Raw genomic sequence first — 144,179 nt, forward strand, 5'->3', positions numbered from 1 at the left:
TTCCTAAGTGGACAGTTTGATTTCACAGAAGTGTGATTGACTTGGAGTTACATTGTGTTGTTTAAGTGTTCCCTTTATTTTTTTGAGCAGTGTATATTGTGAAGGTGTAGTGATATTACATGGATTTATTAGACTTTTAAATGTAGATGTTTCAAAGGTCTGTATCAGTGGCTTGTAGGCTACATGTGGAAGCCAGGAGATGCTGGATGTGTTTATAATAATTAACAGTCAATTACCATGAGACCGACAGTTATCTGCTTGACAATCACCGGCTGAATTTTTTTGGTGACCGCCACAGCCCTAGTGTGGTGTCTTGTCTTTAGCTATGCCGGATTAAGTGATATGACATGCTATTCTATAAAATAATTTCTCCGTAATTAATATTACCTGATTGAAATTATCATGTAAATATAATTAACTAGAGAGTTGGGGCACCACAAAATAATATTTATAGAGCTGTTATCTTCCGAATAAACTCTTAAAGACCTAGTAATATTTTACATCAATAGCAGTCAATATTAATCGTCATCTTAATTCAGTCTCATCTGAAAGTTGTAAATTCTTGGTTATCTGCACGAACCCTGGCTATAACAAGTTGAATCTGCAATGCAAAATTGGGTTTAATTATTTATTTACTAAATACCTAACTAATCACACAGAATAACACATACACATATTTAAATCATAACTTGATTACAAATTATTTCATGAAGGAAAACGTCCCTAGCGGGCGGAACAGATATGACAGCTGGTTACACAAAAGAAAAGGGCTGGGTTTGAGTGAAAGAACGGGAAGACTGATGAACAAAGGGCGAAGCTGTGCTATCGGAAATACAGTATCTTATGCATTCTAAATTACCGCCCATTTGGAAAAGGAAAATGCAATAAATATTTACTCTGAGCTGCGCTTCGGTAGGTTGGTGGTAGATGGAAGGCTGTGTTGCCCAACCGAGTCCTTTGTTGGTAAATTGAATACGTTGTAGTAACGTCGTTGTGTGGTAGACGGGTTACTCTGTCTGTTCCTTCCTAACCCTCGTTTGCAGCGGCTGTTGCTAACTCAACGGCTAGGAGGTATCACTTCGGTAGTGAATAAGAGTTCAAAGTTCATACCATTCGCAACCAAGCTCACGCTGATGTTGGCTTCGTTCTGTAGTTATTATCTGAACCATTCTGACATTGGACCGTCGTCCTCACATCATCGGAACAGAAAGTTATATTGTCGTCAAGGGCTTATATAGGAAGGGGGAGGAGGTTGTGTTTGAAAAGTTTTATAGCCCATGTCCCTTCACAGGACGGGCCGCTGAATGAGCAGCCCTAATCTTATGAAAACCCACATCTCACATTTTGAAGCTAAAATCACATTTCATCCCATCACAAATAATTTAATATTCAAACATTTAAATTGAACAACAATTCCATGTGAATCCGAAAATTCTGATGTGTAGACTTTCCACTGTAGAGTTTGTCATCCTATCATTGATGAGAATGTCCCAGATGACAACCGAACTGATATCAAATTCATTAAGTACCACCGCATATGTTCAATTGGTCGCATTACCAAAATATAGTTAATTTCCCCCCACCTGATGTTCCTCGAATCTCTATGTTAACCAAGGGGTTTGCAAATGTAACCTCAGTAGGGTAGAGAGAGGAAAAAGGGGGGAAGATGTATTTATTTTTGTATATGGACCACATGTTACACCCCACACCAAACTGTGTACATACCTTGACTGCAGTGTTACTGTAATTCCAAAAGTGTACATTCAGATTTTATTTTATTTTGTATAGTTTTTTTATTTAGGCTGCTGATTTTGAGATTATAGATGCCTACTGGATAACTTATTTGTATTGCTTTTAATCTTTTTAAATGAATATCTTCACCACAGAACACTTTGTTCTAGCTAGCTATTTGTGTAGGTAGCTATCAAGTAAACTCCTCTTCAATGTGTCGGCACAGACCCCAGATCTCATATGAATCAAGCTGCAGATAACCCCATCCTTCTCCTGTCTGTGGTATTTAACATAAGCATTTGAAATCACCATGCTCTCTCAGACAGAGTGAAACTCTGCACCCGCTTACTGCCCGTGTCAGACACTATACCCCTCATTCACTAAACAGTAAAGTACCGCCAGGCCAGGCCAGGCCAGACTGTTTAGTGAATGAGGGGTATAGTGTCTGACACGGGCAGTAAGCTGACATTACTCAATGAAATCTGAAATTGAAATGTTATACATTCTGGATGTATCTTTTTTTTGTGTGCGTGTGTGTGTTTGTGGAATAGACTGAGAGGAGTATTTTTGTATTATACACGCCCTGTTAAGAACTCTTTTTATTTTTTAAAATATTTTTTTATATATATTGACTTTCAAGCCATATCATGACCAATACTTGGCATCTATAAGGTCTTATTTATGCATACATGTAAGCAATTACATGAGAAATATATATATTAGATACACACACAAAACTAGTCAAAAGTTTGGAGGCCAGGCCAGGCCTTACTGTTTAGTGAATGAGGGGTATAGTGTCTGACACGGGCAGTAAGCGGGTGCAGAGTTTCACTCTGTCTGAGAGAGCATGGTGATTTCAAATGCTTATGTTAAATACCACAGACAGGAGAAGGATGGGGTTATCTGCAGCTTGATTCATATGAGATCTGGGGTCTGTGTCGACACATTGGAGAGGAGTTGCCAGGAGAGAAGAAAGGAGAGTAGGTATTCTAACTTTTACAGTGTGACCTTCCCTCCCGTTTCCTCCCTTTTTCCTCTCCATGCCTACCCCCTCCTGCATCATCTGTGTCAGGGGATAACTAGTTAGGTAAGTTACTCTTGTCTAGTGACACCAGGTTCGTTTCAATCCTCAGAACACACTATACAGCACAAAAGGTTGCACTTACATACACAATCTTTATTGTAGCTAGTAAATCCATACCAAGGGCATAGTCAGTACTCCTTGGTAGATCAAATCAAAACTAACAGACATGAACAGCAGGTCCAACTGGGGCCTACAGCAGTAAGAACTGACCCTGGCAAGCGCACAGACAAGTCCAGAGGCAAAAACAGTCCTAAAGAGGCCCTATTTACTATCCCTGACCAGAAGTAAAAGCAGGCAGTGTAAATCAAAAAAGAAATGGCAAATTCATGGCCAAAAAGTAAATATTCCAAAACACAGCAAATACAAAATTTGGCATACAAAATCACACAATTCTGTTTCCATTGTAGCACTGTTAATTAAGCACAGCAACCCATACAATTCTGTTTCCATGGATAGCACACTATGGCACAGCAAACTATGCAAGTTACTCATTATAACAGAAAAGCGCCAGCGAGATAGAGGCAAAAACAACAACATATTTCACCCCTCATCTCCTACAGTCAATATACCCATCCAACAGTTTCTTAGTTTGTTAGGATAATATCATTGTCAAATCAAATTGAATACAACAGGTGTAGAACTTAACATGAAATGCTTACTTTACAAGCCCTTAACCAACAATGCAATTGTAAGAAAAATAAGACTAAAGAAAATATTTACTAAATAAACTAAAGTAAAAAAATAAAAGAGTAACAATAAAGAGGCTGTGTGCGGGGGAACTGGTTTGTTGAGGCAATTGAGGTAATATGTACATGTAGGTAGGGGTAAATCATAGATAATGAACGGCGAGTAGCAGCAGCATCCATAATTTTCTTTCACATATAGTTCACTCGTGTCACCTGTCTCTCTTTCTTTCTCTCTTCTTTGATCAAAAGGATTGTCTGACACCCAAGGTGTTTCTTCAGTTGTCTTTCAAACTTGGACTATATACTTGAATGTGAATGTTTGGAAATAGATTTGAACTGTATAGTCTTTGTTGTCTGAGTGAACATTTCAATATTGGTCCTCATATTGGAAAATAACAGTGACACCAGCAATATGAAATCACAGTGTGTGTCCCAAATGGCACTCTATACTGTTCATTTCCTATATAGTGCACTACTTTCGACCAGAGCCCTATATAGGGAATATGGTGCCATTTGGAACTCAAGCCACACGCTTTCTAACAGGCATATTAGGAGCGCCACCAGCACCACATAACAGTTGATGCTTCACAGTGCGGTGATTGACTTAAAATGTACCCCTCCTTACCAAACGCCCCTGGTTGGAAACTCCTCTTCACTGGAGCATTTCATAAAACATCTCTTCACCACGTAGCGAGAGGAAGGAGGGAAGCAATCTGCAGGAGGCTAGAATACTGCAGGGCTTTCTCTCTTTCTCTCTCTTGCCACTCTGCTCTGTTCGGCTCGGCTTGACCTTCTTGGATCCCGGCCGGTAGGAGAGAGAGAAGTTGAACTGGGTGAATAATAGGGCCCACCGAGCCTGCCTGGAATTGAAGCGCTTGGCAGTGCAGACATATTCCTGGTTTTATGGTTGGTCCACACAATGAATGGATGTTCCGCCCACTCCAGCCAGTGCCTCCACTTCTCCAACGCCATCTCCACCACGAGAAGCTCACGATTCCCCACATTGTAGTTCCTCTCCGTGGTGTTGAGGCGGTGGGAGAAGAAGGCGCAGGGATGCAACTTGAGGTCCAGGACAGACGGCTGTGACAGGACAGCCACCACTCCAACACCGGAAGCATTGGCCTCCACCACGAACTGGCGGGATGGGTCAGGATGAACCAAGATGTGAGCTGTGGTGAAGCGATGTTTGAGATCCCAGAGTGCCCGATCAGCAGCTTGGGACCACATAAATGGAACCTTGGGAGAGGTGAATGCAGACAGGGGGGAAGCCAGGGTGCTGTAGCCCTGGATAAAGCGGCAATAAAAGTTGGCGAAACCCAGGAACCGCTGTAGCTGTAATCTGGACGTAGGCTGGGGCCAATCGACCACCGCTCTCACCTTCCCAGGACCCAACTGTACGTTCCCTGCAGAGATGCTGTATCCCAGAAAGGGGATGGTGGAACGATGGAATTCTCATTTCTCTGCTTTTACAAAAAGCTGGTTCTCCAGGATGTGTTGGAGAACCTGTTGAACGTGGAGCAGGTGTTCTATGGTGGCACGGGAGAAGATGAGGATGTCATCGAGGTAGACAAAGACTAACCGGTTCAGCATGTCATGGAGAACATCATTAACCAGATCCTGGAACACAGCAGGGGCGTTGGTAAGGCCAAAGGGCATGACCAGGTACTCGTAGTGGCCGATGGCCGTGTTGAAGGCAGTCTTCAACTCGTCCCCTTCCCGTACCCGCACCAGGTGGTAGGCGTTCCATAGGTCCAGCTTGGAGAACACGTGGCCCGCTGGAGCGTCTCGAAGGTCAAGGAGATGAGAGGTAGTGGGTAGCGGTTCATCACCTTGATGACGTTGAGACTTCAGTAGTCGATGCACAGGCACAGGGTATTGCTTCCCATTGGAGAGGTAGGAGAACCAGTTCAGGCTAGTTCCAGAGATTGCAGTGTGCCCTCTGAGATGCCGCAGGAGGATGTTGTGCTCAACAGAGTCAAAAGCAGCACTGAGATCTAAGAGTAGGAAGAGGCTAAGTGACCTAGAAGCTGCAGCCATCCGTAAGTCATTGATAGCTTTCACCAGAGCTGTTTCAGTGCTGTGCAAGGAACGGAAGCCAGACTTCCGGACAAAGTTGTACAGCTGATTCGAAGACAGATGGGATGAAGCTGTTTAGAAACTACCTTCTCCAGAGTTGTGTTGGAATACCCATACTAAAATACTGTATACTACATACTTAATAGTGAGACGCTAGCGTCTCAAGTGGCCAATAGCCTCGGGAAATGCAGAGCGCCAAATTTCATTAAATCACACATGCAGGATACTCAATTAAAGCTACACTCGTTGTGAATCCAGCCAACATGTCAGATTTTTAAAATGCTTTTCAGCGAAAGCATGGGAAGCTATTATCTGATAGCATGCACCCACCTGAACCAGTTGTAAACAAAAGAACTAGCGCTACACAAAACGCTGAAATAAAATATAAAACATGCATTACCTTTGACGAGCTTCTTTGTTGGCACTCCAATATGTCCCATAAACATCACAATTGGTCCTTTTTTTCGATTAATTCCGTCCATATATACCCAAAATGTCCATTTATAAAGCAGAAAAAAACAGCTTTCCAAAACACAACATCACTAAAACAACATTTCAAAAGTTGCCTATAAACTTTGTCAAAATATTTCAAACTACTTTTGTAATACAACTTTAGGTATTTTTAAACGTTAATAATCGATCAAATCGTTGACGGGGCAATCTGTATTCAATAACAGCAAGTAAACAAAACATGCCCCTTTTTCCCCTCTTGGTGTAACGTTGTTCCAGGATGTCCTTCTTCTTCCTTGCACCAATGATCAACTTCAACCCAATTCCAAAGACTGGTGACATCCTGTGGAAGTCGTAGGAACTGTAAAATAGGCGCTATCAAATTTCCCTTGGCAAAGACAACTGAGGGAACAGTCAGAGGAAAAAAATTTAATAATTCTGAACAGTTTTTCCTCTGGGTTTTGCCTGCTACATAAGTTCTGTTATAGTCACAGACATGATTGAACCAGTTTTAGAAACTTCAGAGTGTTTTCTATCCACACATACTAATCATATGCATATAATATATTCCTGGCATGAGTAGCAGGAAGTTGAAATTGTGCTCGCTATTTATCCAAAAGTGGAAATGCTGCGAGGGCAACAGTACTTGTGCAAAGTTTCAGAATGATAACTTCCAAAATGAGTGTGCTACATGACATTTATCATGAAGTCACCCAGGTGTCCCACACAAGTAGCCCAAATGTACCCAAGTGGCCAAATTGGTGAAGGTATACATTTCTACAAACCTAGAGAGGAACCAGGCTATGAGGGGTGGCCAGTCCTCTTCTGGCTGTGCCGGTTGGAGATCACAGTGGTTGTAGAGAGTGCAACAGGACAGCACCTCAAGAGTAACAATGAACAGTTTAGGGTTCCATAGCCGCAGGCAGAACAGTTGAAACTGGAAGAGCGGCAAGACCGGGTGGACTGGGGACAGCAAGTAGTCATCATGGTAGGTAGTCCTGAAGCATGGTCCAAGGGCTCAGGTCCTCCGGGAGAAAGAAGGAGAGAAAGAGAGCAGACTTAAATTCACACAAGACACCGGATAAGACAGGAAAAGTACTCCAGATATAACATACTACATATTGCTCTACACAATATTCTGCTGCTGGTGCCAGATACCATAGCAGTCTCTTTCGGATGTAAAGCAGAGGGTCACCGAGCATGTGGTGCATGTGATAGGGGACTTCATCTTGCAAATAACACAGCAACGCCTACATGCTGTGCCCTTTTGGCCCTTAGGCACATCCATGCCTGCACAAATATATTTGGGCAGATGAACACTTGTGGCAGGAGCAGAAGGGACAGGGCGTGGTGCAGTGGTTCTGTAGCCAGCAAGCTCCTTGATGAGCTGCTCTCTGAAGGCTTTCTGTGAGAGGAAGGGCTTTCCACAGCTCTTAGCCATTTCCTTGTGTAGGATGAATGCATTCACCACAGCAATGTCGATGAAATTATAAAAGGTATTGTACCATTTCATTGTCTTATGTAGAACATTGTAATAGCATATCAGCGCATCTGACAGGTCCACACCTCCCATGATCTTGTTGTAGTCCTTTACTACAGTTGGAATGGGGACATTTTTGGTGGTCCATACCCCGGCACTGTCCTTCACACACCTGACAACATGATCCCCATTGAAGGACTTGTGGATTGTTGTGCACATCACCACCTCTCTGGTATCCATCCACTTTACAAAAAGCAGGCCATCTTCACGGATCCGTCGCATGGTCCCCCGCTCAGCCCGCTTAGGCATGTCGTTCACCTTCGTCTTCGGAAAGCCCACCCTGTTGGTACGAATGGTGCCACAAGCCCACACATCCAGCTTCCTTAGGTCTGCAAACAGGGTAGGGCTTGTGTAGAAGTTATCCACAAACAGTTTGTAGCCCTTCCCTAGCAGTTGAAAATCCAATAACTCCATTGTGGCTAAGTCCCTTACCGGTAGCAAAACTGTTCTTCCCCTCATAGACAAAGAAATTGCACGTGTAGGCACACACAGAATCAGCCAAACAGCTTGTAACCCCACTTGGTTGGTTTGTTTCTCATGTATTGTTTGAGGCCAATTCTGGCCTTTGAGGCTACCATCCTCTCATCGATTGACACGTTCTGGGCTGGCTGAAAGTACGTCTTGCAGCCCTCAACAATGCTGTGGTAGAGAGGTTTGATTTTGTAGTCTATCAAACGTTGCTGTGCCTCTCTTCTTCTCATTCTCTTCATCAACATTTGGGTCACTGATATGAAGCGCCTGTGAGAGAACCAGATACCTTTTGCATTACATAACAGTCATGGGGAAAGACAGTTGGTAGAGAGATGACGTTTTCCAGTAGTCCTTCAGGCTTTTCAGCCTCACCAGCCCCATGTAGATGACCAGTGAAAGGTAGCAGAACAAGTCTGACATGGATATGGCCTTCCATGCTACCTTTTTGCCTGCTTGCTTCCTCTCCCCATACTTATTAGTGTTAGACACGAGCGAATCGACAACAGATTGTGTGAAAAACAGCTGAAAAAGCTGAAGGGGGGTGTAAGTTGTGGTTGGGTTCACCTGAGGTCCTGGCTTCCTTTTCGGCCTAAAAGTTGGTTGGGGTGGCTCCACATCATCTTCTAGGACGGTTTGCCAATGCCCTTCTGTCCCTCTGTTAGCGGGTGGCACACTTCCCCTCCTCCACTTCTTTGTCAGTGCCTTCACACCTCTAGATGGCCCGGGAGGTGTGGAGCCAGAGACAGCAGGGGTACAGCTGGATGAACCAGCTTCAGAGGGTCAGAGACAAGTTGGCAATGGGGCGGCAGTGTAGCCTAGTGGTAGCCTAGTGGTTAAGCGTTGGGCTAGTAACCGGAAGGTTGCAAGTTCAAATCCCCGAGCTGACAAAGTACAAATCTGTCGTTCTGCCCCACTGTTCCTAGGCCGTCATTGAAAATAAGAATTTGTTCTTAACTGACTTGCCTGGTTAAGTAAAGAAAAAAAAAATGGGGGCTCCCAGTCGGAGTCAGTGCCACTGTGAAAGAAAATTTTCAGTTAGAATAGTTTAACATATGAGCCCTGTATAAACAGGTATAATAAACATATACAGCGGGGCAAAAAAGTATTTAGTCAGCCACCAATTGTGCAAGATATCCCACTTGAAAAGATGAGAGAGGCCTTTAATTTTCATCATAGGTACACTTCAACTATGAAAGACAAAATGGGAAGAAAAAAAATCCAGAAAATCACATTGTAGGATTTTTAATGAATTTATTTGAAAATGATGGTTGAAAATAATCTTTGGTCAATAACAAAAGTTTCTCTCAATACTTTGTTATATATCCTTTGTTGGCAATGACAGAGGTCAAACGTTTTCTGTAAGTCTTCGCAAGGTTTTCACACACTGTTGCTGGTATTTTGGCCCATTTTCACTCAAAATCTCACGATACTTGGCCCCATTCATTCTTTCCTTTACACGGAGCAGTCGTCCTGGTCCCTTTGCAGAAAAACAGCCCCAAAGCATGATGTTTCCACCCCCATGCTTCACAGTAGGTATGGTGTTCTTTGGATGCAACTCAACATTCTTTGTCCTCCAAACACGACGAGTTGAGTTTTTACCAAAAAGTTCTATTTTGGTTTCATCTGACCATATGACAACATCCCAATCTTCTTCTGGATCATTCAAATGCTCTCTAGCAAACTTCAGACGGACCTGGACATGTACTGGCTTAAGCAGGGGGACACGTCTGGCACTGCAGGATTTGAGTCCCTGGCGGCGTAGTGTGTTACTGATGGTAGGCTTTGTTACTTTGGTCCCAGCTCTCTGCAGGTCATTCACTAGGTCCCCCGTGTGGTTCTGGGATTTTTGCTCACCGTTCTTGTGATCATTTTGACCCCACGGGGTGAGATCTTGCGTGGAGCCCCAGATCGAGGGAGATTATCAGTGGTCTTGTATGTCTTCCATTTCCTAATAATTGCTCCCACAGTTGATTTCTTCAAACCAAGCTGCTTACCTATTGCAGATCAGTCTTCCCAGCCTGGTGCAGGTCTACCATTTTGTTTCTGGTGTCCTTTGACAGCTCTTTGGTCTTGACCATAGTGGAGTTTGGAGTGTGACTGTTTGAGGTTGTGGACAGGTGTCTTTTATACTGATAACAAGTTCAAACACGTGCCATTAATACAGGTAACGAGTGGAGGACAGAGGAGCCTCTTAAAGAAGAAGTTACAGGTCTGTGAGAGCCAGAAATATTGCTTGTTTGTAGGTGACCAAATACTTATTTTCCACCATAATTTGCAAATAAATTAATAAAAAATCCTACAATGTGATTTTCTGGAGTTTTTAAAAACTCTGCCAAGTCTCGGTCCAAAAGATTTCTTAACAGCTTCTGCCCCCAAGCCATACTTCTTCTTAACAGCTAATCAAATCGCTACTAAGACTATTTGCATTGCCCCCCCCCCCCCCCCCTCCCTCGCCTCTTTATGCCGCTGCTACTCTCTGTTTATTATCTGTGCATAGTCACTTTAACTCTACTTAACTCTACATGTACATATTGCCTTATTTGCCTTGACTGACCTGGGCCCTCGCACATTGACTCTGTAACGGTACCCCCTGTATTTAGCCTCGCTGCTGTTATTTTCCTACTGCTCTATAATTATTATTATTTACTTTTTTTACTTATCTATTTTTTACTTAACACCTGTCTTTCATAAAACTGCAATTTTGGTTAAGGGCTTGTAAGTAAGCATTTCACTGTAAGGTCTACACTTTCGGCGCATGTCAAAAATTAAATTTGGCCAACCACTGGAAACCAGTCAAGCTGGTTCATCAGTCTGTAGTCCAGTCTGTGCTATGACGCCCTTGTCACTGATTTGAATCCATGGTGGGAAGATAAATCAGCAGGCATGGTATAAACATGTCAGTCTGTCTCATCCAGGGCTGCTGAGGGCAGGGGCCAGTTTGCCTGGCCCAAGCACAGAGCTCCTGGCCTGGTGGAGGTCATCAGACAGACTGGGAATGGCATGGAAGTAAGGAACACAAACCTGACCTGGCTGTTAATAACTCTGCCAATGCCCCAGCAGGAAAGATAAGGCAGTCCCATTAACGCATCCTCACAGCCCCAAGGTCACAGCCTGATTCTCCAGTGACAGTGCAGAATGCCTCCGAGGTTTCTTCATCGACGACTCCATCCTCCATATGGACAAATCATATGATCCTGGGAGTCTGGTCATAGAGAGACCCCTGCTATGAGGTCAGGCATTTAGAGAGAAGGTGCCATGGTGTGGTCTACCGTCATGTCTGCGACCAGAGGTGAGGGGGAGGTAAAGCAGAGGGAGGAGAGAGAGAGCGAGCAGAGCACTCTTCAACAGTCACAAAGCATCCCAGTCAGAGAACAGATATAGGTGTGTTAGATGGAATATGGCCCTGGCTGTTTGCATCATGTGGAGAGGAAACCTGGATAGACTTCATAGTCTCCATATCCTCAGGGCCCTGGGGGTCAAGCCATTAAAGCTAGGGATGAGAAGGCAGTCCCCACTCTGATTGGAGCTCTTTGATGACATGAGGGAGGCGTGTGTGTGTCAGCCATGAGGACTCCGATATAAACAGGCACTCTCTGCCCACTAAAAGCTTCTGTTGTCTGGGCTATGTGATAGTGGAGGATGGGGGTGGAGGTTCAGACATAAGACACAAGGGGGTCAGCAAGGCATGGGGGGGTTCTTGTCTCTTGCTCACTCTCTGTCCATCTCTCTGGCACAATGTGAGTCTTTTGTCTATGTCGAGTGGTTTGTGTTTTGTTGTATGTATTTGGACAAAAGTGATAGAGTGTTCTGCCTATCCCTCTCCTTGGGGCCAGTGTGACCGGGATACACACACAAACAAACAGCCAGTGGTCAATGTCTCTGATGTCATTGTCAAAGCAGGCACTGCTTGGTTCTGTTCTGGCTTTATCACACACATTTACATATTGGAGCGCACTGACCCAATGATGAGGTAATGCTTTAGACTCACAAAAAAAATGTATCATACTGAAATCCATTTCATAATCAACTTCTTATAACACTGTGACTGTTTTCAACGGTCATGTTAATTAATAACTTTAAAATAGTTTTTAATTTAACCAGGCAAGTCAGTTAAGAACAATTTCTTATTTACAATGACGGGCTACACCGGCCAAACCCGGACGATGCTGAGCCAATTGCGTACCACCCTATAGGACTCCCAATGACGGCCAGTTGTGATACAGTCTGGATTCAAACCAGGGTGTCTGTAGTGACACCTCTAGCACTGAGATACAGTACCCTTGACCACTGCACCACTCGGGAGCCTTAGTTAACTTCATGTGATAATATTATAGGCTGAAAGTACCGGTTATTCTTATGACTGAAAAGGTATGTTTTCTGAGGCCATTTTCACAAAATTGTCTAAAAACTATTTTTAAGCACTGGCCACACTAAAGACAACTGAGCTGAAAAATTCCCTTTCCATGGCAAGTCAGATGCACAGACGCACTTCCTCTTTCTGCCCTGAGGTGGGCAGTAATGAGCAGACATTTGGAGAGCTCTGCAGGTTTAGGGCTGTCTGCTATTTCCAGATCTAACAGAGCGTGTGTATACACCAGTGGAGGCTGGTGACTTCAAAAATTGAGGAGGATGGGAGACCCACGGTATAGGCGTGGAATGCACAGAGACGTCAAAATGTATTTCAAAAATCGTCAGAGTAATTATTTTAACCTAAAACATTTAATAAAGACATTTATAGTACAATATTATGGGGAATGAGAGGGCACATGAGACGTGCCTTCAGTTCATGTCAGGAGAGAGTTGACAATGGTCATCAGCTCATAATCAGGGAACAGAAGGGGACTTAGCAGGAAATACAAATAGCAGAAATGTTCTATTACAGCTGCTCCATTGTAGGTTTAAACAACAAGTTTCTCCATAAAGTTAAACAAAGACTGCATATCTTACCCACTTGACACATCAAAGTAGCCCAATACATTTTCCTGAATAATGCCCTGATCATCCAAATACCCAACGATAACTGCAAGTTGACTGGTGGCACCATAAGTCCAAGAGTGGGGGGGATTTTTAACCCCATGGGCTTGGAGTTCTTCCTTATCTTTTAACCAAACCAGGAAAACTCTAGACCCTATAAGGTATGGCAGTGATTTATCAGTTGTAAAAAGGTTTTATATGGGCTATGATGGCACCAGTTTTTCCTAATCCGGTCACATGTTTTTTTTTAAATGAAAGAAAAAACTCCTGGCCCTGGGAAGGATGACAACACTGTCAAACTGCAGCAACCTTATACTTGCTCATATTAATTATATTTAGACTAGATTAGGAAGGGGATTTCCTCTACCCAAACACAGAGACAACAACTGATAGATAATAGAACTCACAGGGCTGAGCTTGGCCTAGGCAAATGTAGGACTTATAAAACATTTATTCACATCTCAAATCAAACTTTATTTGTCACATGCGCCGAATACAAGTGTAGACTTCAACATGAAATGCTTACTTACAAGCTCTTCACCAAAAGTGCAGTTCAAGAAGAGTTAAGAAAATATTTACCATGTAGACTGAAATAAAAAGTAATAATAAAAAGTAACACAATAAGAATAACAATAACGAGGCTATATGCAGGGGGCACCGGTACCGAGTCAGTGTGCAGGGGTACAGGTTAGTTGAGGTAATTTGTAGGTGGGGGTGAATAATAATAGATAATAAACAGCGAGTAGAGGCAGTGTACAAAAGGAAGGGGGGGTTAATGTAAATTGTCTGGTTGCGATTTCATTAATTGTTCAGCAGTCTTATGGCTTGGGTGTAGAAGCTGTTGAGGAGCCTTTTGGTCCTAGACTTGGTGCTCCGGTACCGCTTGCCGTGCGGTAGCAAGGACAACAGTCTATACAGCCAGAAGAAGACTGGCCACACCTAATAGCCTAGTTCCTCTCTAGGTTTCTTCCTAGGTTCCGGCCTTTCTAGGGAGTTTTTCCTAGCCACTGTGCTTCTACACCTGCATTGCTTGCTGTTTCGAGTTTTAGGCTGGGTTTCTGTACAGCACTTTGTGACATCAGCAGATGTATGAATGGCTTCAATACTTTTGATTTGATTGAGTGGCTTGTGTCATGACTTTGGCCTGGGGGGTAGGTTTATGACAGTCATAAATACCTCTTCCCCACTTTTTCCTCTCTCTACCCTACTGAGGTTACATTTGCAAAACACTTGGTTAACATAGAGATTCTGGGAACATCAGTAGGTGGGGGGAAATGAACTATATTCTGGTAATCTGAACAATTGAACATATGCGGTGGTACTTAATGAATATGATGTCAGTTCGGTTGTCATCTGAGACATTCTCATCAATGATAAAATGACAAACTCTACAGTGGAAAGTCTACACATCAGAGTTATCGGATTCACATGGAATTGTTGTTCAATTTAAATGTTTGAATATGAAATTATTTGTGATGGTATGAAATGTGATTTTAGCTTCTAAAATGTGAGATGTGGGTTTTCATAAGATAGGGCTGCTCAATCAGGGGCCCACCCTGTGAAGGGACATGGGCTATAAAACTTTTCAAACACGCCCTCCTCTCCCTTCCTATATAAGCCCTTGACGACAATAGAACTTCCTGTTCCGGGGATGTAGGACGACGGTCCTATGTCAGAATGGTTCAGATAATAACTACGGAACGAAGCCGTGAGCGTGAGCTATGGTCGTACTTCTTCATTTCACAAAGGAATAACCTCAACCTATTTTCAAATATTGGTGACATCCAGTGGAAGCGGTCGGAACCACAAACAAGTGCCTTAGAAATCTAGTTCCCCAATGAAAATTAATTGAATTGACATTGACCTAAAAAAAACAAAATCTGAACGGTTAGTCCTCAGGGTTTTGCCTGCTACATAAGTTCTGTTATACTCACAGACATGATTCAAACAGTTTTAGAACATTCAGAGTGTTTTCTATCCAAATCTACTAATAATATGCATATCTTATATTCTTGGCATGAGTAGCAGGAAGTTGAAATATGGCACGCTATTTATCCAAAAGTGAAAATGCTGCCCCCTATCCCATTTAACCTCTCTAGGGTATGTGGGACGCTATTGTCCCATCTGGCCAACATCCAGTGAGATTGCAGAGCGCCAAATCAAATACAGAAATACTCATTATAAAAATTCAGAAAATATTCAAATATTTTACATTGGTTTAAAGATTAACTTAGTAGAAGAGTTACCTTTGATGATCTTCATATGGTGGCACTCAGAAGACATTAATTTATTCAATAAATGTTCCTTTTGTTTTATAAAGTCTCTATTTATATTTGAAAAACTCTGTTTTGTTCGAGTGTTTTTTTCAGTAATCCACAGGCACAAACACAGTCACAACAGGCAGACAGCAAATCCAAATTGTATCCGTAAAGTTCATAGAAACATGTCAAACGATGTTTATATTCAATCCTCAGGTTGTTTATAGCCTAAATAATCTATAATATTTCAACCGGAGAATAATGTTGTCAATATAAAAGGTAAACAAGAAAGGCACTCGACACGACAGGGTCCACTTATTCAGACTGCTCTTACTCCCTAATTTTTCAGAATACAAGCCTGAAACAATTTCTAAAGACTGTTGACATCTAGTGGAAGGCATAGGAACAGCAAATAGAGTCCTAAATCAATGAATACTCTAATGGCATGGAATAGAAAACTACAACAACAAAAAATCCTACTTCCTGAATGGATTTTTCTCAGGTTTTTGACTGCCAAATCAGTTCTGTTATACTCACAGACATTATTTTCACAGGTTGTGATACTTTAGAGTGTTTTCTAACCAAATCTACTAATTATATGCATATCCTATCTTCTGGGCCTGAGTAGAAAGCTGTTTAATTTGGGCATGCTTTTCATCCAAAATTCCAAATGCTGCCCTCTACCCTACAGAAGTTAAAATCACCTATGTTCTCAGTGCCCTTCTTGTATCTATAACACTGGTACTCATCAGGAGTTAAAGTGAACCGAGATGGGTTGGCCGAGTACTTAAATCTGACCAACACAATCCCTGTAAAGTTATTTGCTTTCCGAGGGAATTGTTTAATGTTTACATTAAATCCTACATCTTGACCATCTTTGACTCCTTATTCTGTAAGTCACTCATCCTTGATGGTCAGTGTATAATATAGTTTATCTCTTACTTCTTATCAATGACAACAGTGTCGTATAATTAGTACCGGAAGGTGGTGGATCTGGATGTATCAGAAAGATTACCAAGACTATGATGCAGCTCAGAATCCCTAATCTTCCCAACCCTCTCCTGCCCTTAATTGGTCTGCTAGGTACCACCCCATAATCACACCTCTCAGTGTGTGATCAGCAGTGCTTATATGTGTACATACCCTTTTGCAGTGGGTAACGTGGACTAAAGTGACTCTCTCAGCTATTCTAATTGCAAAGACGGTGGTTAACAGAATCTGGTATGGACCTTCCCAATGGGACTGCTTCCGATCTTTTCTCCTCAGGGACTGGATCCACACCCAGTCTCCTGGTTGGATTGAGTGAATCACCTTCTCCTGTAATTCACCTGTTGGACACAAAATCTTGGACATACGGGTTTGGTTAACAGTCTTCTCATGTGTTCTGCTAGTACTTCTATGTCTACCTGTTCTGGTCTCCCTAACGCTGGCATTCTATATGGTCTACCTGATTGGCTAAAATGTAATCCATTGTTTAAAACTTCTTATGGCTGCAGGGGCAGTATTGAGTAGCTTGGATGAAAGGAGCCCAGAGGTGCCCAGAGTAAACGGCCTGCTCCTCATTCCCAGTTGCTAATATATGCATATTAGTATTGGATAGAAAACACTCTGAAGTTTCTAAAACTGTTTGAATGATGTCTGTGAGTATAACAGAATGCATATGACAGGCAAAAACCTGAGAAGAAATCCAAACAGGAAGTGAGAAATCTGAGGTTGGTCGATTTTCAACCCAGGCCCTATTGAATTCACAGTGGGATATGGATGAAGTTGCACTTCTTAGGGCTTTCACTAGATGTCAACCGTCTTTAGAAACTTGAATGAGGCTTCTACTGTGTTGTGGGGCTGAATGAGAGGGGAATGAGTCAGGTTACTGGCAGAGAGCCATTTCCTGGTCACGCGCAATTCACATGATATCGGCCTGCGTTCCATTGCTTCTCTAGACACAAAGGAATTCTCCGGTTGGAAATGTATTGAAGATTTATGATAACAACACCCTAAAGATTGATTCTATACATAGTTTGAAATGTTTCTAAGACCTGCAATATAATTCTTTGATTTTCTTGTCGGAAGTTATGCGGGACCGGCATGAGCGTTTGGATTTGTATACCTAACGCGCTAACAAAAGTAGCTACTTGGACATAAATGATGGACATTATCGAACAAATCAAACATTTAATGTGGAACTGGGATTCCTGGGAGTGCATTCTGATGAAGATCATCAAAGGTAAGTGAATATTTATAATGTTATTTCTGATTTCTGTTGACTCCAACATGGCGGATATATCTATTTGTTTTCTGAGCGCCGTTCTCAGATTATTACATGATTTGCTTTTTCCTCAAGCTTTTTTGAAATCTGACATAGCGGTTGCTTTAACACCTTCCTCTACTTTTCTGCTTGTCAAAAGCGGAGCCGGTTTATTCAGTATGGAACATGCTCTACATCAGTTTTACTAACTGCAATACCACTTTTTTTCAAACATTACCAAACAACTGCCGTTTTGACCCCTTTCGCAACATTTTAGAGAAAAAAAGCATGAAAATTAAAATCTTCCCCTACGTCTCTGCTTTTCAAATATGATGTCGGATTTCAAATCGGGGCTAGCAATCTGTAACTAGAGCCATTTTCGTAACCCATCGCCTGTCTTTCAAGCATCTGTAAATCATGTCAGCAGTTAGCAGATTCATTCACTTCCAAACAAGTTTCATTTTGACCACTAAACCAAATAGCTAGACAAAGGGATTTTGATTTAACACCTTCCTCTACTTCTCTGATTGTCAAAAGCAGAGCCGGTTTATTCAGTATGGAACATGCTCTACATCAGTTTTACTAACTGCAATACCACGTGTTTTTCAAACATTACCAAAAAACTGCCGTTTTGACCCCTTTCGCAACATTTTACAGTAGAAAAATCTATATACAGCAGGTGCAAATGAGGTAGGATAAAGAGGTAAGGCAATAAATAGGCCATGGTGGCAAAGTAATTACAATATAGCAATTAAACACTGGAATGGTAGGGTGTGCAGAAGATGAATGTGCAAGTTGAGATATTGGGGTGCAAAGGAGCAAGATAATAAATAAATACAGTATGGGGATGAGGTAGATTGGATGGGCTATTTACAGATGAGCTATATACAGGTGCAGTGATCTGTGAGCTGCTCTGGCAGCTGGTGCTTAAACTAGTGAGGGAGGTAAGAGTCTCCAGCTTCAGAGATTTTTGCAGTTCTTTCCAGTCATTTGCAGCAGAGAACTGGAAGAAGAGGCGGCCAAAGGAGGAATTGGCTTTGGGGGTGACCAGTGAGATATACCTGCTGGAGCGTGTGCTACGGGTGGGTGCTGCTATGGTGACCAGTGAGGTGAGATAAGGTGGGGCTTTAGCTAGCAGAGACTTGTAGATGACCTGGAGCCAGTGGGTTTGGCGACGAGTATGAAGCGTGGGCCAGCCAACGGGATCATACAGGTCGCAGTGGTGGGTAGTATATGGGGCTTTGGTGACAAAACGGATGGCACTGTGATAGACTGAATCCAATTTGTTGAGTAGAGTGTTGGAGGCTATTTTGTAAATGACATCGCCGAAGTCGAGGATCGGTAGGATGGTAAGTTTTATGAGGGTATGTTTTGCAGCATGAGTGAAGGATGCTTTGTTGCAAAATAGGAAACCAATTCTAGATTTAATTTTGGATTGGAGCCGTTTAATGTGAGTCTGGAAGGAGAGTTTACAGTCTAACCAGACACCTAGGTATTTGTGTTTGTCCACATATTCTAAGTCAGAACCGTCCAGAGTAGTGATGCTGGACGGGCGGGCACGGGCGGGCACGTGCGGGCAGCGACGATCGGTTGAAGAGCATGCATTTAGTTTTACTTGCATTTAAGAGCAATTGGAGGCCACGAAATGAGTTGTATGGCATTGAAGCTCATCTGGAGGTTAGTTAACACAGTGTCCAACGAAGGGCCAGAGATATACAGAATGGTGTCGTCTGCGTAGAGGTGGATCAAAGAATCACCTGCAGCGAGAGCGACATCATTGATGTGTACAGTACATTCGATATGGACTGAAGCTGTCTGGTAAGGCTTGCCATGAGCACAAGCTGCCTGATAATGTTTTGCAGCTTTTTGGAACATCAGCTGCTTACTCATTTAAGTCAGATCCCTCAGTTGCTGAACCTGCCATAGAGAGCCTTGACCAAAATGACGATGAGCCACTCTTTCTGTGAGCCAGCACAGCCTGTGTGTGGAGGGGGGTCTGGAAAAATCAACAATTAACCTGAATTAGGGCCAGACTAGTTACCATAATTTTCTCACATTGTCATTGACAGTTTTTTCTATTGTCTCTTTTTGGTCCATTTAGAGTGTATACAAAAAAATGTAAACAATGTTATGGTTAAAAATGTTAATGTTTCACTGTGACTTGTTGTAGGCTCCTAAGCGGACCATAACGGTAAAAACCAAACCAAATTAAGAAAACAACACAAAAAAATGAAATTAAAAATGAAATTATAAAACTAAGTAACTCCACCAGTGTTTCTTTTGGGTCACTTTTGCCGGTCCCAAGCCCGGATAAAGGAGGGTTGGAATTGTGACATAACAAGAATCGACAGAAGAAAGTTCATTTGCAGTTCTAAACAATATTTAGGGTGTTTTTTACTCACTTTTTGTCTCTCCCATGACATTATTCCTCTCTCCTACAGCGTCCATCAATATTACATGGCAAATTATGCAAATTAGGTGATAATGTTATTTAGCGACTTCTCGCGACTTTTAGGACAGCCAATAGCTACTTTCCTTACTGAGTTGGCAACACTGCATGTGATAAATACAATTTGATTTGATTAATTTGATCATATTGAGGCTACACAGTTTGTTTACATTTACATTGCTTACAAACTAGTAAAACAAGCTCAACAGTTGAACTAGGTTCATGAGGCATCTACAAGTTATATTCTTGAAGAATCAATGAGCATATCATTCATTTAAAAGTCGATAAATGGATGTAGCAACTGCAGATTGTCCCTTCAAGACTTGGAATCACCAAGATCTTCCTTTGCACAACGTCACATTTGTGATTAGCCTGTCCAGCACGGTGTTAAAGCTAGCAAGACCATCCCTCCTCTGAGATCATAGCTTCCAACTTAAGTAGCTGAATGTATCCTCGTGTCTCCTCCCCCCATTGAAAATGACTGGTTTCCAGTAGTTTGATTGCTAGAGATAGTGCCTAGTATAACTGATCCGTTAGTGTTTGTTCTTAAACATTTTAATTACACTATCCCGCCACAAGTCCCACTTTTTCGCTCGAGGAAGGCAGTTTGCCGTGGTTTGGTATAATCTTTAGGGCTCTATCAAATCTGTGTTCCGGAGATTGTGGAAGGAAACGGAATACAAACATTAAAACAGAATTCAACAGTGTTCAAAAATGTATTGGACTTGGGCAAATGAATAACTTTTATACTAAATTAATAAGACGTGAACAAAATTCATCAGTGATTCGTATTTTCCTGCAACTTTCTGAAATAGCACAGCAATGCCCCCAGATGTGTGTGGTGCGAGGTTATGTCCACACTTTGTGTAGCCATTATCGATGATGCTAATGATAACCGTCTTCTGGTAGAGATGGGAAGGTTTTCCCAAAAACCTTCTCAATTAAATGTTACTACAAAGTAGCCTACAGTATGCCTACCTGGCAGAATTATATGATTATTTGCATCAATCCAGTGGCCATTTGTTTAGCAAACTCTACAATCACGAGTGCTACAGACATTTTGAGAGCGGAAAAAATTAAAAATAATAATAATAATAAAAAGGGGGAAAAACTGAAACCAAAACGAATTTGGGAAAAAAATGAGAAGAGAAAAAAAAAAGTTGATTTTATACGGCCCTACATTTTGTAAAATTGGTAGTGGGCACCAATATTGACAATTTGATAGGAATCAAATATTTTGATAGCAATATGAGCAAGGCATGTCGTGATATTGGTTAATTCTTGCCAAAAAAAAACATACATGACTAAGCATACATGACTAAAACCCTCTCATAGACCTTGTTACAGGCTTAGCATACAGTCGTTCCTCCTTTAAAAGTTGCAGCGTACTGCTTGCACGGTGCCGCAGAATTCTATGGCATGTTATTTAAGTATGAACCAATGGTACTATTAATGGTAGTTAGTGCTTGTTTGACCACCAGAGGGCAAGTGCTAGCTTGACCACCAGAGGGCATCTATGAGAAGTATTTGATAGCCTTCAATAATGGCTGTACTTGAGAATGCAGGCACGCGGGAGATCGGGGTTCAATTCCCCAACGCGGAGGAAGAAGTAGGCTGTCCTTGTAAATAAGAATTTGTCCTTAACTGATTCCATATGTGTTATTTCATAGTTGTGATGTCTTCACTATTATTCTAAAATGTAGAAAATAGTAAAAATAAAGATACACCTTGGAATGAGTAGATGTGTCCAAACTTTTGACTGGTACTTTCTTAATTAATTAGATTAATATTATGGTGTTTATATTCCAAGGAAAATGAAAAACCCTGTGTTTCCGTTAGGATGGAACAGAAAATATGTACAACGTGACGGTTGGGAGTACAGTGCCTGGCTATTTAGCTATATAAAAAAAAAAATCTCCTGCGGGCACGTGGGAGACTGGGGTTCAATTCCCCGACAGGGAGTAAGGAGTAGGCTGTCCTTGTAAATAAGAATTTGTTCTTAACTGACTTGCCAAGTTAAATAAAGGTTACACTAAGAGTGTAATATTTCTACATCCTCATTATCTAATTATAGTCTAACCAACACCCAAACGGAGATTCAGTGAAAATAAAAATGTAATTGACTTATCAAGACTAGTCCCCATGCTTGTCTCAGAGCATCCCGAAACGGTGCTAAAATAGTTGTAGGCTATTGCTTCAAATCCTATTGCTTCTAACTTCAATATGCTCTTTAAATAAATAAGACCTACGCCACTTTTAACAGCACATTACTCAACACTACTGTAGGCTTACAGTATATTGAAAAATATGACGTGACTCTCCGCCAAAAATGACAGCGAATATTTCTGTAATTCAGTCATATTTATTCCCATAGTAATTCGTTATGGATCCATAACTAAATAAACATTGGCTGTTTGAAAGAGTATTTTTATGCTTTCATTAATAAAATAATAATAAAGATGTCATTATTAGTTACATTGTTTTAGTTTGAATGTGCAGACTGGCACTAAGAACAGAACAGCGGGAACATGTCCTTAGTCAGCGCCATGCCCCCTGAAGTGGTGCCAGTGTGGCACGGTGGGGGTCCACCCCCTCCCCTATGGGCTAGGTCAGTCTTCTGTGTGTGGCTCTGCGGCCCATCCCGTGCCCTCATGCCTTGAACCCTGCGCGCTTTCAGTGGATACAGCTGGAGAACTGCAAGGCAGCCCATTGTGCGCCACTAGGGAGCCATGACCAATATATTGTCCTGCTAATACATCTGTGAGAATATCCAATGGGCTTTTATTTCATTCTAAATTAATAAAAATCACTTTGTTTAGAAAACAACAATATTTTTTATATGATTTCGTCTTCAAATAACATAAAACGAGTGAGAAAAATGCAATTCTTCAACATGGGGTGATAATAATTTGTAAATAAAGCCAGTTTGTTATTTAGAATGATTTATTTATGTTTTTAGAGGGACAGAAACCAAAAACCTTCAGTCATCTCATGGGTCTCCCAGTCGAGGCCAGCACATGTATTGAACCAGCATCTGTAGCGACACAGCTATGCAGCGTCTTAGACCGTTGCACTACTTAGGCGCTGTACAATGTGATTGGTCGGGAGTGGCCTACAGTAAGAACAAAATAATTCTAACAAAATAAAATTATAAAAACCTTAGTGTAACAGTTTTCGTAAGTAATACTGAAGTCGTGCACAATTATCAGTTTCTATTTAGGTTTATGTCACCCATTCATTTTCAGTTAGAGACACAGTAGGACCCAAAAGCACAATCAGTGCTCTAACTCCCCCTTGCGCTGGTCTGGAGCAAAGAAGTGGTGACAGAGTACCTTACTAAACCACAAATGCACAATGTTCAATCACCCTTTTACAGGCAAGGCCATTAAGATTATCATCATTACATGTTCCTCAAAAAATGTGATATACCCGATCAAATGTATTTGAGGTCTTTGCTGTGTAGAAAAAAAACAAAATGACCTCTGAAAACAAGGATGGCAGAACACAGGAGTAATATCAGAACCCTTGCACAGAGAAACCCTGTTGCTGCACATTTCATGGAGGCTCGTCACAACATTAACTCTGAGATACATTGGCATTGAACATGTTAAGACTCTTAGGATGGGCGGAGATACCGATAACTATTATTGAGAAGGGAATTGTATTGATTCACCGTTTGTGTACCGTCTCTCCTAGAGGTTTGATATCAGACCACTTCTTACGTGAATGTTACTTTACTTTGATTTGTTTTGCCTTCCAGGTTACCCACTTGGTTATTTTGTAAATATATATTTTATGGAACAATTATATGCACCCATCTCATTGTTATTTAATTATTGGAGATATACAAATGTTTTTTTGTACCCACCATGCATCATGTCAGCAATGGTCATGTGAGGTAAAATGTGTAGTCATGGCACAAATATTAATTTTCACAAAGTCTGCTGCCTCAGTTTGTATGATGCCAATTTGCATATACTCCAGAATGTTATGAAGAGTGATAAGATGAATTAAAATGAATTGCAAAGTCCCTCTTTTCCATGCAAATTAACGGAATCCCCAAAAAACATTTCCACTGCATTTCTGCCCTGCCACAAAAGGACCAGCTGACATCATGTCAGTGATTCTCTCGTTAACACAGGTTGACGAGGACAAGGCTGGAGATCACTCTGAGTTTGAATAACAGACTGGAAACTTCAAAAGGAGGGTGGTGCTTGGAATCATTGTTCTTCCTCTGTCAATCATGGTTAACTGCAAGGAAACACGTGCCGTCATCATTGCTTTGCACAAAAAAGGGCTTCAGACAAGGATATTGCTGCCAGTAAGATTGCACCTAAATCAACTATTTATCGGATCATCAAGAACTTCAAGGAGAGCGGTTTAATTGTGGTGAAGGCTTCAGGGCGCCCAAGAAAGTCCAGCAAGCGCCAGGACCATCTCCTAAAGTTGATTCAGCTGCGGGATCAGGGCACCACCAGTACAGAGCTTGCTCAGGAATGGCAGCAGGCAGGTGTGAGTGCATCTGCACACACAATGAGGCAAAGACTTTTGGAGGATGGCCGGGTGTCAAGAAGGGCAGCAAAGAAGCCACTTCTCTCCAGGAAAAACATCAGGGACAGACTGATATTCTGCAAAAGGTACAGGGATTGGACTTCTGAGGACTTGGGGTAAAGTCATTTTCTTCGATGAATCCCCTTTCTGATTGTTTGGGGCATCCGGAAAAAAGCTTGTCCGGAGAAGACAAGGTGAGTGCGCGCTACCATCAGTCCAGTGTCATGCCAACAGTAAAGCATCCTGAGACCATTCATGTGTGGGGTTGCTTCTCAGCCAAGGGAGTGGGCTCACTCACAATTCTGCCTAAGAACACAGCCATGAATAAAGAATGGTACCAAAACATCCTCAGAGAGCAACTTCTCCCAACCATCCAGGAACAGTTTGGTGACAAACAATTCCTTTTCCAGCATGATGGAACACCTTGCCATAAGGCAAAAGTGATAACTAAGTGGCTCGGGGAACAAAACACAGATATTTTGGGTCCATGGCCAGGAAACTCCCCAGACCTTAATCCCATTGAGAACTTGTGGTCAATCCTCAAGAGTCAGGTGGACAAACAAAAATCCACAAATTCTGACAAACTCCAAGAATTGATTATGCAAGAATGGTCTGCCATAAGTCAGGATGTGGCCCAGAAGTTAATTGACAGCATGCCAGGGTGGATTGCAGAGGTCTTGAAAAAGAAGGGTCAACACTGCAAATATTTACTCTTTGCATCAACTTCATGTAATTGTCAATAAAAACCTGACACTTATGAAATGCTTGTAATTATACTTCAGTATTCCATAGTAACATCTGACAAAAACATCTAAAGACACTGAAGCAGCAAACTTTGTGGAAATGAATGTGTCTCATTCTCAAAACTTTTGGCCACGACTGTAGATTTTGGGATGTGAACACTGTTTGTTTGACCTGACGAAGATCCGTTTCAGATCGAAACGTTGTCAATAAAGCGGTGAATTGGGAGCTTTGACAGTGTGCAGGCCTTCTTGTTCTATACTAGTATTCTTTATTAGCCCAACGCCTATGTTTATAAGGATGCGCATATGACCAAACTTTGATAGGCAGATTTAACTCAACATAAACTTCCCACTGTTGAAACTTTCAGAATGTTAAAATGAAAACACTACTTTTACCAGTCACTAATGCTATTGATATTAATACAATCAATCAAAACTACCACTACTACGGGCGCTACTACTACTTTTAGACAGCTAAAGAAAGCACACATTTTCTTCAGGAAATATACAGTTTAAGTTATTTTGCCATAGTCTGAACCGGGGAATAAAGGGACACAGACACTGAGGCGGCAGGTAGCCTAGTGGTTAGAGCATTGGACTAGTAACCAAAAGGTTTCAAGTCTGACAAGATAAAAATCTGTCATCCTGCCCCTGAACAAGGCAGTTAACCCACTGTTCCTAGGCCTTCATTGAAAATAAGAGTTTGTTCTTAACTGTCTTGCCTAGTTAAATAAACTTCAAAACAACCAAAACAGATAGACAATGTTGATAGGAAGGTTGAAAGGCACCATCACATACAATGATGCTGCAAGGTAAAAGTGGGAGGCTTGAGCACATTGGCTGCTCTTTGACAGTAGGGGCAGTGAGTGCCAATTGTGTGGCATGTCATTATAATGTAAATGCAATGGAGATGTACCGCTAATATGACATAGCACATTTAAGGCGCCCATATGGCTTGAGTGCTAGGACTACTGGCTGAAATTATATAAATATCCCACTGCATCTCTTAAAAAATAAGTCACCTCAAAAAGGTGTTTGAATGTAAAAGAACATACAAAGAACATCAAACAAAATAAAAAAGGTTTTTAACTGATGTTATACCCAGGTACATTAGTGATTCACAAGAAGAATAAACCCATCATGAAACAATGAGCCACATCTACAGTACAAGACATGGGCATTGAGGGCTTACACCATTTTAAAGTAGTAAAAGTAGCCAACAGGGTGGGGATTCCTATGGCTTGTAGCTTCAATGGCACTGCCCATGCTGTCACAGACACTATAATGTCAGAGATAAAGATGAGTCCTCTATCTCTTTGGTGTGACCCAATATCTGAAAACAAAACACATACTAGCTATCCAGAAGGAATGTGTGTTCCATCAGTTACCCCCGACAGAAATGGGGGGGGGGGGGTGAACATGCAAAAGACAAGTCTAAGGTACGTGATCCAAACCCAACAGACATCTCTTCAGACAGGGTTCTCTGGGAGTGGGAGAGAATATACAATGGCTCAAATACTCCATTATTATTAAAGTCTTGGTTTAACAAAGGGAAAATATTCGAAACACAATTGTCACTTCCTCCATTCTAAATGAGTAAATCCCTTATTCATGATTTCAGTTTCCTTCATTGTTTGTCATCCCCTTTCAGAACAGAATGTCTTCGTTCTTTATGAGCGTCTCCACCACCTGTCTCTGGTAGCGGATGTCATTGAGTGCCGTCATCGCATCCAAGTCTGGGGCACGCATGAGGGTGGGTCCAAAAACAATGCCAAGGTTTTCTGCATTCATCAGGTTGTCTTTATCATTTTGGGTTACCCTTTGAAGAGGAGCAGGAAAGGGTAACAGCAACAAAAAAAAGTGTCATTGACATGCTCATTCAATGCTCATTCAAAACCAATGAGTTTTCTACCATAAAACAATTATTGCCTACTGTTAAACACAACACGCCTAGTAAAAACTATGAATAAAAAAAAAAAGGCTTTGGTCTTTATTGCATAAGTATTTGTGCTAAGAATTTCCCTAAGTCGCACAATAAGTTGCTAAACAAACATTTACTCATTTTAACACTAGAACCGCCATTGGCAGATGGTCTCTGGCATTTGATTTGGTTGTGCATGTGATTCTGTACAGCTACTTTACGCACGCATTTTTGAGGTCACCCACCACATTTCTCATTGTCAATCGTCAATGATAATTCTTCAAGTTTTACCATTGAAACATCCATGCAGCATCTGCATGCCAACCATTTGATCTCCATCAGTTTCATGGGACAATATATTTAGATCTTCAATTTTGTAGGCCTACAGTGTTGCTTTGAATCATGTACAGTGAGCAAATTTTAGAGCAGATGGTGTTAACTGTAGCATACCTGTGTTTTGTTTCAATAAATGCACATATTTTGTCTATTGGCACATGCTGTGGAGTTTTGGCCACATGAGAAAAATGTGACCAGTCACACAATCATCCTAAAATCTCATAAGAAATTAGTACAGTACGTTATACTATTATTGGGGCGGCAGGTAGTCTAGTGGTTAGTGCGTTGGACTAGTAACCGGAAGGTTGCAAGATTGAATCCCCAAGCTGACAAGGTAAAAATATGTCGCTCTGCCCCATGAACAAGGCAGTCAACCCACTGTTCCTAGGCCATCATTGAACATAAGAATGTGTTCTTAACTGACTTGCCTAGTTAAATAAAGGTAAAATAAAAAATAATATTAGGTTCTGTAATATAGAATGCTATCATTATGTGACCTTGTAGACATTGATTCAGCTTTGATCTAACTTTATTAAACAAGCATCATTCGCCAGAGTAGCCTATTCTCTGGGCAGCTGAACGAATAGAGCAGAGACTGCAAAGTAGAGAATCGAGCACATGCGCAGACGCTTCGGACCTTTAGCTTTCGTGAAGAGGGGTGCAGCCACTCCATTAAGATAAATCTGCAACATCGTCCTCCTTCCCTGACCTTTCCTAAGTATTTGTATTTTACAATGCTCTTAGAAGACAAACAAAATTGTTTTTAGGATGTTTGTTGTAACACCTAATTGCCAAGACAAACAGAATTGGTACCAACACGCTGATGTGTCTTTCCTCACTTCATGATTGAATTTGAATTATCTGAATAAGGATCATGACGATGAAGGGGGTGACTGAACTTACAATGTACAACGAGGAGTTCACAATGACAAGAAAAACAAAGTGAATGGATACGCAGACTGTATTGGAGATGCATTAGAATTTGGAACATCTCACAAGTTATTAATATGGAAAAACATTATATTTTAAATATGTCTATTTTATTTTATTATATTGCATTGTATTATTATAAAATACTATAACAGCAGAAATCAATTGACATGAGAGAAATAGAATACGACATTCATCTAAACTGGAGGAGGAAATAATTGTCCAAAAACAAACTTAGGTGGTAGTGACCTAACAATGAGTGTGAATTTGCGCAGTGTGTATATTCATATGGCCGATGCTCTCAGCTGGTGGTCGATGCCCTCAGCTGGTGGCCGATACTCTCAGCTGGTGCCAATAAGATCGACTATAGGCCTACTGTTGTTTCTGAATTAAATTGAACATTTTGATAGCTAAAATACTACTGTCTTTCATTGCTTCTCTTTACAGGAATAGCCATTTGCTTTCCAAACTATGTTTTTCTGTGATTGAATTTAGAAATACTGTAATATGCCTGGCTGGGCCTCTGCTTTTCAGTGACAGTTGCAACTCATCTATTTTGTATTTGCAGCGCTCACTGCCTTTCCTTCCGACTGAAGTTAATGATCCTCTGTGGCCAAATCATGCTTTAGTAGTCCATTTTGAATTATTGTCGACAAGGAGAAGGCTAATTAGGCAATATTATTTTATCAATTTAATTCAAATTACTTAAGGAAACCTAATATTCCCCCATAGTAGAAAAGTTTCTCTACTCTATTGGTCAGCTTGTCGAGAAAGAAATAGCCCAAACAGACTCTGGGAGAGTTGTGGGACGATATATTTCAAATTCATAAAACCAGTAGGCCTAGGTGCCATACATTTTTTTAAGCAATAAATCTGATGCAACAGATCAGAATGTTTAGCTTAAAACGTTGATAAACTACTTCTTTACATTATTACGGCAGCAATACGGACAAGGCAGTAGGCTACGCACAAGTTTGTATTTGGCTACCGGACAATGTAACAAAGTTGAAAACCAATAGAACATGAGAAATAAGCTACTAGTTTTAATGTCAGTAATAAAATGATTGCGTCCACTGATAGTGAGATTTTGTCTTGGCTACATTGAAGCATGGTAAAACATCCATCATATTATGTAATAAAATGCTCAAGTTTCAAACTACGAAGTAGCCACAGTATATGCTTTAAAAACGAATAGACTTGTACATCTAATCATTGTCTCTTCTCAATGACTAGGAACTGTATGCCTGTTTTACCATAATATACAACGATATCTGGTCTCACCTCTTTAAGTGGGCCATGAGATAACACAGTGTTTCACAGTGTGCAGGTGGCAGCAGCTTCAGACCTTCATGATGGGCCTCCAACCGCTTGTCTGGATCCGTTATCTCTAGAACCCGACAAACGCACACAGTCAGCGTCTGCAGTACAGGAACCATAATACACACACCCAATAACAAAATTCATAAAACGTGCTAAGTTTAGGACTAACTTGCTGCCTCCATAAACCTTGGGTAGGCTTCGTACGTGATAAGAGGAATGGGTAAATCCCTGAAATACAGTTTCAGTGCGCCAGTGATTATGTTGATGTCTTCATACACATTCACAGAAATGTCCGCCTTTTCACCATCTATTGGGAGACAGAGGGAGGATTTTAACTTGGCTATAGATGGGGCAGTTAATTAAAATATGCCACAAAGGTTGCAAGCATCCAAAAGGATAACTTAGAATGACATAGTTCTGTGGTTGTGCAGTCGGTCTAGAGATTATAAACTCAGTAGGCACTCAATGGCAGTTATCAGGTAAGGCCAATCAACAATGAAATAACTGTAATTAATGAACAATGAAATCAGTTTTTGTCCAACCTAGTTCTCCCGAATCTTACAACAATAGTGCTTGAAAAATGCTGTCCAGGCCTAAGTCCAATTGATACCCACTGACTGGCCCACCCAGAAAGCAGGCAACTGAATGAGATACGGTGGCAAAGAAAAAAGGACCTTGCCTCTGTCGAAAGCCAGCTTCACATCTTCAATCAGATCACTGAAGCCTGAGATTCTGTACAGGCCCTCAGACTGAACACCTCCAGTTAGAGGAGGAGGGGAGAGAAAGACAATGACGAATTAAACGGCTTTACATTTTCATCAAATTAACATCTCTCCATTACTCATCAGGAAATTTGAACAAAGTAACATGAACATTGTTACTGGAGGTTGTCAAACCATTACCCTATAGCAAAAAAACATCCCAAGTGGGTCATTTTCCACTGCTCACCTCGAGACTCAATCTCTTGTATGCACATGTCCACCACCATGGGTCGCTTGGAATTGTGGGCTTTTACCAGTGTCGTAAGGTCACAACTGTATACTTTTTTGACATGCTTGAGGTCAGGCTTGCAGTCATTTGGCACCATTTTGGAACACTGCTTGTGGACATTCAAACCGCAATCTGGGGAGAAAAAAAAGATGGGATTAGCAAAAATGCTGCATCATTTAATTTAACCTTTATTTAAGTCTCATTATCACAATTAAAAATGGCAGGTAGTAGTGGAGCAGCACTAAAGTATTATTCTGTTACAATGTATAAAGAATGTCCTCAATGTTATTTCCAATTGGAGTTGAATTGTGTATTTTTTAATTGAACCTTTATTAATGCAAGCGGACCCATTGAGACCAGTCTCCGTTGCAAGGGAGCCTTGTATTACAAGAGCATCAAGCAATTACACATTAGAAAGAGAGACAAATACTTATAATCAAGAAAAGTACAAGAGTAAGAACCCACAATATCATGCACATCATTTCTTAAGGTCTCTGATCAATTTGCCCTTAAAAGTGGCATTGAAAAATAGAGCATGTCGTCAGTTCCGGGTGGGTTGCCAAGGCTGCTGATGTCACCTTGAGCAACTCAAGAGAAGAATAGAAAAAGCAAGATCTAACTCCACCCTTAATTATTTCCTAGCGAAAATAAAGCATTAAGCAGTGGTAGTTTTTGTTGTTGTTGTAGTATGGAGGGCAAATAGGAAAGTGTCAAACATACATTTATTGCTAACTTGCTACGTTAGGCCTATTTGAAATAATTAAAGTTTCATAATGCTTAGGTTGTTACAGTCACTTATGCCAGCACCAATGTACTGGCGTTAGTGAATGCACTTGACATTCTGCCAACTTTGAGAAAAATTACTAATCGGAGTGGTATTTTGTGTTGGCCGATAAAGAACCTAGAATACAGCACACAGGACACACATGCACCCACAGACAGCAGTCTAAATCCTGTGACGTCAACTTCTTTCTCGGTGCAAGGTCAGTAGTGAGATGATGCTCTGATATGATTTGGCATCTTAAGGTCAATGATGAAAAGGCTAGTAGGCAATGAACTAATGACCACCATGTGATCTTGAGACACACACGTTTATATGACAAGCTTTGGTGTTGTTCCTCACAGGCTGCTATGCAGTAGGGGCTAAAGGTGTGTGGTCTTGAAGGAGTAGGGCACAGCAAACTGGTACATACTGGTAGAGGCTAGCCCACCGAGCACCAGCCCAAAAAGAGTTTCCAGATCAAATCACTCATATCCTTAAGCCGAAATCACAGAGGGAGACTTGTGAAAGTTGCATGTGTGAGTGTAGCAAGCCTCCGTGCCAGGAAAAGCCGTAATAAACAGTTATATTACTCCTTGAAATTAGTCTTTCCAGACAGACTTACTGGAACCAAAAAAAAGTATTGAACAAATCTAAATGTATTTAATATACTTCAAATAGCTACCCTTTGCCTTGGTGACAGCTTTGCCCAATCTTGGCATTCTCTCCATCTGCTTCACCTGGAATGCTTTTCCAATAGTCTTGAAGGAGTTCCCACATGTGCCGAGCACTTCTTGGCTGCTTTTCCTTAACTCTGCGGTCCAACTCATGCCAAAGTATCTCTATTGGGTTGAAGTTGGGGGATTGTGGAGGCCAGGTCATCTGATGCAGCAATCCATCACTCTCCTTCTTGGTCAAATAGCCCTTGCGCAGGCTGGAGGTGTGTTGGGTCAATGTCCTGTTGAAAAACAAATGAGAGTCCCACTAAGCGCAAACCAGATGAGATGGCGTATCGCTGCAGAATTCTGTGGTAGCCTTGCTGGTTAAGTGTGCCTTGAATTCTAAATAAATCATAGACAGTGTCACCAGGAAAGCACACCCCAAACCTTCACACAGCCTCCTCCATGTTTCACGGTGGGAACCACACGGAGATAATCCTTTCACAAACTCTGTGTCTCACAAAGACACGGCGGTTGCAAAATTAAGGCCTGATTCACGCAGTCTCCTCTGAACAGTTGTTGTTGAGCTGTCTGTTACTTGAACACTGAAGCATTTATTTGGGCTGCAATTGAGGCTGGTAACTCCAATGAACTTATCCTCTGCAGCAGAGGTAACTCTGGGTCTTCCGTTCCTGTGGCGGTCCTCATGAGAGCCCGATTCATCATATCACTAGATGGTTTTTGCGACTGCACTTGAAGAAACTTTCAAAGTTCTTGAACATTTCCGAATTGACTGAAGGTTCATGTCTTAAAGTAAAGATGGACTGCTTATTTCAGCTTTTCTTGCCATAATATGTACTTTGTCTTTTATAACAACAAAAAATATTTGACCTTTATTTAAAACTTCTTAGAGCTAGGATCTATTTTCCTGAATTTCTGCCTGACTGATGTGCCCAAAGAAAACTGCCTGTTACTCAGAAGCCAGGATATGCATATATTGGTAGCATTAGATAGAAAACACTTTGAAGTTTCTAGAAATGTTACAATAATGTCTGAGACTATAACACAATTGATATGGCAGGTGAAATTCCAAAGAAAAACCAAACAGATTTATTTTCTTTGAGCTCCCATTGCAATTCCTATGGCTTCCACTAAATGTCAACAGTCTTTGTTCATTGTTTCAGGCTTGTTTCTTCATAAATGAGCAAGAAGTTTGAGTTTTTGTACAAAGACTCCAGGTTCAAAATCAGTCAGTTGGCACGTGGTGAAGAGGATGCACGCTTAATCATTTTACTTTCTATTGAACATACTTCTTTCCGTATGAAATATTACAGTTCATTTACATTTTAGGATACCCGAGGATTAAATAGAAACAGTTTGATTTGTTTGAACAAAGTTTAGCTGTAACTTTTTGGACTCCTTTGTCTGCATGTTGAACGAGTGGATTACTGAAATCGATGGTGCCATCTAAACAGACTTTTTGGGATATAAAGAAGGATTTTATCTAACAAAACGACCATTCATGTTGTAGCTGGGAACGTTGGGATTGCAAACAGAGGAAGACTTTCAAAAGTAAGTGATTTATTTAAATCGCTTTGTGATTTTATGAAGCCTGTGCTGGTTGAAAAATATGTTGATGTGGGGCGCTCTCCTCAAACCATCACATGGTATGCTTTCGCTGTAAAGCCTATTGTAAATCGGACAACGCAGTTAGATTAACAAGAATGTAAGCTTTTAAATTATATAAGATACTTGTATGTTCATGAATGTTTAATATTACCATTATTTATTTGAATTGCGCGCCCTCAAATTTCACCAGATGTTGTCGACAGGTAGCGGGACGCCTATCCCTATTAACAAGGCAAGTCAGTCAAGGACAAATTCTTATTTACAATGACGGCCTATCCCGGCCAAACCCAGACGACGTTGGACCAATTGTGCGCCGCCTTATGAGACTCCCAATAACGGTCGGTTGTGATACAGCCTGGAATCGAACCAGGGTCTGTAGTGACGCCTCTAGCACTGAGATGCAGTGCCTTAGACCACTGTGCCACTCGGGAGCCCCGGCACTGCATCTCAAAATGTATAGCGCGTTGGATATTATTAATTCTAAATCAGTTTTTTTTACATGGATGATACATTGGAGATAATATAAGGCAAGTATTAGAAACAATAGAACACTATGAAAAATCTGGTAAACCAGGCCTGCTATTCATAGCGGACATTGAAAAGGCTTTTTATATAAATGCCTGAAACATTTCAATTTAAAATAATCTCTTATAAAAATCATGTATAGTCATGTATCATGTATAGTAACCCTAGGTGTAAAATAGTAAATAATGGCTACATCTCAAAGTTTTAAACGGTCAAGAGTAAAACAAGGTTTCCACCATTTCTTTATTTTAACTTTATTTAACCAGGTAGGCCAGTTGAGAACAAGTTCTCATTTACAACTGCGACCTGGCCAAGATAAAGCAAAAACAACAAGAGTTACATGGGATAAACAAACGTACAGTCAATAACACAATAGAAAATATGTATACAGTGTGTGCAAATGAAAGATGTAAGGCAATAAATAGGCCATAGTGGCGAAGTAATTACAATTTAGCAATTAACACTAGAGTGATAGATGTGCAAGTAGAAATACTGGTGTGCAAAAGAGCAGAAAAAAAACATATGGGGATGAGGTAGGTAGCTGGTTGGATAGGCTATTTACAGATGGGCTGTGTACAGCTGCAGCGATCGGTAAGCTGCTCTGACAGCAAACGCTTAAAGTTAGTGGGGGAGATATGTCTCCAACTTCATTTTTGCAATTCGTTCCAGTCATTGGCAGCAGAGAACTGGAAGAAAAGGCAGCCAAAGAAGGTGTTGGCTTTGGGGATGACCAGTGAAATATACCTGCTGGGGTGGGTGTTGCTATGGTGACCAGTGAGATGAAATAAGGTGGGGCATTACCTAGCAAAGACTTATAGATAACCTGGAGCCAGTGGGTTTGGCGACAAATATGTAGCGAGGACCAGCCAACGAGAGCATACAGGTCGCAATGGTGGGTAGTATAAGGGGCTTTGGTGACAAAACGGATGGCACTGTGATAGACTGCATCCAATTTGTTGAGTAGAGTGCTGGAGGCTATTTTGTAAATGACATCGAAGTCGAAGATAGGCAGGATAGTCAGTTTTACGAGGGTATGTTTGGCAGCTTGAGTGAAGGAAGCTTTGTTGCGAAATAGGAAGCCGATTCTAGATAACATTTTGGATTGGAGATGCTTAATATGAGTCTGGAAGAAGAGTTCACAGTCTAGGTATTTATAGTTGTCCACATATTCTAAGTCAGAACCGTCCAGAGTAGTGATGCTAGGTGGGCGGGCGGGTAGGGATTGGTTGAAGAGCATGCATTTAGTTTTACTAGCATTTAAGAGCAGTTAGAAGCCACGGAAGGAGTGTTATGGCATTGAAGCTCGTTTGGAGGTTTGGCATATCTATTTATTATGGCCATCGAAATGTTAGCTATTAAAATCAGATCCAACAGTAATATGAAGGGATTAGAAATACAGGGCTTAAAAACAATTGTCATTATATGCCGATTCATGTTTTCTTTTAAATCCACAAATGGTATGCCTCAGAGGATCTAGATAATTTTACTAACCTCACCCTGATTAACTCTATAGTCATGTCTCAGTTTACCTATTTGCTTATGGTCTTGCCTACACCTAGCAAACAGTTTTTTAAAGTATATGAGGAAAAACATTCAAATTTTATTTGGAATAGCAAGTCTGACAAAATTAAAACACGCCTATTTATAAAATGAATATGAATTTGGAGGGAAGAAATTCTTAAACGTTAAAGCATTAGACCTCTCACTAGAGGCTTCTGTCATACAAAAGTTATACTTAAATCCAAAATGGTTCTCTAGCAAATTAGTAAGAATGTCTCACCCTTTGTTCAAGAAACACCTTTTTCCCCTTTATTCTGATTACAACCTCTCACCTTCAGTAATTTGAAAAGGAAATCTCCCGAATATTGCTATTTTTAAAACAAGCCATAGAAAGTTGGTTGCAATTTCAATTTAAATTGTCCAGAAAAAAACAAAAAAAATAAGGTATAAGTGGTGGAGTTGTCATACATGCAGCCAACTAAAACATATGAAAATGTCTGCTCTACCCATAATTACAACCAACTAATTGCGGCATTACCGCAAACATGTAAGGGGAAAGTGGAAGTGAGAAAAAGTCTGGCAGCCCTGCATTAAAGACCATAATTGATTGTGATAAATAAAAAAAGTACCCCAGTTTAATTTACTGTAAGGACCAAAAAATTGACAGCCATGCCATTAAGATAACTAAATAGTTGGGAAGAGATTTTTGACTCACCGATTCCATGACACATTGTTTATGGTAATACGACGCCAGTTTCAAAACACAATTAAAATGATATACAATTCTTGCAACTAACAGAATGTTATTTATATGGAAGATACAACATTCCCAGCTCTGCAGATTCTGCTGCGAAGAGACAGAATCATTAGATAATTTGTTTTGGTACTGTCCATATGTAGCCTGTTTTTGGTCACAGGTCCAGGAATGACTGAATAATTGCAATATTTACCTGGAGCTAACCTTGCAGATAGCACTACTGGGCGATCTGAAAAGTCATAGTCAATCGATCAATAATATAATAATACTTTTAGTAAAAACGTTTATTTTCAATCTGTAGAAACAATGAGAATAGAAAGGTTCAGAACTTTTGTGAAACATCACAGCACAGTTGAAAAACATACGGCAAATAGAAATCCAATATGGATGGTGTTAAGAGATATTTGGGAGGGGTTAAATGGAGCTGAAGGTTGGGACTAATAACAACATACTGTTCCCGTTAAACATTTATAGGTTAAGAACCTTTCTGAAAGAGTACAGTTTTCAAGATATGGCAAACCAGATGGACATCATAAATATATGGAAGGTTGAGGTTAGAGGAAGGACAAGAGTTAAAAACAAAAAAAATCAAACAATTGTAAAATACTGTCCATAAAAGCTTGAAATACAGGCCTAAGAGTTGTTCACTAGTTTGCTCCAATTGGGGGAGGGGTGGAAGGGTAATAAAGGAAATATTTTTTATAGATATGCATTTATGTATGTAAAAAGAATATGGGGGATTGGAAGTTATGCAGACAATTACATTGATGGAAGCAACAATCTGCAATATTAAAGCTGATCTACACCCTAAATAAATATTACAAATAAAAAAAGCAAAAGGGTGGCTACTTCGAAGAACCTAACATTATCTGATTTGTTTAACAATTTTTTGGTTAATACATGATTCCATGTGTTATTTCATAGTTGATGTCTTCACTATTATTCTACAACGTAGAAAATAGTAAAAATAAAGGAAAACTAGTGACGATTTAGAATTAGCTTGACTTGAGTTACTGCCCTGATGACAGACGGCTTCATCAACAGTTGTGTTATGTGAAAAGTTGTATTAAAAAAACAAATAACGTTTTTAGAAACAAGTAGGTTAATTACCCAGCCAAGCAGATACAAGTAGTTGTAGTAATTTTGGTTGTGAAAGGCATCATAAAAAAGCTTTGCCCTTCATAACAATGCAATTTACCACTTGATTAAATAAAATAACAATAATGAAGGCTATATACTGTACTGGTACTGAGTCAATGTGCGGGGTACAGGTTAGTCGTACATGTAGGTAGGGGTAAAGATAATAGATAATAAAAAGCAAGTAGCAGCAGTGTAAAAACAAAATGGGGGTGGAGGGGGTCAATGTAAATAGTCCGGGTGTCCATTTGATTAATTGTTCAGCAGTCTTATGGCTTGGGGGTAAAAGCTATTAAGGAGCCTTTTGGTCCTAGACTTGGCGCTCAGGTATCGCTTGTCGTGCGGTAGCAGAGAGAACAGTCTATGACTTGGGTGACTAGAGTGACAATTTTTTGTGCTCTCTTCCACCGCCTAGTATATAGGTCCTGGTTGGCAGGAAGCTTTGACCCAGTGATGTACTGGGCCATATGCACTACCCTCTGTAGCGCCTTGTGGTCGGATGCCGAGCAGTTGCCATACCAGGAGGTGAAGCAACCGGTCAGGATGCTCTTGATGGTGCAGATGTGTAACTTTTTGAGGATCTGGGGACCCTTGGCAAATATTTTCAGTCTCCTGAAGGGGAAAATGTGTTGTGCCCTCTTCACAACTGGCTTTGTGTGTTTGGATCATGATAGATCGCTGGTGATGTGGACACCAAGGAACATGTTCGGCCTCACTTTTCCTGTAGTCCACAATCAACTCCTTTGTCTCGTTCACATTAAGGGCCTACCGACCACTGCTGTGTCGTCAGCAAACTTAATGATGGTGTTGGAGTCGTGTTTGGCCACGCAGTCATGGGTGAACAGGGTGTACAGTAGGGGATTAAACACACCCCCCTGAGGGGCCCCAGTGTTGATGCCTACCCTTACCCGTGTAAATGTGATATCAGCTTTTTTATTTAATACATTTGCCAACATCTCTAATCACCTGTTTTTGCTTTGCCATAATGGGGTAAACAATTTAATCCATTTTACAATAAGGCTGTAACATAACAAAATGTGGAAAAAGTCAAGGGGTCTGAATACTTTCCGAATGCGCTGTTGGTTTGAATTTGTTTACCCTAAAATAAAGGTTAAACAAAAATAAAACAGCCAGTTAGCTTGGGTGCTTGACTGCCAACATTGATTAGCTTGCTAGCTACTTTAAATACAAAAATGAGAGAACAGATCACACTGACCATTTTACTCACCTTTCCAGAGCTGGTTAGACTATTTTCATGTTATCAAGAGGGTTAGTGATAGTCACTTACTGGCAACATTTCAATTCATCAATTATTCTGCGCTCTGCCACTCTCACACCAGAGAGCTCTGTACTCGAAATAGATGACCAGAGTGAAGTTACAAATGCCCTGTAGACACTTGTATGGTGCTGTATGTGACATCTCCTCAAAACCAGGTTCAAATTAGCTGTGTGTAAAAAGACAAAACACAAAGATCACAGTTCGCTTCCCACCTTCCCTTTACCTGCACATTTCACTCCCTGAGCGATGAGGCCCCACATGAAGTTGGCACAATATTCACACCAGTGGGGTCCCCGGAAGGTGTGCACCTGCAGGAGAGAGGAAGAAAGGATAGAAAACTTGGTCACTTTCTTACTGGATGGAAGGATAGATGGACATACTTGGCCTTCCCCTGGCTCTCCACAGCCTGCGCACACTGAAGGAGCCAAATTGGTAATAATCCCTGTGAGAGAGATAAGCAGCGCTAGAAAGCAGACTGCCAAGTCTTAATGGTGGTTGGAGTGTGGCGGGAGTGTTTGTGAGTACCATGGTTGACAATGCCAGGATTATCATTGAAATCTAAAACGGGACCACATCACAAACAAATGCCTAGTTCTGCCAGGTAATGGCGAGACCAATCAGAAATGTTCAACATTTATCTCCAGTGAAAAACACGGTGGACTCATAAGATTTTACTCTCATGATTACCCAAAAATTTAAATAATAAAATAAAATCACACCTGGTTTTAGATTGTTATTTTGGGAATGGGAACGTGGAGGATAGGCCTCTTGTGCAAATTACAAGATAAACAACAGCTGTGACATAGCGAAGCACTTGAGTGAGTTGAGTGCGCAATTACTTTCCCGAAACGGATGACACAAAGAACTGGATTTGTTATCCTTTTCATGCCCTGCCTCCAGTCCACTTACAATAGAGACAATAGAGACTCATCGAAATTGCAACAAGTGGTTCCGTGAAAATTGAATTTAAATCAGAAGCCACTGCCAGATTTCTGGATTGGGCTGCGCTCAGAGTATCCTGCCTTGGCAAATCGAGCTGTTAAAACACTGATGCCCTTTGCAACCACGTACCTGTGTGAGAGTGGGTTCTCGGCCCTCACTAGCATGAAAACTAAATACAGGCAAAGATTGTGTGGGGAAAAAGATTTAAGACAGAATCTTCAATACAACCCAACATTGCAGAGTTATGTGCATGATTCCAAGCACACTCCTCTCACCGGTGGTGAGTTATTCACAATTTTCAATTAACTTTTATTTGTTATGTAAGATAGCTAAATAAAGAGCAAAACTATTGATTATTATGTGCGCCCTGGTCCTCTAAACGCTCTGTCACTTCCCACGAGCCAGTTTGTGACAAAAATGCACTCATTATGTTTAATAAATGTATCGTATAGTGTGTGTGGCAGGCAACAAACAACATTTGAGAGTGCTCGAGGTTGAATGTTTGAAGGGGTACGGGACTATAAAAGTTTGGGAACCACTGCTCTAGTGAAATTATATCTGGCTGATGGCTGAGATTATTTTAGGAGAAGATGGTTGTTGCGTTTGACTGGTAAGAGATGTGATTAGCAAGAGGAGGCTGAATTCTGTGAGGGTTCCCAAGCGTCTGCCTAGGCAGAATGGAAATAAGGGCTGTGTTGTGTTCTGTCAGGTAGCTTTGCTACCTCACCCTCTCCACATTTATATGAGCTACCCACGACAGGTCCGGTAGCAAGTCAGACTGAGGACAGTTGCTGAGGACTAATACAAACCCTCCTCCTTCACGACTATTCAAAATCCTGCTCACTGGTCGGAAAGCCGATCAGATATATTTTTTTATTAAGTTCCTGGCAATTCTCCACCTCTGGCATATTCTACGTTTTTGGAATGACAATCAAACAACCTCAAATGTGATACAACCACCGTAAAGGCAGTGAAAAAGGAAGAGGAAAAGTAAGAAGCGCTGAACAGGTAGGTTCAGGTCTTACCTTGAAATTGTGGACTTTCTCATACTTGGTCGTGTGGACATTGTCCTTCAGGGTGGCTCGACGTACCAGCGAGGTGAGCTGTGAATAGGCAAACAGTTTGAGAGGTTTCCAGAAGGTGGCAGGGGACTTCTGGGTCCCTGACCCCATCCTCAAACCCAGGCTGTGGCAAGAAGGTCATTCTGCGCCCCCTTCTTAGGCTTGTGTACCAGAGACTTCTTCCCCTCCCTGACTATGTACAACATGGTGGGTGGATTCTCAGAGAACAGCTGAAGTGATGCCTACTTGGAGGACTGACAGAACTGGAGCGCAAGCTCAGGGAAGTCAACTCGGAGCAGCTCAGAGCTAGCCTGTACTCAGCACCGCTGCTGGCATCATTCAAATCAATGCAGCAGGTAAACCAAAACAAGCCAACGCACTCATTATCACAACAGCAGCAGGTAGAATCCACTAAGAATGCAAAGATCTGAAAGGAAAAAAATTAAAGTAGTTGGAGTATTCTTTTAAATAACAGTGCCACATAGTTTTGTCCTTACCCTGACCAGCACAGGGTTATGTTTGAAACAAGATTATTCCTAAAAAAAAATCCAGCTTGACTGTGTGCATCTATGCAGATGAGGTGTGGCGGAGTTAACCCGCTCCTCCCTATGTCGCACTGATACTGTCACTGGTGCTCAGACAAAACCCAGAGTGAATACAGGCCATGGGGGGGAAAGCAAGAGAGTGAGTGCGGGTGGAGCATTGTGTCACTGTGGAATTTGTCTCACATTAAGAATAGTCCAATCAGAGAAAAGAACAGGCTCGGCTTTATCAACAGTGCTATAGTATATTCCTATTACCCCACAGGTAGAGTGAGTGAGATATGAGAGGACTGAATGCTCAATCCAGCTCAATGTTCCTTGACGCTGCCACTGTCATTCCAGGGTTGAGACTGAGCATTAACAATCTTAATGCTACAAAAACACATCATAGAGAAAAAAATCATTACAAATCCCCAAATGTTAGGATATGGTGCAATCTACTAAGTCCTACATGGTTGTAACTTTCAGAGTGAAAAACAACAATATCGGATCTGCATGTATTCAAAACGGCTATTTACCAAAAAATGTCATGTTACACAACAGAGCTTCCTTTCTATTAGTTAAAGAACATCATAATAATAATCATAATAATCATAATTTTAAACAAATGTGTTAGTGTTAGTGTTCTCCACGTAGTGGCTGTGAACGAACCCATTCTGTGTGAGGTGTAAAATGGAAAAACATTTACATTTCACACCTGTACAGGTTACCCATTTGTAAATAAATGAAACATGAGTATATAAGCACCCCCTAATTATTATATTATTATTACAGTTGATCTAGGGCTATAATGCACAGTGGTGCTGTTTAAAATGCCTCAATGACTGAGCAGCCATCCACTCAAAATGGCACTCAAATCAGACAGTGCTGCTCCACTCCAGTCCAATGTGGCAGAACAGCATTCGCCTCAATGGGAATATAAGGTCATCATGATGAAATTGAGTGCTAGACTGGATTGTTGCATCCACTACAATGTGGAAAACTCAGTTCCCACATATAATAGTTGGATTTAGAAGGTGGGTTGCTATGAATACACCATGATCCAATATAAATGATATACAGTGCATTCTGAAAGTATTCAGACCTCTTTACTTTTTGTTGCGTTAGAACCTTATAAAATGTATCAAATTGTTTCCCCCCCCCCATCAATCTACCCACAATACAACATGACAAAGAAAAAAAACAGGTTTTTAAAAATGTTTTCAAAAAAAATTGAATTATCACATTTACAAGTATTCAGACCATTTACTTTATTGAAGCACCTTTGGCAGTGATTACAGCCTCGTGTCTTCTTGGGTTTGACGCTACAAGCTTGGCACACCTGTATTTGGAGAGTCTCCTATTCTCTGCAGATCCTCTCAAGCTCTGTCAGGCTGGATGAGGCGCATCGCTACACAAGTATTTTCAGGTCTCTCCAGAGATCTTCGATCGGGTTCAAGTCCGGGCTCTGGCTGGGCCACTCAAGGACATTGAGACTTGTCCCGAAGCCACTCATGCGTTGTCATGTCTGGGTGCTTAGCGTCGTTGTCCTGTTGGAAGGTAAACCTTCGCCCTAGACTGAGGTCCAGAGCAGGTTTTCATCAAGGATCTCTGTACTTCTCTCCGTTCATCTTTCCCCTCAATCCTGACTAGTCTCCCAGTGTCTGCCACTGAAGAACATCCCCACAGCATGTTGCTGCCACCACCATGCTTCACCGTAGGGATGGTGCCAGGTTTCCTCCAGACGTGACACTTGGCATTAAGGCCAAAGAGTTCAATCTTGGTTTCGTCAGACCAGAGAATCTTGTTTTTATCTGAATAAAATAAAAAAGCATATTTCCCCCTTTCTGGAGCGAGAGTGGCTATACTGAGCGTAAAAGTGATCATTTGAGTTATTTGGCAACTTTAGTTGCGAATGATACAAACCTTTGAATGACTTAGAATACAAAAGTGTGTAGACACCTGCTCGTCAAACATCTCATTCCAAAATCATGGATTTTGTCCCCTCTGTTGCTATAACAGCCCCCCACTCTTCTGGGAAGGCTTTCCACTAGATGTTGGAACATTGCTGTGGGGACTTGCTTCCATTCACCACAAGAGCATTAGTGAGGTCGGGTACTGATTTAGGGTGATTTGGCCTGGCTCGCAGTCAGTGTTCCAATTTATTCCAAAGGTGTTCAACGGGGTTGAGGTCAGGGCTCTGTGCAGGCCAGTCAAGTTATTCCACACCGATCTCAACAAACCATTTCTGTATGGACCTCGCTATGTGCACGGGGGCATTGTCATGTTGAAACAGGAAAGGGCCTTCCCCAAACTGTTGCAAGCACAGGATTTAATTTATGTACACCTAATAGCACCCAATACATCCGTTTATCCTACAGCTATTGTAAGGATAAATCATGAGCCTATACACTGTTAGCACTGAGGTGGTGTGCAATCGTAGGAAGACCACTTTATGCAGCTGCACTATCAGCTCCAATGTAAATAACATAAGAAAGTCTACCTCTGATAATCTTCCCAGTAAAGCATTAAAAACAATCAAGCAACCCAGAAAAGTGCTAAAAACAATTGCCCATAATTAACATATGTAGCCTAAGAAACAAGGTCCATGAAGAATGTGAGATGACTCACATTCTGATCTCTGAAACTCACTTAGATAATACCTTTGACGATACAGTGGTAGCAATATATGGTTATAACATCTACCGAAAATACAGAAATGCCAACAAAGGTGGTGTTGCGGTCTACATTCAGAACCACATTCCTGTAAAGCTTAGACGTTAATGTTAAAATACTGCTGAAGTAATATGGCTACAGCTAGTATCTGGATAGTGAAAGGCTTGATAATTTATGTGATAAACAGAAGTATATTTTCTGGGTGATTTAAATATTGACTGGCTATCAAAGCTGCCCACTAAGGAAAAAAAATGTCAAACTGTAACCAGTGCCTGCAACCTGCATCAGGTTGTCACTCAACCTACCATGGTAGTTACAAACAGCACAGGAATTCAATCAACATGTATTGATCCCATTTTTAAAAACTCTGCAGATATTTGTTTTAAAGCAAATCCATTAAAGTATCCAAATCACGTAGTGATCACAATATAAATAGCCATATCTAGGAAAAACAAAGTTCCATAGGCTGGGCCTGATCTAGTATAAGAGGTCATACAATAAGTTTTGAAGTGATTCATATGCGGATGTAAAAAATATTTTCTGGTATGTGGTTTGTAGTGAGGAGCAACCAGACGCTGCACATGACGCATTTATGAAACAACTTATTCCAGTTACTAATAAAGCACGCACCCATTAAGAAAATGACAGTAAAAACTTAAATCCCCTTGGATTGATGAGGAATTAAAAAATTGTATGGTTGAGAGGGATGAGGCAAAAGGTATGGCAATTAAGTTCTGGCAGCCCAACTGATTGGCAAACGTACTGCAAATTAAGGAATCATGTGACTAAACTAAATAAAAATAAACTACACTATGAAACAAATAAATTATATAAAGAATGATAGGAAAAAGCTACAACTGAAATTACCTTAAATTAAATGTTGGGGGGAAAAAAAGCCAACTCCGCTCCATCATTTATTGAATCAGATGGCTCATTCATCACAAAGCCCACTGATATTGCAAACTACTTTAATTACTTAGGGATGACATGCCAGCAACAAACGCTGACACCACACATCCAAGTATATCAGACCAAATTATGAAAAGACAAGAATTGTACTTTTGAATTATGTAAAGTCAGTGTGGAGGTGGTTATTTTTTTATTTATTTTTTTTGTCCATCAACAATGACAAGCCACCAGAGTCTGACAATCATGATGGAAAATTACTGAGTATAATAGCAGACTATACTGCCACATCTTCAATTTAAGCCTACTAGAGAGCGTGTGCCCTCAGGCCTGGAGGGAGGATAAAGTCATTCCGCTACCCAAAAAGCCCAGTAAAGCCCCCTTTACTGGCTCAGATAGCCGACCAATTAGCCTGTTACCAACCCTTAGTAAACTTTTGGAAAAAATTGTGTTTGACCAGATTCAATGCTATTACACAGTAGACAGATTGGCAACAGCATTTCAGCATGCTTATAGGGAAGGACATTCAATAAGCACAGCACTTACACAAATGACTGATGAATGGCTGAGAAATTGATTACAAAATTATTGTGGGGGCCATCTTCTTAGACTTCAGTGCATCTTTTGACATTAATGATCATAGTCTGCTGCTGGAAAAACGTATGTGTTGTGGCTTTACACCCCGCCCCCCCCCCCCTGCTATAATGTGGATAAAGAGTTACTTGTCTAACGGAACACAGAGGGTGTTCTTTAATGGAAGCCTATCAAATATAATCAAGTCAGAATCAGGAATTCCGCAGGGTAGCTGTTTAGGCCCCTTGCTTTTTTACATTTTTACTAATGACATGCCACTGACTTTGAGTAAAGCCAGAGTTTCTATGTATGCGGATGACTAAACATGTCAGCTACAACAACTGAAATGACTGCAACACTCAGAGCTGCAGTTAGCTTCAGAGTGGGACGCAAAGGAAAAAGTTTGCTCTAAGTATTTCTAAAACTAAAAGTATTGTATTTGGTTGGGTCAAATCATTCACTAAACCCGAAACCGCAACTTAAACTTGTAATAAATCATGTGGAAATTGAGATGACTAAACTGCTTGGAGTAGCACTAGATTGTAAACTGTCATGGTCAAAACATATTGATGCAGAAGTAGCTAAGATGGGGAGAAGGCTGTCTATAATAAAGTGATGCTCTGCCTTCTTAACAACACTATCAACAAGGCAGGTCCTACAGGCTCTAGTTGTGGCACCTGGACTACTGCTTTGGCAGCAGCTAATGGGGATCCATAATACAAAATCGTCTAGAATGTCATTGTAAGCTGTAACGTTAAGATTTCCCTTAACTGGAACATTATACATTGGGGCAAGTAGCGTTCTCCTGTCATCAGATGGCGAAGAGTGTTTCATCACTCCAGATAATGCATTTTCACTGCTCCAGAGTCCAATGGCGGCAAGCTTTACACCACTCCAGCCGACACTTGGCATTGCGCATGGTGATCTTAGGCTTGTGTGCGGATGCTTGGCCATGGAAACCCATTTCATGAAGCACTCAACGAACAGTTATTGTGCTTCCAGAGGCAGTTTGGAACTGCGTAGTGAGTGATGCAACCGAAGACAGACAATTTTTACGCGCTACACGCTTCGGCGGTTCCATTCTCTGAGCTTGTGTGGCCTACCACTTCGCGGCTAAGCCGTTGATACTCCTAGACATTTCCACTTCAAAATAAGAGCACTTAGTTGACAGGGGGCAATTCTTGCATGGCAGAAATTTGACGAACTGACTTGTTGAAAAGGTGGCGGGCTGAAATTCCACAACATACGGTGATCGCTACATAAATAGTCTATTAAACATTCATGAAAATACAAGTGTCTCACATGTATCGAAATCCTAGAATCTTGCTAATCCAGTGCGTTGTCAGATTTAAAAAAGGATTTACTGCGAAAGAATACGATGCAATTATCTGAGCATAGAGCCCCATAAAAAACTAATTTTAACCAGCACAGGCGTAAAACAAGAAGCTCCCGCGCTGAGGTCTGTTCAACGCTGGTCCGACCAATCTGATTCCACACTCCAAGACTGCTTCCATCACGTGGACTGGGATATGTTTCGTATTGCATCAAACAACAACATTGACAAATACGCTGATTCGGTGAGCGAGTTCATTAGAACGTGCGTTGAAGATGTTGTTCCCATAGCAACAATTAAAACATTCCCAAACCAGAAACCGTGGATTCATGGCAGCATTCGCGTGAAACTGAAAGCGTGAACCACTGCTTTTAATCAGAGCAAGGTGACCGGAAACATGCCCGAATACAAACAGTGTAGCTATTCCCTCCACAAGGCAATCAAACAAGCTAAGCGTCAGAATAGAGACAAAGTAGAATCTCAATTCAACGGCTCAGACACAAGAGGTATGTGGCAGGGTCTACAGTCAATCACGGATTACAAAAAGAAAACCAGCCCCGTCACGGACCAGGATGTCTTGCTCCCAGGCAGACTAAATAACTTTTTTGCCCGCTTTGAGGACAATACAGTGCCACTGACACGGCCCGCAACCAAAACATGCAGACTCTCCTTCACTGCAGCCGACGTGAGGAAAACATTTAAACGTGTTAACCCTCGCAAGGCTGCAGGCCCAGACGGCATCCCCAGCCGCACCTTCAGAGCATGCGCAGACCAGCTGGCTGGTGTGTTTACGGACATATTCAATCAATCCCTATCCCAGTCTGTTGTTCCCACATGCTTCAAGAGGGCCACCATTGTTCCTGTTCCCAAGAAAGCTAAGGTAACTGAGCTAAACGACTTCCGTCATCATGAAGTGCTTTGAGAGACTAGTCAAGGACCATATCACCTCCACCCCACCTGACACCCTAGACCCACTCCAATTTGCTTACCGCCCAAATAGGTCCACAGACGATGCAATCTCAACCACACTGCACACTGCCCTAACCCATCTGGACAAGAGGAATACCTATGTGAGAATGCTGTTCATCGACTACAGCTCAGCATTTAACACCATAGTACCCTCCAAACTCATCATCAAGCTCGAGACCCTGGGTCTCGACCCCGCCCTGTGCAACTGGGTACTGGACTTCCTGACGGGCCGCCCCCAGGTGGTGAGGGTAGGCAACAACATCTCCACCCCGCTGATCCTCAACACTGGGGCCCCACAAGGGTGCGTTCTGAGCCCTCTCCTGTACTCCCTGTTCACCCACGACTGTGTGGCCACGGACGCCTCCAACTCAATCATCAAGTTTGCGGACGACAACAGTGGTAGGCTTGATTACCAACAACGATGAGACGGCCTACAGGGAGGAGGTGAGGGCCCTTGGAGTGTGGTGTCAGGAAAATAACCTCACACTCAACAAAACTAAGGAGATGATTGTGGACTTCAGGAAACAGCAGAGGGAACACCCCCCTATCCACATCGATGAAACAGTAGTGGAGAGGATAGCAAGTTTTAAGTTCCTCGGCATACACATCACAGACAAACTGAATTGGTCCATCCACACAGACAGCATCGTGAAGAAGGCGCAGCAGCGCCTCTTCAACCTAAGGAGGCTGAAGAAATTCGGCTTGTCAGCAAAAGCACTCACAAACTTCTACAGATGCACAATCGAGAGCATCACCGCCTGGTACGGCAACTGCTCCGCCCACAACCGTAAGGCTCTCCAGAGGGTAGTGAGGTCTGCACAACGCATCACCGGGGGCAAACTACCTGCCGTCCAGGACACCTACATCACCCGATGTCACAGGAAGGCCATAAAGATCATCAAGGACAACAACCACCCGAGCCACTGCCTGTTCACCCCGCTATCATCCAGAAGGCGAGGTCAGTACAGGTGCATCAAAGCTGGGACCGAGAGACTGAAAAACAGCTTCTATCTCAAGGCCATCAGACTGTTAAACAGCCACCACTAACATACCTTAAGGGAACATTTCGGCATTTCGTGTATGATCAGTGAGAAAGTCCATATTGCAAATGTACGGTCCCTTACCCGACGTCCGAAATCGTTTGTAAAATTCGCGGTCGGCGTCGGGACGTGCGGTAGGGCCGGACCTACCGGGAAGTCGTCGAATGAACTTTGTCGGACTTTCGGTTCCCGTTTAAAAAAAAAAAAAAGTTTCGGACCGTTTTTTCCGCCGTCCCGGACACTCCCACCAGATGGCATACGGAATCATATGGCAATTTGGCAAAACATCACGAATCGCGACGGGGCCTTATCTCAAAAACTGAAAATATTTCGAAGCCGAAACTTGGCGAGCGTAGGTTTGGCTCAAGGGGCAGTTGGCCCCGAACGGGATGGCGTCTAGGCCTCGACGGTTTTTGAGCTACGGCCATTTTTCTGGGATTAAAGGCTTAAAATGGAAGTAGAGAAATTATTTTTCCACTTCGGGTCAAAGCCAAGGAGCCTCCGGTGTCAATAAAAAAAGAACCAGCCATTTATCTATCGTCATTTAAGAGAAACGGAACAATGACAAATTGGTGATGGTCACAAATAGGCGTTTTTTTTTTTCAACGGTTACAGATCCAGTTGCAGGGTGTTCATACGAATCTTTTTAAAGTGTGCTGCGGAGCTCTGCGACATTTCTGTGATTTTCTATGATTTTCTGAAATAACACAATAACCGACCATTAGAATAGTAGGCCCAAAATGAAGCCTGCCCCACAATGTCATTTGCTTTTGAGTGACAGTGAGAGAACCGTTAGGGTGAGAAGAAAAATTCCACCACTTGAATGTTCCTAAGGTCCTCCCGATCTCAACAAGCCTAACCTTGACCGTGTGGCATTAACCCTTCACAGTAAAACAGGGTTTTTTGATCTCACAGATTACAGTGTCATCTCTCCCCATAGGAATACATTGCCTGCACCCCTAATTTCAACCTGAGGCCTATGTGGGTTATGAATGCCGTATGAACCTGTCTTCGGTACCAGTCCATCAGGCCACTATGAGGTCTACCTGTGTTGATTCTAAGCTTCCTGGACCAACCGGAAGTGGTTAAAATGCCCCTAAAAGTGTTTACCCATACACTGCATGCAGTTTGATAGACATAGTGCATTCAACCCTGTGTAGATCAGTCAATTCTTAACGTAAGGACTTAAAACTCAGGATTCTGTAACAGCATACCCCAATGAGGATATGTGTTGATTTATAACTTCCTGTGCCAACCGGAAGTGCCATAATTGGTGTCTCAGGGGCTGTTTCGAAGGGTTAAAAAAGTCTGATCTTTCCAAAACTTCATATGTGTGATTAGGCAACCCCCATGAACTGTAAATCAGTCATTTTTCCCCAAAAAAATCAAAGGAAAAAAAAATTGCACTAAAACACAACTTGGATGGAGGGACGTATTGGGGTGCGTAGAGACAGACAGTGGCTCCAATAGTTAGCTTTGTTGGAGCTAAAAAAGAACCGTCGGACCTAGAGTTCCGAAACTTTAGAAACCTGTTCTAGACCTCCCGTAGATGGTGCGTGGTGAGTTACGTGGCTCTAGAAGGTTCTCGGACCGAGAAACAGCCTCGTACATTTGAAATAACTTCAATTCATTTTTGCATCGCGAAAATGACGACATTTAGAAATGTCCCAGAGTCGCATGACTAGGTGCATTGCGAACGTCTCGGCCCATATAGACAGACCCCAACGTTTCTGTCCGATAGCTCATTCAAGGACCCCGTAGCAAGTCATGGAAAATAGTGGATTTTCAGCACCAATTAGGGTTTTTCTCGGACACCAAATGACCTATCGAGCCGAAACTTGGGATTCGGGGTCGCCTCAGCTAGGCCAACACATAACATAAGAAATGGACCCGCAGCTAGAACGTAACTACGTGTTTTATGGTTTTTTTATGGTTTGTACCGAAGGCGTTGTGAATTTTGGGCCAGCTCTGAAGTATGTAATAGTTGGCTACTAAACGAGTTGGAACAAGTGGGTTTGGTGTCAGTTTGTATCAGTTTGGTGGTCAGAATGATATCTAATTGACTGATGGACTCTTGTCCACTTGACTCTTGTACATTTGCAATATGATTCTATAGTGAAAAAACATCACCAAAAGCGACATTCTGAAATCAACCCAAACGAGCGATTGAGATGACCCAGAATCACTGCAAAGCCATCCCGAGTTCATCGGGCCAGTCAATTTCACATTCCTGCAGGATTTTTATAGCATGACAAATTCGTGATGGTACCTGCCCATTAAAACATATTGCAAATGCACAGTGACTTTGAAAAAGTAAGAAACAAAAAAAAATACATCTAAAATTTTTTGAGCATGACAAATTCGTGATGGTACCTGCCCATTGAAACATATTCCAAATGCACAGTGACTTTGAAAAAGTAAGGAAACAAAACAAAATACATCTAAAAAATTTTGAGCATGACAAATTCGTGATGGTACCTGCCCATTGAAACATATTGCAAATGCACAGTGACTTTGAAAAAGTAAGGAAACATAAACAAATTCGATAAACAAATTCGTGATGGTACCTGCCCATTGAAACATATTGCAAATGCACAGTGACTTTGAAAAAGTAAGGAAACATAAACAAATTCGATAAACAAATTCGTGATGGTACCTGCCCATTGAAACATATTGCAAATGCACAGTGACTTTGAAAAAGTAAGGAAACATAAACAAATTCGATAAACAAATTCGTGATGGTACCTGCCCATTAAAACATATTCCAAATGCACAGTGACTTTGAAAAAGTAAGGAAACAAAAAAAAATACATCTAAAAAATTTTGAGCATGACAAATTCGTGATGGTACCTGCCCATTGAAACATATTGCAAATGCACAGTGACTTTGAAAAAGTAAGGAAACATAAACAAATTCGATAAACAAATTCGTGATGGTACCTGCCCATTGAAACATATTGCAAATGCACAGTGACTTTGAAAAAGTAAGGAAACATAAACAAATTTGATAAACAAATTCGTGATGGTACCTGCCCATTAAAACATATTCCAAATGCACAGTGACTTTGAAAAAGTAAGAAACAAAAAAAAATACATCTAAAAAATTTTGAGCATGACAAATTCGTGATGGTACCTGCCCATTGAAACATATTGCAAATGCACAGTGACTTTGAAAAAGTAAGGAAACATAAACAAATTCGATAAACAAATTCGTGATGGTACCTGCCCATTGAAACATATTGCAAATGCACAGTGACTTTGAAAAAGTAAGGAAACAAACAAATTTGATAAACAAATTCGTGATGGTACCTGCCCATTAAAACATATTCCAAATGCACAGTGACTTTGAAAAAGTAAGAAACAAAAAAAAATACATCTAAAAAATTTTGAGCATGACAAATTCGTGATGGTACCTGCCCATTGAAACATATTGCAAATGCACAGTGACTTTGAAAAAGTAAGGAAACATAAACAAATTCGATAAACAAATTCGTGATGGTACCTGCCCATTGAAACATATTGCAAATGCACAGTGACTTTGAAAAAGTAAGGAAACATAAACAAATTCGATAAACAAATTCGTGATGGTACCTGCCCATTGAAACATATTGCAAATGCACAGTGACTTTGAAAAAGTAAGGAAACATAAACAAATTCGATAAACAAATTCGTGATGGTACCTGCCCATTAAAACATATTCCAAATGCACAGTGACTTTGAAAAAGTAAGGAAACAAAAAAAAATACATCTAAAAAATTTTGAGCATGACAAATTTGTGATGGTACCTGCCCATTGAAACATATTGCAAATGCACAGTGACTTTGAAAAAGTAAGGAAACATAAACAAATTTGATAAACAAATTCGTGATGGTACCTGCCCATTAAAACATATTCCAAATGCACAGTGACTTTGAAAAAGTAAGAAACAAAAAAAAATACATCTAAAAAATTTTGAGCATGACAAATTCGTGATGGTACCTGCCCATTGAAACATATTGCAAATGCACAGTGACTTTGAAAAAGTAAGGAAACATAAACAAATTCGATAAACAAATTCGTGATGGTACCTGCCCATTAAAACATATTCCAAATGCACAGTGACTTTGAAAAAGTAAGAAACAAAAAAAAATACATCTAAAAAATTTTGAGCATGACAAATTCGTGATGGTACCTGCCCATTGAAACATATTGCAAATGCACAGTGACTTTGGAAAAGTAAGGAAACATAAACAAATTCGATAAAGAAATTCGTGATGGTACCTGCCCATTAAAACATATTCCAAATGCACAGTGACTTTGAAAAAGTAAGAAACAAAAAAAAATACATCTAAAATTTTTTGAGCATGACAAATTCGTGATGGTACCTGCCCATTGAAACATATTGCAAATGCACAGTGACTTTGAAAAAGTAAGGAAACATAAACAAATTCGATAAACAAATTCGTGATGGTACCTGCCCATTAAAACATATTCCAAATGCACAGTGACTTTGAAAAAGTAAGAAACAAAAAAAAATATATCTAAAATTTTTTGAGCATGACAAATTCGTGATGGTACCTGCCCATTGAAACATATTGCAAATGCACAGTGACTTTGAAAAAGTAAGGAAACATAAACAAATTCGATAAACAAATTCGTGATGGTACCTGCCCATTGAAACATATTGCAAATGCACAGTGACTTTGAAAAAGTAAGGAAACATAAACAAATTTGATAAACAAATTCGTGATGGTACCTGCCCATTAAAACATATTCCAAATGCACAGTGACTTTGAAAAAGTAAGAAACAAAAAAAAATACATCTAAAAAATTTTGAGCATGACAAATTCGTGATGGTACCTGCCCATTGAAACATATTGCAAATGCACAGTGACTTTGAAAAAGTAAGGAAACATAAACAAATTCGATAAACAAATTCGTGATGGTACCTGCCCATTAAAACATATTGCAAATGCACAGAGACTTTGAAAAAGTAAGGAAACATAAACAAAAAAACAATCCAAAAAATGTTGGGTAACCAGCTGCATATTTTAGATCACAAGCTTGAATTTTGAGCATGACAAATTCGTGATGGTACCTGCCCATTAAAACATATTGCAAATGCACAGTGACTTTGAAAAAGTAAGAAACAAAAAAAAATACATCTAAAATTTTTTGAGCATGACAAATTCGTGATGGTACCTGCCCATTAAAACATATTCCAAATGCAGAGTGACTTTGAAAAAGTAAGAAACAAAAAAAAATACATCTAAAATTTTTTGAGCATGACAAATTCGTGATGGTACCTGCCCATTGAAACATATTGCAAATGCACAGTGACTTTGAAAAAGTAAGGAAACATAAACAAATTCAATAAACAAATTCGTGATGGTACCTGCCCATTAAAACATATTCCAAATGCACAGTGACTTTGAAAAAGTAAGGAAACAAAAAAAAATACATCTAAAAAATTTTGAGCATGACAAATTCGTGATGGTACCTGCCCATTGAAACATATTGCAAATGCACAGTGACTTTGAAAAAGTAAGGAAACATAAACAAATTCGATAAACAAATTCGTGATGGTACTTGCCCATTAAAACATATTCCAAATGCACAGTGACTTTGAAAAAGTAAGAAACAAAAAAAAATACATCTAAAATTTTTTGAGCATGACAAATTCGTGATGGTACCTGCCCATTGAAACATATTGCAAATGCACAGTGACTTTGAAAAAGTAAGGAAACATAAACAAATTCGATAAACAAATTTGTGATGGTACCTGCCCATTAAAACATATTCCAAATGCACAGTGACTTTGAAAAAGTAAGAAACAAAAAAAAATACATCTAAAAAATTTTGAGCATGACAAATTCGTGATGGTACCTGCCCATTGAAACATATTGCAAATGCACAGTGACTTTGAAAAAGTAAAGAAACATAAACAAATTCGATAAACAAATTCGTGATGGTACCTGCCCATTAAAACATATTCCAAATGCACAGTGACTTTGAAAAAGTAAGAAACAAAAAAAAATACATCTAAAAATTTTTGAGCATGACAAATTCGTGATGGTACCTGCCCATTGAAACATATTGCAAATGCACAGTGACTTTGAAAAAGTAAGGAAACATAAACAAATTCGATAAACAAATTTGTGATGGTACCTGCCCATTAAAACATATTCCAAATGCACAGTGACTTTGAAAAAGTAAGGAAACATAAACAAAAAAACATCCCAAAAAATGTTGGGTAACCAGCTGCATATTTTAGATCACAAGCTTGAATTTTGAGCATGACAAATTCGTGATGGTACCTGCCCATTAAAACATATTGCAAATGCACAGTGACTTTGAAAAAGTAAGGAAACATAAACAAAAAAACATCCCAAAAATTTTTTTTTGGGTTACCAGTTGCATATTTTAGATCACCAGGTGCACATTTCAGGTCACCAGGTGCACATTTCAGATCACCAGGTGCACGGAGGAAAATATTTACTTTTGACTTTGACTTTTGACTTCCTATGACATCATATTGCAAATGGAGAAAACATATGCCTTATGCACAAGTAAAACAAAAATAAATATGTAATACAAGTTGACCAAGGTATAGTTTGAGCAAAGTAAAGTTTGAATTTTGAGCATGACAAATTCGTGATGGTACCTGCCCATTAAAACATATTGCAAATGCACAGTGACTTTGAAAAAGTAAGGAAACATAAACAAAAAAACATCCCAAAATTTTTTTTTTTGGGTTACCAGTTGCATATTTTAGATCACCAGGTGCACATTTCAGGTCACCAGGTGCACATTTCAGATCACCAGGTGCACGGAGGAAAATATTTACTTTTGACTTTGACTTTTGACTTCCTATGACATCATATTGCAAATGGAGAAAACATATGCCTTATGCACAAGTAAAACAAAAAGAAATATGTAATACAAGTTGACCAAGGTATAGTTTGAGCAAAGTAAAGTTTGAATTTTGAGCATGACAAATTCGTGATGGTATCTGCCCATTAAAACATATTGCAAATGCACAGTGACTTTGAAAAAGTAAGGAAACATAAACAAAAAAAATCAAAAACATTTTGTTGCACATTTTAGATCATCAGTTGCACGGAGGAAAATCGTTACTTTTGACTTTGACTTTTGACTTCCTATGACATCATATTGCAAATGGAGAAAACATATGCCTTATGCACAAGTAAAAAAAATATGATAATAAAGCATGACTAAAGTATGTTGATAAAGTTCTTATACATGTGTTATTGACACAAAAATCGAAAGAATTTTGAAAAAAGGTCCAGAAAGCACTTTAAGGATGTATGAAGTTTTTTACCAAATTTTGACATTTTTGACTTTTGACTTTTGACTTCCTATGAAATCATATTCCAAATGGAGAAAACATATGCCTTATGCACAAGTAAAAAAAATATATATATATATGATAATAAAGTATGACTAAAGTATGTTGATAAAGTTCTTATACATGTGTAATTGACACAAAAATCAAAAGAATTTTGAAAAAAGGTCCAGAAAGCACTTTAAGGATGTGTGAAGTTTTTTACCAAATTTTGACATTTTTGACTTTTGACTTCCTATGAAATCATATTGCAAATGGACAAAACATATGCCTTATGCGCATGTACTTAAAAAATATATATATATGATGACAAAAGTATACTCATACAGTTCTTACACATGTGTAATTGACAAAAAACTCGAAAGAATTTCGAAAAAAGGTCCAGAAAGCACTTTTTTAAGGGTTTTTAAGTTTTTTTTAAAAAATGTCATTTTTCAAAATTTGGCTTTTGGATGTTGACTTGGGTGCCATTTGCAATATGAAATGCCCCGGTGGAACGCACACGCCCCCTATTGGAATTTTGAAGTGTTACAATTGGCAATTGCCATATGGCATTTGCAATATACTTTGCATGAATCAACGCCAAATTGGGTGGTATTGACCATCGTGTATATGGTTTGTCCAATGCCAATATACCGCCATTTGTTTTTGTCCAAATCAGGGGGGTATTCCCTTACATTGAGTGGCTGCTGCCAACACACTGACACTGACTCAACTCCAGCCACTTTAATAATGGGAATTGATGGGAAATGTAAAATATATCACTAGCCACTTTAAACAATGCTACCTAATATAATGTTTACATACCCTACATTATTAATCTCATATGTATACGTATATACTGTACTCTATCATCTACTGCATCTTTATGTAATACATGTATCACTAGCCACTTTAAACTATGCCACTTTGTTTACATACTCATATGTATATACTGTACTCAATATCATCTACTGTATCTTGCCTATGCTGCTCTGTACCATCACTCATTTATATATCTTTATGTACATATTCTTTATCCCCTTACACTTGTCTATAAGGTAGTAGTTTTGGAATTGTTAGCTAGATTACTTGTTGGTTATTACTGCATTGTCGGAACTAAAAGCACAAGCATTTCGCTACACTCGCATTAACATCTGCTAACCATGTGTATGTGACAAATAAAATTTGATTTGACATAATCACAAACTGCATTAAAATAAATTGTTTAAATTTGACGATCTTCGCCTGTTTGCAATTCCAATGCTCATTGTTACACAATGAATTATCTTTTGTTTGATAAAATCTGTTTTTATAGCCTAACACAAAACATTTTGTGAACCGCTTGTGTCGTGAATTCCATCTTCGACGACACATTCCAGGTAAATAACCCACACAGAACGTGACTTTCCTAGTCATGTTTGGTTTCACTGCAATCAACTGGTTTGTTTGTAACACAATCAAACCTGATGGGTCATTTCGCGGGACGTATTGACTGAAAGAAACCGATTTGAAGACAAGTCATGACATCATTGTGCACCAATGATTTGCCCGCTGTTTCGTTGATTAACTGTCTTTTAACCCAATGACCACTGATCGTCTTGAAATCTAGCTGGGTAGATTGCCAATGAGCTGAGGTAAACGGCAGTAGGTCGTGTTTATGTGTTGCAAGACCAACCCATGTAGTAAGCTCCAGCGTAAAGTGAGTCATTCGCTATTGAAGTTTCATACCGGAAGGAGAAACACATATTACGCACTGCATTGTTTCAGCTGTTTACATATCAATCATTATGGCGACCAAGTCAGGGAAAGCTAAATCTAAGTCTAAATATACAGATGTACACACAATTTTAGAATAAATTGATTGGGAAAGTGAGACGATTCATTTAGCGATTGTGGAGGAATATTATTTGAACAGGAGAGGACATCGTTTTGGACTGGTAAGTTCTTATCATGCCAATGCCCTTGTTTGAAATTAATTTTATTTGTGATTTCTTTTTTTTTACATTTTAGAAGCAATATATAAAACATGTAATGTCATGAAATGTGAGTTGCGTGTGCCTGCCGCCCCACCCCACCCCCAAATGAAATAGCCTATTTGAGGCTGTTGAGGGGAGGGCAGGCCCACAACAATGGCCAAAGTGAAATGGAGACAGTAGATACAGCTGGTCTGTTGTAATATAATAAAGACAGTAGATCTAGTTGGTCTGTCATAATATAATAGAGACAGTAGATCTAGCTGAAATGTCATAATATAAAAAGGAGACAGTAGATATAGCAGGTCATAATAATATATTCAACCTTATGTTCCCTGTACTCTATATATAGTGGGGCAAAAAAGTATTTAGTCAGCCACCAATTGTGCAAGTTCTCCCACTTAAAAAGACGAGGCCTGTAATTTTCATCATAGGTACACTTCAACTATGACAGACAAAATGAGTAGGATTTCTAATGAATTTATTTGCAAATTATGGTGGAAAATAAGTATTAATAAGTATAGATGATATATATATAAAAAAAAGTATTTTTCATTGTATTATCTAAACCAGATCTATTGTGTTATATTCTCCTACATTCAATTCACATTTACAAACTTCAGAGTGCTTTCTTTCAAATGGTACCAAGAATATGCATATTAGATTTGGTTATGTCTTCAGGCGGAAATTGAAAAAAGTAGGGGGGGGTAGCTGTAAGAGGTTATTAAACAGTGTAACTAAAATACAATGTACATTAGTAGAAATATTAGAACAAGCTATGTTTGGGGATACAGTATTTAAAGTGTGAAACGGGAAGTGACTAGTGGTTCAATCTCTCTATTAATATTGGAACAGTGGTGGAAAGTACTTAAGTAAAAAATACTTTAAAGTCCTACTTTTACTTTACTACATTCCTAAAGAAAATATGGACTTTTTACTCCCATACGTTTTCAGACTCCAAAAAGTACTTCCACTGACACCGGGTGCTGTACTCCTAGAGGGGAGGCAGCATGGCCCCGGTGACGGATTGGGCTGTCCGCACCTACCCTTTGGAGAGCCATGCGGTTGAGGGCGGAGCAGTTGCTGGACAAGGCGGTGATGCCGCCTGACAGAATGCTCTCAATGCTGAGCCTCTAGAAGCTTGTGAGGGTCATGCAGAGTTTCTTCAGCTACCTGAGGTTTTAGAGGCATTGTTGGGGGCATGCTCCCTCTTTCGTCTTCTGTATTCCACAATAAGCTCCTTTGTTTTGTTGAGGGAGAGGTTATTTTCATAGCACCACTCCACCAGGGCTCTAACCTCCTCCCTGTAGGCTGTCTCGTCATTGTTGGTAATCAGGCCTACAAACTGTTGTGTCATCAGCAAACTTCATGATCGAGTTGCCACACAGTCATGGGTGAACAGGGAGTACAGCAGGGGGCTGAGCACACACCTCTGGGGCGGAGGAACTTGTATTTATTATAAATTCCCTCAGGCCCCTTCTCTACATAATTACAACACAAAAGCCATGTGTACGGGTGTGTTTAGCGAGTATGTTATCTTGTGTTTGTATGCATGTGTCTGTGCCTATGCGTGTGTTGCTTCACCGTCCCTGCTGTTCCATAAGGTGTATTTCTATCATTTTTTTGTTAAATCTAATTTTACTAGTTGCATGAGTTACTTGCTGTAGAATAGAGTTCCATGTAGTCATGGCTCTATGTAGTACAGTCTACCTCCCATAGTCTGTTCTGGACTGTGAAGCCAGGTACCCACCTTCCTTACCTGGATTCTGTTGGATAGGCTTCCATTAAATGTTACAATGTTCAACACAAAAAGCTTATTTCTCTTAAATCTTGTGCACAGATTTGTTTACGTCTTCGTTAGTGAGCATTTTTCCTTTGCCAAGATACACCCGTCAGGTGGATGGGTTAGCATATCAAGAAGCTGATTAAACAGCATGATCATTACATAGTTGCAGCTTGTGCTGCAACTAACCATTTTCATGTAGACTTGATAGTGTTTTGGATGACCCTGCTGCGCTTCAGCTTCAGTTCAGACTGATGGTCTGACATTCTCCTGTAGAATTCTCGATATATAATCATGAATTATGCTCTGTTCTATTAAGGCAAGTTGTCCAAATCCTGAGGCAGCAAAGCAACCCCAAACCATCACCATGCTTGACCGTTGTTAAGGTTCTCACTGTTTGCTAATTTATTAAAAATAAATAAACTGACTTATTACATTTACATAAATATTCAGTCCCATTACTTGTTTCTCATGGCCTGAGAGTCCTTTAGGTGCCTTTTGGCAAACTCCAAGCGGCTGTCCGTCCGTCTGGCCACTCTACCATAAAGGCCTGATTGGTGGAGTGCTGCAGAGATGGTTGTCCTTCTAGAAGGTTCTCCCACCTCCACAGAAGAACTCTGGAGCTCTGTCGGAGTGACCATCGGGTTCTTGGTCACCTGACCAAGGCCCTTCTCCCCCAATTGCTCAGTTTGGCCAGGCAGCCAGGTCTAGGAAGAGTCTTTTGGTGGTTCTAAACTTCCATTTAAGAATGAGGCAACTGTGTTCTTGGGGACCTTCAAATTATGCAGAATATATTTTGTACACTTCCCCAGATCTGTGCCTCGACACAATCCTTTCTCGGCACTCTACGGACAATTCCTTTGACCTCATGGCTTGGTTTTTGCTCTGACATGCACGGTCAACTGTGCGACCTTATATAGACAGCTGTGTGTCTTTCCAAATCATGTCCAATCAATTGAATTTACCACAGGTGTACTCCAATCAAGTTGTAGAAACATAAAGGATGATTAATGGAAAAAGGATGCACCGGAGCTCAATTTCGAGTCTCATAGCAAAGGATCTGAATAAGGCACATGACAGCCCACTTAGAGTTTGCCAAAAGGCACCTAGAGGACTCTCAGACCATGAGAAACAAGATTATCTGGTTTGATGAAACCAAGTTTGAACTATTTGGCCTGAATGCCAAATCTGGAGGAAACCTGGCACCATCTCTACGGTGAATGGTGGTGGCAGCATCACGCTGTGAGGATAATTTTCAGCGGCAGGGACTGGGAGATTAGTCAGGATCTAGGGAAAGATTAATGGAGCAAAGTACAGATAGATCCTTGACAAAAACCTGCTCCAGAGCGCTCAGGACCACAGACTGGGGCGAAGATTCACCTTCTATCAGGACAACAACCCTAAGCACACAGCCAAGAAAATGCAGGAGTGGCTTCGGGACAAGTCTCTGAATGTCCGTGAGTGGCCCAGCCAGAGACTGGACGTGAACCCAATCAAACATCTCTGGAGAGACCTGAAAATAACTCTGCAGCGACACTCCCCATCCAAGCCGACAGAGCTTGAGAGGATCTGTATGGGAGAATGGGAGAGGTTCCCCAAATACAGGTGTGCTAAACTTGAAGCGTCATACCCAAGAAGACTTGAGGCTGTAATTGCTGCCAAAACGTGCTTCAATAAAGTACTGAGTAAAGGGCCTGAAAACTTATGTAAATAGTATATTTCAGTCTTATATTTTTTTATATATTTTTTTTTCTTCATCATAATGGGGTATTGTGTGTAGATTGATGAGGGGGGAAAAACTATTTAATACATTTTTGAATAAGGCTGTCACATAACAAAATGAGGAAAAAGTCAAGGTGTATGAATACTTTCAGAATGCACTGTATACACACAACCACACACCAGCAAATGTTGTGTCTACTTTTTTTCTGTAAGCAACAAGAGCAGTGCTACCAACTTTCTGCACTTTAGAATAGTAGAGCTGGAATTACTTGACATGGAACATTTTTTACTTCTGCCTGGTTTTCACATTGGATTCATTTCAGCATCTGCTCCATTTGTTTTTTTTTCTAGTACAGTAAAATACTGACATTTTCAAGACAGTGTGAGATTGTTCCTTACCCCTTTCTCCTCGTCAACCCGCTCTCCCTGTGGAGCAGGCCCATCGGGAACCTCCTTGCACACGGGCAAGTGTTTCTTCAGCGTGGGCTCCTTGTTGAGTGTTGTGTAGCCAATGTGCTCATAGATTGGGTTAATGGTCATCTTAGCGATGTACTCTGCTGCCTTGGTCTCGATGTAGAGTGTGATCAGCCCATCTGTCACAAGGTCGTGGATGGACTCAAAGCGCTTCTCCCCGACAAAGTGTTTCCCATCATGGTAGAGGCGGAAGTTCTTGGTTTGATTTCCAAAGCTGGATCCAGGATAGAAGGGGGGAAGAGGAAGACAAAAAATAAAAAAAAATCTGTGACAATCAGTTTCCATGGGTAGGAGAGCGTTTTTACACCCTGTCTTAGCTGGGGAGAATAAGGAGGCCGTACAGCTGGGTGGAAAAAGGAAAATCCTTGGATGATCACACACACACACACACACACCTGAGAAGAGTCGACCCTAAAGGAATAAAATCCCTTTGCCTGCCTCCGTTTCCTCATACCCTGAATCAGTGGAAAACAAAATGAAATCATTTTCACAAAAGATCTAAGAGGTTTTTATATCCATTAATGACAGCTAGATCAAATAATTCCTTCCCTGAATTTAGTGGTTATAAATAATGGAGACCTTTATTAGAGCTGGTCAATACAGCAAGTGTATAGCAAATGCAAAAAAAATAATAATAATAATAAATAAGTACATCCTCATCTCACAGGAAAAAGGCCTCTCATGCCGCAAAAAGAGCCAAACAACAAATCAGTAAATCCCATCACTGTGCACAACATGAGCCAGAACAATGCAAGGAATTCTTCATCATTGGGTAGATGCCAGAGACCAATATTTCAATCTCATCTGTCAATGGGAAATAAGGGGAGATGCTTCAAAGAACTCAGGGGATTAAACGAACTAGCTAAGAATCCTTACCAGATCTAAAGTTCATTACCTAACCCAAAATACAACCTTTCCAAATTCAGAACCAAGGCAGCCCATAGTGGGGCACCATTTTCCACCCACCCTTACACAGGAGGTGATTATATATATGGAAATCAACTATAGCAGAGAATCAGCAAGGGTGAGGCACTTAAGCAGAGAGAAAAGAACACCTTCTTGTTCTTCTATCAGATATCCAGGAGGAAGCAATGCAGTTTATTTGCATTTCAAAACCTCATTGCTTGAGAATTTCAAACGCTGCCCTAGTATATAAAAATACTCAGAGCCCAAAACACTCATTACCTCTGCTTTAGCGTGACCAAAGGAGATATGGGATGGAAAGTGTTTGAGGGAAGCCTCAGACCGAAAAATAAATAAAGCCCCAGACCATTATTCCTCCTCCACCAAACTTTACAGTTGGCACTATGTGTATGTCTGTTGGACTGCCAGATGGTGAATCGTGATTCATCACGTCATAGAACGCGTTTCAACTGCACCGGTGTCCAATGGCGGTGAACTTCACAGCACTCCAGCCGACGCTTGGCATTGCGCATGATGATCTTAGGCTTGTGTGCGGCTGCTCAGCCATGGAAAACGATTTCATGAAGCTCCCGACAAACAGTTATTATGTGGACGTTGCTTCCAGAGGCAGTTTGGAACTCAGTAGTGAGTGTTGCAACCGAGAATAGACGATTTTTAAGCACTACGCGCTTCAGCACTGGCCGGTCACGGCCGTTCACTACCACTTCGCGGCTGAGCCGTTGTTGCTCCTAGACGTTTCCACTTCACAATAACAGCACTTAGAGTTTACTGGGCCAGCTCTAGCAAGGCAGAAACTTGACTAACTGACTCGTTGGAAAGGTTGCATCCTATGACGGTGCCACGTTAAAAGTGACTGAGCTCTTCAATAAGGCCATTCTACTGCCAATGTTTGTCTATGTGTCCAATTGTATACACCTGTCAGCAACAGGTGTGGATGAAATAGCTTAATCCACTCATTTGATGGGGTGTCCACATACATTTGTATGTACAGCGTACCTAAAGGGTTCCTAAAATTCAAAATCAAATAGTGAAATGATTCATGTTATGATGATCTTAAAGCAATTCCATATGTTAGCTTAGTAGAACCCCCGCCCTACCAAATTACTTAGACTTGAGGTTAAATAACAAAGCTGTAAAAATGTGTTAATCATTTTAAAAACTACCTCCTGTGTGGCGCAGCAGTCTAAGGCACTGCATCACAGTGCTTGAGGCATTTACTACAGACCCGGATTCGAGGCTCTCTCACAGGTGGCCGTGACACCCATGAGGCGTCGCAAAATTGTCCCTGCGTCTTTCGGATTAAGGGAGGGTTTGGCCGGCCAAAACCTCCCTTAAAATTGGGGAGAAAAAAAGTGGTGAAACTCCAAACAAACAAAAAAATAAAGTTTAAAAACTAACCAAAAACAAGTCATGAATCACACTTTTTTGGAAAGTTAATCTGTAGAAAGGGTGTGCGTGTGCCTAACCGTAGGGCCAGTGTGTAGGTCCCAGGCTGCCTCTGGCTCTCCCTGATGAGGTAACTGCCCTCTGCCACACTCAGCAGCTGGTCAGCCTCCTCTCTGGAGACCATCCCATGGTACCTGGGGAGAAGACAGAACATTGGAAATACTGATACTGACTGGATAAACAGCTAGTTTTGTATATAAATTCCAAATGGAAATAAGCCAACTTACTCTCTCCCATAGTACTTGGGCCGGTTATCCACCTGAAAGCAAATAAATATTCCATTGTTAAGTAAAAAATAGACAGACTAGTTTTCGGATTGTCAAAGTTAGACAACCAGATGAGAACTAAGTCATTCCAATAGTACTCTACTTGCATCAGCTATGACACTGGGATGCATTCCCGTAGGGCACTATTTAACGTCATGGAGGATAAAGTAAAGAATTACCCACCGTATGCTGTGCGACTTGACTACTGTGAAGACGTATAGCAAACTTTAACAGGATCTAATGCCCACTAGCCCATCTAGTGTTTCAGAGGAAGGTCACTGGCCAAGCATCATAGTCAGAGACAATGCTAGCAGGCACAGGTGTCCATCTAGGGACTGGCCAAGCTGGAATGTAAATCAAATCAAATCAAATTTTATTTGTCACATACACATGGTTAGCAGATGTTAATGCGAGTGTAGCGAAATGCTTGTGCTTCTAGTTCCGACAATGCAGTAATAACCAACAAGTAATCTAACTAACAATTCCAAAACTACTGTCTTGTACACAGTGTGAGGGGATAAAGAATATGTACATAAGGATATATGAATGAGTGATGGTACAGAGCAGCATAGGCAGATACAGTAGATTGTATCGAGTACAGTATATACATATGAGATGAGTATGTAAACAAAGTGGCATAGTTAAAGTGGCTAGTGATACATGTATTACATAAGGATACAGTCGATGATATAGAGTACAGTATATACGTATGCCTATGAGATTAATAATGTAGGGTAAGTAACATTATATAAGGTAGCATTGTTTAAAGTGGCTAGTGATATATTTACATCATTTCCCATCAATTCCCATTATTAAAGTGGCTGGAGTTGAGTCAGTGTCAGTGTGTTGGCAGCAGCCACTCAATGTTAGTGGTGGCTGTTTAACAGTCTGATGGCCTTGAGATAGAAGCTGTTTTTCAGTCTCTCGGTCCCAGCTTTGATGCACCTGTACTGACCTCGCCTTCTGGATGATAGCGGGGTGAACAGGCAGTGGCTTGGGTGGTTGATGTCCTTGATGATCTTTATGGCCTTCCTGTGACATCGGGTGGTGTAGGTGTCCTGGAGGGCAGGTAGTTTGCCCCCGGTGATGCGTTGTGCAGACCTCACTACCCTCTGGAGGGCCTTACGGTTGAGGGCGGAGCAGTTGCCGTACCAGGCGGTGATACAGCCCGCCAGGATGCTCTCGATTGTGCATCTGTAGAAGTTTGTGAGTGCTTTTGGTGACAAGCCGAATTTCTTCAGCCTCCTGAGGTTGAAGAGGCGCTGCTGCGCCTTCTTCACAATGCTGTCTGTGTGAGTGGACCAATTCAGTTTGTCTGTGATGTGTATGCCGAGGAACTTAAAACTTGCTACCCTCTCCACTACTGTTCCATCGATGTGGATAGGGGGGTGTTCCCTCTGCTGTTTCCTGAAGTCCACAATCATCTCCTTAGTTTTGTTGACGTTGAGTGTGAGGTTATTTTCCTGACACCACACTCCGAGGGCCCTCACCTCCTCCCTGTAGGCCGTCTCGTCGTTGTTGGTAATCAAGCCTACCACTGTTGTGTCGTCCGCAAACTTGATGATTGAGTTGGAGGCGTGCGTGGCCACGCAGTCGTGGGTGAACAGGGAGTACAGGAGAGGGCTCAGAACGCACCCTTGTGGGGCCCCAGTGTTGAGGATCAGCGGGGAGGAGATGTTGTTGCCTACCCTCACCACCTGGGGGCGGCCCGTCAGGAAGTCCAGTACCCAGTTGCACAGGGCGGGGTCGAGACCCAGGGTCTCGAGCTTGATGACGAGCTTGGAGGGTACTATGGTGTTGAATGCCGAGCTGTAGTCGATGAACAGCATTCTCACATAGGTATTCCTCTTGTCCAGATGGGTTAGGGCAGTGTGCAGTGTGGTTGAGATTGCATCGTCTGTGGACCTATTTGGGCGGTAAGCAAATTGGAGTGGGTCTAGGGTGTCAGGTAGGGTGGAGGTGATATGGTCCTTGACTAGTCTCTCAAAGCACTTCATGATGACGGATGTGAGTGCTACGGGGCGGTAGTCGTTTAGCTCAGTTACCTTAGCTTTCTTGGGAACAGGAACAATGGTGGCCCTCTTGAAGCATGTGGGAACAGCAGACTGGTATAGGGATTGATTGAATATGTCCGTAAACACACCGGCCAGCTGGTCTGCGCATGCTCTGAGGGCGCGGCTGGGGATGCCGTCTGGGCCTGCAGCCTTGCGAGGGTTAACACGTTTAAATGTCTTACTCACCTCGGCTGCAGTGAAGGAGAGACCGCAAGTTTTCGTTGCAGGCCGTGTCAGTGGCACTGTATTGTCCTCAAAGCGGGCAAAAAAGTTATTTAGTCTGCCTGGGAGCAGGACATCCTGGTCCGTGACTGGGCTGGATTTCTTCCTGTAGTCCGTGATTGACTGTAGACCCTGCCACATGCCTCTTGTGTCTGAGCCGTTGAATTGAGATTCTACTTTGTCTCTGTACTGACGCTTAGCTTGTTTGATAGCCTTGCGGAGGGAATAGCTGCACTGTTTGTATTCGGTCATGTTACCAGACACCTTGCCCTGATTAAAAGCAGTGGTTCGCGCTTTCAGTTTCACACGAATGCTGCCATCAATCCACGGTTTCTGGTTAGGGAATGTTTTAATCGTTGCTATGGGAACGACATCTTCAACGCACGTTCTAATGAACTCGCACACCGAATCAGCGTATTCGTCAATGTTGTTGTCTGACGCAATACGAAACATGTCCCAGTCCACGTGATGGAAGCAGTCTTGGAGTGTGGAGTCAGCTTGGTCGGACCAGCGTTGGACAGACCTCAGCGTGGGAGCCTCTCGTTTTAGTTTCTGTCTGTAGGCAGGGATCAACAAAATGGAGTCGTGGTCAGCTTTTCCGAAAGGGGGGCGGGGCAGGGCCTTATATGCGTCGCGGAAGTTAGAGTAACAATGATCCAAGGTCTTTCCACCCCTGGTTGCGCAATCGATATGCTGATAAAATTTGGGGAGTCTTGTTTTCAGATTAGCCTTGTTAAAATCCCCAGCTACAATGAATGCAGCCTCCGGATAAATGGTTTCCAGTTTGCAAAGAGTCAAATAAAGTTCATTCAGAGCCAACGATGTGTCTGCTTGGGGGGGGATATATACGGCTGTGATTATAATCGAAGAGAATTCTCTTGGTAGATAATGCGGTCTACATTTGATTGTGAGGAATTCTACAATCAGGTGAACAGAAGGATTTGAGTTCCTGTATGTTTCTTTCATCACACCATGTCACGTTAGTCATAAGGCATACGCCCCCGCCCCTCTTTTTACCAGAAAGATTTTTTCTCCTGTCTGCGCGATGCGTGGAGAAACCTGTTGGCTGCACCGCTTCGGATAGCGTCTCTCCAGTAAGCCACGTTTCCGTGAAGCAAAGAACGTTACAGTCTCTGATGTCCCTCTGGAATGCTACCCTTGCTCAGATTTCATCAACCTTGTTGTCAAGAGACTGGACATTGGCAAGAAGAATGCTAGGGAATGGTGCACGATGTGCACGTCTCCGGAGTCTGACCAGAAGACCGCCTCGTTTCCCTCTTTTTCGGAGTCGTTTTTTTGGGTCGCTGCATGGGATCCACTCCGTTGTCCTGTTTGTAAGGCAGAGCACAGGATCCGCGTCGCGAAAAGCGTATTCTTGGTCGTACTGATGGTGAGTTGACGCTGATCTTATATTCAGTAGTTCTTCTCGACTGTATGTGATTAAACCTAAGATGACCTGGGGTACTAATGTAAGAAATAACACGTAAAAAAACAAAAAACTGCATAGTTTCCTAGGAACGCGAAGCGAGGCGGCCATCTCTGTCGGCGCCGGAAGTACGTTATACAACGTAATACTCAATGTGGCGGCGAGAACAGAACACATTTTGCATCGCTTCTCACACTCATGCAAGCCTTTGCTTTTATATATTCAACTGGCTATGAAGTAAAATAAATATCTGTGAGGGGTTTCAGCGCTTCTATGGAAAAGTGACAAGACTGTCATGACTTTCCCTCACGGGTGAGGATCAAAGATCGCAGCAGCCCCCGCCCCCCCACCTGAGGAATAACGACTTAACGACCAGTCGCAAATGGTTTCTAACTTTCTCCCTCTGCCTCTCAGTATCCAAGAATGGAATGTGAGAGGTTCTACAGAGGTTACAGAGGTTCTTGCCCAAAGAACTTTAACATCCAACAATGGATAATGAAACAATATTCCTAACATAAAGAATGTGGGAAATGGTCGGTGGTGATCCAAACAATGATTATGTGATATCATTAAAGATGTTATAACGGAAACATTGTAACTTTACAAGCTTTCACAATGTATGTCAGAGTTACATCTAAATGTTGTAAAACGTATGATTAAATATGAAACTATTTGTGAGAAGATGAAATGGGATTTTAGCCATGTCAGTAACCACACGGACATGGACATTATGCCAAAAGGATGGAACACCCATTTTTCCAGAGTGCTTATAAAAAGGACTCCTAATGAAATTTACATGAGACCAGAAAACGTGGAGCGGTGGCTACTAATTGAAATGCTTGCCATTTAAATAGAGACCAAAAACTGCCGGGTTGTTACCGGTGTGTAGTGGTTCTAGCTGTACCCTGAATAATCAACCATTTGGACCAGTTACGTTACAAATGGTTCTCTCTCTAGAGACCAAGCAGGCGGAAAGTGTTGAGCCGAACGTCATGAATGGTTAGACTCCACCAGACCAAAACATGCCGGGTTGCTACTGGCGTGTAACATGGTTTAAAACTACTAGACCAGAAAATGGTAAGGCCCTGTTGGGGAATAATCAGAATTAGTTGGTAACATAGGTAAGATGTTTTATATTCATCATATGTTTGTAAGTTACTACTCATCAGAATGTTTATTCTTGTATAATACTGTGGCGAGGTTTGCAGTTATCTGGTCTCTGTCAAGACTAAGTTATTTGGGCCGCAGAGAGGGGAGAGGTCAAGAGTGTATCTCTTGGCTCCACAATGTCTGTGTGCCAGTCAATGTGTCTCAGTGATCTTGTCAAGATAGGCATATATCAAATCCACCCTGTTGATATGGAGGATTTGTTTAGGTTCTGAGTTTGAGAAAATAAAATAGTTTAGGAGACAAAGTGTCTTTGCTATAAAGGATCTCAGTTGCAATGTGTAAGGGACTCTCAGAGAATTCATTTATAGACACTGAATTGATCTGAGAGTCACAGGGTTGTGATGGAGCTCATATAATTAAAGATGGATTTTGTGATAACTAACTATTGACTTGTGTGTGGTTTGCTCTCATGATTTGGTAAATACAGGAAATTTCCACAACAGCCCTCAAACTCTCAACGAGTAGCGGTGAAAACTACACATTCAGGCAGCAGCTGTATATGTAATATAATTCCTTTCACCACCATAGATACCTCAAAGGGATCTATTCTAACAAGTATCTCTGAACACCGCGTGGTACACCTTTGTAGGATCGGTTCTAACAGACACTCCGAGACCAAGAAGTTGCGACTACAAACAGCATGGTGACCTCTGGTGGACAAACAAAGACTGTCGACTGATAAAATAGGCCTGGCGATTTCAACAAAGAGAGACGACAAAGACATACACGTAAATATGTACATTGCATTTCTAAATCCGAATGAGCGAATGTTAGGGTGCTAAATATCCACAATGAGCGTATTATGTACAATAGTTGAATTCCTTTGTCTCTCCTCTCGCCCTTTCTTACACCCCACCTTTCATTGTGTAACCAGCTGTCATTTCGGGAAAGTCCACCAGGGACTCTGCATTGCATTATGTTAGTAATCAACGTATAATATCTCCTGTGTGTGTGTTAAAGTATTTCTGTGTGATTATTTAGTAAATAAATTAAGCCAATTTGTGTATTTCTGAGTCATTATGTAGACCAGGGTTTGTGTAGATTTATAGAATATTATGACGTTCAGAATGAGACAGAAATAGGAGCAAATGATTGATGGATGACGGATAGTATAGAGATATTCTGATATTCTTGAGTTAATTCGAGAAACGGAAACTCGTTAAATACATTTCCCATGGTGCCTAGGCCTATCCTACTTGAAATTCACATAACAAAATGTGTTGAAAATGTATTACTATTGTGTTGCAATTAGAGTTGGGTGGTATACATATTTTCAGAATGTTTCTGTACCATACCAGGATATACAGTACTACCGAATGTGCACACAAGGCAGGACATTAAAAAAATATAAAAAATGCACAGTGCTTCGGAAAGTATTCAGACCCCTTGCCTTTTTCCACTTTGTTAGGTTACAGCCTTATTCTAAGATTTCTATTTTCTTCCTTCAATCGACACAATACCCCATAACGACAAAGTAAAAACAGGTTCAGACATTTTGCTAATTTATATATTTTACCTTAAACGCATTTACATAAGTATTCAGACCCTTTACTAAGTACTTTGTTGAAGCACATTTGGCAGCGATTACAGCCTCACGTCTTCTTGGGTATGACACTAAGCTTGGCACACCTGGATTTGGAGAGTTCTCCCATTCTTCTCTGCAGATCCTCTCAAGCACTGTCAGGTTGGATGGGGAGCATTGCTGCACAGCTATTTTCAGGTCTCTCCAGAGATGTTTGATCAGATTCAAGTCTGGGCTCTGGCTGGGGCACTCAAGGACATTCGGAGACTTGTCCCGAAGCCACTCCTACGTTGTCGTGGCTATGTGCTTAGGGTCGTTGTTCTGTTGGAAGGTGAACCTTGACCCCAGTCTGTGGTGCCGAGTGCTCTGGAACAGGTTATCAAGGATATATCTGTACTTTGCTCTGTTCATCTTTCCCCTCGATCCTGACTAGTCTCTCAGTCCATGCCACTGAAAAACATACCCACAGCATGATGCTGCCACCACCATAGCACACCGTAGGGATGGCGCCAGATTTTCTCCAGACGTGATGCTTGGCATTCAGGCCAGAGTTCAATCTTGATTTCATCAGACCAGAAAATCTTGTTTCTCATGGTCAGAGTCTTTAGTGTGCCTTTTACAGAAGGGTATCCTAATGGTTAGAGCATTGGACTAATAACCAAAAAAATGCAAGTTCTAATACCTGAGCTGACAAGGTACAAATCTGTCATTCTGCCCCTGAACAAGGCAGTTACCAAATGTTTCTAGGCCGTCATTGAAAATAAGAATTTGTTCTTAACTGACTTGCCTAGTTAAATAAATGTAAAATAAATCAAATAAATAAAACTGAGGAGTGGCTTCTGTCTGGTCACAACTTGGATGGAAAATTACTGAGGATAATAGTGGACGATATAACCATATTTTCAATTTAAGCCTACTAGAAAGTGTTTGCCCCCAGGCCTGGCAGCAAGCAAAAGTCATTATGCTACCTAAGAATAGTAAAGCCCACTTTACTGGCTCAAATAGCCGACCAATCTGCCTGTTACCAAACCTTGGTAAACTTTTGGAAAAAAATTGTGTTTGACCAGATACAATGCTATTTTACAGTAAACAAATTTACAGTAAACAAATTGACAAACTTTCTGCATGCTTATAGGGCGGGACATTCAACAAGCACAGCACTTACACAAATGACTGGCTGAGAGAAATTGCTGATAAAAGATTGTGGGGGCTGTCTTGTTAGACTTCCGTGCGGCTTTTGACATTATCGATCATAGTTCACGGCTGGAAAAGCTTGCTTTACACCCCCCCCCCCCGCTATATTGTGGATAAAGAGTTACCTGTCTAACAGAACACAGAGGGTGTTCTATAAATGGAAGCCTCTCCAACATAATCCAAGTAGAATAGGGAATTCCCCAGGGCAGCTGTCTAGACTCATTACTTTTTCAATCTTTACTAATGACATGCCACTGGCTTTGAGTAAAGCCAGTGTGTCTATGTATGCGGATAACTCAACATTATACATGACTACTACAGCGACTGAAATTACTGCAACACTTAACAAAGAGATGCAGTTAGTTTCAGAGTGAGTGGCAAGGAATAAGTTAGTCCCAAATATTTCTCAAACTAAAAGCATTACATTTGGGACAACTCATTCACTAAACCCTAAACTTCAACTTAATATTGTAATAAATAATGTGGAAATTGAGCAAGTTGAGATGACTAAATTGCTTGGAGTAACCCTGGATTGTATATGGTCATGGTCAAAACATATTGATACAACAGTAGCTTTGATGGGGAGAAGTCTGTCCATAATAAAGCAAAGCTCTACCTGCTTAACAGCACTATCAATAAGGCAGGTCCTACAGACCCTAGTTGTGTCGCACCTGGACTACTGTTCAGTCATGTGGTCAGGTGCCACAAAAAGGGTCTTGGGAAAAATGCAATTGGCTCAGAACAGGGCAGCACAGCTGGCCCTTGGATGTACACAGAGAGCTAATATTATTAAAATGCATGTCAATCTCTCTTGGCTCAAAGTGGAGGAGAGATTAACTGTATCTCTACTTGTATTTATGAACGGTATTGACATGTTGAATGTACAGTGCTGTCTGTTTGAACTACTGGCGCACAGAGCTGTCTGTTTGAACTACTGGCGCACATTCATGCATACCCCACAAGAGGTCTCTTCACAGTCCCCAAGTCCAGAAAAATCTATGGCAGGCGCAAAGTACTACATAGAGCCATGACTACATGCAACTCTACTGAACATCAAGTAAATCATGAAAGCAGTAAAATTAGATTTAAAAAACTAAAATACACATTACTGAACAGCGGGGACTGTGAAGCAACACAAACGCATGCATACACACACGATAACATATGCACTCTGCGCACAGATTTTGTACTGTAGATATGTGGTAGAGGTGGAGTAGGGGCCTGAGGGTGCACAGTGTTGTGAAATGTGTGAATGTATTGTAATGTTTTAAAAATTGTAAGGCCCTTCTCCCCGATTGCTCAGTTTGGCCGGGCCGCCAGCTCGAGGAAGAGTCTTGGTTGTTCCAAAGTTCTTCCATTTAAGAATTATGGAGGCCACTGTGTTCTTGGGAATGTTCAATGCTGCAGACATTTGTTGGTACCCTTCCCCTCAATTGTGTCTCATAGCAAAATTAGATTTTTTTTAAATCCATTTTTAGAATAAGGCTGTTATGTAACAAAATCTGGAAAACGTAAATGGGTCTGAATATTTTCCAAATGCACTGTATATGTATATACAGTACCAGTCAAAAGTTGACATCTTTGCACATTCTCTCAACCAACTTCATGAGCCAATCAGTTGTCAGTTGTGAGAAGGTAGAGGTGGTATACAGAAGATAGCCCTATTTGTTAAAAAAACCAAGTCCATATTATGGCAAGAACAGCTCAAATAAGCAGAGAAACAATAGTCCTTCATTACTTTAAGACATGAAGGTCAGTCAATGAGGAACATTAAGAACTTTGAAAGTTTCTTCAAGAGCAGTCGCGAAAACCATCAAGCACTGTGATGGAACTGGCTCTCATGTGGACCGCCACAGGAAAGGAAGACCCAGAGTAACTGCTGCGGCAGACGGTAAGTTCATTAGAAGTACCAGTCTCCAAAATTGCAGCCCTGATAAATGCTTCAGAGCTCAAGTAACAGACACATCTCAACATCAACTGTTCAGAGGAGACTGAGTTTAATTAGGCCTTCATGGTCGAAATGCCTGCAAAGAAACCACTGCTAAGGGACACCAATAAGAAGAGACTTGCTTGGGCCAAGAAACACGAGCAATTGACATTAGATCGGTGGAGATCTGTCTTTTGGTCTGATGAGTCCAAATTAGATTTTTGGTTCCAACCACTGTGTCTTTGTGAGATGCAGAGTAGGTGAACGGATGATCTCTGCATGTGTGGTTCCCACCATGACGCATGGAGGTGGTGAGATGGTGCTTTGTTGATTTATTTAGAATTCAAGCTTCACTTAACCAGCATGGCTACCACAGCATTCTGCAGCGATATGCCACCCCATCTGGTTTGCGCTTAGTGAGAATATAATTTGTTTTTCAACAGGACAATGACACAACACACATCCAGGTTGTGGAAGGGCTACTTGACCAAGAAGGAGAGTGATGGAGTGCTGCATCAGATGACCTGGCCTCCACAATCACTCGACCTCAACCCAATTGAGCCAACAAGTGCTCAGCATATGTGGGAACTCCTTCAAGACTGTTGGAAAATCATTCCAGGTGAAGCTGGTTGAGAGAATGCCAAGAGTGTGCAAAGCTGTCAAGGCAAAGGGTGGCTACTTTGAAGAATCTAAAATATATTTAGATTTGTTAAACACTTTTTGTGTTACTACATGATTCAATGTGTGTTATTTTATAGTTGTGATGTCTTCACTATTACGCAAGGTAGAAAATATTCAAAAATAAAGAAAAACCCTGGAATGAGTATGTGTCCAAACTTTTGACCGTTACTGGGCGGGCGGACAGACGGACGTTGTAGTTTGCATCAGAGATCAGGGCTGATGGCTGGCTGCCAGGGCATCTGATTTCTATTGGTGCAGGCAGAACAAGCTATTAGATGCAGGCAGGGTAATCACCCTTGAATCCTCCATGTGTTTACATTCCCAGTAGAGTGCATGTCCACTGTTGGGGAAGTGAATCAGAATTAGTTGGGTAACATAGATAAGATGTTTTATTTTCATAATATGCTTGTGAGATACTTGCCATTTAGAATGTATTTTTTTGTACTATAGTGTTAGCCGTTTGCAGTTATCCTTTCTCTGATCAGGGCCCCAGGGTTACTTGGGCCCCAGAGAGGGGAGAGGTCAGGCTTGTCTTCATATGTAAACGTATCTTTTAAACCATGTGAAGGGATGATTTGAGGGGGAACTGTTAAAATTATTATGAATAAATTAATAAACAATATCCCCATTTTAAATAGAATTGTAACTAAGTAAACTTATACTCTGTTTTATTATATCTGATTAACAATGTGAGTTCATAAGGTGGGATTGTGAGACACGGACAAGGAGTAATTCAAGTTAATGAACACCATTCCAACTAGGAAGAAACAAATGGGTTGTTAAAGTCAAAAAGCTTAATTATTATTAAAGGTGAATATTAAGCATAACTCTGACTGGTGTGTGATTTGCTCTCTCATCATTTGGTAATTAAGGACATTTCCAAAACACCACAGGAGAGGTCAGCTAACAATTTACCTTCGGGCAGACATACAGCAATGAGCAGAAAACAACCAGACAAAGTCTGAATCTTTCCATCACTTCCAATCTGGCAGCAAGCAAAATAGACAAAACTACAATAGGCATAGTCTGCTATGATAATTTGCGATTAAAACATTTGTAATATGCTAAACTAAAATACAGTAGTGTTAGACAAGAGAAAGTGCTATATACAGTATGCGCAAAAGAGCAGACTACTTATTAGAGCTTGGCAATATGGACAAAAATCTATTGTGATAAATTGCATGAATTGAGATGATAACAAATAGAACAATAAGTTTAGAACATTAATCTGCAACAGTTTTTTTTTATCCTTTAAAACTACTAGTCGAATAGTTGTGGCCATGAATTGTCCCATTAACAATCACCCATATTAGGAAATGTATTTAATTTCAAACTTCACATTGCTATAATATAGGCTACTTATCGTAACAAACGATATCAGCAAAATGCCTGATCAGTATGGTTGATGATGATAATTTGGGGTTTATAGTCCCAGCTCTACTTATTAAATTGCCTGGTTTCACCTCATGTAACCTTAATGACTTTTAGTTGAAGGTTATGAAGGTTAAAAAGCAGACAGAGGAAGGCATCATCTCCAGGGAATAGCCTAAAGATTTGTGGACTAAGCTTAAAGTGGCAACCCCTAAAATCAACACTCTCAACTTTATATTCTAAAGCTACTGTTCAGACTGAATTATTTATAATTAACCCCCACTCCAAACCCAGTAAACTGGCTTCTGAGATACAATTCATGCAAATGGGTTCCCCATCTCCTCAGAATGTCAATAGAGGGTCATGGCACAATTGTGTCACTGAGAGAATGGCCTGTGTGACTGAGCCCCTTCAATTCCAAATAATACACATGCAATTCAATTATTTAGAAATCATCCCATCTGGGCTTCTTTATCTAATAATAGTAAAGGCCAAAGTATTCAAGACAAATATGGCTGAGAACAACGGTGTGTGTTAGTGTCTGCGGGATACTGTTTGTGTCGGTGTAGAGGGAACTAAAAAACACTTTATGCATACATAGGCCAAATTGATCTCTTTAGCATCGCTGTGCGCCTTTCAAATTTTGTAACAATGCAGAGGGCACCATATAGCTCCCCATTGACATGAATGTTTGATGGTAGGTTGGGGCAGGAGGTCCTGTATAAACACAAACTCACTACCTTCACAACAGCTATGCTCGACAGCTCTGTGCTGCTCCGCAAAGGGCAAGAAATACGAATTGCCCTGACTTCTGCAGTCCCGCCTTATCTCAGCTCGCTGGTCACCATAGCAGCACCCACCATTTTCACTGGTCACCCCCAGGGCCAATTCCTCCTTTGGCCACCTCTCCTTCCAGTTCTCTGCTGCCAATGACTGGAATGACCTACAAAAATCTCTGAAACTGGAAGCGCTTATCTCCCTCACCAGCTGTCTGAGCAGCTCACAGATCACTGCACATAACCCATCTATGAATAGCCCAAACAATTACCTCCTCCCCAACTGTATGGGGAGGTCAGAGACCTTTACCTCAGAGGCCTTTACCTCCCTTATCTCACCTCATTTGCTCACATTGTATGTAAACTTGTCTTTGTACTGTATGTTTGTTTTACTCCATGTGTAACTCTGTGTTGTTGTATGTGTCGAACTGCTTTGCTTCATCTTGGCCAGGTCGCAGTTGTAAATGAGAACTTGTTCTCAACTTGCCTATCTGGTTAACTTCTTGTGACTCTCAAACCCGGGAGCGTAATCGTCGCCTCACACTAATTAGCATAACGCAACAGACAAATCTTCCTAGAAAATATTCCTATTCATGAAAAATCACAAGTGAAATATATTGGAACACAGCTTAGCCTTTTGTTAATTACCCTGTCATCTCAGATTTTCAAAATATGCTTTACAGCCAAAGCTAGACAAGCATTTGTGTAAGTTTATCATAGCCTAGCATAGCATTATGCCCTGCTAGCAGCAGGCAACCTTGTCACGAAAATCAGAAAAGCAATCAAATGAAATCGTTTACCTTTGATGAACTTCGGATGTTTTCACTCACGAGACTCCCAGGTAGATAGCCAAAGTTCATTTTTTCCCAAAATATTATTTTTGTAGGCGAAATAGCTCTGTTTGTTTGGCTGAGAAATCGACTGGAAATTGCGGTCACGACAACGCCAAATTAGCTCCATAATATCGACAGAAACATGGCAAACGTTGTTTAGAATCAATCCTCAAGGTGTTTTTCAAATATCTATTCGATAATATATCAACCGGGACAATTGGTTTCTCAGTAAAAGCGATTGGAATAATGGCTACCTCTGTATTTTACGCAAGATTTTCTCCGGGAGCATCATGTGACCACTTACGCAATGTAGCCCCCTACGGGTATTCTTCAACATAAATGCGTAAAACTACATCACAATGCTGTAGACACCTTGGGGAATACGTAGAAAGCGTAAGCTGGTTGATGGCACATTCACAGCTCAATGGGGACTCATTGGCACGCAGCGCTTTCAAAATATGGAGCACTTCCGGATTGGATTTTTCTCAGGCTTTCGCCTGCAACATCAGTTCTGTTATACTCACAGACAATATGTTTACAGTTTTGGAAATGTTAGAGTGTTTTCTATCCAAAGCTGTCAATTATATGCATATTCTAGCAACTTGTCCTGACAAAATATCCCGTTTAAAACGGGAACGTTTTTTTCCCAAAAAGGAAAATACTACCCCTAGAGTCGCAACAGGTTAAACAAAGGTAAAATAAAAAAATGATAACAACATGAGAGTAGCAGCAGTGTAAAAGAGGGGGAGAAGGGGCAATGCAAATAGTCTGGGTAGCCATTTGATTAGATGTTCAGGAGTCTTATGGCTATGGGGTAGAAGCTGTTTAGAAGCCTCTTGGACCAAGAATTAGCACTCCGTTACCGCTTGCCGTGAGGTAGTCTATGACTAGGGTAGCTGGAGTCTTTTACATTATTTAGGCCTTCCTCTGACACCGCCTGGTAGAGGCCCTGGATGGCAGGAAGCTTGGCCCCAGTGATGTACTGAGCCGTTCGCACTAATCTGTTGTGCCTTGCTGTCAGAGGCGGAGCAGTTGCCATACCAGGCAGTGATGCAGCTGTAGAACCTTTTGAGGATCTGAGGATCCATGCCAAATATTTTCAGTCTCCTGAGGGGGAATAGGTTTTGTCATGCCCTCTTCACGACTGCCTTGTTGTGCTTGAACCATGTTAGTTTGTTGGTGATGTGGAAACCAAGAAATTTGAAGCTCTCAACCTGCTCCACTGCAGCCCCGTCGATGACAAGTGGGGCGTGCTCGGTCCTCTTTTTCCTGTAGTCCACAATCATCTCCTTTGTCTTGATCACGTTGAGGGAGAGGTTGTTGTCCTGGCACCACACAACCAGGTCTCTGACCTCCTCCCTATAGGCTGTCATCGTTGACACTGTTGTGTCAATCACAAATGTAATGATGGTGTTGGTGTCGTGCAGTCATGAGTGAACAGGGAGTGCAGGAGGTGACTGAGCACGCAGCCCTGAGGAGCCCCTGTGTTGAGGATCAGTGTGACGGATGTGTTGTTACCTATCCTTACCACCTGGGGGCAGCCAGTCAGGAAGTCCAGGATCCAGTTGCAGAGGTAAGGTGTTTCGTCCCAGGGTCCTTAGCTACTACGGTGAGCTGTAGTCAATGAATAACATTCTCACATAGGTGTTGCTTTTGTCCAGGTGGGAAAGGGCAGTGTGGAGTGCAATAGACATCGAGTCATCTGTGGATCTGTTGGGGTGGTATGCAAATTGGAGCGGGGGTAAGATTTCTGGGATAATGGTGTTGATGTGAGCCATGACCAGCCTTTCAAAGCACTTCATGACCACAGACGTGAGTGCTACAGGTCGGTAGTCATTTAGGAAGGTTACCTTAGTGTTCTTGGGCGTAGGCACTATGGTGATCTGCTTAAAACATGTTGGTATTAGACTCGGACAGGGAGAGATTGAAAATGTCAGCGAAGACACTTGCAGGTTGGTCAGCGCATGGTCGCAGTACACGTCTTGGTTATCCGTCTGGCCCTGGGGCCTTGTGAATGTTGACCTGTTTAACAGGTCTTACATCGGCTGAGGAGAGCGTGATTACACCGTCTCTTGGAACAGCTGGTGCTCCCATGCATGTTTCAGTGTTATTTGCCTCGAAACGAGCATAGAAGTAGTTTAGCTCATCTGGTAGGCTCGTGTCACTGGGCAGCTCGTGGCTGTGCTTCCCTTTGTAGTCTGTAATGGTTTGCAAGCCCTGCCACATCCGACGAGAGTCAGAGCAGGTGTAGTACAACTCAATCTTTGTCCTGTATTGATGCTTTACCAGTTTGATGGTCCGTCGGAGGGCATAGCTGGATTTCGTATAAGCTTCCAGGTTGGAGTCCCCCTCCTTGAAAGAGGCAGCTCTACCCTTTAGCTCAGTGCGGATGCTGCCTGTAATCCATGGCTTCTGGTTGGGGTACATACGGTCACTGAGATGTCGATGTCATCGATGCACTTACTGATGAAGCCAATGACTGATGTGGTGTACTCCTCAATGCCATTGGAAGAATCCCGGAACATATTCCAGTCTGTGCTAGCAAAACAGTCCTGCAGCTTAGCATCGGCTTCATCTCACCACTTTTTAATTGATCTAGTCACTGGTGCTTCACACTTTAATTGTTACTTGTAAGCAAGAATCAGATTTGCCAAATGGAGGACGAGGGAGAGCTTTGTATGCATCTCTGTGTGTGGAGTAGAGGTGGTCCAGAATTTGTTTTCCTCTGGTTGCACATTTAACATGCTGACAGAAATTTGGTGAACAAGGATTTCAGTTTCCCTGAATTGAAGTCCCAGGCTACTAGTAGTGCCGACTCTGGGTATGCGTTTGCTTATGGCGGAATACAGCTCATTCAAAGCTGTCTTAGTGCCAGCCTCTGACTGTGATGTATGTAAAACAGCTACGAAATATACAGAAACTCTCTAGGTAGGTAGTGTAGTCTACAGCTTATCATGAGATACTATACCTCAGGCGAGCAATAGCTCGAGACTTCCTTAGAGATCATGCACCAGCTGTTATTTACATAGTCCGCTGCCCCTCGTCTTACTAGACGCCACTGTTCTATCCTGCTGATACAGCGTATAACCAGCCAGCTAGCTGTATGTTAAGTGTCGTCGTTCAGCCACGACTCCGTGAAGCATAAGATACAGTTTTAAATGTCCCATTGGTAGTTTAATCTTCTGCGTAGGTCATCGATTTTATGCCCCAAAGAATGCACGTTTGCAAGTGGTTTATTCGATCGCCTACGAATTCTCAGAAGGCAGCCCGCCCTTCAGCCCCTTTTTCTCCGCAAATCACAGGGATCAGGGCCTCCCGAGAAAGCAGTATATCCTTCGCATCGAGCTCATCAGACTTGTAAAAGGGAAAAAAGGATTCTGCTAGTCCGTGGTAAGTATTCGCAGTCCTGATGTCTAGAAGTTATTTTCGGTCATAAGAGACGGTAGCGGCAACATTATGTACAAAGTAAGTTTTAAAAATGAGTTACAAACCAGGCAAAAACAAACAAAAAAAACACAAATCGGTTGGGGACATGTAAAATGTCTGCCTTCCTCTCCGGCGCCATTTCTGTTCTCGGTGCACTATTTCTATGCTTCATGTTTTTAAGTTTAGTTGTGTCTTTTACACAATCTTAAAAATGTTTGGTTATGGAAAATACTGTATTTCACAGCGGTTTAGATGTACAATGGCCGCTTGTTTTGTCACACAAATTGAAAATAGGAGAACTATTCGAATTTTAGCAACCAGGAAATGGTGGAGCAATTTCTGCATATTGCACCTTTAAAATACCATTATAGACAGTATTGTAAAAAACTATACTGGTATGTGAATCCATACAGATATAACTTTAAATACGCCAAGCCCTAATCTCCTCCTAGAACATTTGAGCATCTGCCACAATTACATACAATTTAGTTCTGCGATTCTGAAACTTCCTAAATATGAGCTATAACTAAGTCACTCTGGATAAGAGTCTGCTAAATGACAAACGTAAAAACACTCAAACAGTTTATTAGGTACAACACCCAGGTCATGAAAATGGATCGCTCCTACAGACAGTGAGTCACGTGGCTGTGGCTTGCTATATAAAGTAGGCAGACAAGCATCCAGTTACTGTTTGATTGAACATTAGAATGGGCAAAACTAGTGACCTAAGCAACTTTGAGCGTGGTATGATCGTCGCTGCCAGCCAAACTGCCACCCTCCCGAGTTTTTCTAGCATGACAGTGTCTATCTCGGACCTCCATAATCAACTGGCGGACTCTGGACCGGATCCATAACGGGGTCAATACGTACGCGTTTACCTGGTATCATATAAACAACCAAAAGGTGTGGAAGAACCCATAGAATTACAGAAAATTAGCTTTAAAAAACAGCAACAAAAAATCTCTGCCCCATGCAAAATGTGTCGAATTGCACGAAATTAGGTTAAAATTGCAACATTTTACCTTCCCCAACAAGAGGGGTGTGAACAGTGTTCCACTCCTATTAGCTAAAAATAAGAAGCAGCAGCATGACAGCATGTTCAGTTTATTTGAGTAGCCAGCGCACTCCCCAGACCTCAACCCAATAGAGCATCTTTGGGATGAGATGGAACGGGTTGTTCGCTGCATGAATGTACTGGCATCCATTCTGCAGCAACTGCATGATGCCATTGTGTCAGCATGGACCAACATCCCTGTGAAATGTTTCCGACACCTAGTTTAATACACTGAAGAACTCAGGCTGTTCTGGAGACAAAGGGTGGGGGTCCGACCCAGTACTAGGTGGGTGTACCTGCTAACTGGCCGGTGAGTGTAGTTTACTACATTAACACGTCTCCGCCTGAAAATCGTCCCACTCCTAAAAATTATGCAAAATGTAGCTCAAGTCAAGTACCCAATCTATTCTACTTCTCTCCAACTCTGGATCTCTTTCAATTTACCCCTAGCCTATTGGCTGATATGTAGCCCAATAATAGCCTACCGGTAGCCTAACATGAAAAATTTGCCATGTGAGAATATCATTTAACCTATTTATTTGGCTGTTGTGCATTTTGATATTGCCTAGGGTGGCAAAATTGCTGGGACCAGGGCTCCCAAGTTAGCTAAGCCTAAAATAACATTTTGGAACTGCTGTTGGGTGGGACCAGTTGTTGCAGGAGCAGGTGGGAGTTCACCAAAAAAACAGGAGGAAGTGGTGGGTGCGGTATAAAAAAGCTGCGGGAGCAGGATGAAGAAATGAGTCCTGTGCAGACCTATATTGTCACAGTTCATCAAGTGTTGCAGTAAATTGTTTTCAGTTCATATAAAATTGTCATATTGGAAGCATTTTGTTTAATAATATTATATTAAGGTTGAGAATCTATTACAAATAGAGAATAGAGACAAATTTCAGCTATCTGTTTGCTTACCTCACAGGTGCAGGTCAATCGCCGTGGATGTGGTGCCTCCTGCTGGAGCTGATACACTGGTGCAAAAACAGAACACAGTCAGTAAAACATCATGATTACAGTGCTCCCTACAATATTTTAATCATTAGAATACATTTATACTCACGGTAAGATTTCCACACTGGTGGTCTGTATTCATCATGGTCTGAGGAAGGAAGAACATACACATATATATATATATATATATTTATTTTTATTTATCAACATTGACAGACTAACAAAAATCTTTGTTTCCTGATTTACAGTGCCTCCAGGTGGCCATTGTATCACACTACACTTAAACTGTGCTGATTAAGCCACCCTGACAAATTTGATTTGCTACATCGACAGCAAGTGAACAGATTCAGTAACACAGACATCATATTTTTTACAAAAAATGTTATTACACTAGCGGGCCTTTAGCACATCTGAATTGCCTTTGAGAATAATATAGGTTACTCATTTTAGGCTACACGCAAGATACTTTGAGACTAGCCTAATCAACAATACCAAACTAATGCAGTGGATTTTATGCACATTCACAATAAATCTAGCATTAATATTAGCTTACACTTATTGTACAAGAGAAGTAAGAGCATGCATACATTAAAACATTTATACATCATGGTGACAAACCAAACTGTTTTATGGGGGCATGGAATTGACTTTTCATATTACACTTTTTTCAGCGCAGCGCATCTCGCTAAAATGGAGGTGCAGCTGGCACCAAGACGCAGTATCTGGCCATGGAGTTATGACATAGCCTACGCACATCCATCCATGTTGGTGGTGAACTGGCAGTAATGCACCATTTTGTTGTCATTTAACTCGTAGAGCAGAGTTCAAGAGACAGTTATGCTCTCCTTTAATGCCTCAGCCACATAGCAGTGTAGGAAGCATAAACATAAAAAAGAGGCAGAACACAAAACTCTTCTAACACGTCTGGCATTGTTGATATGGTCGCTCTGTCTCCACTCATAGCAACACATCCTTACAAAAAATTACCACTGTTCTATACTAAACCGTACCACTACTGTAGCACATGCAGTTTGGGTAAATACCATTGCCTAGGATACCTTCAAAAGATAGCTACTACTTACTACTGCCAAAGATTTGAATTAGGCTACTTCAAGGATGTTCTGACCTTCAAAAAACGAATGCACTACAGACTGCTGCAGACTCTGCTTTTTAACCACAACCCACATCCTGAAAGGACTATGGCATGCATGTTCCAACAGAATACACTGGATCTGTCGGAAGCACAGAGCTTCCCGTTTCATCCCCCACAGCCTGGATGTCAGCTCTATCTTAAACTTGAAATGCAATACATTTCCTGTCCCCTAACTTATTTATGCATTTTCTCTCCCTTTCCCAGTCGGACCAAAAGTGACAGACATGTCAATGCCTACCCCTGTATAACATCCCCCTTTCATTGTTGCTAAATTGCCAATATTTTTTGTTTGATGCAACAACAAAAAAACACGGCAATAGCCTGTAGTCTACTATTCCAGCTCTTGACAAGGGTCCTTTGCCAATCATCACAGACAAGCTGACAAAGTGTGTCATTCAACACCTTGTGATGCCCTCTGGTGATCAAGAGGTTTTGACATGACATAAAAGGCTGTAACGCTAATAATGACTAGACTAAACTGTTAGTTAGCTAGCCAACATCGTATCTACAAATCTCATGACGCAAAATACGTTGTTTTCATCTCGCGCGAAAGAACTCTATACAGGCCTCCCGACAAGGCCAAAAAAGGTAGCTGGATAGCCAAACACTGACCACATTTTGATGGCATAACATTTGCATATCTGTCAAATGCATTACTTGGAAGATGACGTTAGAGCTGGTATTGGAACTAGAAATGTATCAAACTGACAGAAGCGAACAGTTTGCTAGCTTAACTTAACTTACCATAGACATTTAGAGCCATTCTTGGTGCTTTAACTGATGCGCAATAGATGACAATTTCCACCGCAGTTTAGAAAGCTGATAATGGGAATACAGTGAATACATATTAATTTGCGAGAAAACATATAGCAACAAGAAAATGTTAAACTGTATAAACCGTTTCTACTACAATAACAGAGCCAGGCTAGCTAGCGTTAACTACTTAACGTTAACGCGTTTGCTCACACTGTGAGTCACCGCTACGCTAGAGCCGCCGACTTCATGGCAAAAATAAACAAATACAAAGATCGCGAACAGGCGTAGATGCAAACATTCATTTATCTGCATTGGGGATAAAGCCAATATGTACTCTATCCGATGCATATAGACAATATAGTTGAGCCCAACACATTGTACTTACACCACATCACCGTATCCATCTATAACGAAGTCGCCATCTTGTGATATCACGTGACCATCACACTCAATTTTAGGCCAAAGTGTTACCATGGTTACCATGTGACGCTGCTCAGAATAGGATGGGGCAGGGTTAGTACAATCTGGGATCCTTGGGATGTCCCTACCCATTTTAAATGTCAATTTCGACGGAGTAACGTCAGAGTTGGGAAGTCCCAAGGATCCCGGAAAGCGTGGACCATCAGCAGCAAAACAGTTAATTCCACCATGTGAGAAGGAGAGGATCCATAAGCCTGCAATGCAATGCGGAGGCAAGAGCACTACTTCCTGTGCCACGGGTCATACACACATACACATTGATTTTGTGTTGTAGATATGTGGTAGAGTAGAGGGCTGAGGTGCACACACTTAATATGGCGTGAAATCTGTTGTGTGCATTGTAATGTTTAAAAAAAGTTGTATAACTGCCTTCATTTTGCTGGACCCCAGGAAGATTAACAGAAATGCAAAATACCTATGGAAGGTGTGTGCTACCAACTCGATCTTGTAGGATCATGAGCAGGATAGCCAGATAAAGCCCAGGCCTTGTGCCATAATACCATAATAGCAGTCGTTTTATTACACATGTAGGCTGTAGTTGACAGCTAAGAGCTGAAATACATACAAAGCATATAAGTAATTAAACAAAAACAGTTAAAAATCAGGATGGGAGCCGAAGCAGTTCGTTTTTGGAAGTGTGAATGGGCTGAGCGGTTGAAGAATAATGGTCATAGCCGGGGGGGTCATGATCAGACAGGTCCAAAGCCATTTATCAGCACAGCTCGCCGTCCACTCACATACAGCCAGTTGCATTAATCCCCCCTTCCCTGTCTTACAGCATCCTCCTTTGTGACAAGCCAAAGCCAACAGGTATGCTCCAACAAAGGCTATCCCAGTACTACAAAGCAATGCAAGTGATAATGCGGGTGTAACAGTTGTTAAAGTACTATGTGAATTTAACCAGGTTCATATATTAATATTTTGTGTTGTTTTGTTATGCATGCCTGCATCCTGGGAGAAGGGGAGTGTGTACTTACGTTTTGCCCTGCGTGCTCGTGCTCAAATAATTTTGATGCACTGAGAGAGGTAGCCACGCTTTTTCTGTCTTCAGAAAAATGTGATTATTTTAAGTACAAAGTCATACACAAAGTCATAGTTTTGTTCATGGATAATGATGTATATTTAGAGGTTACTCATAAGTGGATGGTATTGTTAAGATGCACTTGTAATTGTACTTTTTAGGATGATATCAACATTCTGAATTCAACATGTGGTTAATAGCTAGCTACGGTATTAGCAGGCTATTGTATGTGTGAACGATGGCTAGCTCCTCGAATGATCCCAGTCCATCCTATTGTGCATCTGTTGTAGAAAGAGGCGACGATTCTCAGAACATACGTGCTCTACAAATGTTTTATTTCCTTTTGGATGCAGGTATGTGGTTTTATCTATGTAAAATATGTTATGTATAATAAGGAGAGAGTGTATTAATTTTTGTATTCAAAAATAATTTTGATGCACTGAGAGAGAAAGAGGCGACGATTCTCAGAACATACGTGCTCTACCAATGTTTTATTTCCTTTTGGATGCAGGATGCAGAGAGTGAGTTCTGTTTGATTAAAACTACCTGATCTCCAAAGTCCACGTTTATAGTCTCAATCAACCACACACAACACAGAGTTACAGCGGTGCAGTATAGCACCGTCTACACGGGGTCAAATCAAAAGCCCAGGCACTTGTGTCACAGGGAGTAAGCCTAGTGCTCATGTCTCTGCACAGGATCTAACCGCTGTGAGAAATTTACTTACCGCTATTAAAATAGCGCTCAAGAAGTTTATAATCTCAAAATGCAAGTTTGTGATCTACCTCACTACAAAGAGATGCAATCCAGCAGTTGAACTAAATCTCAAATCTAAAATATTTTCCAAGATCGAGAGGAATGTATGGCGTCAGAATACATTTTCCCCTAGATAAAGATCTCATATCAACTTCCCCAATCCTAATGCAAAACTGACCCAAGATCAGCATCTCTGGGCAACTTTAACATACATCAAATGGAAGTTCCAAAAGCCCCAAAAATAAATCTAAAGCAGAAACATGTTGACCATTTATCTTCATGGAACAGCAATAGAGGAAATTGTATTACACCGGTGAAAGTTGATTTATTGCAATTAAGAAACACATGATAACCAAAAGTAGTGTAATTTACTTAAACTCACTTGATTACAACCAACCTGCAGTTAACATAACTATATGCTTTGTTTTGAGCTCAAGGGCACACACTATAGAGAAATACATCTTAATCCAAAATCTGGTGTTCCTTTGAAAGTGTTTTGCAAGGAAATATACAAAATAACTCACATTTTAAATAGTGAAATACATGCAATTCTAATTCTGTAATTGGTAACATCTTTACAATACATGCCTTCTGTTTTGTCATCCTTCAACAAAAACTTGGAAAATGTACAATTTCATGACCAACACGGAACAATTTTGGTTGCTCGAGTAAAATAGGTAGTCACAGCTGTAGTTTCAAAATCATGATCACCATCTGCAGAAGACATATTTACATTGCAAACAGGATCAGGAAAGCAACCATCAAGCAGAACAGACCCATGGCTTCAGAGAGGACAAATCCCAGGATAGCGTAAGAGAAAAGCTGCTGTTTTAGGGAGGGGTTCCTGGGGAGAAAAACAAGTTTGTTAGATCCATGAATCAAAGCTGTGGGAGAGACTTGCAGCCATAGCAATTGTTAACCATTTTCCTAAACATGTCAAAAAAGCATATGAGAAAAATCAGCAAAGATGCACATTGTTGAGGGTATATAGTAAGGCACCATATCTACTAATGGCAATATTTACCTTGCATATCCGATGATAAGGCTGCCGAACACAGTCCCGATTCCAGCACCAGAACCGGCAACTCCAGCTGTGGCAACTCTAGCGCCAATGAACTTGGCTGCTGTGTCAATGTCTCTGCTCACAGCGATAGTCTGGAAACCCCTCAGTGCTACCTGGAAAAAGGTGCTCTGTGGCACAAAGGCAGTACTAACCAGGGAGCAAAAAATATATATATTTTTTTAATTTAAATCATTTTTTAAATTCTTTTTTCAATTTAAATCATATATTTTTTTTTGGGGGGGGGGGGGACTAAAATGACCAAATTGACAAACATGTAAGATTAAGACAACATTCAGATCATTGCAGAGGGGTTCAGTATCATTTAGAAGAGAGGCAGAGGGTTGTTTTCTTATGTAACATTTCTATCTGCAATATTTTACCTAAGGAAAAAAATCTTGAAAGGTAGCACCATATAAGTTGTTGTTCCTGGAGGAAAGGGAACTAAAGGGTAAAGGCGCAGGTAGACACTCACCTCTCCTGACATCCGGTTGGTAAAGCACAGACGCAGAGAGGGGTCTGTATAAGGCAGTGGATCCAGAACGGACCTGTACATTGAAAAACAGTAACATTAAATGATGCAACTTCCATAACATCAACTTGATTACAAACGCACCACCTCCCCAAAAAAACATTTGTTAATTGATTCGCAGGGGGACAACAATCACATGTACATCACAACTGACCAACTTTACAAGTCAGATGTGGGCAGTACCACATTGTACATAGCAAGCTACTAGTTACAGAGCTAGTTTTTACTAGTTTTTTTTTAAATAAACATGGTAAGTGAAAAACCTAATGAAATAGCCCCCTCCCTACCCGATCTATAATCCGGCCGCTATATAACTTTGTATGCGTTGTTTGTTGGCAACCTTGTTATTTATGAAGTTTTTGGAACAGATCCTGCTGGAACGATCCACAAATTATACCCACCCCAATGCACATAGCCAAATGAAGCCCTTCGTATTTCAGAAACAGTCTTTGGTACTTATTTCTGCATGACCTTGAATTTACAAAGAAAGCTCATTAGCTAACTAACGAGCGCTGGCATAGCTAAAACTAGCTACCTAGCTTAGGTGACAAGTAAAGTTATTTTCCAAGAGCTGGTTTAAAAAATAAATAAAAAAACACTTCAACCACGTTACTTGCCATTCAGTGTGCACAATTGCGTTACAGCAGTTCCTAAGTCAAAAATAAGTACAAGTTCAGCAGGCCCACGTACCTAATCAACATTATACTATGACAACTTATATGTAACGTTATCATTACTTTCACAACTCGCACAGGCGTACATATTGGTTTAATGTTTTGACTGATCATCAACTAAAGACGAGTCACCTGGTTTTCTCTCTAAAAAAGGTCAATGAGAATTTCTCCCCAAAAAATTAAGAAACAGTGAATCCATAAATTATTATATGTGCAAAACAACTGTCTTCACATAAATTATGTGTCGGTGTGGATCCAAAACGACTTTAGATAGAAGATTGATTGCTAAAATGTTTCCGCGCAGACCTCCATTTGCCTCCCCTTCACTTACCGGCTGGTCGAAGCGCCGAGGAACAACTTCGCATGCCAGAAGCCGTGTTTACTCAGATTCCCAGGTGTTGGGATTTACGACATCAGACGTCATTCCCTTACACCTTTATTGGAACATTTGAAAGAAAAAAGTACAATGACAGCCTTTTCAACGTTGTTTCTATCAACCATCTATGTTATATCAATCAAACATCTATTGTATTCGTTTTAATGAAAATGTGACATGTTTTACTCATGCTACTAGTGATAATAAACTCAAACTCAAGGTGGTAGTAGGACAAACTCAAAAGGGGTTCTTTCTACTTGTGTGTGTTCACCAATGATGTTGAAATGCTATTTTCTAATTCTCTGGGAATGTATGTATCAGTTTTACCCCACATATTTGTTTTATTTATTTATTTAACCCAATAATGATTTTTAATTATAGTTTTCCTGCTCTTTAGCCTTTTGTTGTATTCATATATGGCCAGTGCCATCCTTTTCAAATGTTCTCTTGTCTATTAGAATTTGACAAAAATTTATAAAACCATATCATTTATTTATAGAGTTTGGTTTTCACTATCAGATCAGTTGTAACATGATCCATGTCCAGCAGAGGAATCTGTTGTGTAAGGCCTATGTTATGTAGCGGCAGCTAGGCAAGGTATCATTCCTGCTGTACTGACCCAATCCCAATGTGAAACTTCAACCCTAACGCCCTGTGCACTTCAGAGATCTGAGAAGGTTTGACAGGAATATGGCATTAAATCTAACTAGCCTGAAGCCTCAGCCCAGCCTCACATTCAATTCGCGCAGATATGTACAAAATGTATTTCAAAAGATTTTGTGCATTTTTGTGTGGTTCAATTCGTTCGAAAAAACACAAATTGATGTGCTACTTAGTGTATTTTCGAACAAATTGAACCACACAAAAATGCACAAAAACGCACAAAATCTGCTGAAATACATTTTGTACATATATGAATTTAACCAGTAGGCACACAAGCCTTTGCAACAACCATATACGCGATCGCCTGTATTTCATTATTTATTATTTTACGTTATGAATATATAGATATTTTGTATTTTTGAATCCCTATTAAAACATTGTGGTTGTATGCCTATATGTACTGTTTTCGATTTTTCAGAACAGATTTTTCAGTATAGATTGAATGCATTGAATGCAATGCATGACGGCTAATGGTGTTTTATTCGGTTGTAGTTCCATGTATTTCTTAAAAAACAAATGAGTAAACCATTTTGATTGACCAGAATGTAACTGAAAATACAATGGCAGCCTTGCCATTGTCCATCAATACCAAAATATATTTATTTTTCGTATAACATTTGGGGAAACATATGCAGTTATTGTAGTCTTACATTTTGTTGGCCAACCAAGGCTAGGGTGGCTAAGTGTGAATACATGGCTCTGAGTGTAAGCACCTTTTCACTAGAAACTTTCTTGTGTTCAAATTACCGTCAGTGCGAAATTACGTAACAGTTACGTAACTAAGGTGAATAAAGAAAGTTGCATACACAACATAGAATGTGTGGATATGTTTGTTGCATTATTTGCGTATATTTGGATATCATTCTCACTTATTATTTTAGCCACCTATACATTAGGCTATATATTCCCCTTTTTCCTCTTTGCATCTTCAAAGAAATACACATTGCCATTTAATCTGTATTCATATTGTGACTTCTCCTTGGAAGAAGGAGAGAGGCACCCTAGGAGGTACGTAAAGGAGTTGATGAAATCTTGTTAAGACAGACAATCAGGTGAGAGGAGGTCCTAACTAGTCAATGATCTAAATTTATCAAAACATGTAGACACTGTAGACTTTAAGGACAGGAGTTGCACACATGCCATAGAACAACATGAACAAGGAAGTGACAGACTAATAGTGCTTTGTTGGTAAATGGTGACAGACTGACTGATCTGCAAGTAATAATATATATGTATTTGTTATGCAAAGTGATTTGTAGATCAGTCAGTCTGTGTGGAGGAGGATGAAGACCTTTAGTGATCTGCAGGACATAGTAAAACACACATGCTATCAATGACATGCAGCTTTTCTCATAGACGGGGGAGGTTACTATGTGAAGGAATGTGTTAGGATTGGAAGTTCTCTTTTATGTTTCTTTTGAGATGGTATGGCCTCTGAGGACCCCCAAGACCAACTGGATGAGGCTATTAAAAAGGCAGAACGCCTTGCTGAGGAGCTCAACCAAGAGAAGGACCCACAAGCCCAACTGGATGAGGCCATTAATGAGGCAAAAAGACTGGCTGAGGAGCTCAACCCAGAACGGGTAATGTAACAAGTTGTACATTACTGGTAATGCAACCCCTACAGCTCCCATACGTGCATAAATATTCCCAACACAACCCCAGCACTACAGCGTTATGATTTATCATTGCTTTATGTTTGTCAAAGTAGACCCCACATGCCACAAATGTGAATATAAACGTAGACTCCGTGATATGACCTGAACATCATTGATATTGCCCATTGACCATGAGGCACAAGGGTGCACTTGTTAGCATCCTTGTGAACCTCTACACATGTTAGCAGTGTGAGTGAGCCAGAACCTGGGTCTACTGCAGGTGCCTTTCCTCAGCTGACAAATCACTTCACCTTATGTGAAAATAAAAGTATTGCTTGTGCTCCATATGTGCACAAGCAAGCCATGCTTGTGGGAGACTTTTATTAGTGGGCCAGCCATGATAATTGAAATGCACTTTTTAGGAAAAGAAGAAGAAAAAGACAAACAAGCCTCCAGGGATTAGGTTCAGATGGAGACAAAGGGATTAGAGAGGACAGATTGTTTCTCAAACCAGGAAGGCAACTACATCCACTTCTGTTGTTAAGTTTCATCCTGTCTAGGTGTTTAATTGCATTGATCCCTGATCTGACTTCTTCCTTTCAAACATACTGTATCATAGCATATCAAACGTTTGTTGCCGTGCCATAGGCCGGTCTAGTACCATCTACCCACAGCACAAAATGCATTACATGCAGGTCTGATCCCACCTTTCCCTGTCTCTAACTGTTGTCTGTCTCTGATGAAAATACAGTGCCTTGCGAAAGTATTCGGCCCCCTTGAACTTTGCGACTTTTTGCCACATTTCAGGCTTCAAACATAAAGATATAAAACTGTATTTTTTTGTGAAGAATCAACAACAAGTGGGACACAATCATGAAGTGGAAAGACATTTATTGGATATTTCAAACTTTTTTAACAAATCAAAAACTGAAAAATTGGGTGTGCAAAATTATTCAGCCTCCTTAAGTTAATACTTTGTAGCGCCACCTTTTGCTGCGATTACAGCTGTAAGTCGCTTGGGGTATGTCTCTATCAGTTTTGCACATCGAGAGACTGACATTTTTTCCCATTCCTCCTTGCAAAACAGCTCGAGCTCAGTGAGGTTGGATGGAGAGCATTTGTGAACAGCAGTTTTCAGTTCTTTCCACAGATTCTCGATTGGATTCAGGTCTGGACTTTGACTTGGCCATTCTAACACCTGGATATGTTTATTTTTGAACCATTCCATTGTAGATTTTGCTTTATGTTTTGGATCATTGTCTTGTTGGAAGACAAATCTCTGTCCCAGTCTCAGGTCTTTTGCAGACTCCATCAGGTTTTCTTCCAGAATGGTCCTGTATTTGGCTCCATCCATCTTCCCATCAATTTTAACCATCTTCCCTGTCCCTGCTGAAGAAAAGCAGGCCCAAACCATGATGCTGCCACCACCATATTTGACAGTGGGGATGATGTGTTCAGGGTGATGAGCTGTGTTGCTTTTACGCCAAACATAACGTTTTGCATTGTTGCTAAAAAGTTCAATTTTGATTTCATCTGACCAGAGCACCTTCTTCCACATGTTTGGTGTGTCTCCCAGGTGGCTTGTGGCAAACTTTAAACAACACTTTTTATGGATATCTTTAAGAAATGGCTTTCTTCTTGCCACTCTTCCATAAAGGTCAGATTTGTGCAATATACGACTGATTGTTGTCCTATGGACAGAGTCTCCCACCTCAGCTGTAGATCTCTGCAGTTCATCCAGAGTGATCATGGGCCTCTTGGCTGCATCTCTGATCAGTCTTCTCCTTGTATGAGCTGAAAGTTTAGAGGGACAGCCAGATCTTGGTAGATTTGCAGTGGTCTGATACTCCTTCCATTTCAATATTATCGCTTGCACAGTGCTCCTTGGGATGTTTAAAGCTTGGGAAATCTTTTTGTATCCAAATCCGGCTTTAAACTTCTTCGCAACAGTATCTCGGACCTGCCTGGTGTGTTCCTTGTTCTTCACGATGCTCTCTGCACTTTTAACGGACCTCTGAGACTATCACAGTGCAGGTGCATTTATACGGAGACTTGATTACACACAGGTGGATTGTATTTATCATCATTAGTCATTTAGGTCAACATTGGATCATTCAGAGATCCTCACGGAACTTCTGGAGAGAGTTTGCTGCACTGAAAGTAAAGGGGCTGAATAATTTTGCACGCCCAATTTTTCAGTTTTTGATTTGTTAAAAAAGTTTGAAATATCCAATAAATGTCGTTCCACTTCATGATTGTGTCCCACTTGTTGTTGATTCTTCACAAAAAAATACAGTTTTATATCTTTATGTTTGAAGCCTGAAATGTGGCAAAAGGTCGCAAAGTTCAAGGGGGCCGAATACTTTCGCAAGGCACTGTATGTTGTAATTTTGTATTTCTGTTGATTCCAACATAGCGGAGAAATATTGTTACGTCTGAGCGCCGTCTCAGATTATTGCAATGTTAGGCTTTTTCCGTTACGTTAAAAAAAAATGTGACACAGCGGTTGCATTAAGAACCAGTGTATCTTTTTAATTATATGTAGAACATGTATCTTTAGTCAAAGTTTATGATGAGTATTTCTGTTATCTGGTGTAGCTTTCTATAATTCCTCCGGACATTTTGGAGAATTTTCTGAACATGGCATCAATGTAAACCGAGATTTATGGATATAAAATGCATATTATCGAACAAAACATAAATGTACTGTGTAACATGTCATATGACTGTCATCTGATGAAGATTTTCAAGAGGTTAGTGAATTATTTTTTTTTTAATCCTGCTTTTGTCATTTTATCTTTTGTGGTACAAAATGGCTACGTTTTTTCTTTGTTTTGGTGGTGGTCTAACATAAATATATGCTGTGTTTTCGCCGTAAAACATTTTTAAAAATCTGACACGCTGGGTAGATAAACAAGGTGTTTATCTTTCATTTGAGGTATTGGACTTGTTAATGTGTGGAGGTTAAATATTTCTACTAATATTTTTGCATTCCCTGCGCCACCGTTTCAGCTGAAAGGGGGGGTGTAGTTGCTGTAGGGGAACCCATAGGCTTAACAAGATAAAGCATGGTGGTGGTAGCATCATGCGGTGGGGATGTTTTTCAGTGGCAGGGCCTTGGAGACTAGTCAAGAATGGGTTGAAGATGAACAGAGCAAAGTACAGAGACCATTGATGAAAATATGTTCCAGAGAACTCAGGACCTCAGACTGGGGTGAAGGAGGGAGTGGCTTCGGGACAAATCTCAATGTCCTTGAGTGGCCCAGCCAGAGGCCGAACTTGAACCCGATCGAACATCTCTGGAGACCTGAAAATAGCTGTGCAGCGACACTCTCCATCCAACCTGACAGCTTGAGAGGATCTTCAGAGAATGGGAGAAACTCCTCAAATAAAGGTGTACCAAGCTTGTCGCGTCATACTCAAGACCCGAGGCTGTATCGTTGCAAAAGGTGCTTCAACAAAGTGGTAAAGGGTCTGAATACTTATATAAATGGCATAAGTTAAATACATTTGCTAAAATAAAACAAAAAGTGTATGCTTTGTCATTGAGGGAAAAAAACTATGTAATCCATTTTAGAATAAGGCTGTAACGTAACGGAATGTGGAAAAAGTCAAAGGGTCAGAATACTTTATAAATGTCATGTTCATCCAACCATGTTCAATTTTGCTAATTGTAGGCTGTCTGTAATGCCTCAATATTTCATGTGTGCAAAGTGCAAAATCTTTATTTAGTGTATTATAGGTTAAGCATTAGAATAAGCTGCCTCAATATTTGCATTCCTTGGTGAGATTTTTCTGATTAATTGTCAGTATTGTGGAATAATTCTAATGTTAAGGTAAGATGAATGGATAAAGCTGACCCGAGAGCAATGTTTGCCTTTCTTTCGCTCCTATCAATATCAACACACTTAGCGAACATTCTCTTTGCGTGGTGTTTGGCAAATGCATGTAACATTGTCGGTCTTTGTAGGAAAGACGCATCGTTAAAAACACTCATAAACCTTAAACTCCATCGCTGTCAGGAAACCGGGCCCAGGATGCATTCCTCATGGTCTCTACGTCATGGGTCTTTATTCTGTAAAACTCAATATATGTAGATCCCAAAAGTGTAAAATAATTGCATGAATATGGAATTGCTCTTAATCTGTTATTCAATCAGTTTTTTACACTACAACCCTACGTCCCTGTTGTACCTGCTCAAAAGGAGTTGCACAATCTGTCATGGTATGGTCTAATAATACAAGTCAGGAGGATGTTTATTAGATTGATTTTGGGTTCTATGTACAGGATTCAGGACAGCCAGAAAGAACTGGTGATTTCACATGAACCCGATTCAAGATGTACCCCCTCTCAAATCCTTTTCACTCTTTTCGCAATCAGGACCACTGAGGGGGAAAAGAAACAGCAGCAGCAACAAGATGTGAGCATCAGGATATTTTATTGTGAATCTGTTTTAGACATCTCATATTCATAGTCCATGAGGCACTGTTCTACTAGAAGTCATCATTGTCAGTCATCCAGGTCCAGTGTGTTGAGTTCCTCATCCAGTTCGTCCAGGTCCTCGCCGGTGAAAAGGTTCTCGTCCACAGGCACGGGCTCTGCTTCCTTGTCGTCGAGAGTCTCGTCTTCCCCATCGTGCCCGTTCTCCTCCACACCTCCGCAAGCACCGTTCAGCTGGTCATCTGGGAGATGGTGCAAGGCACAGGTTCAGAACATCACATCTCCTCAGTCAAAGGCATCAGCATCTGTGCTGTGACCCATGAACGGAATTGTAATGGCAGGTGACGTGGCAAGGGAGTCATTCAACTTTGTGCAAGGGGCACCTGGGATTAGAATTTATCTTTTTGGACTTTTAATATAGCCATTGATTCCTGAATAATATAACTTATAAATTCCTCATGGTGGGGTATGACAGTTAATTCAACTGTCATACCCCATCAGAACCCAAAATATAAGCTTGTTTTACTCAATTGTTTATAATTACATTGCTTACAAACACCGTATAGATTAAAGGGGAAATCCTCAGTTGAAACGAAGCGTTCTCCCTGTCCATTTCAGTAAAAAACTATGGGATTGGGCTGGAATTCACTCAAATTCATACAGCGCTATGGATGCAAGGACTGACCATCCATGATATCAAAATTATAGTTTTAACCAGGGGTTGGAACCGATTCAGGGAACAAAACATTTACAGTGCCTTGCGAAAGTATTCGGCCCCCTTGAACTTTGTGACCTTTTGCCACATTTCAGGCTTCAAACATAAAGATATAAAACTGTATTTTTTTGTGAAGAATCAACAACAAGTGGGACACAATCATGAAGTGGAACGACATTTATTGGATATTTCTAACTTTTTTAACAATTCAAAAACTGAAAAATTGGGCGTGCAAAATTATTCAGCCCCTTTACTTTCAGTGCAGCAAACTCTCTCCAGAAGTTCAGTGAGGATCTCTGAATGATCCAATGTTGACCTAAATAACTAATGATCCAAAACATAAAGCAAAATCTACAATGGAATGGTTCAAAAATAAACATATCCAGGTGTTAGAATGGCCAAGTCAAAGTCCAGACCTGAATCCAATCGAGAATCTGTGGAAAGAACTGAAAACTGCTGTTCACAAATGCTCTCCATCCAACCTCACTGAGCTTGAACTGTTTTGCAAGGAGGAATTTCAGTCTCTCGATGTGCAAAACTGATAGAGACATACCCCAAGCGACTTACAGCTGTAATCGCAGCAAAAGGTGGCGCTACAAAGTATTAACTTAAGGGGGCTGAATAATTTTGCACGCCCAATTTTTCAGTTTTTGATTTGTTAAAAATGTTTGAAATATCCAATAAATGTCGTTCCACTTCATGATTGTGTCCCACTTATTGTTGATTCTTCACAAAAAAATACAGTTTTATATCTTTATGTTTGAAGCCTGAAATGTGGCAAAAGGTCGCAAAGTTCAAGGGGGCCGAATACTTTCGCAAGGCACTGTATGTCTGCGAATTTGAGTTTATCAGCTGTTTACAGAAACAAGTCTCTCGGATTGCCCCTTTAAAGGCTGAGGGCCAATTGTGTGATCGAAAGAGGTTTAAAGACAGGTATGTTATGGAAAACACATTGGGATAGAAATAAATGCTTTGAAAAAAAGAGATCAAGGATGATGTGGCTTCCATTAATTTTATTGGCAGAATAATTTCAAACACTCACCATTCGTTTCCTTTGTTGGCTTTGATTTGGCTGTGAATCTGTCGATTGCAGCAACAGTTATTCCGGTGTTGTCAACTTCCTTTGGAATAAACCTGGCTAGATCAACATCCTGGAACTCGTGAACATATTCAACCTGTGGGGGGGGTGCCCAGTATCAATGTCATACATATGTATCACTTCATGATAATTAAATATGGTGTAGCACCTACACACTTTAAGGTACTTCAGTAAAGATTTCCTGAGTATCCCCAGAGATGCATACCTATTGGAAAAAGTGTTTATCAGGCTTACCTCAACGTCATCATTGTCCTCAACATATTTTATGTCATCAGCCTCCTCATCGTCATCATCAGCCAGATCCGGACAGAACTCAAATACTTGACGGCCGCTTACCTACACAACAAAAACAACTCGTGATACGGCAATCAAAATACAGTGCCTTGCGAAAGTATTCGGCCCCCTTGAACTTTGCGACCTTTTGCCACATTTCAGGCTTCAAACAAAGATATAAAACTGTATTTTTTTGTGAAGAATCAACAACAAGTGGGACACAATCATGAAGTGGAACGACATTTATTGGATATTTCAAACTTTTTTAACAAATCAAAAACTGAAAAATTGGGCGTGCAAAATTATTCAGCCCCCTTAAGTTAATACGTTGTAGCGCCACCTTTTGCTGCGATTACAGCTGTAAGTCGCTTGGGGTATGTCTCTATCAGTTTTGCACATCGAGAGACTGACATTTTTTCCCATTCCTCCTTGCAAAACAGCTCGAGCTCAGTGAGGTTGGATGGAGAGCATTTGTGAACAGCAGTTTTCAGTTCTTTCCACAGATTCTCGATTGGATTCAGGTCTGGACTTTGACTTGGCCATTCTAACACCTGGATATGTTTATTTTTGAACCATTCCATTGTAGATTTTGCTTTATGTTTTGGATCATTGTCTTGTTGGAAGACAAATCTCTGTCCCAGTCTCAGGTCTTTTGCAGACTCCATCAGGTTTTCTTCCAGAATGGTCCTGTATTTGGCTCCATCCATCTTCCCATCAATTTTAACCATCTTCCCTGTCCCTGCTGAAGAAAAGCAGGCCCAAACCATGATGCTGCCACCACCATATTTGACAGTGGGGATGATGTGTTCAGGGTGATGAGCTGTGTTGCTTTTACGCCAAACATAACGTTTTGCATTGTTGCTAAAAAGTTCAATTTTGATTTCATCTGACCAGAGCACCTTCTTCCACATGTTTGGTGTGTCTCCCAGGTGGCTTGTGGCAAACTTTAAACAACACTTTTTATGGATATCTTTAAGAAATGGCTTTCTTCTTGCCACTCTTCCATAAAGGTCAGATTTGTGCAATATACGACTGATTGTTGTCCTATGGACAGAGTCTCCCACCTCAGCTGTAGATCTCTGCAGTTCATCCAGAGTGATCATGGGCCTCTTGGCTGCATCTCTGATCAGTCTTCTCCTTGTATGAGCTGAAAGTTTAGAGGGACAGCCAGATCTTGGTAGATTTGCAGTGGTCTGATACTCCTTCCATTTCAATATTATCGCTTGCACAGTGCTCCTTGGGATGTTTAAAGCTTGGGAAATCTTTTTGTATCCAAATCCGGCTTTAAACTTCTTCGCAACAGTATCTCGGACCTGCCTGGTGTGTTCCTTGTTCTTCACGATGCTCTCTGCACTTTTAACGGACCTCTGAGACTATCACAGTGCAGGTGCATTTATACGGAGACTTGATTACACACAGGTGGATTGTATTTATCATCATTAGTCATTTAGGTCAACATTGGATCATTCAGAGATCCTCACGGAACTTCTGGAGAGAGTTTGCTGCACTGAAAGTAAAGGGGCTGAATAATTTTGCACGCCCAATTTTTCAGTTTTTGATTTGTTAAAAAAGTTTGAAATATCCAATAAATGTCGTTCCACTTCATGATTGTGTCCCACTTGTTGTTGATTCTTCACAAAAAAATACAGTTTTATATCTTTATGTTTGAAGCCTGAAATGTGGCAAAAGGTCGCAAAGTTCAAGGGGGCCGAATACTTTCGCAAGGCACTGTATGTTGTAATTTTGTATTTCTGTTGATTCCAACATAGCGGAGAAATATTGTTACGTCTGAGCGCCGTCTCAGATTATTGCAATGTTAGGCTTTTTCCGTTACGTTAAAAAAAAATGTGACACAGCGGTTGCATTAAGAACCAGTGTATCTTTTTAATTATATGTAGAACATGTATCTTTAGTCAAAGTTTATGATGAGTATTTCTGTTATCTGGTGTAGCTTTCTATAATTCCTCCGGACATTTTGGAGAATTTTCTGAACATGGCATCAATGTAAACCGAGATTTATGGATATAAAATGCATATTATCGAACAAAACATAAATGTACTGTGTAACATGTCATATGACTGTCATCTGATGAAGATTTTCAAGAGGTTAGTGAATTATTTTTTTTTTAATCCTGCTTTTGTCATTTTATCTTTTGTGGTACAAAATGGCTACGTTTTTTCTTTGTTTTGGTGGTGGTCTAACATAAATATATGCTGTGTTTTCGCCGTAAAACATTTTTAAAAATCTGACACGCTGGGTAGATAAACAAGGTGTTTATCTTTCATTTGAGGTATTGGACTTGTTAATGTGTGGAGGTTAAATATTTCTACTAATATTTTTGCATTCCCTGCGCCACCGTTTCAGCTGAAAGGGGGGGTGTAGTTGCTGTAGGGGAACCCATAGGCTTAACAAGATAAAGCATGGTGGTGGTAGCATCATGCGGTGGGGATGTTTTTCAGTGGCAGGGCCTTGGAGACTAGTCAAGAATGGGTTGAAGATGAACAGAGCAAAGTACAGAGACCATTGATGAAAATATGTTCCAGAGAACTCAGGACCTCAGACTGGGGTGAAGGAGGGAGTGGCTTCGGGACAAATCTCAATGTCCTTGAGTGGCCCAGCCAGAGGCCGAACTTGAACCCGATCGAACATCTCTGGAGACCTGAAAATAGCTGTGCAGCGACACTCTCCATCCAACCTGACAGCTTGAGAGGATCTTCAGAGAATGGGAGAAACTCCTCAAATAAAGGTGTACCAAGCTTGTCGCGTCATACTCAAGACCCGAGGCTGTATCGTTGCAAAAGGTGCTTCAACAAAGTGGTAAAGGGTCTGAATACTTATATAAATGGCATAAGTTAAATACATTTGCTAAAATAAAACAAAAAGTGTATGCTTTGTCATTGAGGGAAAAAAACTATGTAATCCATTTTAGAATAAGGCTGTAACGTAACGGAATGTGGAAAAAGTCAAGGGGTCAGAATACTTTATAAATGTCATGTTCATCCAACCATGTTCAATTTTGCTAATTGTAGGCTGTCTGTAATGCCTCAATATTTCATGTGTGCAAAGTGCAAAATCTTTATTTAGTGTATTATAGGTTAAGCATTAGAATAAGCTGCCTCAATATTTGCATTCCTTGGTGAGATTTTTCTGATTAATTGTCAGTATTGTGGAATAATTCTAATGTTAAGGTAAGATGAATGGATAAAGCTGACCCGAGAGCAATGTTTGCCTTTCTTTCGCTCCTATCAATATCAACACACTTAGCGAACATTCTCTTTGCGTGGTGTTTGGCAAATGCATGTAACATTGTCGGTCTTTGTAGGAAAGACGCATCGTTAAAAACACTCATAAACCTTAAACTCCATCGCTGTCAGGAAACCGGGCCCAGGATGCATTCCTCATGGTCTCTACGTCATGGGTCTTTATTCTGTAAAACTCAATATATGTAGATCCCAAAAGTGTAAAATAATTGCATGAATATGGAATTGCTCTTAATCTGTTATTCAATCAGTTTTTTACACTACAACCCTACGTCCCTGTTGTACCTGCTCAAAAGGAGTTGCACAATCTGTCATGGTATGGTCTAATAATACAAGTCAGGAGGATGTTTATTAGATTGATTTTGGGTTCTATGTACAGGATTCAGGACAGCCAGAAAGAACTGGTGATTTCACATGAACCCGATTCAAGATGTACCCCCTCTCAAATCCTTTTCACTCTTTTCGCAATCAGGACCACTGAGGGGGAAAAGAAACAGCAGCAGCAACAAGATGTGAGCATCAGGATATTTTATTGTGAATCTGTTTTAGACATCTCATATTCATAGTCCATGAGGCACTGTTCTACTAGAAGTCATCATTGTCAGTCATCCAGGTCCAGTGTGTTGAGTTCCTCATCCAGTTCGTCCAGGTCCTCGCCGGTGAAAAGGTTCTCGTCCACAGGCACGGGCTCTGCTTCCTTGTCGTCGAGAGTCTCGTCTTCCCCATCGTGCCCGTTCTCCTCCACACCTCCGCAAGCACCGTTCAGCTGGTCATCTGGGAGATGGTGCAAGGCACAGGTTCAGAACATCACATCTCCTCAGTCAAAGGCATCAGCATCTGTGCTGTGACCCATGAACGGAATTGTAATGGCAGGTGACGTGGCAAGGGAGTCATTCAACTTTGTGCAAGGGGCACCTGGGATTAGAATTTATCTTTTTGGACTTTTAATATAGCCATTGATTCCTGAATAATATAACTTATAAATTCCTCATGGTGGGGTATGACAGTTAATTCAACTGTCATACCCCATCAGAACCCAAAATATAAGCTTGTTTTACTCAATTGTTTATAATTACATTGCTTACAAACACCGTATAGATTAAAGGGGAAATCCTCAGTTGAAACGAAGCGTTCTCCCTGTCCATTTCAGTAAAAAACTATGGGATTGGGCTGGAATTCACTCAAATTCATACAGCGCTATGGATGCAAGGACTGACCATCCATGATATCAAAATTATAGTTTTAACCAGGGGTTGGAACCGATTCAGGGAACAAAACATTTACAGTGCCTTGCGAAAGTATTCGGCCCCCTTGAACTTTGTGACCTTTTGCCACATTTCAGGCTTCAAACATAAAGATATAAAACTGTATTTTTTTGTGAAGAATCAACAACAAGTGGGACACAATCATGAAGTGGAACGACATTTATTGGATATTTCTAACTTTTTTAACAATTCAAAAACTGAAAAATTGGGCGTGCAAAATTATTCAGCCCCTTTACTTTCAGTGCAGCAAACTCTCTCCAGAAGTTCAGTGAGGATCTCTGAATGATCCAATGTTGACCTAAATAACTAATGATCCAAAACATAAAGCAAAATCTACAATGGAATGGTTCAAAAATAAACATATCCAGGTGTTAGAATGGCCAAGTCAAAGTCCAGACCTGAATCCAATCGAGAATCTGTGGAAAGAACTGAAAACTGCTGTTCACAAATGCTCTCCATCCAACCTCACTGAGCTTGAACTGTTTTGCAAGGAGGAATTTCAGTCTCTCGATGTGCAAAACTGATAGAGACATACCCCAAGCGACTTACAGCTGTAATCGCAGCAAAAGGTGGCGCTACAAAGTATTAACTTAAGGGGGCTGAATAATTTTGCACGCCCAATTTTTCAGTTTTTGATTTGTTAAAAATGTTTGAAATATCCAATAAATGTCGTTCCACTTCATGATTGTGTCCCACTTATTGTTGATTCTTCACAAAAAAATACAGTTTTATATCTTTATGTTTGAAGCCTGAAATGTGGCAAAAGGTCGCAAAGTTCAAGGGGGCCGAATACTTTCGCAAGGCACTGTATGTCTGCGAATTTGAGTTTATCAGCTGTTTACAGAAACAAGTCTCTCGGATTGCCCCTTTAAAGGCTGAGGGCCAATTGTGTGATCGAAAGAGGTTTAAAGACAGGTATGTTATGGAAAACACATTGGGATAGAAATAAATGCTTTGAAAAAAAGAGATCAAGGATGATGTGGCTTCCATTAATTTTATTGGCAGAATAATTTCAAACACTCACCATTCGTTTCCTTTGTTGGCTTTGATTTGGCTGTGAATCTGTCGATTGCAGCAACAGTTATTCCGGTGTTGTCAACTTCCTTTGGAATAAACCTGGCTAGATCAACATCCTGGAACTCGTGAACATATTCAACCTGTGGGGGGGGTGCCCAGTATCAATGTCATACATATGTATCACTTCATGATAATTAAATATGGTGTAGCACCTACACACTTTAAGGTACTTCAGTAAAGATTTCCTGAGTATCCCCAGAGATGCATACCTATTGGAAAAAGTGTTTATCAGGCTTACCTCAACGTCATCATTGTCCTCAACATATTTTATGTCATCAGCCTCCTCATCGTCATCATCAGCCAGATCCGGACAGAACTCAAATACTTGACGGCCGCTTACCTACACAACAAAAACAACTCGTGATACGGCAATCAAAATACAGTGCCTTGCGAAAGTATTCGGCCCCCTTGAACTTTGCGACCTTTTGCCACATTTCAGGCTTCAAACAAAGATATAAAACTGTATTTTTTTGTGAAGAATCAACAACAAGTGGGACACAATCATGAAGTGGAACGACATTTATTGGATATTTCAAACTTTTTTAACAAATCAAAAACTGAAAAATTGGGCGTGCAAAATTATTCAGCCCCCTTAAGTTAATACGTTGTAGCGCCACCTTTTGCTGCGATTACAGCTGTAAGTCGCTTGGGGTATGTCTCTATCAGTTTTGCACATCGAGAGACTGAAATTTTTTCCCATTCCTCCTTGCAAAACAGCTCGAGCTCAGTGAGGTTGGATGGAGAGCATTTGTGAACAGCAGTTTTCAGTTCTTTCCACAGATTCTCGATTGGATTCAGGTCTGGACTTTGACTTGGCCATTCTAACACCTGGATATGTTTATTTTTTAACCATTCCATTGTAGATTTTGCTTCATGTTTTGGATCATTGTCTTGTTGGAAGACAAATCTCCGTCCCAGTCTCAGGTCTTTTGCAGACTCCATCAGGTTCTCTTCCAGAATGGTCCTGTATTTGGCTCCATCCATCTTCCCATCAATTTTAACCATCTTCCCTGTCCCTGCTGAAGAAAAGCAGGCCCAAACCATGATGCTGCCACCACCATGTTTGACAGTGGGGATGGTGTGTTCAGCTGTGTTGCTTTTACGCCAAACATAACGTTTTGCATTGTTGCCAAAAAGTTCAATTTTGGTTTCATCTGACCAGAGCACCTTCTTCCACATGTTTGGTGTGTCTCCCAGGTGGCTTGTGGCAAACTTTAAACCACACTTTTTATGGATATCTTTAAGAAATGGCTTTCTTTCCACTCTTCCATAAAGGGCAGATTTGTGCAATATACGACTGATTGTTGTCCTATGGACAGAGTCTCCCACCTCAGCTGTAGATCTCTGCAGTTCATCCAGAGTGATCATAGGCCTCTTGGCTGCATCTCTGATAAGTCTTCTCCTTGTATGAGCTGAAAGTTTAGAGGGATGGCCAGGTCTTGGTAGATTTGCAGTGGTCTGATACTCCTTCCATTTCAATATTATCGCTTGCACAGTGCTCCTTGGGATGTTTAAAGCTTGGGAAATCTTTTTGTATCCAAATCCGGCTTCTCAACAGTATCTCGGACCTGCCTGGTGTGTTCCTTGTTCTTCATGATGTTCTCTGCGCTTTTAACGGACCTCTGAGACTATCACAGTGCAGGTGCATTTATACGGAGACTTGATTACACACAGGTGGATTGTATTTATCATCATTAGTCATTTAGGTCAACATTGGATCATTCAGAGATCCTCACTGAACTTCTGGAGAAAGTTTGCTGCACTGAAAGTAAAGGGGCTGAATAATTTTGCACGTCCAATTTTTCAGTTTTTGATTTGTTAAAAAAGTTTGAAATATCCAATAAATGTCGTTCCACTTCATGATTGTGTCCCACTTGTTGTTGATTCTTCACAAAAAAATACAGTTTTATATCTTTATGTTTGAAGCCTGAAATGTGGCAAAAGGTCGCAAAGTTCAAGGGGGCCGAATACTTTCGCAAGGCACTGTACATGATTATTTCGAGCTTTAGCAACATCCTCTGATAGAAAACAAAATCAAAGCTCACCCCAAAGGACCTGCCAGCGTTGAAATCAGCCTTTTTTTTCTCCATGTCTTGCTCTGCCTTGGCCACTTTTTCTTGCCTTTTCCTCTTTTTCCAGGCCAAGAAGGTCTCCAGAGTTATCCGGGTGACATTTGGTCCTAGGGCAGATCGCTGACAGACAAAGTCATTTTTTTGTAACATTTCTTAATCTCAGCACTGTTATTGAAGTTAGATTTTTTTTAATATGTTGGTCACTGAGTGATCTCAAACATTAACAGAGTTGACAGACAGTCCTGGCATCCATAGCTCTTTATGTATTTCAGAGTGGATAAAGTAGCAGGGCTGCCGATTGAAACAAACATTGTGGCTTGAAGAGTAATATGGGCTAAATAATAATAAGACAAATCTCAAGTAGGAACATGAATTTTAGTGAAAGTGGTCAAATCTACCTCATTCTCTATCAACTCTTCCATTGAGATTTCATCTTCCTTCTCATCCTTCTTCTGGTCTTTCTTGAGCACAAACCCAGCAGGCAATGCATGGCGGTACATACAAGTGTCAGCTCCACTAGGACATACCCAAAACCAACCATATTTGTTGTTTTCAATGGCATCAAGGAAATGCTTGCAAACCTACAAGATGATAAAGGCAGAAGTAAGTCTATTGCATTCAGAAAGTATTCAGACCCCTTGACTTTTTCCACATTTTGTTACGTTACAGCCTTATTAAAAAAAATAAAATCTATCTTCACAAATTGCAAATTGATTGAAAATAAACTGAAATATCACATTTACATAAGTATTCAGACCCTTTACTCAGTACTTTGTTGAAGCACCTTTGGCAGCGATTACAGCCTCTAGTCTTCTTGGGTATGACACTACAAGCTTTGCATGCCTGTATTTGGGGAATTTGTCCTATTCTTCACTGCAGATCATCATCTCAGGTTGGATGGGGAGCATCGCCGCACAGCTATTTTCAAGTCTCTCCAGAGATGTTCGATCGGGTTCAAATCCGGACTCTGGCTGGGCCACTCAAGGTTATTCAGACGTGTCCCGAGGCCACTCGTCTTGGCTGTGTGCTTAGGGTTGATGTCTTGTTGGAAGGTGAACCTTCAGCCCAGTCAGAAGTCCTGAGCGCTCTGGAGCAGGTTTTCATCAAGGACCTCTCTGTACTTTGCTCCGTTCATCTTTGCCTCGATCCTGACTAGTCTCCCAGTCCCTGCCGCTGACAAACATCCCGACAGCATGGTGCTGCCACCCCAGCGCTTCACCGTCAGGATCGTGCTACGTATCCTCCAGATTTTATGCTTGGCATTCAGGCCAAAGAGTTCAATCTGGTTTCATCAGACCAGAGAATCTTGTTTCTCATGTTTCTCTCACAATTCCTTCGACCTCATGGCTCTGACATGCATCGTCAACTGTGGGACCTTAGACAGGTGTGTGCCTTTCCAAATCATATTGAGTGTAGATTGAGGAGGATTTTTTTTTTTTTTTTTTTTAAATCCCTTTTAGAACAAGGCTGCAACATAAAATGTGGAAAAAGGGAAGAGGTCTGAACATTTGCTGAATGCACTGTATAGTAGTGATGAATCTTAGCTTTTAGAGTGATGTGCCAAAACATACAATTTGAGTTTTTGAGCTTTGAGCTTTTTTCTTTTCAGCTTCTCCGTGCTTCTGGTTCACAACCTCCTCCAACTTCTTCTCATCCCAATTATCCATGGTGTCTATACAAAACAGGATAAATAGTCAGCTCTACAAAACCCAGCAGAGATATCAGCTGTTTATTCACTGCTGACAACACTAATGATTAGAAGACACTAACCTTTCTCAAGCTCGTCATCTCTCTTGTCAACGTAGAGGCTCCGTTTTTCACACTTCCTCTCGAGTGTCAAATCGTGGGAGAACTTGCACTTGTCTCCTTTGGTGCATTGGCCTTGCTTGAAGAAGGCACAGAGAACTGACTTTGGGTCCACCCCTGCAGAATTAAGAGGAAAATGTAACAAGTACTGTATGTTTCTTCTCGCGCTCATTACCTCAGGGTCTTTCCTGCCACTGTTGCCAGATGGGTGGATTGAATAGTATAATTACACAATGTTCTACTTTGTATAACAGAAAAGACATCAAAACTATGAACACATGGAATCATGTAGTAACTAAAAAAAAAAGTGTTAAATCAAAATATATTTGATAAACTTTAGATTCTTCAAAGAATCTTGACAGCTTTGCACTGTTGGCATTCTCTTAATCAGCTTCACCTGGAATGCTTTTCCAACAGTCTTCCCACATGCTGAGAACTTGTAGGCTGCTTTTCCTTCACTTTGCGGTCCAAACGATCTCAATTGGGTTGAGGTCGTGTGATTGTGGGTTGCCAGGTCATCTGATGCAGCACTCCATCCCTCTCTTTCTTGGTCAAATAGCCCTTAAACCTGGAGATGTGTTGCGTCATTGTCCTGTTGAAAAGCAAATTATAGTCCCACTAAGCGCATACCAGATGGGATGGCGTATCGCAGCAGAATGCTGCGGTAGCCATGCTGGTTAAGTGTGCCTTGAATTCTAAATAAATCTGTGTCACCAGCAAAGCGCCCCCACACTTCATGGTGGGAACCACACATGCGGAGATCATCCGTTCACCTACTCTGCGCATCACAAAGACATGGGGGTTGGAACCAAAAATCACAAATCTGGACTCAGCAGCCCAAAGGACAGACTTCTACTGGTCTAATGTCCATTGCCCGTGTTTCTTGGACAAAGCAAGTCGTTTCTTCTCATTGGTGTCCTTTAATAGTGGTTTCTTTGCAGCAATTCCACCATAAAGGCCGGATTCATACAGCTTCCTCTGAACAGTTGATGTTGAGATGTGTCTGTTACTTGAACTCTGTGAAGCATTTATTTGGGCTGCAATTTCAGAGGCTGGTAACTCTAACAAACTTATCCTCTGCAGCAGAGGTAACTCTGGGTCTTCCTTTCCTGTGGTGATCCTCATCAGAGCCAGTTTAATAATAGCGTTTGATGGTTTTTCCCGACTGCACTTACATTTTCCCGATTGACGGACCTTCATGTCTTAAAGTAATGATGGACTGTCGTTTCTCTTTGCTTATTTGAGTTGTTCTTGCCATAATATGTACTTGGTATTTTGCCAAATATGGCTATCTTCTGTATACCACCCCTACCTTGTCACAACAACGGATTGGCTCAAATGCATTAGAGAAAATAAATACTACAAATTCACATTTAACCTTTTAAAGATAGGGGGCAGCATTTTCACTTTGGATGAATTGCGTGCCCATAGTGAACTGCCTCCTACTCTGTCCCAGATGCTAATATATGCATATTATTATTACTATTGGATAGAAAAACTCTGGAGTTTCTAAAACTGTTTGAATTATGTCTGTGAGCATAACAGAACTCATAGGGCAGGCAAACTTCCAAACAGGAAGTAGAAATTCTGGGGCTGGTTGATTTTCAACTCATCGCCTATTCACATCCAAATAAGATATGGATCTGTTCGCACTTTCTACGCATTCCACTAGATGTCAACAGTCAGTAGAACGTGGAATGAAGCCTCTAGTGTGATGTGGGACCGGATGGCCGCTATTTTGAGTCACTGGTCTGGCAGAATGCCAGTTCCTGGTTACGCGCAGTAGTCATTATATCGCCTTGCGTTCCATTACTTTGTAGACAAAAACGAATGTTCCGGTTGGAATGTTATTGGATATATATGATAATAGCATCCTGAAGATTGATTCTCTACTTAGTTTGACCAGTTTATTCGACCTGGAATATAACTTTTTGAAGTTTTCGTCCGAGTTTGCCTGGACCAGCGCCAGCTTTTGGACATGTGAACTAAACGTGCTAGCAAAAGTAGCTTATTGGACACTAGTAATGGACATTATGGAACAAAACAACGATTTATTGCAACAATTAGGATTCCTTGCACTGCATTCCGATGAAAGATCATCAAAGGTAAGGGAATATTTATGATGCAACTTCGTATCTCTGTTGACTCCAACATGGCGGAGAAATATATTTACTTCTGAGCGCCATCTTTTTTCGTAACGTTTAAAAAAAATCTGACACAGCGGTTGCATTAACAACCAGTGTATCTTTAATTATATGTAAAACATGTATCTTTCGTCAAAGTTTATGATGAGTATTTCTGTTATATGACGTGGCTCTCTGTAATTACTCCGGATATTTTGGAGGCATTTCTGAACATGGCACCAATGTAAACCGAGATTTGTGGATATAAATATGCATATTATCGAACAAAACATAAATGTAGTGTGTAACATGATGTCATATGAGTGTCATCTGATGAAGATTATCAAGATTATCAAAGGTTAGTGATTAATTATCTCCAATCTTTGGCTGGGAAAAATGGCTGTGTTTTTGGGGATTTGGTGGTGATCCAACCTATGTTGTGTTTTCGCTGTAAAACATTGTAAAAATCGGAAACGATGGGTCGATTAACAAGATGTTTCTTTAATTTGCTGTATTGGACTTGTTAATGTCTGAAAGTTAAATATTTCAAAAATATATTTTTTAATTTCCCGCGCTGCCTTGTCAGCGGAATGTTGGGGGGGGGGGGGGGGGGGGGTTCTGTTAGCTGAACCTGTGTCCTAGACAGGTTAACAAGGGACACCTGTTAATTGAAATGCATTCTCGGTGCCACCTCATGAAGCTGGTTGAAAGAATGCCAAGAGTGTGCAAAGCTGTCATCCGAGCAACGGGTGGCTACTTTGAAATATATTCTGATTTGTTTAACACTATTTTGGTTACGACATGATTCCATGTGTTATGCAGTTTTTGATGTCTTCACTAGTAGAAACTAGTAGAAACTAGTCAAAATAAAGAAAACCCTTGAATGCGTAGGTGTCTCCAAACTTTTGACTGGTACTGTACATCAACAACAAACATTAACATTCATTACAAACTCATTCATTGAAACACGCAATACAATCTTTAAGAACTTTATTAACATTACAGTGAACATAAATTTGTTAACGCTGTTACAAATGCTTTTACATGTTAGTGTTAAACTTGTAATTTGAGACAGCTCTTTTACAGAGCCCTCATACGTTGCAATAAACTTTTCTTTACATGGACAACTTAGAGCGAACATTGCAAATTGGGTTAATTGAAACCTGATATAACCCTCCAGAGAAAACTGAACTAATGGAATGAATAATGTTCCAAGTTTTCTATTTTGAATTTTAACATCTCTTATAGTATCTCCGACACAAGACAGGAATGATGCAACTATGCACACCGGTTGGCTTTTCGAGACTGAGGATACACAGTAGTTTGCCTGGTGCACAAAGATTGTCTGAAAATGCTCAGTTTATAGCACAATACCTTTTTGCACCTTTGCTCTGTTCTAATTATTGACAAACATTAGTGGTGGGTAGTATGCATAAGCCTAATCAGTGATTAATCCTGACAATATGAGTTTCCTAAGCATTCAATAGGGTAAGGTCGCAAAACGTCCTTTTAGATTAAACAGGGCATTTTCTGAATCTATGTACAGTTGAAGTCAGAAGTTTACATACACCTTAGCCAAATACACTTAAACTCACCTCACAATTCCTTATTTTTACTAGGATTAAATGTTCCCCATCTTCGGTCAGTTAGGATCACCACTATTTCATGTGAAATGTCAGAATAATAGTAAAGAGAATGATTTATTTCAGCTTTTATTTATTCCATCACATTCCCAGTGGGTCAGAAGTTCACATACTAATTGAGTGTATTTGGAAGCATTGCGTTTAACTTCGGTTAAACATTTCAAACACACAAGCATCCCACAGAGATCTGGGTGAATTTTGGCTCATTCCTCCTGACAGAGCTGGTGTAACGGAGTTTGTTGACCTCCTTGCTCGCACACGCATTTTCAGTTCTGCCCAAAGATTTTCTATGGGATTGAAGTCAGGGATTTGTGATGGTATTGGAGTGGCCTTGACTTTGTTGTCCTTAACTTCTTATGGATGGGGGTAGCTTGGATGAATAAGGTGCCCAGAGTGAACTGCCTGCAACTTAGGCCCAGAAGCTAGGATATGCATAGTATTAGTACATTTAGATAGAAAACACTCAGAAGTTTCTAAAACTGTTTGAATGATGTATGCGAGTATAGCAGAACTCATATGGCAGGCAAAAACCAGAGAAAAAAATCCAACCAGGAAGTGGGAAATCTGAGGTTTGTAGGTATTCAAGTCGTTGCCTATCCAAGATAGTGTAAATTTGATCCGATTGCACTTCCTAAGGCTTCCACTAGATGTCAACAGTCTTTAGAACCTTGTTTCAGGCTTCTACTGTGAAGGGGGAGTGAAAAAGAGCTGTTTGACTAAGGGGTCTGGCAGAATGCCATGAGCTGCATTCCTTTTCATTTCGAAAGACAAAGGAATTATCCGGTTGAAATATTATTGAAGATTTTAACATAAAACATCCAAAAGATTTATTCTATATATTGTTTGACATGTTTCTACTTACTGTAATATAACTTTTTTGACTGTCTGGACTAAGTGCCTGCGCCTCATGAATTTGGATTTGTGAACTAAACACGAACAAAAAAGGAGGTATTTGCACATAAATGGACTTAATTAAAAAAATAAAATAAAAAAACATTTGTGGAACTAAGATTCCTGGGAGTGCGTTCTGATGAAGATGATAAAAGGTAAGTTAATATTTATATTAAAGTTAATATTTCTGACTTCTGTTGACTCCCACAACATGGTGGGTATCTGTATGGCTTGTTTTTGTTCCTGAGCGCTGTACTCAGATTATTGCATGGTGTGCCTTTTCCGTAAAGCTTTTTTGAAATCTGACACAGCGGTTGCATTAAGGAGAAGTATATTTTTAATTCCATGTATAACACTTGTATTTTCATTAACATTTATGGTGAGTATTTCTGTAAATTGATGTGGCTCTGCAAAATCACCAGATGTTTTAGAAGCAAAACATTACTGAACATAACACGCCAATGTAAACTGAGATTTTTGGATATAAATATGAACTTCATCGAACATAACATACATGTATTGTGTAACATGAAGTCCTATGAGTGTCATCTGATGAAGATCGTCAAAGGTTAGTGATTCATTTTATCCTTGCCTTTTGTGACTCCTCTGTTTGGCTGGAAAAATGGCTGTGTTTTTCTGTGACTAGGTGCTGACTTAACAATCGCATGGTATGCTTTTGTCATAAAGGCTTTTTTTTTTTATTATTATTATTTATTTTTTTAAATCGGACACTGTGGTGAGATTAACAAGTTTATCTTTAAAATGGTGTATAATACTTGTATGTTTGAGGAATTTTAATTATGAGATTTCTGTTTGAATTTGGCACCCTGCACTTTCACTGGCTGTTGTTAAATTGATCCCGTTAACAGGATTTCAGCCCGTCTCATCCCTAAGAAGTTTTAAGCCATTTTGCCACAACTTTAGAAATATGCTTGGGGTCATTGTCCATTTGGAAGATCCATTTGCGGCCAAGCTTAAACTTCCTGACTGATGTCTTGAGATGTTGCTTTAATATATCCACATAATTTTCCTTATATTTTGTGAAGTGCATTAGTTCCTCCTGCAGCAAAGCACCCCCACAACATGATGCTGCCACGCCTGTGCTTCACAGTTGGGATGGTGTTTTTCGGCTTGCAAGTCTCCCGCTTTTTCATCCAAACATAACAATGATCATTATGGCCAAAAAGTTATACATTTGTTTCATCAGACCAGAGGAAATTTCTCCAAAAGGTATGATCGTTGTCCCCATGTGCAGTTGCAAACCGTAGACGTCCTAAGCTTTTTTATGTTGGTTTTGGAGCAGTGGCTTCTTCCTTGCTGAGCGGCATTTCAGGTCGTTGAAATAGGACTCGTTTTACTGTGGATATAGATACTTTTGTACCGGTTTCCTCCAGCATCTTCACAAGGTCCTTTGCTGTTGTTCTGGGATTGATTTGAAATTTTCGCAGCAAAATACGTTCATCTCTAAGAGACAAAACGCGTCACCTTCTTGAGTGGTATGAGGCTGCGTGGTCCCATAATGTTTATACCTGCGTACTATTCTTTGTACAGATGAACGTGGTACATTCAGGCGTTTGGAAATTGCCCCAAGGATGAACCAAACTTGTGGAGGTCTCAAAAACATTTTCTGGGGTCTTGGCTGATTTCTTTTGATTTTCCCATGATGTCAAACAAAGAGGCACTGAGTTTGAAGGTAGGCCTTGAAATACATCCACAGGTACATCTCCAATTGACTCAAAATTATGTCAATTAACCTATCAGAAGCTTCTAAAGCCATGATGTAATTTTCTGGAATTTTCCAAGCTGTTAAAAGGCACAGTCAACTTAGTGTATGTAAACTTCTGACCCACTGGAATTGTGACAATGAATTATAAGTTAAATAATCTGGTCTGTAAACAATTGTTGGAAAAATGACTTGTGCCATGCATAATAAAGTAGACGTCCTAACCGACTTGCCAAAACTTTAGTTTGTTATTAAGACATTTTAGGAGTGGTTGAAAAATGAGTTAATGACTCCAACCTAAGTGTATGTAAACTTCCGACTTCAACTGTACTAGAAGAAACTTTGTAGCTGAATATAGAATACACTTCCATCCTCACCTTTAGCGACTTTCTGAGCAGCCACCACTGGCTTGAAAAGCTCGTTCAGCTCATCTAACTCCTTCTTCTTGTCACCCTTTTTGTTCTTGTCCCCTTCAGCAGCAGCCTAGGAAAACAGGAGCTAGTTAGTCACAAGTCCACAACAGGATCCAGGTTTGCCGACCTCCTGACCTAATAGCAAGCAATAGCTTGAGATTAGGCCGGCTTTATATCCATTTACATTTTCCAGACGGTGCCTTATCTTACCTTGTGTAGCAAGAACGTTGAATGAACTGTCATTGGGACTTATATACCTTAAGGGAACATTTTGACATTCGCCATATGGTTAGTGAGAAAGTCCATATTGCAAATGTACGGTCCCTTACTAGACGTCCGAAAACGTTTGTAAAATTCGCGGAAGGCGTCGGGCCGTACGGCAGGGCCGGATCTACCGGAAAGTGATCAAATGAACTCTGACATTCGGTTTCCGTTTTTATAAAATAATCAAATTTTGGTCATTTTTCCGCTGTCCCGATAAATCCCACAAGAGGGCGAATGGAATCATATTGCAAATGTACAAAACATCACAAATCACGATGTGGCCTTATCTCCAAAACGGAAAAGTCTTCGAAGACGAAACTTGGTGAGCATAGGTTTGGCATAATGGGCAGTTGGCCCCGAACAAGATGGCGTCTAGGCCTCAACGGTTTTTGAGTTATGGCCATTTTTCTGGGATTAATGGTCCAAAATGAAAATAAGAGCAATAATTTTTCCGCTTCACGTCAAAGTCAAGGAGCCTCCGGTGTCAATAAAAAAAAGAACCAGCCATTTATCTATCGTCATTTAAGAGAAATCATACAATGTCAAATTGGTGATGTTCAAAAATAGTTTTTTTAAAAACAGTTACAGATCCAGTTGCAGCGTGTTCATACAAATCTTTTTAAAGTGTGCATCGGAGCTCTGCGAGATTTCTGTGATTTTCTGAAATAACACACTCACTAAACACTCCGTAAATAAGTCAGTTCTTAACATAAAGACTTAAAACTCAAAATTCTATAATTGCCTACCCCAAGGAGGATAGGTGTTCACTTTCAGCTTCCTGTGTCAACCGGAAGTGCCTTAAACGGGTGTCATAGGTGCTGTTACGAAGGGTTAAAAAGGTCTGATCTTTTTAAAACTTCATATGTGTGATTAGGAAACCCTCATGAACTGTAAATCAGTTTCTCCCAACAGATATCAAAGAAAAGCTCTCTCACACACACACAGCAAGTATGGAGTGACAAAGTGCGGTGCTTAAAGACACAGAGAGCAGGCAATGGCATTACCATAATCTCTAGGCCGTGCCGAGTTCAACGAGATATCCCGCTTGACCGTAGCTCGCTCGGTCTAAGCGCAGCGACCATGAGAAAAGTACCTGTGTCGATTCTAAGCTTCCTGAAGCAACTGTTGTAATAACATATTAAAACATGTAATGACGCATTCACTGACTGTTGTCTGCCTGGGCTTAACCATACAATTTTGGCTTGTACTCTGTGTTATACCCTCCCTCTCTCTCTGTTTCTCAATATACTAACTGCACGGGAAACCCCCACCAGGGTGGCGGAATAAGATAAAACACACTGACAACCCATAAATATACACTGCTCAAAACCCTTTGGGATGGGCTCCAAAGACAAAGAACTCTGTCAAGAACCAATGGGATACTGACACCAGGCTGGAGAGGACTGTCTATCACCTACGAACAACCAACCAGGAGCCAAGACTACCAGAATCTACCTACGTCATTTCAATGTATAAATGAACTGCCCAAATATGTTGTAGCCCTCTTTTTCCGAAAGCTCCCTAAGGGTTGGACGAATAGGAGCCGTGCTGCACGTTTGCCAGATATTATTATGCTTGAATAAACAGCCTTTAATATACCGTATCCGCCTTGTCCAGAGTCTCATCTTGGTCTTGTTTCTCCAATAACTAATCATTAACACAACCGGAAGTGGTTAAAATCACCCTAAACGTGTTTTTCCATACCCAACCAGCAGTTTGTGATAAATAGTGCATTCAACCCTGTGTAAATCGGTCAGTTCTTAACGTACACACTTAAAACTCAGGATTCTGTAAAGGCATACCCCAGTGAGGATATGTGTTTACTTATAGCTTCCTGTGCCAACCAGAAGTGCCATAATTGGTGTCACAGGGGCTGTTTCGAAGGGTTAAAAAAGTCAGATCTTTCCAAAACTTCATGTGTGTGATTAGGCAACCCCCATGAACTGTAAATCAATCATTTTTCCCATAAAATGTCAAAGAAAAACTAAATCACACACACAGCTTGGAAGGAGGGACCCATTGGGGTGCGTAGAGACATACACTGCCTGCATTAGTTAACCTTGTTGGAACTTTTAAAGAACCGTCAGACCTAGAGTTCCGAAACTTTAGAAACCTGTTCTAGACCTCAGGTAGATAGTGCGTGGTGAGTTATGTGGCTCTAGAAGGTTCTCAGACCAAGAAACAGCCTCGTACATTTGCAATAACTTCAATTCATTTATGCATCACGAAAATGACGACACTTAGAAATGTCCCAGAGTCGCAAGACTAGGTGCATTACGACCGCCTTGGCCCATATAGACGGACCCCAACGTTCCTGTCCGATTGCTCATTCAAGGACCCCGTAGCAAGGCATGGATTTTCAGCCCCAATTAGGGTCTTGCTTGGGCACCAAATGACCTATTGAGCCAAAACTTGGGATTCGGGGTCGCCTCACATAATGTCAGGACTGGAACCGCAGCTAGTACGTAACTATGTGTTTTACGTTTTTATTATGGTTTGAACAGAAGGCTTGTGAATTTTGGGCCAGCTCTGAAGTATGTGATAGTTGGCTACTGAACGAGTTGGAAAAAGTGGGTTTGGTATCAGTTTGGTGTCAGAATGATATCTAATTGACTGATGGACGGTGACTTGCTGGTGACTCTTGTCCATTTGCAATATGTTTAAACAGTGAGGTACCATCACCAAAGTGACATTCTGAAATCAACCCTAACGAGCGATTGAGAGGAACCAGAATCACTGCCCAGCCATCCCGAGTTCATCGGGCCAGTCAATTTCGCATTCATGCAGGTTTTTTGAGCATGCCAAATTTGTGATGGTACATGCCCATTGAAACATATTGCAAATGCACGTGCATTTGCAATATGATTCAATAGTGAAAAAAACATCACCAATTGGACATGATGAAATCAACACAACGAGCGATGCAAAGGAGCAACTATCACTGCCCGGCCATCCTGTGTTCATCAGGTCAGTCAATTTTGCATTTCTGCAGTATTTTTGAGCATTACAAAATTGTGATGGTAAATGGCAAAAGGACATAACATCCTGATTTGGCATTTTCAAATCTTTCATATTGCATTTGGACATTTCTTATGGCATTTGGCCAAAAAGTGACTTTTGACTTCCTATGAAATCATATTACAAATGGACAAAACATATACACAAGTAAAAAATAAAATAAAAAATTATAAAAGTTGACAAAAGTATATTCTACAGTTCTTACACATGATTAATTGACAAAAAGCGAAAGAGGGGGTGATACGTTTTTGAAAAAAAGTTCACATTTTCGACTTTTGACTTCCTATGAAATCATATTGCAAATGGAGAAAACATATTTATTTTCTATTTATTTATTTTACCTTTATTTAACCAGGTAGGCAAGTTGAGAACAAGTTCTCATTTACAATTGCGACCTGGCCAAGATAAAGCAAAGCAGTTCGACAGATACAACGACACAGAGTTACACATGGAGTAAAACAAACATACAGTCAATAATACAGTATAAACAAGTCTATGTACAATGTGAGCAAATGAGGTGAGAAGGGAGGTAAAGGCAAAAAAGGCCATGGTGGCAAGGTAAATACAATATAGCAAATAAAACACTGGAATGGTAGTTTTGCAATGGAAGAATGTGCAAAGTAGAAATAAAAATAATGGGGTGCAAAGGAGCAAAATAAATAAATTAATTAAATACAGTTGGGAAAGAGGTAGTTGTTTGGGATAAATTATAGGTGGGCTATGTACAGGTGCAGTAATCTGTGAGCTGCTCTGACAGTTGGTGCTTAAAGCTAGTGAGGGAGATAAATGTTTCCAGTTTCAGAGATTTTTGTAGTTCGTTCCAGTCATTGGCAGCAGAGAACTGGAAAGAGTGGTGGCCAAAGAAAGAATTGGTTTTGGGGGTGACTAGAGAGAGATACCTGCTGGAGCGTGTGCTACAGGTGGGAGATGCTATGGTGACCAGCGAGCTGAGATAAGGGGGGACTTTACCTAGCAGGGTCTTGTAGATGACATGGAGACAGTGGGTTTGGCGACGAGTATGAAGCGAGGGCCAGCCAACGAGAGCGTACAGGTCGCAATGGTGGGTAGTATATGGGGCTTTGGTGACAAAATGGATTGCACTGTGATAGACTGCATCCAATTTGTTGAGTAGGGTATTGGAGGCTATTTTGTAAATGACATCGCCAAAGTCGAGGATTGGTAGGATGGTCAGTTTTACAAGGGTATGTTTGGCAGCATGAGTGAAGGATGCTTTGTTGCGAAATAGGAAGCCAATTCTAGATTTAACTTTGGATTGGAGATGTTTGATATGGGTCTGGAAGGAGAGTTTACAGTCTAACCAGACACCTAAGTATTTGTAGTTGTCCACGTATTCTAAGTCAGAGCCGTCCAGAGTAGTGATGTTGGACAGGCGGGTAGGTGCAGGTAGCGATCGGTTGAAGAGCATGCATTTAGTTTTACTTGTATTTAAGAGCAATTGGAGGCCACGGAAGGAGAGTTGTATGGCATTGAAGCTTGCCTGGAGGGTTGTTAACACAGTGTCCAAAGAAGGGCCGGAAGTATACAGAATGGTGTCGTCTGCCTAGAGGTGGATCAGAGACTCACCAGCAGCAAGAGCGACCTCATTGATGTATACAGAGAAGAGAGTCGGTCCAAGAATTGAACCCTGTTGCACCCCCATAGAGACTGCCAGAGGTCCGGACAACAGACCCTCCGATTTGACACACTGAACTCTTATCAGAGAAGTAGTTGGTGAACCAGGCAAGGCAATCATTTGAGAAACCAAGGCTGTTGAGTCTGCCGATGAGGATGTGGTGATTGACAGAGTCGAAAGCCTTGGCCAGATCAATGAATACGGCTGCACAGTAATGTTTCTTATCGATGGCGGTTAAGATATCGTTTAGGACCTTGAGCGTGGCTGAGGTGCACCCATGACCAGCTCTGAAACCAGATTGCATAGCAGAGAAGGTATGGTGAGATTCGAAATGGTCGGTAATCTGTTTGTTGACTTGGCTTTCGAAGACCTTAGCATGGTAGGATAGATATAGGTCTGTAGCAGTTTGGGTCAAGAGTGTCCCCCCCTTTGAAGAGGGGGATGACCGCAGCTGCTTTCCAATCTTTGGGAATCTCAGACGACACGAAAGAGAGGTTGAACAGGCTAGTAATAGGGGTGGCAACAATTTCGGCAGATAATTTTAGAAAGAAAGGGTCCAGATTGTCTAGCCCGGCTGATTTGTAGGGGTCCAGATTTTGCAGCTCTTTCAGAACATCAGCTGAATGGATTTGGGAGAAGGAGAAATGGGGAAGGCTTGGGCGAGTTGCTGTTGGGGGTGCAGTGCTGTTGACAGGGGTAGGAGTAGCCAGGTGGAAAGCATGGCCAGCCGTAGAAAAATGCTTATTGAAATTCTCAATTATGATGGATTTATCAGTGGTGACAGTGTTTCCTATCTTCAGTGCAGTGGGCAGCTTATTCTCCATGGACTTTACAGTGTCCCAGAACTTTATTGAGTTAGTGTTGCAGGAAGCAAATTTCTGCTTGAAAAAGCTTGCATATGCATGTGCATATGCCTTATGCACAAGTAAAAAATAAGGTGCCAAAAGTAAACGGCCTGCTCCTCAGTCAGTTTCTAATATATGCATTTTCTTATTGGTATTGGATAGAAAACACTCAAGTTTCTAAAACTGTTTGAATGATGTCTGAGTATAACATAACTCATATTGGCAGGCAAAATCCTGAGTTGAAATCAAAACAGGAAGTCAGAAATCTGAGCTTTGTATGTATTCACCAAAGTCCCCAATGAAATCCCCTTGAGATATGAATGATGTTGCACTGCCTAGGGGTTCCACTAGATGTCAACCATCAATAGAAATTAGAATGAGACTTCTATGATGTTGTGGGAATGAATGATAGCAGAATCAGTCAAGTGTCTGGCAGTCAGCCATTTTCTGATCATGTTTATTCCTCATGGAAGTCACTTGCGTTCCATTGCTCACGAAGACAAGAAGGAGTACGCCGGTGTTAAGGGAATTTTTTTTATCTATAATGACTAATTATGTGTACATTTCAATCAGGATGTACTAATCGGAATACTATTATGCTACTGTACATGTATGAATTTTCTCTCTTGCTCCCAGTATTGAATATAATGTAGTGAATGTAGTCAAGAGTTTAGAACAATGACAGTTCATTCATTTGTACCAAGGAACAGACTATGAATCTAGACGGTCTAGAATGCTCATCTACACTGACTGACCTTGGCTCTAGGCGAGGAGGGAAGGCTTGAGAGCTATAGAGCCTTTCTACCAGTGTCAAGAAGAGACGGAACATTTAGAAAACGCTGACGTCATTTTCAGTTCATAACCTGTGGTAAAATGTGTATGTACTCAGTACTCTCTTGATTAAAGGCTGTTACTTGACTTTTAAGACCGGGCTCTGTCCATTCCTATAAAATAAGGGTCTTACAAATTCTTAGGAATTGACAGAGTGTTTAATTTTAATTGGGAATTAAAACAGAGGAATTAAATTCCTTCAACAGACGGTTGGAACTTTATTGAAGCTATATGTTAAAAACATCCTAATGATTGATTCTGTACTTAGTTTGAAATGTTTCTTCCACCGGTAATATCACTTTTTGAAGTTTTTGTCCGATATAACGCTGAAACGCGCTAACAAAAGATGGTATTTGGACATAAATAACGGATATTTTCGAACAAAACAAATTAAAATTAAAACATTTATTGTGGACCTGGGATTCCTGGAGTGCTTTCTGATGTAGATCATCAAAAGGTAAGGGAATATTTATCATGTAATTTCTTGTTTATGTTGACGCCATCTTTGCGGCTGTGGAGTTTTTACTTTTAAGCGCCGTCTCAGATTATTGCATGCGTTTCTTTTTCCGTAAAGTTTTTTTTTTTAATCTGACAGTGGTTGCATTAAGGAGAGCTATATCTATAATTCCATGTGTATAATCATCTACATTTATGATGAGTATTTCTGTTGAATGATGTGGCTATGCAAAATCACTGGATGTTTTTGGAACTAGTGAATCTAATACGCCAATGTGAACTCAGATTTTCTGATATAAATATGAACTTTATCAAACAAAACATGGATGTATTGTGTAACATGAAGTCCTATGAGTGTCATCTGATGAAAATTATCAAAGGTTAGTGATTAATTTTATGTGTTTTTTCTCTCTCTCTTTGGCTGGTAAAATTGGCTGTGTATTTTAGTGAGTTGTTGGTGACCTAACAATCGTTTGTGGTGCTTTCCTCGTAAATCCTATTTGAAATTGGACACTGTGGTGGGATTAACAACAAGACTACCTTGAAAACGATATAAGATACATGCATGTTTGAGGAATTTTAATTATGAGATTTCTGTTCTTTTGACTATGGCGCCCTGTACTATCACTGGTTGTTGTTATATCGCTCCCGGTAACGGGATCTCAGCCATAAGAAGTTAACACCCCCCCCCCAAAGTAGAATAGCTTTCAGGCAACAGTATAAAACATGTGGTCAACCCTCAGTCTGGAGAGCTTCTGGGTGTGCAGGCTTTTGATCAAACACAGAGCCAGTGTTGCAGTTATTTCTAAAATATTTGTTAGAGGGGGACTAGAATAAAAGCATACACATCCATTGGATCTCCTGGAGCACTCACTCCTGTCATCATGAAGTGCTTTGAGAGACTAGTCAAGGATCAAGTCGACCTTACCTGACAGCCTAAACCCACTTCAATTTGCTTACCGCCCCGATAGATCCAGACAATGCAATCGCCGTCGCACTGCACACTGCCCTATCCCATCTGAATAAGAGGAATACCTATGTAAGAATGCTGTTCATTGACTATAGCTCAGCATTCAACACCATAGTACCCAACAAGCTCATCATTAAGCTTGAGGCCCTGGGTCTGAACCCCACCCTGTGCAACTGGGTCCTGGGGACTTCCTGACGGGCCACCTCCAGGTGGCTAAGGAAGGAAACAACACCTCCACTTCGCTGATCCTCAACACCGGGCACCCACAAGGGTGCGTGCACAGCCCCCCCCCCCACCCCTGGACTTCCTGGTCACCCATGACTGGCATGGCCACGCACGCCTCCAACTCAATCAAGTTTCAGATGACAACAGTAGTCGGCCTGATTACCAACAATGACGAGACAGCCTACAGGGAGGTGGGTGAGTGCCCTGGGTGTGTGGGGCCAGGAAAATAACCTCACTCAACGTCAACACAACAAAAGAGCTGATCGTGGACTTCAGGAAATAGCAGAGAGAACACCCCCCTATCCACATCAACGGGACTGCAGTGGAGAAGGTGGAAAGCTTCAAGCTCCTCGGCATACACATCACTGACAAACGGAAATGGGCCACCCACACAGATAGTTGTGAAGAAGGCGGAATAGTGCCTCTTCAACCCCAGGAGGCTGAAGAAATTTGTCTTAGCACCTAAAACCCTCAAACTTTTACAGACGCACAATTGTGAGCATCCTGTTGGGCTGTACCACCGCCTGGTATGGCAACTGAACCACCCACAACCGTAAGTCTCTCCAGAGGGCGGTGCGGTCTGCCCAACGCATCACCGGGGGCAAACTACCTGCCCTCCAGGACACCTACAGCACCCGATGTCACAGGAAGGCCAAAAATATCATCAAGGACAAACACCCAAGCCACTGCGTGTTCACCCCGCTATCATCCAGAAGGCAAGGTCAGTACAGGTACATCAAAGCTGGGACTGAGAGACTGAAAAACAGCTTCTATCTCAAGGCCATCAGACTTAAATAGCAATCACCAGCACGGAGGCTGCTGCCCTATATACAGAGGATTTGAAATCACTGGCCACTAATGTTTACATTTATTGCATTACCATCTCATATGTATATATGGTACTTTATTCTATTGTACTGTATCCTAGTCTTTGCCACGCTGACATTGCTCATTCAAATATTTTTTAGTCTTAATTCCTTTACTTAGATGTGTGTATTGTGAAATTGTTAGATATTACTGCACTGTTGGAGCTAGAGAAAAAAGCATTTCACTACACCCGCAATAACATCTTCTAAACACGTATGTGACCAATAATCGATTTGACCATCCTTGATGTAAAACATTGCAACATTACAACCAAATATTTTCTCTTGAAATAATGATCTCATTCAATATATCAAAGATCAAATGGCTATGGTAGGTTACAAATATGTTTGATTCATCTGAAGCAAGCCCACAAATTTAGGAAATCCATTTTTTCTAGTTTAATCATTTATCTTAGCTGCCTTAGAACTATTTACTTTGCAACTAGATGCTAGTCAGCCTGCAATGTCCCAACATTATCCCAAAATCTACTTGGAAGTATCTACTAAACAAGTTGAAGCCACATAAACCAAAAGGCAAAAGGTATGGTTTTTTCCTAAAATTACTGTTTGCAGTTCCAATTATTATTTAGATTCACCACGATTGAACCAAATGATACAATAATTTGATTTGTCAAAGAATCGTTTAAATGAATCATATGAATCGTTAAATGTAAATCAACTGTGAATGGCCATATTCGTGTGTGTCGGCGGTGGAAAGTTTTTGGGGACATGACAAAAACATGAATACATGCTAATAATGGCAAAACAGTTACCTAGAGGGTACAAGATATGTTTGAATTGGCTAGTAGTTATTAGTCTGTTCTTTAACGTATTTTATAGTTTAGGCCTGCTTCTTCAATGTCCGACTGTCTCGCTCTCCTTGAGCAATGACCCACTCGTCTCGCACAGATGCAAGTGATGCGCACAAACACGCTAAAGTGACATTCGGATCCAGGCTGATATGCTGATTTTTATTTGATTTATAAAATATTTTAAAAAACTATGCCTAAATAAATTACATTAACAGAAATTATGAAATTAATTTCCAACAGGTCCCAGACGTGCTCAATGGGATTGAGATACAGGCTCCTCGCTGGCAATGGCAGAACACTGACATTCCTGTCTTGCAGGAAATCACGCTCAGAACGAGCAGTATGTCTGGTGCGTTGTCATGCTGGAGGGTCATGTCAGGGTGGTGATCCCGCAGGAAGGGTACCACATGAGGGAGGAGGTCTTCCCTGTAACGCACAGCGTTGAGATTGCCTGCAATGACAACAAGCTCAGTCCAATGATGATGTGACTCACCACCCCAGACCATGACGGACCCTCCACCTCCAAATCGATCCCACTCCAGAGAACAGGCCTCAGTGTAGCGGCCATTTCTTCGACGATAAACGTGAATCTGACCAACAGCCCTGGTGAGACAAAACCTCAACTGATCAGTAAAGAGCACTTTTTGCCAGTCCTGTCTGGTCCAGCAGCGGCGGGTTTGTGCACAACCCGGTGATGTCTGGTGAGGACCTGCCTACAACAGGCCTACAAGCTCTCAGTCCAGCCTCTCAGCCTATTGCGGACAGTCTGAGCACCGATGGAGGGATTGTGCGTTACTGGTGTAACTCGGGCAGTTGTTGTTGCCATCCTGTACCTGTCCCGCAGGTGTAATGTTAGGATGTACCGATCCTGTGCAGATGTTGATACACGTGGTCTGCCACTGTGAGGACGATCAGCAGTCCGTCCTGTCTCCCTGTAGTGCTGTCTTAGACGTCTCACAGCAAGGACATTGCAATTTATTGCCCTGGCCACATCTGCAGTCCTCATGCCTCCTTGTAGCATGCCCAAAGCACATTCACGCAGATGACCAGCAACCCTGGGCATCTTTCTTTTGGTGTTTTTCCAGAGTCCGTAGAAAGGCCTCTAGTGTCCAAAGTTTTAATTGCCTACCGTCTGTAAGCTGTTAGTGTCTTAACGACCGTTCCACAGGTGCATGATCATTAATTGTTTATGGTTCATTGAACAAGCAATGGGAAACAGTGTTTAACTTCTTTGGGGTAGGGGGCAGTATTGGGTAGCTTGGATGAAAAACTTGCCCAAATTAAGCTGCCTGCTACTCAGCCGTAAAAGCTAGAATATGCATATAATTAGTCAATTTGGATAGAAAACAGTTTCTAAAACTGTTTGAATGAGTGAGTATAACAGAACTCATATGGCAGGCAAAAACCTGAGAAAAAAATCCAACCAGGAAGTGGGAAATCTGAGGTTTGTAGTTTTTCAACTCAGCCCCCATTGAAGATAGTGGGATATTAGTTATGTTTCATTTCCTATGGCTTCCACTAGATGTCAACAGTATTTAGAAACTGTTACGAGGATTCCACTCTAAAGGAGGGGCTCATAATAGCTCTTTGAGTGAGTGGTCTGGCAGAGTGTCACAGCCTCGGTCTGGAGCGCTCACATGAAAGGTAGTTACGTTCCACTTCATTTGTACAGACAAAGGAATTGTCCGGTTGGAACATTAATTAAGTTATGTTAAAAACATCCAAAAGATTGATTCCATATACTTAGTTTGGCATGTTTCTACGGGCTGTAACGGAACTTTTCGAACTTTTCGTTCGGCGCGACCTGAACACGCTTTTGGATTTTTCACCAAACGCCCTAACAAAAGAAGATATTTGGACATAACTGATGGACATTATCGAACAAATCAAACATTTATGGTGGAACTGGGATTCCTGGGAGTGCATTCTGATGAAGATCATCACAGGTAAGTGAATATTTAAAATGCTATTTGAGTAATGTTGACTACCCAATATGGCAGATATCTTGTTGGCTGCTTTGTTGTGTAAAGGCTGTACTCAGATTATTGCATGGTTTGCTTTCTCCTTTCTTTATCAAACAAAACATACATGTATTGTGTGACATGAAGTCCTATGAGTGTCATCTGATGAAGATCAAAGGTTAGTGATTAATTTTCTCTATTTCTGCTTTTTGTGACTCCTCTCTTTGTCAGGAAAAATGTGTTTTTCTGTGGCTTGGTTTTTCTGTGGCTTGGTGGTGACCTAACAAAATCGTTTGTGGTGCTTTCGCTGTAAATCCTTTTTGAAATCAGACACTGTGGCTGGATTAACAAGAATTGTATCTTTAAAATGGTGTAAAATACTTTAATGAGATCTTTGATGTTTTGAATTTGGCGCCCTGCACTTTCACTGGCTGTTGCGGGGGGGTTCCGCTAGTGGAATGACGATCTGAAGTTATTTGGATTTTTACAAATTATTTTTTAAAGACAGGGTCCTGAAAAAAAGGACGTTTATTTTTATGCTGAGTTTATGTGTATCCCATAATTGCTCTGCTGTGTGCATCTTGCTAGCTATCACTCAAGACTGTGATGGCTGAAGCTCGAATTACTAGGGGGCTGGCCTAGGTGGGGGAAAACGGCACTGCCCGGCTTCCAGAAAAGTGTCTTTCAGACTAGGCATTGCGTGGCTAATTGAGGTAAGACAGAAATGCTGCTTATAGATCACTGCACATTAACACATCCAGCCTAAAGTCGGAGGTTTCAACAACAATTACTCGCCAAAGTTTCGGAGCATGTCTTTAATACTTTTCTGTGGATGTTTTGTCTCAAATTTCCAACAGCACAAGGACGAACTCAGTGGACAACCAGCAGAGTAAGTTCAACTGAAGTTTATTCAACATTCTGACTTGTAAAGGGATTGTTCAGTCTTCTGGAATGTTATTGTTAGCAACTAGTGTGGGAAGTCCACACGCCGAAATAAGACGCTAAAAAATTAGGCTAGATTCAATTCAAAGTAAATTCAAAGTAAATTAGCGAGAAAACATCTATAGATTGATGTAGCCATAAGAACCTGACTTTCGTAAAATGTATTCTCTAGTTGGAACAGAGCAATGCCATAATGTGGACAGCGTGGAGCCCGGCACGGTATATGGCTGGGAAAATGTACCTCAATCCAATGATGGAATATGTCACTGTACTCTTAAAATGTTCCCAAAATGATAAAATGTTTAATTGATAAGACTGAAATACTGATAGTTTTTTATTAAACTGCCTTTTTCGTCAGCCTGCTAGGCCAGCAAATGCTATAACAGCCCATTGGATCCCAAGAAAATGCAACGCTTAGCGTTGGGGTGAGTAGTAGCTACCTTGTGTTGTAAAATCCAACGGGTTGCTTTAGCTGTCCACATTCTGGCAAAGCACACTGTTTCCAACCAGCTCTCAAACTCTAGGGGACCTTAACAGATTTCAGCGATTAGCTTCGCCAAAGACTGGCTCATGTGACCTACAATCCCGACTGTTTTAAAGTTTAGAAACATAAATGATTGTCGGTTGAAATACAGCTTTCGAAACATATGGCCCTTAGTCATCAGCGAGAAAGAATCATTCAAATAAAAATTACGCTTACACACAAGTGTTTGGAGCACGCTATAGATAGCTAATTAGCACAGGTGGTCGCTTCTGTGTCTGCGGTCCAAACACTTAAAAGACACATCCTATCCCCTCAGCCCTCAAATTAAGTGTACACTTCTGATGACGTATTATGACATCTGACTTGTATACACTTGCAGGGCAAGGGGGGAAGGAACGATTTTTAAACCTTCCTTGGCCAGAAATTCATCACTCGTTCATCCCGTGATGATTGTGTTTTCAGCCGCCGGTAGCTTGTGGGTGCTTTATATGTCCTACAGTCAATTATGAGTGCAATCCTACTTAAATTAAATATATAATTATTATATGCCTACTGTATGCTTGCTAGAAAATTAATTAGCTAAATAACATTAGATAGAACGTCTGAAGGAAAAAAAAATATTTCAAAAAATTCCAAAAGATAACAAAAACATATTTACGAGACGTGTTTGTGCCGTCATGTGCATTAGTAGCACAATTTCTAACTTGTATGCATTCGTTTTTACTTACACTTGTATGTTGACTTCTCCATTGTTGTTTTTACGTTTTCGCTGACTTTTCTAAGCGGATGTACAATCTTCGCAATTTGAAAAATGGGGAGTTTCAGGCCCCGGAGTGAACATAATTGTACACTCGCAAAGCCGACTAAAAACGAGGGCTGAGGGGCTTACGTTGCAAACTTCCCTTGCTTGGCTAATCATTTGGACCGCCCTCCAAGATGGCGATGGGGCATAATGTATAAAGCATAAGTGGACAACGGTGTGTCTTTTCAGTGTTTGGACCGCAGCCTGTCTTCCATAAACAAGCGCCGTAACATGGAGATATGGCCGTGTGGGAACACTAACCATATAAAGTGTGTAGATATTTAACATTTTGTTTAATTTTCTTTACTGGTATGGAAGAAACGTTCCTTATGTTTCCAAAACACTACCAGAAGTGATGCATGTTAATGTTAACAGCAAGCGCCAGGGATCTTAACAAAACTCCCCCGGTCAGATGATACTATTATCAATAGGCCCTAAAGCAATTAATGTCTATGAATGGGGTACATTCTGACCAGAGAGAAGACACGAGAACAAAAGCCTGGTTCTTATGGCTATAGGTTGATGATGCACTAATGGCAAACATTTCTGTTGAAATTACAAGTCAAGCCAGTGGTCATTCACTGAGAAACAACAAGACTGTAGGCCTGATTGGTCCTACTTACCTTACTACCAGGAACTTGCTTGACTTGCTGAGAGACATTCTTGATAAATTTCTGTTGTTTTCCACCCTTTTTGTTCTTCAACCCAAATGTCTTGTCCTACATAAAAAATAAACAAATGGAATATCAACAATTTAATAAGAACATGACGTTAAACGTTGTTAGTTGGCAGGCTACCAAGAAGAAACCTCTGAACGACAAAATAATACGGTTTATGGCGCTAGCTAAGTAGTTATAGTAGCTGACTAACTAGCTAACTTACTGTACCAACAAAGATTAGACATAATAACTAGCTAGCCATTTGTGTTACAACTACTAACGTTAATTAAGCAGTTCATTCAAGCCGTGGACAGACGATCACACAACCTAGCTAACAGTAATTCGAATAAATAAGTTTGTAACCTTTGCTAGCTACTGTCTGCAGCTAACTAGCTACAACATGCAAGCACAAGTTAGATACCAGTAGCTACCACGTTCTTAAAAAGGGGTTAGCATAAGAACGCTACGTTTGTCCGTTTGGTACCAAGCAAATATAACGGTTTGGAAAGTGCGTTCAACAATCCGTGGTATAACTAGCTAGCATCTAACGTTCTGTCTAACTCACTAGCTAGCTTCACAAAATAACCTTTGGACGTTACTGTAATTTAGCTAGCTACCAATTACTCTTGTAGCTAGCAAACTAGCTTAGCATTATCCCATTTAATTTGACTATGGTGCGCGAAAGGGATTTCACCTCAATTATCTTTTCCTTCTTCTTTTCTTGCGTTTTTTTACTACCCGTGGCAGCTTGAGCTGGTTTCTTCGGAGGCATAGTGAATGATGTAACTATATTTAGAAATATTATATTACCATAGCCACCGCTACATAAAGTACTAACAGGCCACTCCGTGACGCTGAATGACGTCAGTGTTCATTTTCTTCTTCGTAGGTATTTTTTTGGTGCGGTTGGCATCCAACATTAATGGTACATTACCGACACTTACTGTGCTGGAGAGTCTTGAACATCGTTTTACGTCAAACACATTCAACCACAAACACATTCAAAATCGTGGCTATATTGTGCAAATTCATGAAATAAATCGGAGTATAAGGTTAGGCACAATGTTAGCAGTGTGGTTAAGATTAGGGTTCACTTTAAAATCAGATTTTAAGAAGGGAAATTGTGGAAATAGGTGGCGTTTAGCATGACTATGTCGCTGTGGTAACTAGTGGAGAAATCCCTCAACCAATATGATGGAAAACTGTTTATTTACATACACATATACAGAGTGCATCAAACATGATTTAGATGTTGTTTATGGAAAATAGTTTATTTCTGTATTTCATGGTTGCAACTTGCTGAAAATTGTCCACCGTGTTCCTATCATCTAGTATAAACACTACTTTGAAACAATTTACTTACAGAGTGCATCAAACATGATTTAGGCCTTGTTTATGGAAAAGTGTTTATTTCTGTTTTTCATGGTTACAACTTGCTGAAAATTGTCCACAGTGTTCCTATCATCTAGTTTAAACAGTACTTTAGAGCAATTTACTTACAGAGTGCATCAAACATGAATTAGACCATGTTTTTTGAAAAGTGTTTATTTCTGTATTTCATGGTTGCAACTTGCTGAAAATTGTCCTCAGTGTTTTTATCATCTAGTTTAAACAGTAGTGCAACACAAATTACACACAGAGTGCATCAAACATGATTTAGACCTTGTTTATGGAGATTTTAAAAAATATGTTTTTCATGGTTGCAACTTACACTAAATTGTCCACAGTGTTCTTATCATCTAGTTTAAACAGTACTACAAAAAATGTTACTTACAGAGTGCATCAATCATGATTTAGACCTTGTTTATGGAAAAGTTTTTATTTCTGTATTTCATGGTTGCAACTTGCTGAAAATTGTCCACGGTGTTCTTAGCGTCTAGTTTAAACAGTACTGCAAAAAAATATTACTTACAGAGTGCATCAAACATGATATAGACCTTGTTAAATGGAAAACTGTTTATTTATGTTTTTCGTGGTTGCAACTTGCTGAAAACTGTCTATAGTGTTCATTTCATCTCAAATAGACAGCACAGCAAAAATTGTACATCTAGAGTGCATCAAACATGATTTAGAGCTTGTTTATGGAAAAGTGTTTTTTTCTGCATTTCAATGTTGCAACTTGCTGAAAACTGTCTACAGTGTTCATTTAATCTCAAATAGACAGCACAGCAAAAATTGTACATCTAGAGTGCATCAAACATGAATTAGAGCCTGTTTATGAAAAAGTGCCTATTTCTGTATATTGCAACTTGCTGAAAATTGTCCACAGTGTTTATATCGTCTCGAATACACAGAACAATTATTTTTTTACATCCAAAGTGCATCAAACATGATTTAGAGCTTGTTTATGGAAAAGTGTTTATTTCTGCATTTCAATGTTGCAACTTGCTGAATGAAAACTGTCTACAGTGTTCATTTCATCTCAAATAGACAGCACCGCAAAAATTGTACATCTAGATTGCATCAAACATGATTTAGAGCTTGTTTATGGAAAAGTGTTTATTTCTGCATTTCAATATTGCAACTTGCTGAAAACTGTCTACAGTGTTCATATCTTCTAAAATAGGCAGCAAAGCAAAAATTGTACATCTAGAGTGCATCAAACATAATTTAGAGCTTGTTTATGGAAAAGTGTTTATTTCTGCATTTCAATGTTGCAACTAGCTGAAAACTGTCTACAGTGTTCATTTCATCTCAAATAGACAGCACAGCAAAAATTGTACATCTAGAGTGCATCAAACATGATTTAGAGCTTGTTTATGAAAAAGTGTTTATTTCCCGCATTTCAATGTTGCAACTTGCTGAAAATTGTCCACAGTGTTTATATCGTCTCGAATAAACAGAACAAATGTTTTTTTTTAATCCAGAGTGCATCAAACATGATTTAGAGCTTGTTTATGGAAAAGTGTTTATTTACCGCATTTCAATGATGCAACTTGCTAAAAATTGTCCACAGTGTTTATATCGTCTCGAATAAACAGAACAAATGTTTTTTTTTAATCCAGAGTGCATCAAACATGATTTAGAGCTTGTTTATGGAAAAGTGTTTATTTACCGCATTTCAATGTTGCAACTTGCTGAAAATTGTCCACAGTGTTTATATCGTCTCGAATGAACATAATTATTATTTTTTACATCCAGAGTGCATCAAACATGATTTAGAGCTTGTTTATGGAAAAGTGTTTATTTCTGCATTTCAATGTTGCAACTTGCTGAAAACTGTTCACAGTGTTTATATCGTTTCGAATAAACAGAACAATTATTTTTTTACATCCAGAGTGCATCAAACATGATTTAGAGCTTGTTTATGGAGAAAAAAAAAATTCTGCATTTCAATGTTGCAACTTGCTGAAAATTGTCCACGGTGTTCTTATCATCTTGTTTAAACAGTACTACAAAAAAATTTACTTACAGATTGCATCACTCATGATTTAGACCTTGTTCATGGAAATTTGTTTTTTTCTGCATTTCAATGTTGCAACTTGCTGAAAACTGTCTACAGTGTTCATATCGTCTCAAATAGACAGCACAGCAAAAAGTACATCTAGAGTGTATCAAACATGATTTAGAAGTTGTTTATGAAAAAGTGCCTATTTCTGTATGTTGCAACTTGCTGAAAATTGTTCACAGTGTTTATATCGTATGGAATAAACAGAACAATTAGTTTTTTAAATCCAGATTGCATCAAACATGATTTAGAGCTTGTTTATGGAAAAGTGTTTATTTCTGCATTTCAATGTTGCAACTTGCTGAAAACTGTTCACAGTGTTTATATCGTCTCGAATGAACATAATTATTATTATTTTTTACATCCAGAGTGCATCAAACATGATTTAGAGCTTGTTTATGGAAAAGTGTTTATTTCTGCATTTCAATGTTGCAACTTGCTGAAAACTGTTCACAGTGTTTATATCGTCTCGCATAAACATATACAGTGCCTTGCGAAAGTATTTGGCACCCTTGAACTTTGCGACCTTTTGCCACATTTCAGGCTTCAAACATAAAGATATAAAACTGTATTTTTTTGTGAAGAATCAACAACAAGTGGGACACAATCATGAAGTGGAACGACATTTATTGGATATTTCAAACTTTTTTAACATATCAAAAACTGAAAAATTGGGCGTGCAAAATTATTCAGCCCCCTTAAGTTAATACTTTGTAGCGCCACCTTTTGCTGCGATTACAGCTGTAAGTCGCTTGGGGTATGTCTCTTTCAGTTTTGCACATCGAGAGACTGAAATTTTTTCCCATTCCTCCTTGCAAAACAGCTCGAGCTCAGTGAGGTTGGATGGAGAGCATTTGTGAACAGCAGTTTTCAGTTCTTTCCACAGATTCTCGATTGGATTCAGGTCTGGACTTTGACTTGGCCATTCTAACACCTGGATATGTTTATTTTTGAACCATTCCATTGTAGATTTTGCTTTATGTTTTGGATCATTGTCTTGTTGGAAGACAAATCTCCATCCCAGTCTCAGGTCTTTTGCAGACTCCATCAGGTTTTCTTCCAGAATGGTCCTGTATTTGGCTCCATCCATCTTCCCATCAATTTTAACCATCTTCCCTGTCCCTGCTGAAGAAAAGCAGGCCCAAACCATGATGCTGCCGCCACCATGTTTGACAGTGGGGATGGTGTGTTGCTTTTACGCCAAACATAACGTTTTGCATTGTTGCCAAAAAGTTCAATTTTGGTTTCATCTGACCAGAGCACCTTCTTCCACGTTTGGTGTGTCTCCCAGGTGGCTTGTGGCAAACTTTAACCAACACTTTTTATGGATATCTTTAAGAAATGGCTTTCTTCTTGCCACTCTTTCATAAAGGCCAGATTTGTGCAATATACGACTGATTGTTGTCCTATGGACAGAGTCTCCCACCTCAGCTGTAGATCTCTGCAGTTCATCCAGAGTGATCATGGGCCTCTTGGCTGCATCTCTGATCAGTCTTCTCCTTGTATGAGCTGAAAGTTTAGAGGGACGGCCAGGTCTTGGTAGATTTGCAGTGGTCTGATACTCCTTCCATTTCAATATTATCGCTTGCAGAGTGCTCCTTGGGATGTTTAAAGCTTGGGAAATCTTTTTGTATCCAAATCTGGCTTTAAACTTCTTCACAACAGTATCTCGGACCTGCCTGGTGTGTTCCTTGTTCTTCATGATGCTCTCTGCGCTTTTAACGGACCTCTGAGACTATCACAGTGCAGGTGGATTTATACGGAGACTTGATTACACACAGGTGGATTGTATTTATCATCATTAGTCATTTAGGTCAACATTGGATCATTCAGAGATCCTCACGGAACTTCTGGAGAGAGTTTGCTGCACTGAAAGTAAAGGGGCTGAATAATTTTGCACGCCCAATTTTTCAGTTTTTGAATTGTTAAAAAAGTTTGAAATATCCAATAAATGTCGTTCCACTTCATGATTGTGTCCCACTTGTTGTTGATTCTTCACAAAAAAATACAGTTTTATATCTTTATGTTTGAAGCCTGAAATGTGGCAAAAGGTCGCAAAGTTCAAGGGGGCCGAATACTTTCGCAAGGCACTGTATATATTTTTTTACATCCAGAGTGCATCAAACATGATTTAGAGCTTGTTTATGGAAAAGTTTTTATTTCTGCATTTCAATGTTGCAACTTGCTGAAAATTGTCCACGGTGTTCTTATCATCTTGTTTAAACAGTACTACAAAAAATTTTACTTACAGATTGCATCACTCATGATTTAGACCTTGTTTATGGAAATGTGTTTATTTCTGCATTTCAATGTTGCAACTTGCTGAAAACTGTCTACAGTGTTCATATCGTCTCAAATAGACAGCACAGCAAAAAGTGTACATCTAGAGTGAATCAAACATGATTTAGAGCTTGTTTATGGAAAAGTGTTTATTTCTGTATGTTGCAACTTGCTGAAAACTGTTCACAGTGTTTATATCGTCTCCTATTAAAACAGAACAATTATTTTTTTTAATCCAGAGTGCATCAAACATGATTTAGAGCTTGTTTATGAAAAAGTGCCTATTTCTGTATGTTGCAACTTGCTGAAAATTGTCCACAGTGTTTATATCGTCTCGAATAAACAGAACATTTTTTTTTTACATCCAGAGTGCATCAAACATGATTTAGAGCTTGTTTATGGAAAAGTGTTTATTTCTGCATTAACTGAGTTATTTCGGCAAGCTATATAACTTAATTCTGTGGCACCCTTGACAAAACACACGCATGTGAATTTTGACACTCAAAATGTACCTCATGGCCAGTACAGCATTCGAACGCACGACCTTGGTGTTATTAGCACCAATATCTAAGCAACTGAGCTAACCGACGCTGGCTAAGCAGCACAATTGTTGAGATGCATCGAGCCTCTGCAAATGCTGGTGCGTAAACTAACAAGTCCACCAACAGCATAGCCTGACAAGACTGGACACTTTTGGTTGCTCCTTGTGGAAATTCCAAACGGCTGGGGAGTTAGCTCAAATGGTAGTGCTTGCTTTGCATGCGAGAGGTAGTGGGATCGATCCCCCCATTCTCCCCCCAAAAAAACTGTGTTTTTGTGAATCCAAGAAAGCTCCAGTTCACACATCATGCAGCCTTGTTTTACGACAACCTACTGTCATGTATCAATGACAAGCAACTTTCATGTAACACTGATGTCAAAATGTCAGATGAAAAAGGAAGCCATTACTTACTTTCAAAGGAGCAGCGTAGCACACACCTTTGAGGCCCACAAACAAAGCTGTGGGGCAGTTTCCTTGAATGCCCCGCTAGACCGTAGCTTGCTCGGTCTGAGCTTAGCGACTATGAAAAAAGTAGGCCCGTAATGAAGCCTGGCCCTAAATTGCAATGCTTTTGGGTGATAACTGGAGAACAGTTAGGGTTAGAAGCACAATTCGACCTCTGAAACATTCCCCAGGTCCTCCTGATCTGTGCAAGCCTAACCTATCACTAGCTTTTCTCATTCGGACAGGTTCACAAATTTGATGTCTACTGTTGCATAGCAAAGTCTATATGATGTCAAATAGGGTCGTTTAATTTCATTAGCTCAGCTAATTTGTACATGTTTGCAATTTCCCTAAATAAGGCATTGTTCTTGTTGCTTTGACATTGTTATTCAACTTTAATAATCTAAGACTGCAAGGCCTGAGAATTATTGTGCCTGAATCTGCATCGCAAGATTGAAGGAAAGAGTATCTTTGCACTTGTTAAAAATCACTAGCTTTCCTCATTCGGACAGGTTCACAATTTTGATGTCTATTGTTGCATAGCAAAGTCTGTATGATGTCAAATAGGGATGTATCACATAGACTGCGTGGCCTAATGGATAAGGCGTCTGTCTTCAAATCAGAAGATTGAGGGTTTGAGTCCCTTCTTGGTTGTTTAATTTCATTAGCTCAGCTAATTTGAACATGTTTGCAATTTCCCAAACTAAGGCATTGGTCTTGTTGCTTGGACATTGTTATTCAACTTTAATAATCTAAGACTCCAAGGCCTGATAAATATTGTGTATGATTCTGCATCGCAAGATTGAGGGAAAAAGTCTTCGTACTTGTTAAATATCATTAGCTTTCCTCATTCGGACAGGTTCACAACTTTGATGTCTGTTGTTTCTAAGCAAAGTCTGTATGATGTCAAATAGGGATGTATCACGTAGACTGCGTGATACATCCCTAGGGGCTGGATGTCATTTCAAGTGTATTACATTTGAATAATTATCCTTGTTCGTGGGAAGTCAGAATTGCTCCCTCATTCTGCAGGTTATCTAAAATAATAAAGGTCGTGCGACGTTGAACCAACAAGTGCATATCAAAATAGATTTGCAGTCCATCGCCTAAACCATTCAGCCACCTTGTCCTGCGCCCAAGAGGTGATAGTTGGCATTCCTACCAGTGACCCAAGATCTGCCTGTCTGCGCTTGTTAAATTGAAACATAATAGGATTTTTACAAAAGTGGTTTTGTATCAAATAATATAGGGATATTAAAAGAGAATGTGATATTTGTGGTACGGGGGTGGAAAATGTTATGCACTTTTTTTGTTGAATGTAGTAGGTTAAAAGATACACAAGTTTTTAAAAGGGCTTTCAGTAAAACATTGGGGAGAAGAGATTTTTACTTGAGTGGAGGTTGTTTCTTTTTGGTTTAAATGGGAAAAGTAAAGTTTAAAATTTTAATTCGGTGAATTTTGTACTAAATCATGCTAGATAAGCAATAAGATTAAGAAGGAATTTAGGTCATTGTGAAGGGAAAATTGTGAGTGTGAAGTTTTTTTTAGGAGTATTTTAGAGAAAGATAGAGATAATATAGATAAGGTGGAGGAAATTTTGAAAAACTGTGTGGGGGAGTACTTTTATTGAAATTCTGTCAAATGGAAAACTTGTATTTAATTATTAATTGGTATTAGTGGATTGTTTTCTTTTATTTTTCTGATTTTGTAAAAGGGTGAATTGCTAATCCTTGTTTATATTGACTGAATGTTGTAAATATTGTGTTTTCATAAAAGATTTTTAATAAAGTTTTACAAAGTACTGATCTTTTGACCCATCAGACCTGGATGAATCTGATTTAGTACATTTATATTTTATAGAACAGAAATTGGGCTTTCCGTCAACAATATTTATTTTGGTCTACTGCAATGGCTTGTTAAATGACGCATGTCAAACATGTATATTCAATTCCATTGACATGAGGTAATATGTCCCTCTAAATGGTTCTTAAAATTCTAAATGATCCAGACAGGCGACCTGAATATTGATCAATTGACCGTGGTTTAACCATAGTTGCCGAATAGACAGTCGGTATCAACAAGGCAATCATATTTTTCAAAATAAGTACTTAATTTTAAAGAATTTCATGCAATGCGCCATAGCAATTCTTCCGCTGTTGGAAAAATTGGTCACACAAAATAAATTCTACACCCACGGCATCGGATTCACACGTGGAGGACTTCTGTGAAGGGCGCAGCTCTACTGTACAAAGTAACCTACGCATTGACAGTTTAGGCCTACTTTTTTGAATTTGCATCTTTGGGAGGTTTATCCTTTACTGTTTAACTGCCAGATATTAGCAAAAAGGAATTTGTGAAATCTGAAGACGTTACATTAAGAGACAAACGCCCACACCAGTACAAATCCACTTGAGCTGACAGACGATGGTCAGGATTTTGCACAACGATATAGTTGCAGCTGAAGTGACAAATTTGAACTGCTCATTTCGTGCACAGCCATGTGAATGTTGTGTCTTTTCCTATTATATACAAAACATTTTTCAGACTGTTTTTTTTAAACTGCTGTGACATTGATTTAATAAACAGCTGCAAAGTTACGTGTCCACATGGCCAAGTTTAGGTTTGATACCATTTCATAAAAATTGTAAAATTCCGTGATTTAATAGCAAATGAATGGTCTTGACCAATAAAGTTACTTCACTACACTGCTTGGTGTAACATGTATCCAGACACTGAAAAGGCAACCGCAAAATAAAGTGTCATTTGCAGCATGCATAATCATGGTCAGTCATTGTAGCCCATTACAATGTAGGAAAAATAAGTCGTCTTTCAATAGTAACTGTTACAGATACAAGTATCCTGTGTGTGTGTTTCTCGCCTTCTCCTCTCACAGGTGAAAATCAGTCAACAATCACACACCTCCTCCTGTTTCCTACCCAATCACCGTTCCTTTCCCTTTGTTTAAAAACTCTGTCAGTTGTTTGCTGTGGAGCTCAATCTCTGTAAATGCCATGTCTGTGGGTCTCTGTTTCACTCTTTGTGTATTGACCGCTCTTTTGTTTGAGCACCTCCATAGCACTTTGTCATCACCTGTGAGTATTGTTTTTGGTTATGGTGTTTGTTTGCTGGGGGGAAAAGGGGGAACCAAGACAAGTCGCCCATGGGTATACACTACCCGTAGGTAAACTTTTACACTAGAACTGGGCGGACCACCCACTGTATTTTTGGTTAGTTAGCTGTTAAAGTAGGCTAGTCTAGCATAGGGGTGTTTTTGAATACTTAGTTTCTTTCCTTGGGTCCAGCTCAGCCCCTTTCCCTGCTCCCCCCATTACCGTGTGTTTATTAATAAACCCTGAATTTGACGGTAGATTTCAGTTGTCGTGGTTATTTCGTTCACACTTTTACTTTGTCACTATTATAAATTGCATGAGTTATGTTATGGGTCGCATTACCATCCCCCCCTAGACTGTCGGGCCAAAAGGGATTTGTACCAGTAACCCAATTTAAATTCTTGGAGATACAAATTAGGCCAGCGTGTCCATCTGTGGCAAACTGCTCACCCAAATTAAAAATGTAGTCTTTTTAAAAAAAATATGAGCATTAGTTAAGGTTAGCAAGATGTTTAGCAACTCCCAATTAGCGCATTCCTCTAGGACAGGAAATTCCATTGAAAGCGGCATCAACTTCTGGGGATCCTTGCTGCTCCTTGCTGCACAGGCGTGTGAACCATTCTTTGTTTAGTGCAATAACTGTTTTAAACGCGAGGTCACTTGTGCCTGAATTCAACCCAAAACCAACAACTATTCAGTCAGTGTTAAGAGCAGTTGTTTGAAACCAATCGGAAAGGCAAGCTAAGCTTGCCAGCCGCTCTTGATTTCCATTCGACTGACCATCAGCTTGGCACAACACTGAACTGTAGCAAACCAAAAGGATAACATTGAGTAAAAAGGTGTAGGTAATGCCAACATTAACCTTTTCACACACGAGTTCCAAATATCTTCAGTCGCCCCAGTGGGAGTTGATTTTATGCGAGTGATGTCAGAATGCACTCACCGTTCCAACATGTGGACATTTAACCCGCGCTGACCTCAGACCAAGGCACACTATCTGCTAATTTTCTATAGGCCATTTCAACTTCTAATTTTGTCTCATTCATTCACAAAAGTAGCCCATTTCACTGTTGCAGACCATTTCGATTTGAGAATTTAATGAGCCGGACAAACTTTCCTTCAAAAGAAAGCCCAAGCACTTCCCCAGATCAAGTATACAGTCCTTGCACATTTATTGCCTTCCTTACAAATAACTGAACATGCGTGCATTCCTACCAAAGTGCCTTATTTTCTGCATAACGTGTTGTCGTTTCTACTGTAGCTGTAAGTATAATACTGTAAGTATAATGTACTTAGCGTTTAATTCATGCTTTCTGATTCTTTCCTAGATTGTAATGGACACGTGTGTAAAACACTTGAAGGTGGTACTGAATATGAGCTAACACCAGACAATGCAGTCGGGTTATCACGTAAGCGTCTGTCAGACTTATGATCTCAACTGGAGTACCCCCATTGTCTTGAATGCACTGAAGTCGTTAGTTGATTTAAACACGGCATCAGAGTGTAAACTATGGTACCTCAGGGTTGCCAGATCAGACCCCCCTTTCCAGGAGTATATAGCTTAGAGAAACTGTCTTCCCCGCCATTCATTGTTTATAAATTCCCAGATCTTAGTAATATTTCCTGCATCATCCTGTTCACAATAGCTACCCCCAATAATGGATTGTGCTATATCTTGCAACTTTGTTTAGCTTTCGTGCTACGGTTGTCAATTGTAGTCACCTCCCCAAATACTTTTTGTATAGTTACCTGTAAACTACTTGTCATGTGTACACTGTAACAAGTACAAAGATTAGTCACATGCTGAAGTGGACAAACTAAGTTAAGATCTCAGGCAACGGGCGCAGTGAACAGCATTCTAGGAGTTCTTGCTTGACAAACATGGCTCCCTTGTACCGCATCATACTGTAAAACAAGTCAACCTGTTATTTAGACTAGATAATGTTAACATTCATATATTTTACAAGCAAAGCTGTAATAAAGTTGAGAAATAAAGGTCTTCACTACTCATCAGTACAAAACATTGTTTAGATGCTTTTCAGACAACGCGGTTTAGAGTCGTTTGATGCAGCATACGTTCCGGTCCAATGATACGCTGCAGGGACCACTCAGTGATAACAAGCATGTGATCATACGCGCCAGAATCTCCAATAAGTGTTAAATTGGGTGGAGATCTGGTAACAGACCACACATGGCTCACATTGTTTTTAAGCATTGTGACCACTCGACCTATGGATGGGGGCATAGCCACGGTAGCCAAAGTAAATGGCCTGCCAAGCATGGTAGGTTGCTAATTACTCAGAAACCACACCTGTGGAATAACACTTGTTTAGGCCCAAAAACAACATGTTACCCATTAATGATGAGATTCCACCGGGTTCGGGAGTCACGTTGAGGGTGGCCCAGCAGTGGTCAAGCACCAGCGCTACCTTGGGATCAGAGGACGTAGTCAGCTCCACCTCAAAGTGCAGAGGCTGTCTCAGGTACCTCACCACTGGATAGTCCTCCTCCTGGTGGAACGTGTTATACGAGATGTCTGGAACACAGAACAAGACAACTGGGGGTCGTGTTCAGTGGGCACCATCTGAACTTGTCCATTAAGAAATGCTCGTTTATCATACATATCCTGTTGTGCCCCAATGAACACAAGCCATTTATAGCCAACACTATCCACCCCCCACCAGAGGCTTCTGACAAATTCCCAAATCAGCTCCTCACCGTTACTACATAGCCAAACCTGTAGATCTCAGAAAGCAAGAGTAATATATCATAAGGCTTAGCTTTTTGGGAATGGTTTTGTAAAGGAGACCTTCCAAGATTATTTTAGAGGCTAGGGGTCAAGTTGAAATTCTGAATTTGTGCACGCTTACCCTGAGCGAGTCTTATTCTGACCATTAGTCGACCCATCCCAGTCTCTGCAAAAGGCTCGTTGTCACGCGGCCTGGTCAGGAAGGCCAATGTGCGAGTGATGTTGGCCACATAGTAGCAGGAAACCTTTAACCTAAAAAGAGGGATGTAAGCAACTTCAATAGGGGAAACTTCAAGCAGTGGAGTGGACACACTGGTAGTAGAGGCACATTTTCCCTGTATACAAAGTATTGAGCAATTGGTGAAAAAAACACTGAAAGCTAATAGCTACAATTGTGATGCGTAATGCACTTACTGATATTCCTCCTCTGAAGACGTCGTGGCATTCAGCTTCACCTCAAGTTCATCTGGCAAGGAGATTTCGTTCTCATACAGCATGAATTGTTGATAAACTATGTAGTAGAGGGGAATTGCTTATTACAGCCTGCAGAAGCAAACAGTCCGTAAATACACAGTACCCATCACCTCAGGGTAATAGTAATTTTACCTTCCTGGTGGTGCCACAGGATTTCACAGTGAAGTGGAAGTAGGCGAAGCGATCGTCGCTGTAGGTGGGACCACAGGCGGGGGTCGCTCAGGGTCAGCTGACCGGGGTTCAGACCTGGAACGGAATCCACCTTCACCGCCAGCACAGTCATCGTTCCGTTAGAGAAACACTCTTGGAGGTGGGGGAGCAAAAGACAGGTAGCCATCAGACCTGGGTTCTGTATTTTACACTTATTGAGCTTGCCGAGCACAGTATAACCAATGGAATAGCACCAAATGTGCAAACCATGCCCATCTGGCACTACTATTAGATTCACGGTATTTGCAAGGAACCCAGGTTTGGTAACCATGTTAAACAACTATTTATCGGAAGTAATTGTTTGAGAACCAACCAATCAGCGTTTTGAGGAAGCTGCAAGCCAGGGAAAAGTATTTGATGGTCATGTTGTTGTAAGGATTCAACAGAGCCACATCCAGTCTGCTCCTGACAGAGGACGAGTGAACCGACTGGGAACCAATGTGAGAGTTCATTAGTCCAATATTGTATGCATGTATACAGGGTAAGGAAAGCGAGGCTAGCTGCAGCAATTTAGGTTAACATGTTTTGGGAGAGCGTCGTACCTCAAACACTGCGTCCGGCGAAGAGAAGGGCAACGTGATGGTGAAGTCTGTGTCGCCCTCTGTTAAATACTGTTGAGCAAACTCATGGTTAAGCAGCCGCTCGCCAACCAAGACCACAAAAAAGGGCTCTTGGTTCCTGTAGTCCACAGTGATGTGGAAGTTCTCCTGATCACAGTTGCCAGTGACTGAGGGTAGCACTACAA

General features: G+C 40.7%; 3 protein-coding genes and 1 long non-coding RNA gene across 7 annotated transcripts; all 4 read right to left on the reverse strand.

Annotated features, from left to right (window-relative positions):
* Positions 1-25,276: 25,276 nt before the first annotated feature.
* On the reverse strand, positions 25,277-85,914 carry LOC110490041 (N-chimaerin). 4 transcript variants are annotated; one of them, XM_021563139.2, is made up of 14 exons: positions 85,835-85,914; positions 85,438-85,512; positions 83,650-83,688; positions 83,505-83,560; positions 64,898-64,929; positions 64,691-64,804; positions 62,226-62,514; positions 40,969-41,046; positions 39,225-39,309; positions 30,714-30,887; positions 30,445-30,522; positions 29,935-30,072; positions 29,727-29,832; positions 25,277-27,077 (listed from the first exon to the last, which is right to left on the reverse strand). In XM_021563139.2, exons 2-14 carry the CDS (start codon positions 85,454-85,456, stop codon positions 26,906-26,908), a joined length of 1,380 nt encoding a protein of 459 aa, XP_021418814.1. In that variant the 5' UTR covers positions 85,457-85,512; positions 85,835-85,914; the 3' UTR covers positions 25,277-26,905. The 4 variants fall into 4 exon arrangements, 3 of the variants coding, with proteins under 3 accessions (XP_021418814.1, XP_021418815.1, XP_021418816.1); XM_021563140.2 differs by lacking the exon at positions 85,835-85,914 and adding an exon at positions 85,660-85,810; XR_002468646.2 differs by having other exon boundaries at positions 26,942-27,077; positions 29,970-30,072.
* A 2,092-nt stretch (positions 85,915-88,006) lies between these two features.
* On the reverse strand, positions 88,007-93,328 carry LOC110490042 (ATP synthase lipid-binding protein, mitochondrial). Its single transcript, XM_021563142.2, has 4 exons — positions 90,304-93,328; positions 89,242-89,314; positions 88,731-88,916; positions 88,007-88,550 (listed from the first exon to the last, which is right to left on the reverse strand). Exons 1-4 carry the CDS (start codon positions 90,335-90,337, stop codon positions 88,436-88,438), a joined length of 408 nt encoding a protein of 135 aa, XP_021418817.1. The 5' UTR covers positions 90,338-93,328; the 3' UTR covers positions 88,007-88,435.
* A 3,700-nt stretch (positions 93,329-97,028) lies between these two features.
* LOC118938799 lies at positions 97,029-99,256 on the reverse strand. The gene is made up of 3 exons (XR_005036090.1): positions 99,098-99,256; positions 98,807-98,939; positions 97,029-97,291 (listed from the first exon to the last, which is right to left on the reverse strand). It is a non-coding gene; the product is annotated as an uncharacterized LOC118938799 (long non-coding RNA).
* A 3,652-nt stretch (positions 99,257-102,908) lies between these two features.
* Positions 102,909-131,061, reverse strand: LOC110490043 (zinc finger CCCH domain-containing protein 15). Its single transcript, XM_021563143.2, has 10 exons — positions 130,873-131,061; positions 130,143-130,238; positions 115,375-115,480; positions 108,582-108,734; positions 108,383-108,483; positions 107,210-107,392; positions 106,785-106,931; positions 104,978-105,079; positions 104,687-104,819; positions 102,909-103,171 (listed from the first exon to the last, which is right to left on the reverse strand). Exons 1-10 carry the CDS (start codon positions 130,948-130,950, stop codon positions 102,999-103,001), a joined length of 1,272 nt encoding a protein of 423 aa, XP_021418818.1. The 5' UTR covers positions 130,951-131,061; the 3' UTR covers positions 102,909-102,998.
* Between the last annotated feature and the right edge of the window lie 13,118 nt (positions 131,062-144,179).

The sequence above is a fragment of the Oncorhynchus mykiss genome, chromosome 15, assembly GCF_013265735.2.
Source record: "Oncorhynchus mykiss isolate Arlee chromosome 15, USDA_OmykA_1.1, whole genome shotgun sequence".
NCBI classification, from domain to species: Eukaryota; Metazoa; Chordata; class Actinopteri; order Salmoniformes; family Salmonidae; genus Oncorhynchus; species Oncorhynchus mykiss.

Coding starts and splice junctions, on each gene's coding strand:
- LOC110490043 (XM_021563143.2), bottom strand. CDS start 130,950: ATGCCTCCGAAGAAACCAGCTCAAGCTGCCACGGGTAGTAAAAAAACG. Junction 107,393..108,382: donor AAAGCTCAAAAACTCAAATT/GTATGTTTTGGC, acceptor ATCATCTTGTAG/GTTTGCAAGCATTTCCTTGA. Junction 103,172..104,686: donor GCCAACAAAGGAAACGAATG/GTGAGTGTTTGA, acceptor ACCATCTCCCAG/ATGACCAGCTGAACGGTGCT.
- LOC110490041 (XM_021563139.2), bottom strand. Junction 64,805..64,897: donor CCCAAGTACTATGGGAGAGA/GTAAGTTGGCTT, acceptor TCTTCTCCCCAG/GTACCATGGGATGGTCTCCA. Junction 27,078..29,726: donor CTCATGGCCCACTTAAAGAG/GTGAGACCAGAT, acceptor TCCTCTTCAAAG/GGTAACCCAAAATGATAAAG.
- LOC110490042 (XM_021563142.2), bottom strand. CDS start 90,337: ATGCGAAGTTGTTCCTCGGCGCTTCGACCAGCCG. Junction 88,917..89,241: donor CCAACCGGATGTCAGGAGAG/GTGAGTGTCTAC, acceptor CTCCCTGGTTAG/TACTGCCTTTGTGCCACAGA. Junction 88,551..88,730: donor CTTATCATCGGATATGCAAG/GTAAATATTGCC, acceptor TTTTCTCCCCAG/GAACCCCTCCCTAAAACAGC.